Here is a 113,827-nt window from a genome sequence, read left to right as displayed (position 1 = left end):
GTGAGCCGAAATTGAGCCGCTGCACTCCAGTCTGGGCAACAAGAGTGAACTTCGTCTCAAAAAAAATAGAAAGAAAAAAGAAATTCCTGTGTAAAAATTCATTTAATGACAAGATATTTTCATGTGTAATGTTCTGTAACAAACTTATTTCTTGCGTAGAACTGAATTAACTGACATTCCTAAGTGATCATCAAGCTCCTCCATCCTCCCTGCCCTGCCTGCCCACAAATCTCACGCAAGCAGGATCTTTAAAGAACTATTTAAAGTTCTGCTAGAAAAGGCAAACCCAATGTGAAGCATGTAAGTTTTTGTTTTGGGAAGAGTTCAACAATTTATGTGCCTTTTTAAGGCAATAATTTATTTTAAAGAGTGGGAGTGCAGCTTGTGGCCTGTTAACATCTGCCCTTGATATTTAAAATATTTGGCACAGTTTGTGAATCTGTTTTTTACCTATTCAAAATCATCTAACAAATGCTAGCCTGGAATTAAACTTTGGAGTATATAGGAAACAACACTGTCACTGTTTAAGCTTTGTATATAGAAAATATGTGGGTGTCGAGAAGGTATATTTTATTTTATTTATGTTGAGACTGTCTCACTCTGCCACCCAAGCTGGAGTGCAGTGGTGCAGTCATGGCTCACTGCAGCCTTAACCTGGGCTCAAGTGATCCTTCCACCTTACCTCCCAAGTAACTGGGACTACAGGTGCATGTCACCATGCCTGGCTAATTTTTGTATTTTTTGTAGAGATGAGGTTCACTATGTTGTCCAGGGTGGTCCCAAATTCCTGAACTCAAGCAGTCCACCTGTCTGGGCCTCCCAAAGTGTTGGGATTACAGGCGTGAGCCACTGCGCCCGGCCCAATACCTTACTATTAACCATAGTCATCCTACTATGTGATAGAATACCAGAACTTACTCCTCCTATCTAATTGTCACTTTATACCCATCGACCAGCCCTCCTCATCCTTTCTTCCCCCATCCCTTTCCCAGTCTGGTAACCACTGCATTAGACAGATTTTCGTTTTGATTTGTTCTATGGGTGACTGGTAGGTCTGACACGTCTTTGACTGTGGGCATCTTCCAGGTCCCACAGAACACCCTTTGAGAATATTCACATGCTGGCTGTCTGAGGCTTGATAAAGGTCCATGTTTTTATGAGCCTTGGAATTTGGACTTTGGTGATAGTACCTTTCAGCCTCTGTTTTCTCTCTCCTGCCCCATCTTCTCTTCCCCCTCACAATCCCTGCCCCAGAGGAAACAAGCACTTGTGAATTGGTGGATTTGTCATAACTATGACAATACCGGGGGTTTTTTCCCCCTAGGAGCAGGTTTCTCCCTGATGCCCATGGATAGTACAGTCCTAGCCACAAAGGGGAGTTGAGCAAACATCGCCTGCTGCTGGTGCTGAATCCTCATAGGAATCATCATCAAGAACAGCCTCAAACCAGCCACTGTACCAGATGGCTCTCCCCACACTTGGAACCGTAATAATTTCTGGCATTGAGCCGAATCAGAACTGCTCTGACATAAAAGAAAAACTGTAATCCATAGCCCCAGGCCCAACACCTGGGCTGTCTCAGCTGCGAACTTGTTTCAGGTCGACTTGGGTTTGAGTCGTGGCCCCAGAACTTCACAGTTGTGTAGTCATGGAGAAGTCAGTTAACCTCTGTGAATCTCAGCATCCAGTGAGGAAATCCTCATCTCCCTCATAGGGATGCTGGATGTGTGCCTAGCACAGTGCCTAGCTTGCAGACAGTGTCCCCAAACAGAACCAGCCCTGAATAAATTGTGTGACACACAGGCCTCAGTTCTTGAAAAGGCTTTAGAGACTAGGCATGTGGCTTATGCCTATAATCCCAGCACTTTGAGAGGCTGAGGCTGGAGGATCACTTGAGCTCAGGAGTTTGAGACCAGCCTGGGCAGCACATTGAGACTTTGTCTCTAAAGAAAAAATCAAAAAAATTAGCCAGGCATGATGGCACGTGCCTGTCGTCCCAGCTACCCTAAGAATTCCAGCCTGGGTGACACAGTGAGACCTTGACTGAAAAAAAAAAAAAAAAAAAAAGAGGCTGGGCGCAGTGGCTCATGCCTGCATTCCCAGCACTTTGGGAGGCCGAGGCAGGTGGATCACCTGAGGTCAGGAATTCAAGACTAGCCTGGCCAATGTGGTGAAATTCTGTGTCTACTAAAAATACAAAAATTAGCTGGGCGTGGTGGCACACACCTATAATCCCAGCTCCTCGGGAGGCTGAGGCAGAAGAATCGCTCAAACCCGGGAGGCAGAGGTTGCAGTGAGCCAAGATTGCACCATTGCACTCCAACCTGGGCAATAAGAGCAAAAACTCGATCTCAAAAAAAAAAAAAAAAAAAAAATGGCCGGGCACAGTGGCTCATGCCTGTAATCCCAGCACTGTGGGAGGCCGAGGCGGGCGGATCACCTGAGGTCAGGAGTTCGAGACCAGCCTGACCAACATAGTGAAACCCTGTCTCTACTGGAAAAAATACAAAAATTAGCTGGGCATGGTGGTGCCTGCCTATAATTCCAGCTACTTGGGAGGCTGAGGCAGGAGAATCACTTGAACCCGGGAGACGGAGATTGCAGTGAGCCGAGATCGCACCATTGCACTCCAGCCTGGGCAACAAGAGCGAAACTACATCTCAAAAATAAAAAAGGAAAAGGCCTTAGAAATTATTTGCCAAGGTTACACAATGTCAGGAACAGAGTTGGGAATAAGAAACAAAGTATTGCTGCTGTCTTGCAGCCTTCCTCTACCCAATCTGCATACCTTTCCCTAGCTAGTTAGCTGGTAGCCCAGGCAGTGCTAAACACCAGGTCTTAAATCTGAAGAAATAAATTGCTAGTTGAGACTGAGCAAGAGAGCTATTTTAGGGCAGACAAGCTTTCAGCACACCATAAATTCCATCACCTGGCAACTGCCTGATTTCTTGGGCAAGGCAACTTTCTGCCATCTGCATGTGTGGGCATCCAAACACGTGTTTGAGGTATGTGGCCTCTTGGGGCCTTCTCCCTGCCTCTGCTCAATAACCATAGCCATCTTCCAGGGAACTGTGGGCATGGGTTGGTGACATTCAAAATGCGAGTGACAAGGAGGTGAACAAGGTAGGCCCTCCCCCTACCGGGCTGGTATTCTGGGAACAACAGACAAGCTAACTGATGTCTTTAATGCCACAGTCAGCTTCTCTCTGCTCAAAATAAAAACTAAAATCTTTCTCAAGCTCTTCTCCCCCAACAATTAAGCCCTGAAGCCTTTAGGTGGGCAGAGAATGGCAGGCAGGTATCTACCTGGGGGTGGAGTGGGGAATTGTGGAGACCCAAAGGAGGGTTTGGAACCTGAGCAGGGTGGAGAGTGTCCCCATGAGTAGGAATGGATGAATGGCCTGGCATAGAGTATTAGCCCAAGCAGGGTGGAGAGGGTATACTTATTTGGGGATGGGGCAGGAGTGCAGAGTGTCAGAGACCGAGTGAGTGAGAGCAAACCCGTGGGTAGACTCCCCCAGTGGAGAGGAGAGGGTATCAGCTGGGGTAGATGAGGAGGGCATCTCCAAGGAGTAGAGCAGGCATGGGGTGTCTGAGTGGGGTGGCCCAGGGCAGGGTCATGTGCTAAGGAGGGCATCTGTGCAGGGATGGAGGTGATGGAAGAGGGGCTGCATACAGGCATTGGTCAAATAAGTTAAACGTATACGGCATTGGATTGGAATTGGAGGTATCAGTGTGAACTCATGGTTTTGGGTTTTTTGTTTTTTGCTTTTTTTGTTTTGTTTTTTTGTTTTTTGAGGCAGGGTGTCACTCTGTTGCCCAGGCTGGAGTGCAGTGGCACGATCACAGCTCACCACAACCTCTGCCTCCCAGGCTCAAGCAGTCCTTCTGCCTCAGCCTCCTGAGTAGCCGGGACTACAGGTGTGCACTACAACACCCAGCTAATTTTTGTATTTTTTTGTAGAGATGGGGTTTCGCCCTGTTGTTCAGACTGGTCTTGAACTCCCAGGCTCAAGCAATCCTGCCTCCTTGGCCTCCCAAAGTGTTAGGATTATGGGCATGAGCCACCATTCCCAGCCCATGGTCTTCAATACACTCATGCATACAAATTTTCAAAAGGCCAGGCGCAGAGGCTCACACCTGTAAAGCCTGGCGTTTTGGGAGGCCCAGGTGGGCAGATCGCTTGAGGCCAGGAGTTTGAGACCAGCCTGGACAACATGGTGAAACCCCATCCCTACAAAAAATATAAAAATAAGTCAGCAGGATGGCATACACCTGTAGTCTCAGCTTATTGGGAGGCTGAGGCAGGAGAATTGCTTAAACCCCAGAAGGCAGAGGTTGCAGTGAGCTGAGATTGTGCCACTGCACTCAAGCCTGGGCAACAGAGCGAGACTCCATCTCAATAAGTAAGTAAATAAATAAATAGGCCAGGCACGGTGGCTCATGTCTGTAATCCCAATACTTTGGGAGGCCGAGGTGGGTTGATCACCTGAGGTCGGCAGTTCGAGCCCAGCCTGGCCAACATGTGAAACCCCGTCTCTACCAAAAATACAAAAATTAGCTGGGCGTGGTGGTGTGCACCTGTAATCCCAGCTACTCAGGAAATTGAGGCAGGAGAATCACTCGTACCTGGGAAGTGGAGGTTGCAGTGAGCTGAGATTGCGCCACTGCACTCCAGCCTGGGCCACAAAGCAAGACTCCATCTCAAAAATAAATAGGGCCAGGTATGGTGGCTCACGCCTGTAATCCCAGCATTTTGGGAGGCCGAGGCAGGCAGATCACAAGGTCAGGAGTTCGAAACCAGCCTGGCCAGCATGGTGAAACCCCACCTCTACTAAAAATACAAAAATTAGCCAGGCGTAGTGGCGCGTGCCTGTAGTCCCAGCTACTTGGGAGGCTGAGGCAGGAGAATTGCTTTAACCCGGGAGGCAGAGGTTGTAAACCAAGATCGCGCCACTGCACTCCAGCCTGGGTGACAGAGCAAGACTCCATCTCAAAGAAAGAGAGAGAGAGAGACAGAAAAAAAGAGAAAGAAAAGGGGCTGAGAGGCAGAGGATGAGGAAGCAAGGAAAAAAAATAATAATGATAATAAAAAACCTGGAGTTTCTTGGGGAAATGGCAGATTCTGGGGCTGAGACAGGAAAAGTGTAAGATGAGCCTGGAACATCCATGCCAGAAAGTAAGAAAGGGCTCAAAGAACCATAGACACGTGTCAAAAGACAGGAGCTGTATGCATAAAGGCATGAAGAAAATTTTTAAAAAGGAGCCAGGCATGGTAGTTCATGCCTGTAGTCTCTGCTAATCAGGAGGCTGACGTGGGAGGATTTCTTGAGACCAGGAGTTTGAGGCTGCAGTGAGCTATGATGGCGCCTGTGAGTAGCCACTGCAGTCCAACCTGGGCAACAGCAAGACCTGTCTCTTTTTTCAATTTTAATTTAATTTAATTTATTTTTTTGAGACGGAGTCTCCCACTGTCACCCCGGCTGGTGTGCAGTAGCGCAATCTTGGCTCGCTACAACCTCCGCCTCCCAGGTTCAAGTGATTCTCCTGCCTCACCCTCCCAAGTAGCTAGGATTACAGGTGCCCGCCACCATACCTGGCTACTTTTTTGTATTTTTAGTAGAGACGGTTTCACTATGTGGATTTTATTTATTTTATTTTTGAGATGGAGTTTTGCTCTTGTCACCCAGGCTGGAGTACAATGACGTGATGTTGGCTCACTGCAACCTCTGCCTCCCGGGTTCAAGTGATTCTCCTGCCTAAGCTTCCTGAGTAGCTGGGATTACAGGTGCCTGCCACCACACCCAACTAATCTTTGTATTTTTGTATTTTTAGTAGATGGAGTTTCACCACGTTGGCCAGGCTGGTCTAAAACTCCTGACCTCAGGTGATCTGCCCACCTCGGCCTCCCAAAGTGCTGGGGTTACAGGCATGAGCCACTGCGCCTGGCCAATTTTTATTATTTATTTATTTATTTATTTATTTATTTATTTATTTATTTTTGAGACGGAGTCTCACTCTGTCGCCCTGAGATTGCACCAGGCTGGAACGCAGTGGTGCAATCTCAGCTCACTGCAACCTTTGCCTCCAAGGTTCAAGTGATTCTCCTGCCTCAGCCTCCCAAGTAGCAGGGATTACAGGTGTCCGCCACCATGTCTGGCTAATTTTTTTAAAATTTATTTTTAGTAGAAATGGGGTTTCACCATGTTGGCTAGGCTGGTTTCGAACTCCTGACCTCAAGTGATTCGCCCACCTCAGCCTCCCAAAGTGTTAGCATTACAGACGTGAGCCACTGCGCCCAGCCAAGACCCTGTCTCTTGGAGAGAGACTGAGAGAAGCCCACTGGCCAGGGACAATTTGGACATCAAAAAAAGAAAAAAAAGATCATAATGGATTATAACCCATTGAATAAAATAGGAAGTCATGAGGCTATATAAATAAATTAGTAAATTGAAAGTTCAGTGTGAAACAGCATTCCATTCCTCATCAAAACTTCAAATTTACATGATTTATTCAATGGGTTATAATCCATTACTATCAGTATTTATTTTGATGCACAAAGTGTCAGATTTATTCATTACAAGGGGGAAAAAGCATATTACAGTGGAGAAGCCTGGCGGCCAGAAGCTCAATCACCTGATGGAAGTGAACATCATTAATAATGGGACACATAGCAGTTGCGTGCCTCCTGATAGGCTGAACAGAGAATACAGTGTTGCTGCTGGGGGATTTCTGCCAAAAATGTATAACCAGGATCTAATCACAAAGAAACATCAGAGAAACCCAGATTGAGGGACATGGTACAAAATAACTTGGCTGCATTACATCTTTGAAGGTGTTAAGGTCGTAAAAGACAAGGAGGGTCTGAGGAACTGTTCCAGTCTGAAGGAAACTGGTGACATGACAACAAGGAGAGCAACACATGATCCTTAATGGCTTCATTTTGCTACAGAGACATTATAGGGACATTTGGCAAAACTTGATTGGAATGTGAGGGTTAGATGGTAATAATGTATCAAGAATAATTTCCTGGCCAGGTGTGGTGGCTCATGCCTGTAATCCCACTTTGGGAAGTCAAGACAGGCAGATCAGTTGAGATCAGGAGTTTGAGATGAGCCTCGCCATCTCAAATACACAAAATACAAATCAAGTATTTTGTATTTGTCTCTACTCAAAATACAAAAATTAGTCGGGTGTGGTGGTCTGCACCTGTAGTCCCAGCTACCCAGGAGGCTGAGGCATGAGAATTGCTTGAATTCAGGAGGCAGAGGTTGCAGTGAGCTAAGATCACGCCACTGCACTGCAGCCTGGGCGACAGAGCAAGACTCAGTCTCAAAAAATAATAAAATAAATAAAATAAAAAAAAAATTTCCTGATTTTGATGCACATTCTGGTAAAAGCAGAGAATGTCCTTCTTTGCAGAAAATACTAAAGTATTTGAGGATGATGGGCTGTTAGGTTGGTAACGTACTCTGAAATTATTCAGGGAAAAACATTATACTATACTTACCCTTTTTTGTGTGTGTGTAATTTTGAGATTGTTTTCAAATAAATACATTTAATTAATTAACCTTCATGTCTGCCCATGTGTGCATACTAAGAGCCAAAGTGGTATGATATTCAGACCCCTAACACCTCTCCAACCTCACTACTTTACTAAGTGTGTTCCTGGCTGAGTGCAGTGGCTCACGCCTGTAATCCCAACACTTTGGGAGGCCGAGGCATACGGATCACTTGAGGTCAGGAGTTCGAGACCTGCCTGGCCAACATGGCGAAACCCCATCTCTACTAAAAATACAAAAATTAGCCAAGCATGGTGACGGGCGCCTGTAATCCCAGCTACTCGGGAGGCTGGGCAGGAGAATCACTTGAACCAGGGAGGCTGAGGTTGCAGTGAGCCAAGATCGTGCCATTGCACTCCAGCCTGGGCAACAGAGTGAGACTCCATCTCAAAAATTAAAAAATAAAAATAAAATCAGAGTGTTTTTCCAGCCACCCTTTCACTCCTCCTCCCCCAGCCTCCCAGCCTCCTGGCCTCTGCCCTTGCTGTGTCCTCCCATTATGCTTTCCTGCTCACTCTGATAGCTCACCTGAGGCCAGTCTGACCTTCGAGGCTTTGCTCAAGGGCTCGTGAATCTGGCTGCTTGAACTCTTGGGGCAATTCTGGCTGCTCCAGGGTTTGCCCAAATGGGTCTGGGGAGCCCTGGATGTCTGAAGATGTTCTCTTGGGGTCCCTGAGACCTTTTTCCCTTTAAAAGGGCTCTATACATTATTCACAGCAACAGTGTTTGTGCTATCCATTTGACACCGGGAGATAAGGCTTTGAATTATTCATTAGTACTTTTTGTTTTTGTCCAAATCTGATCACGTCAGTCCCCCGCTTAAGGAGCAAAATGCAGCTCTCATGGCTCCCCAGACTGCAGGCGTCTTCAGAATCAGTTCCCAACCTTCCTGTCCCTCTGTCCCTGTCCCTGCCCTTCACATACCTTCTCGACCCTGCCCATATCTGCCAAAGAACCCAGACCACTCACCTGTTTCTGAACTCCTGGGGCTTTTTTTTTTTTTTTTTTTTTTTTTTTTGAGACAGAGTCTCGCTCTGTCGCCCAGGCTGGAGTGTAGTGGCACGAACTGGATCTCGGCTCACTGCAATCTCCTCCTCCGAGGTTCAAGCGATTCTCCTGCCTCAGCCTCCTGAGTGTCTGGGATTAAAAGTGCATGCCACCACACCTGGCTAATTTTTGTATTTTTAGTAGAGACAGGGTTTTGCCATGTTGGCCAGTGGCAGGCGCCCGTAATCCCAGCTACTCGAGAGGTTGAGGCAGGAGAATCACTGGAATCCGGGAGGCGGAGGTTATGGTGAGCTGAGGTCGCACCATTGCCCTCCGGCCTCGGCGACAGCGAGAGTCCATCTCGAAAAATTATTAAATGAAGTCCTCAAAATCATCTTCAGAAAAAGGCACAGACTTTACGGTCTCCTGGGCAGATCCTCAACCTTGGCAAAATAAACTTCTGAATTGATTGAGACTTGTCTCAGATACTTTTGGTTTATAACTCCCTCCCAACGCAGTTCTTCTGTGAGAGCCGTGAAGCCCCAGGATATGGCCCAGTGCCTGGCCCCTGGGGGTGGGGCAGCCGCAAATGCCTGGCGAGGTGTCTGTTGCCTCCTGGTTACCTCAGCAGCTCTCTGGGGTTCACATGGCTAGTTTAGCCAGGCCCAGCATGGACACCAGTCCTGGAGGGTAAGTGAAGGCAGGTCCCACGTTTCCTTATGGCCACACTCTTGGCCTTCTTCCCCAGAAACCCATGCCCCTTCCTCTGCCATGGAGAGAGAAGGTGGAGGGCAGCCAGGGAGAAGCGAGGCGGCTGCTGAGCAGGTGAATTCTCCCCAAATCATTACGTTTTGGAAGCAGCAGGAACCACAAACTGGGGTCCCGCAGAAACTGGGATTCCCTGGAGGCTCTGGTTAGGGGCCCAGGGTGGACTGGCTTGGATTGTCTTTGGTCATTGTAACCAAAGGAATGTCAAACTGGAAAATCCCAGCGAGCACTATTTTTAGAGACTCGGAGAGCATTTTTCCGGCTGAAGGGACAAGTTCCTTCAGAAGCAGCAGTTAACTCTCACCCCTGAACCACTCCTCCCTGGAACTCGCCCAGGCTCGGCCCCTCCCTCCAGGCATGTGGGAACATTGCTGGAGGAGTCTGGTCAGGGCCCTGCCACCAAGGAGAGGGACAGGGACATCGGCTCCTTTCAAACACAAAACAATGGGTTTTGATTTTCACATCTTTGAGTCTAATCCTTCAGACATCAAGACTTATACTGGCACCTTTATTTTTAAATTTTTAATTTATTTTTTGAGACAGGATCTTGCTCTGTTGCCCAGGCTGGAGTACAGTGGGTGGATCATGTCTCACTGCAGCCTCTACCTTCTACACTCAACAGATCCCATCCTCCCCGCTCAGTCCCCCGAGGAGCTGGGATTACAGGTGCACACTTAACATGATTGTCTAATTTTTGTATTTTTTGTAAAGACGGGGTTTCACCATGTTGCCCAGGGTGGTCTCGAGCTCCTGAATTCAAGTGATCTGCCTGTCTCAGCCTCCCAAAGTGCTGGGATTTACAGGCATAAGACACTGCGCCCAGCCTGGTACCTTTCTTTAGAAATAGAATCATTTGCCGGGCGCGATGGCTCATGCCTGTAATCCCAGCACTTTAGGAGGCCAAGGCAGGAGGATCACCTGAGGTTGGGAGTTCAATACTAGCCTGACCAACATGGAGAAACCCCGTCTCTTCTAAAAATACAAAATTAGCTGGGCGTGGTGGCACATGCCTGTAATCCCAGCTACTCGAGAGGCTGAGTCAGGAGAATCGCTTGAACCCAGGAGGCGGAGGTTGTGGTGAGCCGAGATTGCGCCATTGCACTCCAGCCTGGGCAACAAGAGTGAAACTCTGTCTCAAAAAAAAAAAAAAAAAAAAGAGAAATAGAATCATTTCATACCAAGTTGTTAGTCTTGAAGCACTAAATTAAAAATGTTCTTGTGTTTTTGGTTCATGCTTTTAACATTGATAATCGTTAATGATAAACTTAATCAGTCTTTCTCCTATATACCTTATGCTTGAAATCTTCTGCTTACCGTCCCTGTCTATATAATTTTCTGTTTGAGGTAGAAGTCTTTAAGGGCTCCTGCAAGTTTTTTTTTCTTTTTTCGAGACAGAGTTTTGCTCTGTCACCCAGGCTGGAGTGCAGTGGTCCATTCTCGGCTCGCTGCAACCTCCACCTCCTAGGTTCAAGCAATTCTCCTGCCTCAGCCTCCCGAGTAGTTGGAAGTATAGGTACATGCCACCAGGCCCGGCTAATTTTTGTATTTTTAGTAGAGATGGGGTTTCACCATGTTGGCCAGGCTGGTCTCAAACTCCTGACCTCATGCTCTGCCCGCCTCGACCTCCCAAAGTGCTGGGATTACAGGCGTGAGCCACTACCGTGCCCAGCTGGGCTTCTGCTAATTACTGAGTGTATAAAACGTAGTAGATCAAATCTATTGCTTAACAGAAGTTACAGGACAAGCTATCCCCATTCCCCTACATTTGTAAGGATGTACTGAGGAGGGGCCTCAGTGAGAGAAGAAATGAAGTGCAAACCCGTCTCCCCTCCCCATGATTAGGCACTGGCTCCAGACAGAGAACACGCAGAGACCACAGTTTGGGAAGGTGTTTTGCTCCTAGCCCTTCATGAAATTTAGAATTTAAGGTCTTTGTAGAACCAATGCTTTTTTTTTTTCTCCTTTTCTTACTTTTCCTAAAAATAGGGTCTTGCTATGTTGCCCAGGCTGGTCTTGAACTCCTGGCCTCAAGTGATCCTCCCATCTCAGCCCTGCAAAGAATTGGGATTATAGGCATGAGCCACTGCACCCAGTCTAGACCAGTGCTTTTGAGGTTAGGACTCTCCATGAGTCCTGATGCTCAGGGAAGTCAGAGTGTGAGAGTGTGAGACAGAGAGAGAGAGAGAGAGTGTGTGTGTGTGTGTGTGTGTGTGTAGAAGGAGGGTACAGTTAGTGGTCTCCAGACTTGGAGGTAGTTGCCCTCAAACCCAGGACTAAATGAGACACTGAGGGACAAACCTGATCCAGGTGAACCAAGGTATCCCGGGGACTAGCCCCTACCTAAAGATGCTAAACATGAGCATGTTCTGAACAGACAGGTGCTGACTGTGTAGAGAAAAGGGTCAATGATAAGGAACTTGCTAGTGCCTAAGCACTGCCTGGGGTGAGAAAGATGCTGTTGTAAAAGACCCTGGGCAGCAGCCTAAGCCTCCTGAGGCCCAGGCATGTCCTTCCACATCAGCTGGCTGCCCTGAGCAGCTCTTCCAGCATAACGGGTCTGAGACAAGAATCAGCATTCTGGCAGTGTCTATCCTCCGGCAATAATTAACAAAGTAGCATCTGACTTATTCATCAGTCTCTTCTGAGTCTGGTTGTCCTGAGTCAGCTTGGATATGGGGACTAGACCCTGGAACCCAGGGACCTGGCCAAGGGCTGTCTGCTTCTGTGTCATCTTCATTTTGTCTTCAGCACCCGTAGACACCTGGAGGCACAGCTACACCCAGGGACTCATGATGTATTACAATCCAACGCCAAGGAAGGCACCACAATACCAGGTTTTGTCTACTATTTAAGGATCCATGTGGGATTCCCAACAACACCCTTTGGAAGTCTGCAAAATTCTTTTAAAAACCAGAAGTGAAAATTTTGAGTCTGTCCCTAGAACTAAAAATAAACTTAGGCTAGTGTCCAGGAACAGGAAACAGTTTAATAAGTACTGGAGGACAGCCTCCACTCTTGCCTCTGCTCAATCCATCGCTGCACTGAAGCCAGAGAGAGCATCCTTCAAGGCAGGCCTTGTTGGGCCACTCTCAGGCTTAGCCCTCTCCTGTTTCGAACCTACCCTCTTCTGTGGACCATGAGGTCCCACAGGGGACTGGTCCGCAGCTGCCTTTCAGCTTCAGGTCTCCTCTGCCAGTTCCCCACACTTGAATTCTGCACTCCTTTCTCTTCAGTGCGCCTTGCTGGTGCTTGTCTCTGGGCCTTGGCACATGTCGTTCCCTCTGCCCGCAGTATTTTCCCCAAACCCTTTTGCTTGGATAACTGGTGTTTGTATTTCAGATCTCAGCTGAAATTCTGACCCACAGACTCAATTAAATCTTTTTGCTGGAAATGTCCCTACCATCATGAACACCCTCCTTCCTCCAACAACACTCAGCACATATTCTGTTGCACTTACTGGTTTCAATACTGGCTCTCCATGTCCCTGCTGGCAGGGACTATCCGTCCCACCAAATGCCAAGTTTTTTTGTTTGTTTGTTTTTGTTTCTTTTCAGACGGAGTCTTGCTCTGTCGCCCAGGCTGGAGTGCAGTGGCGCGACCTTGGCTCACTGCAAGCTCCTCCTCCTGGGTTCACCCGCCATTCTCCTGCCTCAGCCTCCCGAGTAGCTGGGACTACAGGTGCCTGCCACCATGCCCGGCTAATTTTTGTATTTTTAGTAGAGACGGGGTTTCACTGTGCTAGCCAGGATGGTCTCGATCTCCTGACCTCGTGATCCACCCACCTCGGCCTCCCAAAGTGCTGGGATTACAGGCGTGAGCCACTGCGCCTGGCCGCCAAGTTTGTTTTTTAAAAAATCTTTTTTTTTTTTTTTTTTGAGACAGGGTCTCACTCTGTTGGCCAGGTTGAAGTGCAGTGGTATGATCATGGCTCACTGCAGTCTTGACTTCTGGAGCTCAGGTGATTCTCCCACCTCAGCCTCCCAAGTAGCTGGGACTACAGAGGTGCGCCACTACACACGGCTCATTTTTTTGTAGAGACACGGTCTCACCATGTTGCCCAGACTGTTCTTGAACCCCTGAGTTCAAGTGATTCGCCCATCTCCTCAGCTTCTCCCAAAATGTTGGGATTATAAGCATGAGGTACCACACTGGGCCTCAAACACATTTTTTTTTTTTTTGAGATGGAGTCTCGCTCTGTCACCCAGGGTAGCACGATCTCAGCTCACTGCAACCTCCGCCTCCCAGGTTCAAGCAATTCTCCTGTCTCAGCCTCCTGAGTAGCTGGGATTACAGGGGCCCACCACCACACCAAGCTAAGTTTTGTATTTTTGGTAGAGATGGAGTTTGGCCACGTTGGCCAGGCTGGTCTCAAACTCCTGACCTCAGGTGATCCACCCGCCCTGGCCTCCTAAAGTGCTAAGATTACAGGCATGAGCAACGTGCCTGGCCCTTAAACACATTCTTTTTTTCTTTTTTTTGGAGACAGAGTCTCACTCTGTTGCCCAGGCTGGAGTGCCGTGGCATGATCTCGGCTCACTGCAACCTCTGCCTCCCGGGTTCAAGCAATTCTCCTGCCTCAGCCTCCCGAGTAGCTGGGATTACAGGCACATGCCACTACGCCCAGCTAATTTTTGTATTTTTAGTAGAGATGGGTTTTCACCATGTTGGCCAGGCTGGTCTCGAACTCCTGTTTCATGGGGTAATGGAGGACACTTGGCTTGTGCCTACTTTTTGGCTACTGTGGACAGTGCTGCTACAAACATTCATGAGGAAGGTTTTTTTGTGTTTCTTTTTAAATAAGAGCATAAAAATAAGGTTTTGTTTGTTTGTTTAGATGGTGTCTTGCTGTGTTACCAGGCTGGAGTTTGTAGTTACTCACAGGTGCAATCATAGCAAACTTCAGCCTTGAATTCCTGAGCTCAAGTGTTCTTCCTGCCTCAGACTTCTGAGTAGCTAGGACTACAGGCATGCATCATGGAGCCTGGCATGTCTCATGCAAGTTTTTGTTTCAGCACCTATTATCAATTTTTTTCTTTCTTTTCTTTTCTTTTTTTCTTTTTTTTGAGAAAGGGTATCACTCTGTCGCCCAGGCTGGAGTGCGGTGGTACAGTCTCAGCTCACTGCAACCTTCCTCTCCCAGGTTCAAGCAATCCTCCCACCTGAGCCTCCCAAGCAGCTGGAACTACAGGCATGTGTCACCATACCCAGCTAGTTTTTTGTATTTTTTGTAGAGATGGGGTCTTGCCATATTGCCCAGGCTGGTCTTGAATTCCTGGACTTAAGCAATCTACCTGCCTTGGCGTCCCAAAGTGCTGGGATAACAGGCATGAGCCACCGTGCCCGGCCACCCATTATCAGTTCTTTTGGGTATATATGCAGGAGTGGAATTACTGTCTCATATAGTAATTCTATGTAACTGTTTGAAGAACTGCCAAACTTTCAACCCAGCAGTTACACCATTTACATTCTTACCAGCAATGTATAAGGGTTCCAGTTTCTCCACATCCTCACCAACACTTGTAATTTCCTGTTGTTCTTATTATAGCTATCCTAGCAGTTATGAAGTGGTTTTGATTTGCATTTCCCTAATTTCCTTCAACTAATAACATCGAGCATATTTTCATGTGCTTGTCTAAGAGGTTTTTTTTTTTCTCTGAATATTCCTTTTTGGTAACATCTTCTTCTAAACTTTTTTTTTTTTTTTTTTTAATAGAGATGGGGTCTTACCATGTTGCTCAGGCTGGTCTCGAACTCCTGGGCTCAAGCCATCTGCCCACCTCAACCTCCCAAAACGCTGGGATTACAGGCGTGAGCCACCGCATTCAGCCTTATTCTAAACTTTTTTTTTTTTTTTTTTTTTTTTTTGAGACAGAGTCTTGCTCTGTCACTCAGGCTGGAGTGCAGAGGCACGATCTTAGCTCACTGCCACCTCTGCCTCCCGGGCTTAAGCGATTCTCCTGCCTCAGCCTCCTGAGTAGCTGGGACTACAGACATGCACCACCACTCTAGGCTAATTTTTGTTTTTTTAGTAGAGATGGAGTTTCGCCATGTTGGCCAGGCTGGTCTCGAACTCCTGACTGTAAATGATCCACCCACCTCGGCTTCCCAAAGTGCTGGGATTACAGGCATGTGTCACCACGCCCAGCCTTATTCTAAACTTTTTATGGTTACAGTATCTTCTCAGTTTACCTGAGAATACTGATATATACATGTGTATAAAATGGTATATATATATACACACATATATATATACCATTGTAAACATTTAATGACATATATCTTTTTTTTCGTTTTGACCTCTGTTATGTTATAGGCTTTCCTCAAATGTTTGGTGACTCTTAGTTGTCATTTATATTTCAAAGTAGGGTCCTCAAAAGCTCATTGGAAGCTCTGTGCCTGTAGGTGAGAAGTCTCAACTGTGGGATTCAGTGTTGGGTGATGTGGCTGGGCTCCACTTTGGGGTACTTCCCTTGTCAGGATCTTTGGGTGTTTCTTCTTGTGCTAATCATGTTTTCCAGAGAGAATGTGAGGTCTTGGCTACCATGATCTAGGGAAGGATGTCTGGGGGTCTCATTCATTAAGCAAACTTTCACTTACTCCACCTGTTTTTAGTACAGTATTCCTTCCCTGAACTGTGCCTAGTGATCTCTAACTAAGAAGCCTTCTGTTTCACCTTCTCCAGAGAACAAAGCTCCAGTCTTGGGGGATGGGTGTGAAAAGGGATCTAGGGATCCACTTGCTTCTTTAAAAGACTTCCACTTGATCTTATTACTCCTGCCTTCACCTCCTAACTCTACACTTACTTGGTGCTACCCATTCCTGAGCCTTTTGTTCTGTGATATATCACCTGTGCTGCATAATATTTCAGCCTTTCCCCTGCCAGTTTAGGGTTTGGCTTTCTTGGATCTGCTAAGTTACACTTGCCCATTTGCTTCCCAGCTTCCAACATTTTGTTGCCATTGTCTCCTTTCCCATTCCTTTTTTTTTTTTTTTGTAGCCCAGGCTGGAGTACAGTGGGGCAATCTCAGCTCACTGCAACCTCCACCTCCCAGGTTCAAGCGATTCTCCTGCCTCAGCCTCCCAAGTAGCTGGGATTACAGGCGCTCGCCACCATGTATGGCTAATTTTTTTTTGTTTTTGTATTTTTAGTAGAGACAAGGTTTCAACATGTTGGCCAGGCTGGTTTTGAACTCTTGACCTCGAGTGAACTCCCACCTCAGCCTCCCAAAGTGCTAGGATTACAGGCATGAGCCATGGTGCCCTGCTTCCTTTCCCATTCTTCATCCCAACAGTTTAATGCCCACCCACACCCCCTCAAAAAAATCCCTGTAACTGTCATTTCACTGGGATTTTGGGAGAAAGCAGAGGCAAGAGTCTACATCCAACCCCTCAATGTCACCATCGGCTGGTTGTCTATCCCAAGTTCTTAGTATATTGCTTAATCTATAGTAAGTGCCCGATAAATATTTGTTGATTTAGGGTCAGTCCTCTGTATCTGTGGTTTCTGCAGCTATGGATTCAACCAACTGCTGATAAAAAAAATTTGGAATAAAATAGGCTGGGCGCAGTGGCTTATGCCTGTAATCACAGCACTTTGGGAGGCCAAGGTAGGCAGATCACTCGAGGTCAGGAGTTCAAGACCAGCCTGGCCAACATGGCAAAACCCCGTCTCTACTAAAATCACACAAATTAGCCAGGCGTGTTAGTGGGTACCTGTAATCCCAGCTACACAGGAGGCTGAAGCATGAATAATTACTTGAACCTGGGAGGTGGAGGTTGCAGTGCGCAGCAATCATGCCACTGGGTGACAGAATGAGACTCCGTCTCAAAAAAAAAAAGTATTTGGAAAAAACAACAAAAAATAAGCTGGATGTGGTGGCTCATGCCTGTAATTCCAGCACTTTGGGAGGCTGAAGTGGGAGGACTGCTGAGACCAGAAGTTTGAGACCAGCCTGGGCAACATAATGAGACCCCATCTCCAAAAAAACGAAAGAAAAAACAATTTAGCCAGGCATGGTGGTGGCATGCCTGTAGTCCCAGTTACTTAGGAGGCTGAGACAGGAGGATTGCTTAAGTCTAGGGGGTCGAGGTTACAGTGAGCTATGATTGTACCACTGCACTCCAGCCTGGGTGACAGAGTGAAAAGTCTATTTAAAAAAAAAACAAAAAACAAACAAAAAAAACAAACCAGCGGGGCACGGTGGCTCACATCTGTAATCCCAGCCCTTTGGGAGGCTGAGGTGGGTAGATCACTTGAGGCCAGTAGTTTGAGACCTGCCTGGCCAACATGGTGAAACCCTGTCTCTACTAAAAATACCAAAATTAGCTGGGCGTGGTGGTCCCAGCTGCTCGGGAGGCTGAGGTGGGAGAATCGCTTGACCCCAGGAGGCGGAGGTTGCTGTAAGCGGAGATCTCACCCCAGCGCCCCAGCCTGGGTCACGAGCAAGACTCTGTCTCAGAAAACACACACACACACACACAAATATAGATAAAAAGTAATACAGTAGAACAATTATTTAAAGTATATGAGAGGATGTGTGTAGGTTATATGTAAATACTACACCATTTTATATAAAGGATTTGAGAGCATCTTTGGATTTTGGTATTCGAGGGTGTCCTGAAAACAAGCTCCCTCTCTTGCCCCCATACAGAAGGACAACAGTATTACAGTCACTGTCCTTCCCATCTTTGAAAAAGTTGAGGGCTGGGCATGGTCAGTCACACCTGTAATCCCAGCACTTTGGGAGGCTGAGGCAGGAGGATTGCTTGAGCCTGGGAGTTCGAGATCAGCCTGGGCAACACGGTGAGGCCCTACCTCTACAAAAATAATGATGATGAAACTAATAAATAATTTTTTTTAAAAAAAGAAAGAAAAAGTAGGAACCTGGGCTCTGCCCACCAATGAACTGTGTGACCTTGGACAAGCTACTTCCAGTCTGCAGCCTTAGTCTCTTCTTCTGTAAAATAGCAATAACAACGATACGTTCTTCAAGCGCCTTGCTCAGTGCCTAGAACATGGCAAGCTCTCGGTATTTGTGGTTGTGGAAGGGTTCAATATCAAAGCGACACTTCTTAGAAAGTCAGTGTTTTACTTAGCTTAAAATTAGCCTGCACACTTGAATTGTAAATTGGTCCCTAATTAATGCCCTTCGGGGCAAAATCTGTGTTTAACCTTACTTGATGCGTAGACAGAGCTAGCAAAGCTTTTCAGCTGAGAGGAGAGAAACGTGTCGGTCGCCTGGGTCAGCCAGGCGGGGACAACCTGCAGTGGGGCGGCTCCTCACCCTACCCCGCTCCGCCCCTGGCCTCGGAACCGGTTTGTTCCAGGCGCCCAGCGTGAGAACACAGGCACTTACCCACCTCTCGTCGGCCCAACAGTCCGAGTCAGGCCCACCCTGGCCACGCACCGTTCCCGGCACCCGGGTGGCGCAGCCCGTCTCTGTTTTTACCGGGAAGCTCCCCACCCTATGCGTCGAGGACCCCACTTTCTTCAAAGGAGAACCTGAGGCAGCGTCTGGGAAAGCAACTCCATGGCCTCCAGGTCCACCTCGACCCTTTCCTCAGCCCCAAGACCCCGCTGCCTGAACCCCATCGCCCCGCGTGCCGGGATCACCAGCGCCCACCAGCGGCTCCGGCCCCGGCTCTAGGCGCAGGTGGGGGCGGGGCCAGGGCGGGACCTGAGGAGCCGGCGCCCCGCCCCGCCCCGGGGCCCGCGGCGCCGCCGCATCCACCTCCCCCGAGCCGCGGAGCGCCTCCGAGCGGCCGGCTGCGGCCTGGCTCCGCCCCTCCCGGTCCGGCGCGCCGGCTCCCGCCTCCTTCCCTCTCCTGGCTCCCACCTCCCTCCCTTTCCGCTGCCGAGGCGGCGGGAGCCGAGCCCGAGCGGACCGAGCCGCAGCCGCAGCCGGGCGGCGGGCGAGAGGCGGCGGCGGCGGCGGCGGCGGCGGCGGCGGCGGGCGGGCCGCGGGCGGTCAGTCGGGAGGCGGCGGCGGCGGCGATGCGGCGGCCCCGCTGAGTCCGCCCGCTCCTGGCGCCGGGAGCCAGCCGCGCGAGGCGGCCCGGGCCGGGCGGCAGCATGCGGAGCGGCGAGGAGCTGGACGGCTTCGAGGGCGAGGCCTCGAGCACCTCCATGATCTCGGGCGCCAGCAGCCCGTACCAGCCCACCACCGAGCCGGTGAGCCAGCGCCGCGGGCTGGCCGGCCTGCGCTGCGACCCCGACTACCTGCGCGGCGCGCTCGGCCGCCTCAAGGTCGCCCAAGTGGTAGGTGCCGGGCGGGGCCCCAGGTGCCCGAGGGCGGCCTAGCAGCACTCCTCTCTCCCCGCCCCGCTGCGGGGCCTCCGCCGCGTACCCGCTTGCCCGGGCCGGAGCCCGCTCCTCGCGCCCCCTCTCCCTCGTGGGGTCCCGGGGCCACTCTGCAGCCTCCTCTGGGGACCCCGCCCTCGGCCAGAGCCTGCCCTTCCCAGGCCGGCAGCCTCAGGTGTGCGCCTCCTACCTGAGCACCTGCCCTCGGGCCTACCTGTCCGCTCCGCTCCCGCTCCCGGGAGTCTGTGGCGTTACTGGGCTGGGTGCTGCTGGGAATCCTGCTGTCTCCTGGGTACAGCTGGTTTTAGCAACCTGTGGCAGGTTTTCCCGGCCCGCGCAACCTCCAGACGGTGCTCGTCTGTTTCTGCCTGCGGAGACGAGGGACTGTGGCTTGGTTCCCCCTTGATGTCTAGCTGGGTGCCAGGCGTATATGGTAGGAGCTTAGTATTTGCTGGATGGAGGCAGGTAGCCCTGATGCAGTGGGGGAGCCCAGATATGCCCACAATTCTCTACACTGCAGAGGTTTGTGTCCTTCTAACCAAGAAGACAGACTTGGCATCCCGGAATCCACCGCCCAGCACGGTGGCTGGCACTGCCCAATTGGTACCCAGAGTTAAATCTGGGAGGGCAGCCAGTTTTGGAGGTAGCAGAAACAGAGAACTTTCTGTTGGACTTGTCTGTAGTAGAGCTCATTTCTCAGGGTCCTATGTTTTAGCTTCCAGGGTGTTCTGGGCAGGGGCCTCTCAGCTCTGTTCCTGCTTTGTGGTTTTGTAACATGCCTCTGCGGGCAACTGCTTAGCTCTGTTGTGTGCATGCTCTAATTCAGAAAAACCCGTGTGTCCCCCCAACATTCTCTGTCACAGGTAGGCCTTCTGAGGCCACCGGCCTGAAAACTTTATAGACTTCTCATGGTCAGAGAAGCCACTTGTTCTCTCTCGCTCTCTTTTTTGAGACCGGGTCTCTGTCGCCCAGGGTGGAGTGCACTGGTGCGATCGTGGCTCACTGCAGGTTCGACCTCCCAGGCTCAAGCGATCTTCTCACCTCAGCTTCCCGAGTAGCTGGGACTACAAGCACGTTCCACTATGCCGGGTTAATTTTTGTATTTTTAGTAGAGATGGGGTTTCACCATGTTGCCCAGACTGGTCTCCAACTACTGGGCTCAAGCGATCACCCCTCCTTGGTTTCCCAAAGTGCTGGGATTACAGGCATGAGCCACCGTGCCAGGTCTGGTCCTCCTGTTCCTACTCGAGTGCATAAGCATTCCTTGGGAATAATATAATGTGTGGATACATACCCTTTAAATAAATGTCCTGGTGTTTGTAAATGACAGAATCATAGGCTATTTTATGTCTCTCTTGGGTGAAAGGCTTGTTCTGCTGACTGCCAGAGGGTATTTTTGAAGGGCTTTTTGGAAAGAAAAATGGATCAGATAATCTGTCTTCAGAATTTTAAATTTACCTTATCTGGTAAACTGGAATGTTTTCAAAGATGTATTGGTTTTGTAGTTTGGCTTTGCTGTTAGCAAAGAGAATGTAGGAGGTGAAGGGAGGTGTGCAATTGCCTTTTTTTTGTTTTTGAGATGGACTCTAGCTCTGTCGCCCAGGCTGGAGTGCAGTGGCACAATCTTGGCTCACTGCCACCTCCGCCTCCCGGGTTCAAGCGATTCTCCTGCCTCAGCCTCCCGAGTAGCTGGGATTACAGGCGCCCACCACCACGCCCAGCTAATTTTTGTAATTTTAGTAGAGACGGGGTTTCGCTGTGTTGGCCTGGCCAGGCTGGTCTCGAACTCCTTACCTCATGATCCGCCCACCTCGGCCTCCCAAAGTGCTGGGATCACAAGCGTGAGCCACCACACCCTGCCTGCAATTGCCTTTTAAAAGAGGCAGCTAGCCAGTGTTTGAGTATGGGGTGCCAGCAGCCCGTACAGATAATTAGAAATGAATAAGAAAAGAGCAGGGCTTGGTCAAATACCTTGCTTTGTTTGCACTGTGGGATTTTGAAAGTAAATAGAACTTGTCCCTAAAAGGATCTAGGAAAAGAATTGAAATCCAGTTTGTAGACTGTTAGTTATTACTGCATTGCTGGGACTTTATCACCTAAGTCGAGGGATGGAAGCTGGTGGCATTTATCATTACCTTTTGGTAAGGTACTGTTTTGTTGTAGTGTTGTTCTTTTCTTTTTTTCTTTTCTTTTCTCTCTTTCTTTCTCTCTCTCTCTCTCGCTCTCTCTCTCTCCCTCTCTCCCTCTCTCCCTCTCTCTCTCTTTCTTTCTCTCTTTCTTCTCACTCTTTTTCTTTCTTTTTTAAACACTCGGTCTAACTCTGTTACCCAGGCTGGAGTGCAGTGGCACAATCTTGGCTCACTGCAACCTCCGCCACCTGGGCTCAAGAGACCCACCCACCTCAGCCTCCCAAGTAGCTGGGACCACAGACGCACACCACCATGCCCAGCTAATTTTTTGTATTTTTGGTAGAGACGGGGTTTCACTATGTTGCCCAGGCTGGTCTCGAACTCCTGAGCTCAGGTGATCTGCCCGCCTCGGCCTCCCAATGTGCCTGGATTACAGACGTGAGCCACCACACCCGGCCTAGAGTTGTACTTTTCATCTGGAAGAACTTTTGGGCCTAGCCCGCAGAATCTCGCCTAACTCTGTTGTTTGTTAATCTCTAGAACTTAAACTCTGAGAGGTTATATGTGGGTGAGTAAAGGAAAGGGACCTGCTTGAAGGGTATGGCAACTTGAAATGGTTTTGCTGTAGTTGGCTTCCCAGCCTTGATAAAAATCCCACAAAACTCCAAGAAATTGGACTCTAAATTTAAACTGGAAAAGAAAATAAGAAGTCATTATAAAGATACTTCTGAGATCTTACAAAACTCAGAATCCATCAAGAAATATGAGTAAGTTCTAACTCTGTGGTTTGGAGAAAAATTTGACTTTTAAAAATCAGGAAGCTGAGGTGGGGGGATTGCTTGAGCCTAGGAGTTCAAAGTCACAGGGAGCTATTATGGTGCCTGGGAGTAGCCACTGTGCTCCAGCTTGGGCAACATAGCAAGATCCCATGTCTAAAAATAAATTTAGTTGTGTGTGTGTGTGTGTGTGTTTTTTTTTTTTTTTTGAGGCAAACTTTTGCTCTTGATGCCCAGGATGGAGTGCAATGGCACCGTCTCAGCTAACTGCAACCTCCGCCTCCTGGGTTCAAGCAATTCTCCAGCCTCAGCCTCCCGAGTAGCTGGGATTACTGGCGCCTGCCGCCATGCCTAGCTAATTTTTGTATTTTTAGTGGAGACAGGGTTTCGCCATGTTGGCTAGGCTGGTCTCAAACTTCTGACCTCAGGTGATCCACCCGCCTCAGTCTCCCAAAGTGCTGGGATTAATAGGCATGAGCCACCGCGACTGGCCATAAATATAGTTTTTTTAGATTTTTTTTTTTTTTTGAGATGGAGTCTTGCTCTGTCACCCAGGCTGCAGTGCAGTGGCACAATCTTGGCTCACTTCAGCCTCCACCTCCCGGGTTCAAGCGATTCTCCTGCCTCAGCCTCCCAGGTAGCTGGGATTACAGGCGCCCATTAGCACGCCCGGCTAAGTTTCGTATTTTTTAGTAGAGATGGGGTTTCCCCATGTTGGCCAGGCTGGTCTTGAACTCCTGACCTCAAGTGATCTGCCCACCTTGGTCTCCCAAAGTGTTGGGGTTACAGGCGTGAGCCCTGCGTTGGGCTGTAGACTTTTTTGTGGTGTTTTTTGTGGCCGATCGCAACCTGTAGATCCTTGCTATTCCAAGTTTGGCCTTAGGCCAGCAGCATTGCCATCACCTAAGGGCTTGTTAGAAATGCAGAATCAGTGGCCTCACCCTAGAACTTCTGAGTCACCTGCATTTAAACAAGATTCCTCAGGTGATCCACGTGTACATTAAAGTTTGAGACTTACCTTTCTATATCCTTTCAGTGTTAAAAAACCTTGCAACAGGCCGGGCTCACGCCTGTAATGCCAGCATTTTGGGAGTCCGAGGTGGCTGGATCACTTGAGGTCAGCAGTTCAAGACTAGCCTGGCCACCATGGTGAAACCACATCTCTACAAAAATACAAAAAATTAGCTGGGCATAATAGCGAGTGCCTGTAATCCCAGGTACTCCAGAGGCTGAGGCAGGAGAAGTGCTTGAACCTGGGAGGCAGAGGTTGCAGTGAGCTGAGATTGTACCATTGCATTCCAGCCTGAGTGACAGAGCAAGACTGTCTCAAAAAAAAAAACAAAAAACCACAAAACAAAAAAAAACCTCGCACAGGTGCTAGCAACCAGCTTTCGATAAATAGTCAACCTCAAGGCTGAGATTTTTCTGTAAAATGAGACTGCCAATACCTCCCTCAAAGGATTAAGAAGATGAAATAATATGTGTAAGTTAGTACCTACTGTATTATGCATCTAACTGATGTGCAATAAATGTTAGCTGTCATAGTGCTAACAATGCCTGTCTCTAAAGAAACTATGTGAAAATATCACCAAAAAACGTAATTATGTATTTGAATTAAAGATAGTTTAATTTCTTATGATTTAAGTTAAATTGATACTTTTAATGGAATGTGATTTGATAGTAAAGCTAATCTGAAACATTATGAAAAAATTAAATGGTGCAGTTGCATAGATTCTATCTTTCCTTTTTCTTTTTGAGACAAGGTCCTGCTGTGTGCCCAGGCTGGAGTGCAGTGGTACAATCATAGGTTACTGCAGCCTCAACCTCCTGGGCTCAAGTGATCCTTCCACCTCAGCCCTCCAACTAGCTGGGACTACAGGTGTGTGCCACTATGCCTGGCTAATTTTTAAATTTTTTGTAGAGATAGTGTCTCCCTATGTTGCCCAGGTTGGTTTCAAACTCATGAGCTCAAGCAACCCTCCCTCTTTGGCTTCCCAAAGTGCTGAGATTACAGGCATGAGTCACTTACCTCAGCCTATATCTTTTCAAAATGAAACTTGTACGTATCTTAGTTGGGGACAATGTCTAGTGTGGTTAAACAACTGATTTAAATTATCTGCTTCCTCCTTGTGTGAATTCTTTTTTTTTATTTTTTTAAATGAATAAAGACAGAATCTAATGAGACTGTGTTGCCCAAGTTGGTCGCAAACTGGGATTACAGGCGTGAGCCACCACACCTGATCCACATCCCTTTCTTGAGCCCTTCCCATGCTTAGATGACTTTCTGACAACGTGTTTGTATAGGACTTTTTAATAACAAAAGATGGGTAATAGGAATTTTTTTTTTAAGACAGATTTTTGCTGTCGACCAGGAGGTCGAGGCTGCAGTAACCTATGATTGTACCACTGCACTCCAGCCTGGGCACAGCCTGTCACCCAGGCTGGAATGCAGTGTCATGATCATAGCTCACTGTAACCTCGAACTTCTGGGCTCAAGGGAGCCTCTTGCCTCAGCCTCCTGAATAGCCAGGACTACAGGCATGCGCCACTATGCCCTGCTATTTTTTTTTTATTTTTGTAGAGACGAGGTCTTGCTATGTTGCCTCAAACTGGAGGCTAATCTCGAACTCCTGAGCTCAAGCAATCCTACTGTTTTGGTCTCCCAAAGTGCTGGGATTACAGGTGTGAGCCACTGTGCCTGGCCTGGAAATGTTTAAATGCAAATTTTAGCTCTGCTGATTTTGATGTCTCTTAATCTCATCACATCTGGGTTCCTCAGTTGTACAGTATGGGTGGTAGTGACTAATTGAGCATTTTAGGAATTGTAAGAATTAAGAGGTTAATGTTTGATAGTTGCTTTCTTACGTAACTCAAAAACAAATGTGAGTATTTGCACTTCAGGGGTGGGTAATGGCATATCTTTTATTTGATGGAAACCTTGTTAGTTTTTTAAATCTCAAGCCAGTCAGCATAATCCCTGGCTGGTTACTGTTCTCTGGAGGATGTGCAGGGGTGGGGCAGTAATACATTATAGAAATCATATACAACACAAATATAGCCACATTTACAAAGCTGCAACTTTGAGAAATGACTGGCTGTAGACATAGCACTGAGCTTATCAGCCCCAAATCCCCTCAGTTCTGTTGGAGGGGCTGGTTCAACCGAGGTTCAGCTGGGTTCCTGATTCGTAAGAGCTGGTCAAATGACCAGGCAGACACACAATGCCCCTGGTCAAACCGTGAAGGATTCTGCGTTTTGTTTACTACTGAAGATTCCTTTGTACTCCTGGCTCCCGTTTGTCCCTAAAGTCATGCATATACAAGCGCATAATGGTAGATGAAGCAGTGGGTTTCTCTATGTTGGATTCTCCGGTCCACCATTCTGTGGCTCCTTGTAAAACAGTCTCATTTTCCTTTAGGAAGATTGTTGTCTTTAGGAGTTGTCTTCCTGATCAAGGACTTGGAGTCAAATAAATTCTAGCAGAAAAGCAAAGTTATAATTACTCTTAAGTTTTTTTGATGATTAAAAATAATGAAATTATAATCCACGATCTCAAAAGAAGTTGTTAAATGTAGGGTATACATGTGTTTTACAAAACCACACAAAGACAGTTCAAGAAAATGATACTACAGACCAATATTCCTCATATGAACACAGACACAGAAATCCTCAACAAAATACCATATAGAAAATAAAACCCAGCATAATGGAGAAAGAATAATACACCAAACCAATTGTGATTTATCCCAGGAACAAAAAGGTTGGTGCAGTTTTTGAAAGTAAATGTTATAGGTGTACACCATATTAACAGCTTAAAATAACAGGCCAGACACAATGGCTTATGTCTGTAGTCCCAGCACTTTGGGAGGCCGAGGCAAGTGGATTGCTTGAGCCCAGGAGTTCAAGACCAGCCTGGGCAACATGGTGAAACCCCTTCTCTACAAAAAATACAAAAATTAGCATGACATGGTTGTGCATGCCTGTAGTCCCAGCTATAGGCTAAGGTGGCAGAATTGCTTGAGCCCAGGAGGTCAAGGCTGCAGTGAGCCGTGATCGTGCCACTACACTCCAGCCTGGGCAACAGAGTGAGACCCTTTCTTAAAAACAAAACAAAACCCAAAGCCACATGATTCTATCATTTGATGCAGAAAAAAAAACTTTTGACAAAATTCAGTACTTTTCCATAATAAATGCTGTCAGCAAACTTGGAAGAGTAAGGAACTTCTTCAACCTGAAAAAGGGCATCTACAAAAAATCTACAGCTAACATTATACTTAGTGGGGAAAGAATGAATGCTTTCCCCCTATGATAGGAAATAGGCAATGACATCTACTGTCACCACTCATATTCAAGATCATACTGGAAGTCCTAGCCATTACAAAAAAATTAATAGGAGGCATACAGATCAGAAACAAAACTGTCCCTATTTGCATATGGCATGATTATCTAGATAGATAATCACATGGGAATCTATAAAAAATCTCCTAGAACTAATAAATGAGTTAGCAAGGTTACAGGATATAAGGTCAACACACAATAACCAATAGTATTTTTATATCCTAGCAATAAGTCATTGGAAATTAAAACAACCAATATCAGTTATAACAGCACTGAAAAGAATGAAATTCTTAGATATAAATCTCACAAAACATGTATAGGATCTGCTCACTGAAAACTACAAAACACTGAAGAAAGAAATCAAAGATGACCAAAATAAGTAGACAGGCGTTCTGTGTTCATTAGGATTGGAAAACTCAATATAGTTAAAATATTAGTTCTCCACAAATGATCTATAGGTTTAATACGATCCCAAAATCCTAGCAAGGTTTTTTTGTAGATAGAAGAATGCTGATTCTAAACTTTATATTAGCCAGGCAAAGGGCTAGTGATGGTTTATGGAGGTACGTTCCAGGGAGAGAGAACAATGACATGAAGTCACCCTTGTTTAGGGTAGAATGTGTGTGCATGTGTTGAGGGGAGTGTTTCTGAGAGTATGATGGACTTCGTATCTCTTACTGGCCATGAGACTTTTGGCAAGCTACTTGTTCACTCAGGCCACAAGCAGATCTCCTGCAGGTCTCTCACTTGGGGATTGTAAGTTGGGGATAATGGTAGTATTACGGTGCTGGTGAGCCCACCATGCTCCCTAGCTCAGCGTCTCAAGACACCACGTCATCAAAGCCTGTTGGAGGTTGCTATGGTCTGAATGTTGGTGTTCCCCCAAAATTCAGATGTTGGAACCTAAAACCTAGTGTGATAGTATTAAGAGGTGGAGCCTTTTGGGAAGTAATTAAGTCATGAGGGCTCAGCCCTCGTGAATGGGATTAGTGCCCTTTTAAAAGAGTTTGAAGGGAGTGTCCTTGCTCATTCTGCCATGTGAGGACACATAGAAAGTGCTGTCTGTGAAGAATGGGCCCTCACTCAGATAGTGAATCTGCTGGCACCTGGATCTTGGAGTTTCCACCCTCCAGAACTATGAGCAATAAATTTCTATTTATAAATTACCCATTTTGGCCGGGCGCGGTGGCTCACGCCTGTAATCCCAGCACCCTGGGAGGCCGAGGCGGGCGGATCACAAGGTCAGGAGATCAAGATCATCCTGGCTAACACGGTGAAACCCAATCTCTACGAAAAATATAAAAAATTAGCCGGGCGTGGTGGCAGGCGCCTGTAGTCCCAGCTACTTGGGAGGCTGAGGCAGGAGAATAGCGTGAACCTGGGAGGTGGAGCTTGCAGTTAGCCGAGATTGCGCCACTGCACTCCAGCCTGGGCGACACAGTGAGACTCCTTCTCAAAAAAAAAAAAAAAAAAAAAAAAATTACCCTTTTTATGGTATTTGGTTATAGCAACCAGAACAGACAACAGACTGATAGTGATACAGAATATCTCCGGAATGATACAAGTTGGGGAACTGGGTGGCCAAGGGCCAGGGTGTCAGGGAGACATTTTCTGCTGTATAACTGTTTGTACCTTTTGTATTTTATTTTATTTTATTTTTGAGACAGGGTCTCACTATGTTGCCTAGGCTGGTCACAAACTCCTGGGCTCAAGCGATCCTCTTGCCTTCAGCTCCCAAAGTCCTGGGTTTACAGGCGTGAGCCACTGCTCCCAGCCCTTGAATTTTATACCACAGGCAAGTACCTGCTATTCAAAAATTACTCAAATAGTAGATGTTACTAGCTTTACCTTAGTATAGCCTTAAAGCTCATATACTGACTGTAATCTTTAACTTTTCATGACTTTCCTTTCTTTGGAATTTGGAGGCCCTTGGGAAGAATGATTTAGATAATACAGACCACTTGGACAAACTTGAAGCTTAAATTGTTTTAAAATGCACTTTTCTGTTAAAAAAAAAAAAAAGCAAGCATTCTGCACAATAGTGGGTGCTTAATAAATTTGTTGCTTCTAATGGAAAACTTCTTCCATTTGAAAGGAATTTACCCTCATTTTATTTGTTAGTGAAAATGTTGTAACATTAAAGAAAATTAGAAATTAGAAAAATAATCATCGTATTATGACAGACTCAAATGAAAAGGACTTGGGAATTTTTTCCTTTCCAAAGGCTACATATGATCCCCTATGGCAAAGTCTGGTGATTACGGTTTCTAGTTTTTTTGCTATTAGGAAGATGCGTCAATAAATGTCCTCATGAGTGTAGCCTGGATTCTTTTTTGGAATTATTATTTTTGGTTAAATTTCAAGGAATGCTTTTACTACATCAAAGGACAAGACCACCACATTTCTGAACATTCAAAAAAAAAAAATACAGACTTGATTGACATTTCTTCCCAAAACATATCTGAAGATCTCAGTTTATTCCAGGTTTCTGGTGTGCTTACCCACAAGTGTTATCCACAGACAACTGGGAAATGGTGATCTCTGTAAATCCTAATGGCTCCTCCTGGACCACAGGGCTAAATTAATTCTTTCTCCACAACTTTGGAGGAACTTTGTTTTTGTTTTTTGTTTTTTGTTTTTGTTTTTTTTTTTTTTTTTTGAGACAGAGTCTCACTCTGTCACCCAGGCTGGAGTGCAGTGGCGCAATCTCGGTTCACTGCAACCTCCACCTCCCGGGTTCAAGCGATTCTCCTGCCTCCTCCTCCTGAGTAGCTGGGATTACAGGCGCCTGGCTAATTTTTGTATTTTTTGTAGAGATAGGGTACCATGTTGGCCAAGCTGGTCTTGAACTCCTGAGCTCAGGTGATGTGCTCATCTTGGCCTCCCAAAGTGCTGGGATTACAGGTGTGAGCCACTGTGCCTGGCTGGAACTTTGTTCTTTTTTTTTTTGGAGACGGAATCTTGCTCTGTCACCAGGCTGGAGTACAGTGGTGCGATCTCGGCTGACTGCAACCTCTGCCTCCTGGATTCAAGGGATTCTCCTGCCTCAGACTCCCCGAGTAGCTGGGACTACAGGCGCATGCCACCACGCCCAGCTAACTTTCGTATTTTTAGTAGAGACGGGGTTTCACCATGTTGGCCGGGATTGTCTTGATCTCTTGACCTTGTGATCCACCCACCTCGGCCTCCCAAACTGCTGGGATTACAGGCATGAGCCACCATACCCGGCTCCGGAACTTTGTTCTTAATTAGAAATCAGGCCAGGCGCGGTGGCTCATGCCTGTAATCCTAGCACTTTGAGAGGCCGAGGTGGACAGATTGCCTGAGCTCAGGAGTTCGAGACCAGCCTGGGTAACATGGTGAAACAAGATCTCTACTAAAAATACAAAAAATTATCCGGGTGTGGTGGCCTATGCCTGTAGTCCCAGCAACTCAGGAGGCTGAGGCACAAGAATCGCTTGAACCTGGGAGGCGGAGGTTGCAGTGAGCCAAAATTGCACCACTGCACTCCAGCCTGGGCAATAGAGTGAGACCCTGCCTCAAAAAACAAACAAAAAATCAGTAAGAATCTTTCCCAGATTATGGCACTCCAAAGGATGCTTAGAGGTAAGGACAGGGCTGTATGTCAGGATGCTTCTCTCTTGGTAGAATGAATGCATACCTGGGTGCCTAGGAGAGAGCTCTTTCCAGCCTAAAGTCGTGCTGTACAGACTTGAGCTGCACCACATGTGTGGCCTACCCCATTAAGGACTGAGGTATGTCTGGAAGCTGGGGTTGATTTTTTTTTTCTTCCCCCACAGCAGTCTTCCCTGAGCCATTGAAATAGCCTGGAAATACCAGCATGGGTTCTTCAGCCTATAGCTGTTATCACTGACTCTCGCATCCTTATTTCTGGAAGTAACCCCAAATGCTTTTGCAGGATGACATGGGATTCGTTTGGAAAATAAAGTTACTTATTAGAGAGTAGAACAGAAGGGATCACAGATAATAAATTTTCCCAGACAGTCTCAATTTCCTGTGCTGCCTCATCAGACCATATTTTACTATATTTACTATATTTTACTATAAATTGTGAAGTATTCTAAGCATTGAAATTATAGCAATTCATGTGACAGTACCCGTGTGCTCACAATATACCCTGATATTTTTATTTGGAAAATAAGGTGATTCCTGGAGAACAGCCTATGTGTACAAGAGAAGTAACAAGCAGGGTGAGATGAGATGAGATTTGGGTTCATTAGCCTCAGGGCTCCAGGAAGGAGGAAGGATATAGACTGGGAGAGGTAGAGAGGAAGAGAGCAGGGAACCCCTGCTCAGGGGGATTGCTTCGGCCTGTCAGCTGACTTAAACTTTGACCTCAGTTTGAAGTGGTCCAGGGCTCTAGAGCAGGGCTGCAGCAGGCTGGAGAAGAGGCCAATAAGTAGAAGGGCTCAAGCTCAGAAAGTGACACCTCCTGGGGGAGAAGATAATTGCTTGTTTAAGTATTTGGAAACTATCCTATTTTTAAACAGTTTAACTTCTTGATGGGGGAGGATTTTTGTGAAAAATTCTCAAAGCAGTGGGTGGGGGGTGTTCAGGCTTCATTGCAGTGCCTCTCGTGTGTGGCCTTTTCTCCGGATGGGGGCTATCGCTGGTTTTCAGAGTGGGGTCCTGGGATCACTAGAGTTTATTAAGGTAGTAACGGGAGATTGAGAGTCAGAATGAGGGCTGGGGGTGCAGTGGCTCACGCCTGTAATCCCAGCACTTTGGGAGGCCGAGGCAGGCAGATCACTTGAGGTCAGGAGTTTGAGACAAGCCTGGCCAACATAGTAAAACCCAGTCTTTACTAAAAATGCAAAAAAAATTAGCTGGGCTTGGTGGTGGGTGCTTGTAATCCCAGCTACTCGGGAGGATGAGGCAGGAGAATCGCTTGAACCCCGGGAGATGGAGGTTTCAGTAAGCCGAGATCATGCCACTGCTCTCCAACCTGGGCGACAGAGGGAGACTCTGTCTCAAAAACAAAAAAAAGAGGGCCTGGGTACTAATTATATTTCAAACAGTCTATACTGTAAACCACAGTAAGCAGAATAAGGCAGATTTCTGCTTACATTAAGCAGAATGAGGTAAAATTTCTTACCTTCGGCTGGAATTTTATAATACCGATTACTGCAGGTTGATCAGGAGCTTTCAGTAAGCTTTTGATTAATACGCACCTGCCTTCATCTTTGCACTCAGGGTTTATTCTCTCATCCCTCACCCTCTTCCTGAAAATGCCCACTTAGCTATTTTTATTTTTTAAATTAGGCAGCCGCCTGCACTGGAATAGGCTCAGAGAGATTCCCACTTGGCTCTGTTCTTCTGGTTCCTGCTCAAAAGAGACCTTCCCTATCCCCCCGCATCTGGAATAGAACACTCCCCCACCCCACTCTGCCTTACTATTGACCCCTCTCACCCTGCTTGATTCTTCTCCAGAGCATTGACCATCCAGCTGGAAGGTCAGCTCCACGAGAGCAAAGACTTGGCTTTCAAGTTCCCTGCCGTATCCCGTGTCTAAACCAGGGTCTGGCACATAGGTGTTGAATAGACAGTTGAATGTACGTGTTTGTTTAATAAAAGAAAAAAAATGGGCCGGGCATGGTAGCTCACACCTGTAATCCCAGCACTTTGGGAGGCCGAGGCAGGCGGATCACGAAGTCAGGAGATAGAGACCATTCTGGCTAACATGGTGAAACCCCGTTTCTACTGAAAATACAAAAAATTAGCTGGGCGTGGTGGTGGGCGCCTGTAATCCCAGCTGCTCGGGAGGCTGAGGCAGGAGAATGGCGTGAACCTGGGAGGCGGAGCTTGCAGTGAGCCGAGATCACGCCACCTGCACTCCAGCCTGGGTGGCACAGCGAGACTCCGTCTCAAAAAAAAAAAAAAAAAAAAAGAGAAAAAAATGGGTTATTAATGTAGTTTATAAGGTCAAGTTTTTGAAAACATGGAATCCATGGGGAAAATTTATATATATGTATATATATATATATACACATACATATATATATATATATAGACACACACACACACACACAGACACACACACAACTAGACTCTATTTGAGGTGGAAAATATTGGAGAGAGAGTATGGAAATAAAATGCCATTGTAATTACTTTTTCTTTTTTTAACTTTAAGTAGACTATCTACTGCTACTAGGAAACAGAAGATTTTGCTTAGGAGACAGATTTTTATAAAAGTTGGGGAAACCATAAGAGGCTTTGCCAATCTTTTTGCCTAGAAAAGTGTAACATGAAAACCAGGATTCTGTAATTATTATTGAAGTTGTCTGCTTTCTGATTAACACATTCAGAAAGAGAGAGGCTTGTATCTGTCAAGCAAGTATCTTTCAAGAGACACTTTTCAGGCAAAGAAAAAGTCACAACTAGAATTGAAGCTGAGGGTCATAGTGATTATTTTTTTAAAGCTTTCTGACTAAAATAAAAGAACAACCGTTCTATGAGGCCTGCAAAGGGAGGCTGGCGATCTTCAGTGAAGGCTAGAGAAGGCTATAGGAAATACTGTTAAGCCAGCATTTTGTTGTTGACAATTTCAAATGAATGGTTAAGTTTGCGAATTAAATGAGTTAATAAACACTTAAAATGTTCAAAGTTTAATCAAATGTGGATAGTTCTGGATGTTTTCTTTACTGCCACTGCGATTTGATGACTGGTGCAGTGGAAGCCTTCATTTTTGTGGTTTCCCGTTTATTCCAGCACCACTGTGAAAAACAGTTTAAGGCTAAAAGATTTTTGTGCCAGTGGAAAAAAAAAAGAAAAACAACCCAGAAACAATGGCTCTTCCAGGGGTAGTTGCTTCCTCAGCTTGTCTACTTTCTTTCACCCATTTTCAGGCCAAGCCCTAGAAATGTGTATAACTTGAGATTAAGAGTTGGCTAAATAACTTGAAAGTTAGATCAAGATCAGTAACTAGATGTCAGTAAAAATGCTATCATTCACCCCTTTTTAAAAAATCCATACTTTCTTTATACACATTTGAGTGCCTAGGGTGGGCCAGGTACTATTAGAAATAAGACAAAAATCTCTGCCTTCAAAGAGCTCCCAGGCTCTTGGGAGTAAGGGTTTGGAGTGAGGCAGACAAAAGTACACAAACCATTGGACCACCTGAGCCAGGGGCTGTGATAGAGGCCTGGGGATAGTGGGCTTGGCAGGAAGCACTTGTGGCCATTTGGGAAAGGGGCACATTGCTGTAAGATGCTGAATGGCCAATGCCTGGAATAAGGAGGGTGTGCCTGTGGCAAAGGAATATCCCAGGTGCTAGGGTCCAGCCCAGAAAGGCGTGGTAAGAGGTGAGTCAAGTGTGGTTCACCAGGCAAAGGTATGGAAGGGAAGGGCAAGTGATTCAACAAATGGGGCAAGATGAGGGGGACCCAGGCTGGTGAGGGGCTGATTTGTTAGGCTGATGAATTTGGATTTTTCTAAAAGAGATGGGGAACAGTTATAACTGTGGCCATTGAGTGCTTGAAATGTGGCTGGGACGAATTGAGATATGCATAAATACAAAATACACCCTGGATTTTAAAGATTTAATAGGGAAAGCTGGGCGCCGTGGCTCACGTCTGTAATACCAGCACTTTGGGAGGCCGAGGCGGGCGGATCCCAAGGTCAGGAGATCGATACCATCCTGGCTAACATGGTGAAACGCCATCTCTACTAAAAATACAAAAAAATTAGCCGGGCGTGGTGGCGGGTGCCTGTAGTCCCAGCTACTTAGGAGGCTGAGGCAGGAGAATGGCATGAACCCGGGAGGTGGAGCTTGCAGTGAGCCAAGATCGGGCCACTGCACTCCAGCCTGGGCAACAGAGCAAGACTCTGTCTCAAAAAAAGAAAAAAAAAAGATTTAATAGGGAAAAATCATGTCAGCTATCATTAATAATTTTATACTGATTATATATTGAAGTAATATTTTTCGTTTTTCCTTTATAGAGACAGGGTCTCACTATGTTGCCCAGGCTGGCCTGGAACTCCTGGCCTCAAGTGATCCTTCTGCCTCAGCCTCCCAAAGTACTAGGATTGCAGGTGTGAGCCACTGTGTCTGGTCAATATTTTGGATATATTGGATTGCATAAAATATACTATCCAAATTCTACCTTTTTACTTTTTAAAATATGGCTATTAGAAAATTTTCAGTTGCATGTGTGGCTTACGTATTTCTGTTGGATATTTCTAGGTTAGAAGGTGGGTGCAGCGGCTTTGAGAAGGGTGAGATTATTGCAGCAGAACCTGGTTAGGGACTTTGAGTAGATCCAGTGAGAAAAGAAGGCTTAACTAACTGGTCTTTTGGCAGTGGAGATGGAAAGGACATAACTACATGAGAGAGAGTTAAGAGGTGGAGGTGGCCATTATGGTGTTTTTTTTTTTTTTTTGAGATGGAGTCTTGCTCTGTTGCCCAGGCTGGAGTGCAGTGGCACGATCTCAGCTCACTGCACGCTCTGCTTCCCAGGTTCACGCCATTATCCTGCCTCAGCCTCCTGAGCAGCTGGGACTACAGGCGCACACCACCACGCCTGGCTAATTTTTTGTATTTTTAGTAGAGGCGGGGTTTCACCGTGTTAGCCATGATGGTCTTGATCTCCTGACCTCGTGATCCGCCCGCCTTGGCCTCCCAAAGTGCTGGGATTACAGGCGTGAGCCACCATGCCCAGCGTTTTTTTTTTTTTTTTTTTGAGATGGAGTCTCACTGTCACCCAGGCTGGAGTGCGGTGGTGTGATCTCTGCTCACTGCAGCCTCCGCCTCCTGGGTTCAAGCAATTCTCGGGCCTCAGCCTCCCGAGTAGCTGGGGTTACAGGCACCCACCACCACACCTGGCCAATTTTTGTATTTTTAGTAGAGACAGGGTTTCACCATGTTAGCGAGGCTGGTCGGGAACTCCTGGCCTCAAGTGATCCATACGCCTTGGCCTCCCAAAGTGCTGAGATTATAGGCATGAGCCACCGTGCCTGGTGGGCAGTTATGATTTATTATATTTCTTGCTTTTAGTTTACAGTACATTCAATTCATTTCACAATCAATAAATGATACTAAAGGTAGCACTGAAGTGTGCATTGCTATGTGCCAGATTGTTAAGTGTTTTATGTGTGTTACCTCATTTAACGTTCATGGCAAGCTTATGAGGCAGACACTGTTAATGTTGCCATTTTACAGATGCAGAAACAGAAGCCTACTGGGGTCAGTAACTGGCTAGCTGGTGGGGAGCTGTGCAGTCTACCTTCCAAGGCCAGAGACCCTGTGTGAGTTTGTTTCTGTAACCATTAGGCGGATTGTGAGCATTGCTCCAGCATCACTCATCGGTCTCATCTTTTTTTTTTTTTTTTGATGTAGAGTCTCGCTCTGTCACCCAGGCTGGAGTGCAGTGGTGTGATCTCAGTTCACTGCAACCTCCGCCTCCCAGGTTCAAGCGTTTCTGTTGCCTCAGTCTCCCGAGTAGCTGGGATTACAGGCACCCACCACCACGCCAAGCTGATTTTTATATTTTTAGTAGAGACAGGGTTTCACCATGTTGTCCAGGCTGGTCTCGAATTCCTGACCTCAAGTGATCTGCCCACCTCGGCCTCCCAAACTGCTGGGATTACAGGCATGAGACACTGCGCCCGGCCTCATCGGTCCCATCTTACATTGACTTGGTCTGTTTCTGTTTTCCCCTCTGCTGGCTCTGCTCCTGGGGGCGGGGGTCTCCAGCCTCAAGAGAACCCTTTTTGCATAATTCAGGGGTCACATCTCTCAGAGTCAGGGGAGAAGGGGGGCCCTCAGTTATTCTTTCTCCTTGGATTATTGATAAAATTTAAGAATTGCTAAAATCAGAACCAGTAAAAGTGATGAGGAAGCTGGAGGCCATCTTTTCCCATGGAGCGGGGTAAAGAAGTGAAAATTGAGACTTGATTGTCCTCCTTCTTGCCAGCAGACTTCAAAGTGTTTGGGGTCGGATGAATTATTGACCTGGAATCTTTTTCTTTACTTCTTAGAACAGCTAATACAGAGTATTGGCACCTTTTTTGGACTTTAACTTGTTTGTAGATATTAAAGGATAATTTTTTTTTTTTTTTTTTTTTTTTAAGATGGAGTCTTGCTCTGTCATCCAGGCTGGAGCGCAGTGGCATGATCTTGACATACTGCAACCTCTGTCTCCTGGGCTCAAGTGATCCTCCCACCTCAGCCCCCCACAGTCAGCTGGGACCACAGGCGTGCACCACCATGCCTGACTAATTTTTGTACATTTTGTAGAGGTGGGATTTCGCCATGTTGCCCAGGCTGGTCTTGAACTCCTGGACTCAAGTGATCCACCTCAGCCTCCCAAAGTGCTGGGATTACAGGCGTGAGCCACTGCTCCTGGCCAAAGAATAATTTTTTAAAGATAAAATCATGACTCATACAAATGTAAAGTATTTTATTAATTAATGAGGGAAACAGTAGGATGTTACAACCAACTCAAAGGAAAATTCAAAGAGCAGACACATGCACACACACGTTCCATGAAATCAATTTCAGATACATGCAGCTCTGGCTTGGAGTTGAATCAATTGTCTCTCCACCAGACAGAATTAATTTGCCTATTTATAGATGAGGATCATTTGCATTGCTGTCAGTTATGTACAGTTTAACAGAGTTACAAATAGCTCAAGGACAATGAAAGGTGCAAATTCCATAGGATCAGATAACTTGGAAAGTTATGTTCTAACAAGGCCTAGTTTTCCATCGAAGATACTTGGTATTTTTGGTTCATTTCGAAAGCATTCACAATTTATCTTGAAATGGGGACTATGTGGCGAGAGGGGGCTGGGTGGGCTGGATTTTTATCCAGCTCATCATGTTAGAACCTCCCAATTTCATTTGTTTCTTTCTCTCCCTTTCCTCTGTTCCTCTAGCCTGAGAAGGGAGCCCCGCATCTCCAGGTTGCTAGAGGAGCATTCTTTATGGCTTTCTGCTCTCCTCTCTGGATTTTCATTTTTCTCTTTTTCCCCTGATGGCTTTGCTTTTCATTTCTTTTGTTTTTAGAGATGAGGCCTCACTGGGTTGCCCAAGCTAGAGTACAGTGGTGTGATCATGGCTCACTGCACCCTTGAATTCCTGGGCTCAAGTGATCTCCTGCTTCAGTTTGCTGAGTAGCTGGGACTATAGGCACGTGCCACCACACCTGACCCTGGTCACTTTTCTTCACGAAAATAGATCTTGAGGCAGGGCATGGTGGCTCATACCTGTACTTCCAGCACTTTGGGAGGCTGAGGCGGGCAAATCACCTGAGGTCAGAAGTTAGACCAGTCTGGCCAGCGTGGTGAAACCCAGACTCCAAATATAAAACTTAGCAGAGCATCATGGCACACGCCTGTAATCCCAGCTACTTAGGAGGCTGAGACAGGAGAATCGCTTGAACCCGGTAGGTGGAGGTTGCAGTGAGCTGAGATCATGCCATTGCACTGTAGCCTGGGCAACAGAGTGAGATTCTGTTTCAAAAAAAAAAAAAATATCTTGACCACCTACACTTAGGACCGTGCCCTTTAGGCCTCAGCCTGGCCTTTAAGGGCCTGAGTCAGGCTAGAATGATTAGGAGTACGAGTACAGATAAGACTACCTGTCACCATAGGGTTGGTGTGAGGTGGCCATGGGAAACATTTGATGAGTGTTGTTATTGTTAAAATGTCCATGGGCGCTTAATTTAGCCAGGTTCTGGTCCAGTCACTTTCCCATTCAGATTCTCTCCACGTAAATCTGCCAGCCTCAGCCTGGCTGGAAACTCTTGTTCCCCAAAATAACACGCTGTTGCTGCAAGGCCGCTGCTGCCCTTTGCCCAGCCTACAGATGCCCCAGAAGTCAGTGGGCCAGGGTGAGGCAGGGCCTCATGTCCCCTTCGCTACTTCCCTGCCTCCACCTGTCTTCCTCTGGTCCTGCCATGCCTGGCGTCACTGGTTTTTCTTTTCCTTTTTATATATTTTTTTGAGACAGGGTCTTGTTCTGTTTCCCAGGCTGGAGTACAATGACACAATCTTGGCTCACTGCAGCCTCAACCTCCTGGTCCCAAGTGGTCCTAGACCCTCAGCCTCTAGAGTAGCTGGGACTACAGGTGTGCTACCACGCCTGGCTAATTTTGTGTTTTGTAGAGACAGGGTCTTAACATGTTGCCTGAGCTGCTCTTGAACTCCTGGGCTCAAGCAATCCTCTTGCCCTGGTCCCCAAAGAGCTGGGATTACAGGCGTGAACCACTGCACCCAGCCTGAGATGGGGTCTTAACATGTTGCCTCAGCTGCTCTTGAACTCCTGGGCTCAAGCTGCCCTGGCCCCCAAAGTGCTGGGATTATAGGCATGAGCCACCAAGCCTGGCTGTCACTGGTTTTTCTCTGCTCTGATTGGTGTCCTGTGATGAAGCACTATCTTAGATTACATATGTCCCTGACTCTCTGGGCACTGGCTTTCTGAACAGATTTGGATAATAAGGAATACTTATGTTCTACTGTAGTAAGTTTATAAACATCTGCATGGCAGAGGCCCAGTTTTCTTCTGTAAAGTGCTCACAGTGGTGATCACTTGGTAAGCATTTGCTGGCTCAGCCAAGTTCAGTTTGATGGTGTTGGGAAGTTTGGAACAAGTCCCAAATCAAGGAAGAAAAGAAACAACTAATTCATGTTGAAGGTGAATGCATGGTATATAAATCAATAACGAAGGGTCAAGGTGGCTCCAAACAGTCAGAAACTCAAGAGTTTTAGACTCTAAGGGATCGTGAAGCTATTGTGTGCCTCCCTTGTTTTACAGGTGAGGAATCTGACCCCTAGAGAAGTTGGGGCTTTCCTGTAGCTACCCCGTTGGTTGGTGGCCCTGGGAGCTGAGCCTCAGGGTCGCATTCTTTCCCCATGCTTTACTGCCATAGGGATGGAGGTTTGATCCTTTCTGTGAGGCCAGATGTGGGACAGTTCTGTGATTTGTGATCATCTTTTGTGTCTGTTATATGGTTATGGGGAGAGACAGAAGAATTATGAAGAGCCTTAGGAGTTTTTTAGAATAGTAGTTTAGGAAAGACTGTATATGACACATCAACTCTTTGTGATGTTCTGTGTAAAGAGCAAGTATTTAACCAACTCAGGCAATTGCCCAAGTGAATGTACTGGGGCAGGCAATTAATTGACTGAGAGCCCCAAAGTTTGGATTGCAACAAAATCCTGGTGTTGGATATAACTTTGCCTTACTCTCTATGATAGTAAAGTGAGAACAGGATAATTTGACAGCAGATTTGTCTACATTCCCGTTAGAGTGTGATTTATTATTTTTTTTAGCTGGGCATGGTGGCATGCGCTTATAGTTCCAGTTCCTTGGGTGGCAGAGGCAGGAAGAGTATGAGGAGACTGGGAGTACGAGGTTACAATGAGCTATGATCGCACCACTGCACTCCAGCCTGGATGACAGAGTGAGGTCCTATCTTAAAAAAATAAAATAAGTATTTAAAAAATAAATAGTGTTGTTTTAGAGCTGGAACTGGGGAAACAGGCCCCCACTTGTCGTGTGTAAATAATTTGCACGGCTGTTTGGTCCTGCAGTATGTGGCGGTGGTGGAGGTGGTGGTGAGTGGTTGCTGGTGGTTGGCTGAGGAGTCACTGTGCATGTCCATGTCTCACCTTCACTAGATGCTTTGGAAAAGCTTCAGCTGTTGGTTTGGGTTGGGGGCCCAGGGACTGCCAGGCTGGTTAAATGAGTGAAGCCCACAAGAAATGACTAACTGCTAGGTCGCAGGGAGCCCAACAGGGCCAGGGGTCTGCAGAACTTCTCCTTTGTGTCTTTGCCTCCATGGAGTTCTGTAGGTGGCCTGCAGGTTTTTTTTTTTTTTTTTTTTTTTTTTAATGAATAATAAAGTCTACCATTGTGTCTCAGATCAGATCAATATAAAGGAAAAAAATTTTGTTAAAATTCTGGCTGTTGGCTGGGCGTGGCTCACACCTGTAATCCCAGCACTTTGGGAGGCCCAAGGAGGATGGATCACCTGAGGTCAGGAGTTTGAGACCAGCCTGGCCAACATAGTGAAACCCCATTTCTACTAAAAATACAAAAATTAGCTGGGCATGGTGGCGCATGCCTGTAATCCCAGCTACTTGGGAGACTGAGGCAGGAGAATCGCTTGAACCCGGGAGGCGGAGGTTGCAGTGAGCTGAGATCACGCCATTGCACTCCAGCCTGGCCAACAGAGTGAGACTCTGTCTCAAAAAATTGAAAAAAAATTTTTTTAAAGTAAAGAATATATAGCACCAGGCAGGTGCAGTGGCTCACGCCTGTAATCTCAGCACTTTGGGAGGCTGAGGCAGGTGGATCACCTGAGGTGTCAGGAGTTTGAGACTAGCCTGGCCAACATGGTGAAACCCCACCTGTACTAAAAATACAAAAAATTAGCTGGGTGTGGTGGCAGGCACCTGTAATCCCAGCTACTCAGGAGGCTGAGGCAGGAGAATTGCTTGAACCCGGGAGGTGGAGGTTGCAGTGAGCTGAGACTGTGCCACTGCACTCCAGCCTGGGCAACAAGAGCAAAACTCCATCTCAAAAAAAAAAAAAAAAAGAATATGTAACACCTTTCAGCATTTGGTCCTCTGTGAGGTCTGTAGATGATGACGTATTCAACACCAAATGACTGAATGAACACAGATACACAGGTAGCTTGCTGACTGATTTCAACGAGAGCATCCATTTGTTGAAATTCCACTTGAACCTAATTCCAGTGGAAATTAGTTTCCACTGAGAACCTAAGTTACCATCAGGATATCTGTCAAGCAATTGATGATGTGTGATGGGCAGTAGAGACTGATGCAGATAACCTGTTAGAATTTCCACTGTAGTTGGAAATTTGCACTGTCTGGGTGTGTGCACTGAGGGGCCTTTGTGACCGTCTGGGCTGCTCCCGGGCTATGTCTGTCCCTGTCTCTGCAGTGTTGGCCTGAGTTGCCAGGAGCAGATACCTGGGTTCCTTTGGGTTTCCTGCAGGACTCACTAGTAAGCCAGGCCTTTGAGGGAGGCTTGGAAGGGCCAAGCAGCTGGGCCTCATGAATCTTGGGGACTCATTAATCCAAAGGGACTCAGCTTTTCCATCTATCTGGTCAAGTGCAGCCTGTGGCCCCTGGGTCCCAAAGGCCTATGTCCTCCCTTCGCAGACCAGATTGTGACCCGACTGCATCTGAAAGAGAACTTCGCTCTGCCTAGCTCCATGCTAGCCTCACTAGCCTAAGGCCAACCAAGTGCTTCCTCCTCTGCCAACTGGGCATGGAGAGGGGTCTGTCCACCAAGCTTGTCTGGCAGGGGCTGATGAGCACTGACTGCCTTGCTCTGAGAACTTGGGGGCAAAAACTGGCTGGTGGAATGCGGGGGCCATGGCCCCATTGTGGAAGGCAGCACATGGTACTTTGTCTCAGATAACCAAGGACTGGCCACCATTGACCTCAAAGAATCCCACGACCAAGACTGTTTCAGGACCTGAGTGGAAGTTGCAAACATGCAAAGGAAGGTGGTGTTCTCAATAAAATGTCAATCCCCTGTTTGGTTACTGCCAAGAAGAGAACACTGGCTGAGGAAAATACTATGTTTTAAAGTAAGTAAACTGCAAGGAGTATGTAAAAAACATTGCTGCCTGGCTTGTTTGCAGTGGGAAACACAATCTCTTGCTTTAAGGAATGCCATATTAAGAGGCCCTGTGGAACAAACCACATTTCACTGTTAAGTAGCTGCACAAAAGTATAGTACAACATTGAGAATCTGCAGTGTGCACACTGAGGCATTTTCTGTAAATAATAGTATAACGTGGGCCGGGTGCAATCCCAGGACTTTGGGAGGCTGAGGTGGGTGGATCCCTTGTGTTCAGGAGTTCGAGACCAGCCTGGGCAGCACAGGGAGACCGTGTCTCTACAAAAAAATAAGAAAATTAGCTGAGCATGGTGGTGTGAGCCTGTAGTCCCAGCTACTTGGGAGGCTGAGGTGGGAGGATTGCTTGAGCTTAGGAGGTTGAGGCTGCAGTGAGCTCTGATTGTGCTACTGCACTCCAGCCTGGGTGACAGAGTGAGACTCTGTCTCAAAAAAAAAAAAAAAAAAAAAAAAAAAGCCAGGCGCGGTGGCTCACACCTGTGATCCCAGCACTTTGGGAGGCTGAGGTGGGAGGATCACTTTAGACCAGCCTGGCCAACATGTGAAACTCCATCCCCACTAAAAAATACAAAAAAAAAAAAAATTGATGTGGTGGCGCGTGCCTGTAATCCCAGCTTCTTGGGAGGCTGAGGCAGGAGAATCGCTTGAACCTGGGAGGCTGAGGTTGTAGTGAGCTGAGATCGCACCACTGTGATCGGAGCAAGACTCCGTCTCAAAAAAAAAAAAAAAAAAAAAAAAGCCAGGCGCAGTGGCTTACACCTGTGATCCCAGCACTTTGGGAGGCTGAGGTGGGAGGATCCCTTGAGGTCAGGAGTTCAAGACTAGCCTGGCCGACATGTAAAACTCCATCTCTACTAAAAATACAAAAAAAAAAAAAGACAAAAAACTAGCTGGGTGTGGTGGCACGTGCCTGTAATCCCAGCTTCTTGGGAGGTTGAGGCAGGAGAATCACTTGAACTGGGGAGGCTGAGGTTGTAGTGAGCTGAGATCACACCACTGCAATCAGAGACTCCATCTCAAAAAAAACAAAAGTGTAACTCAAAAGTAACCCTTAAGAATCAGAGGAATAATAAAAGATTTTTTAGTGGAGTTGCAGGTATTACATTTTCTGAGGTATGTTACTAACTTATATATTACATAGGTTATAATATATTATCAGCCTATATATAAGAATATATACATATTATATATATATATAAGTTGTTGTAAAAGTAGTTACGGTTCTGGTCATTAGGTTTTTTTTTTTTTTTTTTTTTGAGACGTAGTCTTGCTGTGTCTCCCATCTGTCTCCCAGGCTGGAGTGCAATGGCTCAATCTCGGCTTATTGCAACCTCGGCTTCCTGGGTTCAAGTGATTCTCCTGCTTCAGTCTCCTGAGAAGCTGGGATTACAGGCGCACACTGCCACGCCCAGCTAATTTTTTTTTTTTTTTTTGTATTTTTAGTAGAGACAGTGTTTCACCATGTTGGCCAGGCTGGTCTCAAGTTATCCACCCGCCTCGGCCTCCCAAAGTGCTGGGATTTCAGGCATGAGGCACTGTGCCTGGCCTGGTCATTACTTTTAATGACAAAAACTACAATTACTTCTGCACCAACATATGTGTCATAAATATATCCTGATAGATTATATATACGTGTGTGTGTGTGTGTGTGTGTGTGTGTGTGTGTGTGTGTGTTTTGAGACATGGTCTAACCGTGTTGCCCAGGCTGGAGTGCAGTCATGGTCATGGCTCACCACATCCTCGACCTGCCGGGCCCAAGTGATCCTCTGTAAGTCTCCTGAGTAGCTGGGACCACAGGTGTGTGCCACCACACCACTCCTGGCTAATTTTTTTTGTAGAGACCGAGTTTCCCTGTGTTGCCCAAGCTGGAGATTATATATTTGAAATATTCATTACTGGTCTGTCTGTTCTCTCATCATGATGCTAATTTCAGTTGAATGCCAGAGAGCACCTGATGGTCTATTTGGGTAGAGTTTTCCCAGCTAGGCCAAGTTACAGGTGCCTGGCCAACCTGTGGGTTGGTGCCCCTGAGTCAGGTGCCCACTCCTCTTGTGTGCTAAGGATCCTGAGCATGACAAGCTGTGTAAGCAACAGTCTGGAGTCACTTTCCTTGGAGGTTCCGGGGAGAGGAGGAGAAGATAAGGGATGAGAATGGAATGGTTAGTTCTAGAAGGGATCAGTGAGCCCGCTGATGTTTTCCTATGAAACCATTGTTGTTCTCTCCATCACAACTCTTTGCTGAGTGCTACCCTTTCCTGCACACCTCTTCCAAATTTTCTGTCTCCCCTGGGCCCACTCCCCTGTCTTTGTTCCATCTCAGGAGGCCTGCGGCCTCTTCACCATCACTCACAGGTCTCCTTCCATCCAGCCACCCGTGCCGCTTGCCTGATTCCTTCCCCTCTATTTGGAGACTCCTGAAGTTAGCCCTTCTCTTTGAGAAGGCTTCCCTGTTTCTATTCTTCATTCTCCAGTCGCACATCTGGTGAAGTGTCTTTTGGGAATCTGGTACTGTATGAGGCTTACGAAGCTGCTTTATGTCAAGGAGCTTACAGTCAAGTCATACATAAATTTGTCTGTAATATAAATATCAGTTTTTTTATCTTGAATATTTTCCAAAATGGCAAAAACTTATTTTCTGATTACAAAAAAATTTGTGTCCCTTGTTTTAAAAAGTCAGACTGGTGTAGAAAAATAGAGAAAAGAGTAAAAATACTGGTGTTCTCCTCAGCTAGAGAGGACTCCCATTAACAGTTAGGTCTACATTGTTCTGGACTTTGTTCCCATGCGCATACTTGTAAAAATGGGTTATTACACATACCACACAGTTTGCTTCGGGGTATGATGCAGAGTGGTTTTTGGAATTACAGATTTACATTATTACTTTTTTTTTTTTTTATATGGAGTCTTGCTCTGTTGCCGGGCTGGAGTGCAGTGGCCTGATCTCAGCTCACTGCAACCTCTGCCTCCTGGGTTCAGGCGATTTTCCTGCCTCAGCCTCCTGAGTAGCTAGGACTACAGGTTCGTGCCACCACGCCCAGCTAATTTTTGTATTTTTAGTAAAGATGGGGTTTCACCGTGTTGGCCAGGATGGTCTCAGTCTCTTGACCTTGTGATCCACCCACCTTGGCCTCCCAAAGTGCTGGGATTACAGGCGTGAGCCACAGTGCCCGGCTACATTATTACTTTTAAGAACTTTTTATGGAAGTGCAATATACGTATAGAGAAGTGCACGATTTTTTTTTTTTTTTTTTGAGACAGAGTCTTGCTCTGTCGCCCAGGTTGGATCTTGGCTCGCTGCAGCCTCTGCCTCCCAGGTTCCAGTGATTCTCCTGCCTCAGCCTCCTGGGTAGCTGGGATTACAGGTGCACGCCACCAAGCCCAGCTAATTTTCTTTTTTTTTTTTTTGGTAGAGATGGGGTTTCACCATGTTGGCCAGGCTGGTCCCGAACTCCTGACCTCAGGTGATCTGCCCGCCTTGGCATCCCAGAGTGCTGGGATTACAGGCGTGAGCCGTTGCGCCTGGCCGAAGTGCACAAATTTTAAATACACAGCTAAGATCTGAACATGATGCTTCGTTATGCTTTAGCCTCTCTCTGGTTGGCTCCATGTAGTAGACTCTCTCCTGCTTTTGTTTTGGTTGCCATTTTGAAAATTGCTTTATTTCCTTCTTTACATTATTTTTGTTTCATGATTAAGTGGCAAAATTGAAGGCTTTATTCTCTACTTTGAATCTAAAACAAAGCTAATTTAGAATTTGTCATATAGGTTTGAATTAAACAAATATAATAAAGGAGTGTGCACCATTTTCTTTCTGAGAGCATTAAAAAATCCAGCAAATGGCTGGGCGCAGTGGCTCACGCCTGTAATCCCAGCACTTTGGGAGGCCGAGGTGGGTGGATCACGAGGTCAGGAGATCGAGACCATCCTGGCTAACACAGTGAAACCCCGTCTCTACTAAAAATACAAAAAAAAATTAGCCAGGCACGGTGGAGGGCGTCTGTAGTCCCAGCTACTTGGGAGGCTGAGGCAGGAGAATGGCGTGGACCCGGGAGGCAGAGCTTGCAGTGAACTGAGATTGCTCCACTGCACTCCAGTCTGGGTGACAGAGTAAGACTCTGTCTCAAAAAAAAAAAAAAAAAAAAAAAAGATCCAGCAAATGTTTGAGCTATTAGAGGTTTGGGCACATGCCAAGGATGTTGGTGGTCTTCACGTGCTCTTTTTTTTTTTTTTTAATTAACATGTAGTAAATTGACTTTTTTTGGTGTACACTATTATGAGTTTTAGCATGCACATATATTCGTGTAGCCACTACCATAATGAGGATACTGAACAGTTTCATCAACCCACAAAACTTCCTCGTTCCCTTTCTTTGTAGTCACATCCAATTCTTGGCAACCTCATCTGTTTCTCATCAGTATAGTTTTGTCATTTCCAAAATGTCACAGAAATGGAATCATAAGTATGTACTTTTAAGACTGTCTTTCATTCAGTGTAATGCATTTGATATTCATTCATGTTGTATTTTATGAATAGTCATTCCTTTTTATTGCTGAGTAGTTTTCCATTGTAGGCATGCCCCACAGTTTCTTTATTCACCTGTTAAAGGGCATTTGAGTTATTTTCAACTTTTGGTGATTATGAATGGAGTTACTGTAAATATTCATACCATTTTTTTCTGTGAATGTAGGTTTTTATCTCACTGGGGTTAATACCCAGGAGTGAAATTGCTGGGTCATAGAGTAAGTGTTTCACTGTACAGGAAACAGCTAAACAGTTTTCCAGCATAGCTATACCATTTTGTATTCTTCCCAGCAGTACATGGGAGTTCTAGTTGCTCTGCCTCTTGGCTAGCACTTCATAGTCCTTTTTTTTTTTTTTTTTTTTTTGAAGCTGTTGTAATATTCTTTTTGTTGAAGCAGATGAGAAATTAATTTTATTAGGAATAATGCAAAGAAATAAATACCAGCAAGTTTCTCAACTCTTCAGAACTCATGGTGATTTTAAGGTAATAGTCAAAAGCTTATTTAGGGACAGTGAAGTGTTGTCATCTGTTTTCCTCAGAGATCCTAAAATATATGACATTCTAGATTTCCAAGTTCAACAATTCAAATCTTACTCATAATATTATGACACTTTAAAGTTATCCAGAGTTTATTACATTCCAAATGCCAAAAATGAGGAGTTAAATCAAATTATGTATATTTACTTTAAGATCAACAAAAAATTTTAGTATATTCTAAGAATAGTAAAGAAAAAGCAAAAACATGGACAGATATTTCCGAAAACAATCCATAAGTTCTGTGGTCATAGCAACTCTACAAAACACCAGCAAGGCATCAGAATGGCCGTAAGCAGAACTTAGTTTGTATAGAATCAAGCATACAAACCAACCAGAAAATGGGGCTGGGCGTGGTGGTTCATGCCTGTAATCCCAGCACTCTGGGGGGCTGAGGTGGGAGGATCACTTGAGTCCAGGAATTTGAGACCAGCCTGGGCAACATAGCAAAACTCTGTCTTTACACAAAATTAAAAAAAAAAAAATAGCTCTGTTGGTGGCGTGACCTGTAGTCCTAGCTACTCAGGAGGCTGAGGTGGGAGGACCCTTGAGCTGAGCAGTTGGAGGCTTCAGTGAGCAATAATTCTGCCACTGTACTCCAACCTGGGTGACAGTGAGACCCTGTCTCTCAAAAACCAAAAGGAAAACAAACAAAAAACCCACAAAAAACGAAAAAACAGGGAAAAGTTTTGGTTCATATAAAGCAAAGAAAACAGAAGAAATATTATTTCCAAAGATGGTAACTACTTTTTTTTTTTTGAGACAGAGTCTCGCCCTGTCAGCCAGGTTGGAGTGCAGTGGCGCGATCACGGCTCACTGCAACCTCTGCCTCCTGGTTCAAGCGATTCTCCTGCCTCGGCCTCCTAAATAGCTGGGATTACAGGCACACACCACAACACCTGGCTAATTTTTTGGATCTTTAGTAGAGACAGGGTTTCACCATGTTGGCCAGGCTGGTCTTGAGCTTCTGACCTCATGATCTGCCCGCCTCGGCCTCCCAAAGTGCTGGGGTTATGGGCGTGAGCCACCGCACTCGGCCCTTTTTTCTTTTTTAAACTTTGTAAAGTTCGTATGTTAATATCAAAAGGGAATGTAAGGGAAGCTGATATGCATTTTAAACTGTGTGTAAATACATCTTATGTGTGTAGGTGTGATATTACATATGACAAGACACATTTCTACAAAGAAAATGGAGTTATTTAATATTACAACCTGAAATGTAGTACATAACAGGTCCCCAGTTCATTGCTTTGTAGAACCTTCACATTTATTTTATTTTACAAGTTTTATTTCTTTATTTTTTATTTTATTTTATTTTATTTTTTTGAGATGGAGTCTCGCTCTGGTGCCCAGGCTGGAATGCTGTGGTGCCATCTCAGCTCACTGTAGCCTCTGCCTCCCAGGTTCCAGCGATTCTCCTTCCTCAGCCTCCCGGGTGGCTGAGATTACAGGCATGTGTCACCACACCCAGCTAATTTTTGTATTTTTAGCAGAGATGGGGTTTTGCCATGTTGGCCAGGCTGGTCTCGACCTCCCGACCTCAGGTGATCCGCCCGCCTCGGCCTCCCAAAGTGTTAGGATTACAGGCGTGAGCCACTGTGCCCGGCCCCAACTTTTATTTTAGATATGGGGGTACATGTGCAGGTTTGTTATGTGGGTATATTGCACCCAGGTAGTGAACATAGTACCTGATAGGTAGTTTTTCCACCCATTCCTCACTCCCTCCCTCCTTCCAAGTAATCAGAGGTATCTGTTGTTCCCATGTTTATGTCCACAGGAGCTTAATGTTTAGGTCCCACTTATAACTGAAAACATGTGGTATTTGGTTTTCTGTTCCTGTGTTAATTTACTTAGGATTATGGCCTCCAGCTCCATCCGTGTTGCTGCAAAGGGCATGATCTCATTCTTTTTTATGACTGCCATTGTAACATTCTAATAGGTGTGTAGTGGCATCTCATAATAGCTTTATTTTGCATTTCCCTAAAATGGCTAATGATATCAAGCATCTTGTGCTTATTTGCCATCTCTTGGGTGAAGAACCTGTTCAAGTAATTTTTATTGGGCAGTTTGTTTTCTTACTATTGAATTTTGAGAATTCTTTATATACTTTGGATACAAGACTTTTGTCAGATACGTGACTTGCGAATATTTTAACTCTGTGGCTTGTCTTCTTATTTTTTATTTTATTTTATTTTATTTTATTTTATTTTTGAGACGGAGTCTTGCTCTGTCGCCCAGGCTAGAGTGCAGTGGCGCGATCTCGGCTCACTGCCAGCTCTGCCTCCTGGGTTCATGCCATTCTCCTGCCTCAGCCTCCTGAGTAGCTGGGACTACAGGCGCCTGCCACCACGCCCGGCTAATTTTTTTGTATTTTTAGTAGAGACAGTGTTTCACCGTGTTAGTCAGAATGGTCTCGATCTCCTGACCTCATGTTCCGCCTGCCTTGGCCTCCCAAAGTGCTGGGATTACAGGCGTGAGCCACTGCGCCTGGCCTGTCTTATTTTCTTAACAATTTCCTTTGCAGAACAAGTTTCTTTCTTTCTTTCTTTTTCTTTCCTTTTCCTTTTCCTTTTCCTTTCCTTTCCTTTCTTTTCTGTTTTTTTTTGAGACAGAGTCTCACTCTGTCGCCCAGGCTGGAGTGCAGTGGTGCAATCTCCGCTCACTGCAACCTCCGTTTCCTGGGTTCAAGCCATTCTCCTGCCTCAGCCTCCCAAGTAGCTGGGATTACAGGTGTGTGGCATGATGCCCTGCTAATTTTTTGTGTGTTTTTAGTAGAGTTGGGTTTTTGCCATGTTGGCCAGGCTGGTCTCGAACTCCTAACCTCAAGTGATCCACCTGCTTCGGCCTCCCAAAGTGCTGGGATTACAGGCATGAGACGCCATGCCTGGCCTTTTTTTTTGAGACAGAGTCTCGCTCTGTCTCACCCAGGCTGGAGTGTGGTAGTATAATCTCTGCTCACTGCAGCCTCTGCCTCCTGGGTTCAAGTGATTCTCCTGTCTCAGCCTCCCGAGTAGCTGGGACTACAGGCATGTACCACCACATCCAGCTAGTTTTGTATTTTTAGTAGAGATGGGGTTTCATTGTGTTGGCTAGGCTGGTCTTGAACTCCTGACCTCAGGTGATCTGCCTGCCTGGGCCTCCCAAAGTGTTGGGATTACAGGTGTGAGCCACCACGCCCAGACCAAGTTTCTAATTTTGAAGAAGTTTTATCCGTTTTTTTTCTTATGGATTATGTTTCTGGTGTCATGTCTAAAAACTATTCTCAGCTTATAAAGATTTTCTCCTATGTGTTCTTCTGAATTTTATTGTTTAACATTTTACGTTTAGATCTATGATTCCTTTTGAATTAATTAAAATTTTTTTTTTTTTTTTTAAGAAACAGGGTCTTGGCCAGGCATGGTGGCTCATGCCTGTAATCCTAGCACTTTGGGAGGCTGAGGTGGCTGGATTGCTTGAGGTCAGGAGGTTGAGACCAGCCTGGACAACATGGCAAAACCCTGTCTCTACAAAAAAATACCAAAACAATTAGCTGGGCATGGTGGCATGTACCTGTAATTCTAGCTGCTAGGGAGGCTGAGGTGGAAGGCTCACTTGAGCCTGGTAGGTCAAGGCTGCACTGAGCCGTGATTGCACCACTGTACTCCAGGGCTACAGAGCGAGACTCTCTCTCGGAGAAACAGTGTTTTGCTCTGTCATCCAGGGTGGTCTTGAACTCCTGGTCTCAAGGCGATCCTCCTGCTTTGGCCTTCCAAAGTGCTGGGATTACACGTGTGAGCCACCATGTCCTGCCTATATTTAATGTAATTATTAGTATGCTTAAATTTAAACCTACCATTTTGTTATTTATTTTCTGTTTGTTCCCTCTGTTTTGTTCCTGTTTTCCCTTTCCTCTTTTCTTTTGGAGTCTTTGAATATTTGTTAGTCTTTCATTATAATTGATTTATTGAGTTTTGACTAGTATCTCTTTATATAGTTTTTTAAAAAGTGTTTGGTCTAGGAATTACATTATACATACACATAATTATAACATTAATATTTTATACTTTACTTATAATTAATATTTCATTACTTAGAATGAAATACAGAAACCTTGCAAGTACATAGGTCCCTTTACCTTCCTACTTTGTTTTCGTTGTCAAATACATTGAAATCCCAACATTGTTATAGATTTTGCTCTTAACCATCATGCATACTTGAAATAACTCGAGAAGAATTGTATATTATATTTACTGAGGTTTTTACTATTTCTGATGCTTTTCTTTCACTACTGATGTTCCAAGTTTCCCTCTGGTATCATTTCCATTCTCCGTGAAGAACCTCATAGCGTTTCATTTAGAGCAGATTTGTTGGCTATGAGTTCTCTTCATTTTCCTTTACCTGAAAATGTTTTTTTTTTTTTTTTTTTTTTTTGAGACGGAGTCTCACTCTGTCCACCCAGGCTGGAGTGCAGTGGCGCTATCTCGGCTCACTGCAACCTCCGCCTCCCGGGTTCAAGCAATTCTCCTGCCTCAGCCTCCAGAGTAGCTGGGACTACAGGTGCCCACCACCATGCCCAGCTAATTTTTGTATTTTTAGTAGAGACAGGGTTTCACCATGTTGGCCAGGCTGGTCTCAAACTCCTGAGCTCAGGTGATCTGCCTGCCTCAGCCTCCCAAAGTGATGAGATTACAGGCATGTGCCACTGCACCTGGCCTGTTCTAAGCTTTATATAAAATAATCCAAGAAGTAGGGATGCATACTCTTTAAACAAATAGAAAGACAGAAAGTCTCAGCTAAGAAATAGAAGATATAAAGAAGAAAATGGGCTGGGTGTGTTGGCTCACACCTGTGATCCCAGCACTTTGGGAGGCCGAGGTGGGTGGATCACGAAGTCAGGAGATGAGACCATCCTGGTCAACATGGTGAATCCCTGTCTCTACTAAAAATACAAAAATTAGCTGGGTGTGGCGGTGCTTGCCTGTAATCCCAGCTACTTGGGAGGCTGAGGCAGGAGAATCGCTTGAATTTGGGAGGCAGAGGTTGCAGTGAGCCAAGATCGCACCACTGAACTCCAGCCTGACGACAGAGCTAGACTCCGTCTCAAAAAAAAAAAAAAAAAGAAGCAAATGAAAATCTTAGAACCATAGAACATAGTATCCAAAATAAAAATGGATGGGCTTGATAGCAGAATGTAGCTCATCACTCACTGTAACCTTGAACTCCTGGGCTCAAGCAATGCTCCCGCTTCAGCCTCCTGATTAGCTGGGACTGCAGGGGTATACCACCATGCCTGGCTAATCTTGGGTTATTTTATTATAGCTGCTTTACAATCTGATAATTCCAACAACTGTGTCATCTTGGCATTGGCATCTGTTGATTGTCTTTTTCCATATGAATTGAGATTTTCCTGGTTCTTTGTACGCCAAGTAATTTAGAATTATATCATGGACATTTGTTTATTATGTTATGGGACTCTGGTCTTGTTTAAATCCTATGAAGAATGTTGATTTTTGTTTTGTTTTCGAAAGCAATCAACTTGGTTGGGTTCAAGTGAGAAGTTCTGGTCAGTCTTCTGTGGGTTGAAGGTTCAATATCAATTCTGTTTCAGAGCCTTTGTGATGCTATTTGAATCTTTGCTTGGTATATGCCACCCAGTGGTCAGTCTGGGACCTAGGTGGTGACCTATCCCATAGTTCATTCTCAACATCTTTACTGCACTGTTTAGGGTCAGATACACATATATACAACTTGGGGTGAGCCCAGGAATTTATAAGCTTTATGGGCTTGGTTTTTTGATTTATAAACAGGAGTTTATAGAACTTTATGGGTTTGCTTCCTCTTTCTGCTAATTCCTTGGTGTTTTCCAGCCCTTAGAACTCCTCTTTCGGGTCTGTGTCCCAAAAGCTGGTTGTTTAGTTACCCTACTCTGTTGAACAGTTTCCACAACTGTGTCCATGTCCTAGGCCACATGGTGGGAGGACAGGGGAAGGGGAAAGCAATGGGGTTCGCTCATGCCCTAAGAACTCGGGTTCCTCTGAGTCGACTCCTCTGTTGTGGACATCTGTAGTCTCCTGCTGCTGCATTGCCTCTGACACTTCAGGATTGTCTGGGGTCTGAAATCTAAGTGAGAATGAAGGAAAAAAAAGTTAAAAGGAAAATAAAACCCAGGATTGTCCTCAGTGTCTATGAGTGTTAGGAAAATCCCCCTGTCCACTTTTCTGGCCAGAACTAGAGGATTGTCCTGGACTCCCTATCTATACCAGACTCTCTTTTCTGGGTTTTTCTGGGTTTGAGGCTCCTTAGAGTCTAAGCTGGGGAACATTGGAGGAAAAATAGGAAACTGACTGTTGGTTCTGTGGTGCTTTGAACTCTGGGCATCTTCCCCATCTTCCTACTTCTATTTGTTTTTCAGCGTCCTGAAATAGCTGCTTTTCAGCATCCTGAAATAGCTGCTCTGTGCATTGTTTGCAGTTTGATAGCAGCATTCAGTGGGACAGGCAGGCTGGAGTGTACCTACTTCATTAACTGGAACTGGAATTCCAAATTTGTGATACTTGGAAGCTTTCTAATTTGTTTTTGTTGTCTGTTTTTATTGTCTGATAGCCAAATAGGCTCCTGGCTTGCAGGCTCCTGGCTTGTGTAGAGATGAATCATGGTAGCATGGTGTTTTGGTTTTTTGTTTGTTTTGTTTTTGTGATAAGGAAATGTTTTATTTTTATATTATTTTATTTTTTTGAGACAGAGTCTTGCTCTGTTGCCCAGGCTGGAGTGCAGTGGGGCGATCTCAGCTCACTGCAGTCTCTGCCTCCCGAGTTCACGCAATTCTCCTGCCTCAGCCTCCTGAGTAGCTGGAATTACAGGCATGCACCACCATGCCTGGCTAATTTTTTTGTTGTTTTAGTAGAGATGGGGTTTCACCATGTTGGCCAGGCTGGTCTTGAACTTCTGACCTCAGGTGATCCGCCCACCTTGGCCTCCCAAAGTGCTGGGATTACAGATGTGAGCCACCACGCCCGGCCTGTAGTAAGGAAATGTTTTAAATATTACTCTGGGATATTCCTGGCATGTGCAAGGAATCATATAAAAGGATCCATTTTGATAAAATTTGGACTTAATGTTACTATCTTTTCATATTAACGAACAGACTTTTCTGCCTGTGAATATGAGAACAGAGCATTATAGAAAAGATTTGGGACTGCTTAGCTCTACTTCCCACCAAAAATGACAGTCTTTTACTTCATCCTTAACTGACAAGCGTTTAGCCTCAGTGTGACTGATGCCGGCTAAAATCACCAGGTCTGTTTTCACTTGGCTGCTTTTATCAAGTCTGTTCTCCCTGCCCTATATTCCTGTAGCTGAATCTTTGAACCTGAAATTTATACGGGTTACAGTCCATCTGCAGCACCAGTCTGGCTGATGTTGGGTAATTTTGAAGCTTATTATCTTACATATTAGCAATCTGAAATCTCTTATTCACAAATGTGGCAAGTGATAAACCAGCTTTGTATGTTTTCTCCCAAATAATTTCTAGAAACTTATGTGGCCCTTCACCTGAGCCCATGTTTTAGGCTGACATGGAACATTAATTATCAACCTTTGGATAGTGTCCAGTTGCATGTGGACCTGGTTTAATGACTGTTTCGTAGATGCCTGTTCATGCCCTGTTGGTCAGTCATTGCTCAGCTATTTTCCTGAGTGTCTGTTCGGGAGGGATAGAGCAGGGAGCCAGCTAGACACGATTCCGGAGACAAGCCCCACCGTGCGGTAAACTGCACTTCCTCACTTAGCACAGCGAGCAGGAGAGGGAAGAGCTGACTATGGGGACAGGGCAGCCAAGTGTTAGGAGATTTGAGGAGACAGCAGGAAGCCTGCAGAGGGAGAGGCTTATTGTGGAGGGATGAGGAAAGGCTTCCCAGAGCAGCTTGCAGTTATTTTTTTATTTGCTTGTTTTTAAATTACTTCTTAAAGAAATCACACAAGTAATACCAATTTAAGAAAAATTAGAAAATACCTCTAAGTTAAAAGAAAAAAACACATGTCCTAGTATCTTACTTATCAGAGATGAACACTAGTCACATTGTGTGTAACACTTTGTCTCCATATTTGTTTACATATGTGTCTGTGTGCATATATTTACAAGTACAGATTGCTTTGTAACGTGACTGTTTTATGCATGCATCTCCTTATCAATAGACTTCACAACATTGAAAAGTTTTCTTTTTAATTTACATGCAATAAATTTCACTTTTTATGGTGGAGTTTTGTTTGTTTTTTTTTTTTTTTTTGAGACAGGATCTCACCCTATTGTCCAGGCTGGAGTTCAGTGGCATAATCAGGGCTCACTGCAGCCTCTACCTCCCAGACTCAAGCAATCCTCCTACCTCTGCCTTCCAAGAAGCTGGGACCACAGACATGTGCCACCACGCCTGGCTAATTTTTTCTTTTTTTGTGGAGATGGAGTCTCACTAGATTGCCCAGGCTGGTCTCCAACTCCTGGGCTCAAGTGATCCTCCTGCCTTAGCCTCACAAAGTGCTGGGATTACAGGCATGAGCCACTGTGCTCTGCCTTGTAGTTTTAATTTGCATTTTCCTAATAGCTAGTGATGTTAAGGATCTTTTCATGTGCTCGTTTGTCAACTACGTATCTTCTTTCGTGATGTGCTCATATCTTTTACCCACTTTTTAATTGGGTTGTTTCTTATTGTGGAGATTTGAGTTTTTTGTATGTTCTGGATATAAGTTCTTCAACATTTTTTAAAAATTTAAATTTTTATTATGGAAACTTTCAAACACACACTAGTGAAGATAATAGTACAAGTCCCCACATACTTTTTATCCAGCTTTTACAGTATCACCATTTTGCATTTTTGTTTAATCAACACTCCCCTCCTTTTTTGTTGTAATATTTTAAAACAAGTCTTCAATATCATAGCATTTCAACTACAAATATGAAGTATGCATCTCTATCAGTTACGAACTTTATTTTAAATGACACATCCACAATATCAATATTACTTCAAAATAACATATAATTATTCCTTAATGTCATTGACTATCCTATGTTCACTTTTCCCCAGTGATCTCCAAAATGCCCTTTTGGTTTGTTTGAATTAGGATCTAAACAAGGTCCATACATGATTGCATTTGCTTGCTGTGTCTGAAGTCTCTCTTAATCTTACAACAGCCCTCATCTCCCTTTATGTCATTTGTTTGCTGATGAAATGGGGTAATTTGTTATATAGATTTCCCAGATTTTGGCCTTGACTGGTGGCTTTCTCTAGTGTGATTTTTTTTTTTTTTTTTTTTGAGGCAGAGTCTCACTCTGTTGCCCAGGCTGGAGTGCAGTGGCACGATCTCGGCTCACTGCAACCTCCGCCTCTGAGGTTCAAGTGATTCTTGTGCCTCAGCCTCCCAAGTAGCTGGGACTACAGGTGCACACCACCATGCCCAGCTAATTTTTGTATTTTTAGTAGTGATGGCACAATATTGGCCAGGCTGGTCTCAAACTCCTGACCTCAAGTGATCCGCCTGCCTCAGCCTCCCAAAGTGCTGGGATTACAGGTGTGAGCCATCACGCCCAGCCTCTAGTGTGATTTTAACATGCTCCTTTAACTTCTCTGTTTCCTGTAACCTGGTTACTCTATATAGCTTGACTGTGGGATGGGGTTGGGGGTGGGATGAAAAGAAGCTGTCTCAGGTCGGCTGAGACACTAGCAGGTGGAGTAGCTGATTGTCTTGCTTTTAGTGAAGCCAAGATTGATTGATGGGTGGTTGATCCATCTGTTTGAAATTCCTCATCGGTGGCTTTAATAGCTACTGATGCTCACAAGCTAGATCAGCCATTCTTCCTCCCTGTGGGAGGAGATTTTGCCCCCCAGGGGATATTTGACAGTATCTGGAGACATTTTTGGCTTTCTTCACTTGGGGGTGGGAGGAGTACTGGCACCTGGTGGTGTGGAGGCCAGGGATGCTGCTAAACATACTCAATGCACAGGACAGGCCCTCACAATGAAGAGTGATCCGGTCTGAGATGCCAGTAATGCTGAGTTTGAGAAATCTTGTTCTAGAGCCCAGTGTGGGTATCAGGATTTTGAAAGGATCCCTGGATGAACCAAGTATATGAGCCACTGGCATAGGTCAAGGGCCACAGGAAATCACAGAGCGATAAAACTGGTTTGGGCTGAAGAAAGAGCCACAGAAAGCTTTGGTGGAGGAAGTACGACTCGAATGGGAGTTAGGAGCGTGACTTTGATAAATGAACAGGCAGAAAAAGAATATTTTTTTGGTTGAGTTCAGCAGTTAATGCCCTCTAACTCCTGGTTTTCAGATGGATTGAGAATCTGGGTCCAGATCATTTCAAAATAATGGTTTCCTCCCTCCCTCCATCTTTCCCTACCTCCCTCCTTCCCTCCTTCCCTCCCTCTCTCCCTCCTTCCCTCCTCTCCTTCCCTCCCTTCTTCCCTCCTTCCCTCTCTCCTTCCCTCCCTCCCTCCCTCTCTCCCTGCTTCCCTCCTTCTCTCCTTCCCTCCCTTCTTCCCTCCTTCCCTTTCTCCTTCCCTCCCTCCCTTCCTCCATTCTTTCCCTTTCTTTGCTTTCTCGCAATCATAGCTCACTGCAGCCTAGACCTCCTGAGCTCAGTGATCCTCCCACCTCAGCCCTCTGAGTAGCTGGGACTACAGGCATGCATCACAACGTCTAGCTAATTTTTAATTTTTTCATATTTTTTGTAGAGATGGAGTCTTAGTATGTTGCCTAGGCTGGTCTCGAACTCCAGGCCTCAAGTGGTCCTTCCACCTTGGCCTCCCAAAATGCTGGGATTATAGGCATGGTTATGGCGCCTGGCCGATGATTTTCTAATTCAGTCATTCCTTTTGTATTTATTAACTGGAATTTTGTAAAGATCTTTTCCTCACCATCTGTTTGATTTTCCTGAAATACAGTTTGTACAGGAAAGGCAAGGTAAATGCTGATTCTTTTGATTCTTTTCCTTCATTAATTTTCCTAATAACAAGCTAATGCTTTAGCAACCTCTAAAGGTGAACAATGAGTTTTTTCTCCAAACTCATGGATTTTTACAGATTTGATACATGTCATTTAAAAAGCCTTTATTTTGAAATAATTACAGACTGAAAGATTGCAAGAGTAGTATAAAACAATATATACTTTGATCTAGATTCTCCAAATGTTAATTTTACCATATTAGCTTTATCCTTCCTCTACTGTCTCTCTCTCTGTGTTTATATATCTGTATATGTATATTTATAGAATATTTTAAGTCTTTTGAGAGTACAGACTTGATGTCTCTTTTATCTCTAAAAACTTCAGTGTCCTAAAGACAAGATTACTTTCTTACATAACCACACTGTAGTTACCAAAATCAGGAAATTAGGGCTGGCTGCGGTGGCTCACGCCTGTAATCCCAGTACTTTGGGAGACCAAGGCAGGCAGATCACCTGAGGTTAGGAGTTTGGGACCAGCCTGGCCAACATGGTGAAACCCTGGGTCTACTAAAAATACAAAAATTAGCCGGACGTGGTGGCGGGCGCCTATAGCCCAAGATACTCGGGAGGCTGAGGCAGGAGAACCGCATGAACCTGGGAGGCGGAGGTTGCAGTGAGCTGAGATCACGCCCTTGCACTCCAGCCTGGGTGACAGAGCGAGACTCCATCTGGAAAAAAAAAAAAAAAAAAAAATCAGGAAATTAACACTGATTCAGTACTCTTAGCTAATCTATAGACCTTATTCATGTTTCCCTCTTTGTCTCAAAAATCTGTTTAATAAATGAAAATCCTAGATCATGTTGTCATTTAGTTGTCATGTCTCTTTAATCTCCTTGAGTCTGGGATAGTTCTTTAGCCTTCGTTTCATGTCATTGACAGTTGAAGAATACAGGCGAGTTATTTTGTAGATTGTCCCTCAATTTGGGTTTGTCTGACGCTGTCTCCTGTTTGGATTCTGGTTATTTTGTGGTAGTGTCGGGAACACCACAGAAGGGACGATGTGTCCTTTCAGTACATCATATCAGAGGCAGATGATGTAGATTTGACCCATTATTGGAGATCTTAACCTGGTTAAGGGGATGTCTGCCCAGATTCTCCACTGTTGAGTTACTGTTTTTTGTTTTTTGTTTTTTTCTATGTAGTTAATAAGTATTTTTTTGGTGTGTGGGAAGATATTTTCAGACAATGTAAATATCTTATAACTTCTTAACCTTTCACAGCCTGGGCAACATGGCGAAACTACAAAAAATACAAAAATTAGCTGGGCTCTGTGGGGCATGCCTGTAGTCCCAGCTACTCGGGAGGCTGAGGTGGGAAGATGTTTTGAGACTGGGAGGCAGAGGTTGCATTGAGCCAAGATCACGCCACTGTACTACAGGCTGGACAACAGAGTGAGACTCTGTCTCAAAAGAAACAACAATAACAACAACAAAAAACCCTTTCATTCATTAGTTTTAATGTCCATTGATGACTCTTGCCTGAATCAAGAATTATGATAGCTGCCAAATGGCAGTTTTTTAAATCCACCATTCCTTCTATATTTGTTGGTTGGATTTTCAACTGTAGGAAAGAGTTTTTCCTTTTCCCTTCTTAATTTATATTTGTATGAACTCATGAGTTTGGATTTTTTTCATTGATTTTAATACTTAATTATTATTTTTGTTTGTTTTTAGAGACAAATACTCTGTCTCCCAGATACTATGCTCTGTTGTCCAGGCTAGAATGTATTGGCATGATCATAGCTCACTGCAGCCTTGACCTCCTGAGCTCAAGAGATCCTCCCAACTCAGCCTCCTGAGTAGCTGGGACCATAGGCATGGGCCACCGTTCCCGGCTAATTTATTTTTGTAGAGATGGTGTCTCACTGTGTTTCCCAGGCTGGTCTCCAATTTCTAGGATCAAGTGATCTTCATGCCTTAGCCTTCCAAAGCGCTGAGATTACAGGCATGAACCACTGTACTCGGCCAAACTATAATTATTTATTTTGATGCTCAAGTTGTCTCAGATTTGGCCAATGGGAGCCCCTCTACACTGGTTCCAGTGTCCTTTAGACATGTTCCCTTCATTCTCTGAGCACAAGATGTTTCATGCTCATCTTGGACTCTCCTACCCCAGCCCTGGATTTTCCAGGGAGCCCTGCTTCCTTTAAGTGAAAAATGGTAGTATTTAGAACCTAAGATTTGGATCTTATATCTTGTATATATGTATGTAATACATATATACACATATATAAACACACACACACACGTTTCTGTCCTAGACCTCAGTTAGGCATTTTACCAAGAAATCCCTGTTCCTTTAGTGGGAAATAATATTTATCCTGTGGATGTCCTGTCCAAGACCTGAATTAGCCATTTCTCTAAGAAACCCTTGTTACTTTTAGTAGGAAATATTATTTAGAGACCTCAATCTGGGTACTTGGGGTGGTTATTGTCACTGAGTTATTACTTCTACGTCTTTTTGGCCGATAATAGCTATTTTTTAAAAAGAAATAAGTTCAGCTGGGCGCAGTACCTCACGCCTGTAATCTCAGCACTTTGGGAGGCCGAGGCAGGTGGATTGCTTGAGTCCCAGCCTTGGCAACATGGCGAAATCCTGTGTCTACAAAAATTAGAAAAATTAGCCAGGTGTGGTGGTGTGTGCCTGTGGTACCAGCTGCTTGGGAGGCTGAGGTGGGAGGTTGACTTGAGCCTGGGTGGGAGGTTGCAGTGAGCACAACACTCTAGCCTGGGTGACAGAGTGAGACTCTGTCTCAAAAAAGCCCCCCAAAACCCAAAAAACAAAAAGGAAATTCGGATACATTTTACATGTTCACATTTCTTTACTGGACTGGAGCTTGGTGAAGACAGGAAATATATCTGAGGGCTCTGTTGGCCCTTTCACATAGTAAGGACAATGGCTGCCATTTAGCTGAATACTCACTCTTGGGCATGGTGCAAAGTATTCTACATTTAATCCTCACAGCAATCCTTTAGCATCAGAATTGCCCCTTAATTCATTTTACAGTTGAATAAATAAAAGAAAATCCATTTTACAATTTATAAAGAGAGGCTCAGAGAAGAGAAGTAAATGTGCCCAGGGTCACAGTGGCAGAGCTGGGATCAGGGCCCAGGGCCGTGAGCCTCCAGAGCCCCACTCCTTAATTACTGTGCGACGGGCTATGCTAACGGCAAGAGGATTTTTGCACTCACATTTGTGGGTGCCTGGTGATATTACGTAGAGGTGCCCAGTTTGTGGGGGAACAGTTATGGCCTGGGTCTGGGGCTTAGATAGACATTCAGACTAGAAGGGTGAATTTGGGAGTGTGAGTCTGGAGGAGGGAGTCTGTTGGTAAGCATGTGTTTCATGAGAAGGCAGCAGAGGCGAGGCCCTGGAGAGCACCTGCCGTGTGACAGGAGGCAGGATGGGAAGGGGGAGCAGTGGAAGTCCAGTGCAGGTGGAGGGTGATCACTAATGCCTAGTGCTGTAGAGGGTTCTGGAGTCCAGATGTGAACCCCAACTCTGCTGTTAACAAGACTTATCTTGGCTGGTTTGTTTAACAACTTTGCTTCACTTTGCTTGTCAATAAGATGGGGATTAAAAACCATGTTCTTCCTGGGGTGATGAAAATGTTTTGTAATTGCGTAATAGTGATGGTTGCACAACTTTGAATATACTAAAAGTCACTGAATTGTGTATTTTAGAGAGTGAATTTTATGGTGTGTGAATTATATCTTAATTAAAAACTGGCTGGGTGCAGTGGCTCACGCCTTTAATCCCAGCACTTTCGGAGGCCGAGGCAGGTGGATCACTTGAGGCCAGGAGTTTGAGACCGGCCTGGCCAACATAGCAAAACCCTGTCTCTACTAAAAAAAAAAACCATAAAAATTAGCCAGGCATGGTGGCACATGCCTCTAATCCCAGCTACTTGGGTGGCTGAGGCAGGGAGAATTGCTTGAACCCGGTAGGCGGAGGTTGCAGTGAGCCGAGATTGCTCACTGCACTCCAGCCTGGGCAACAGAGAAAGACTGTCTTAAAAACAAACAAAAACCAACCAACCATGTTTCTATCAGGATGGAATGAATTTTAAGAAGTGCCCAGCATCGTATTTGACTCATAGTAGAAGGGTTCAGCAAACGTAGACTTTTTAAGGAAGGCCACAGTGTCACACATTCTAGGTTCCACTGTTCTCACTGTCTCTGGAGCTGGGGACACCATTATAACCACCATGCTGAACAGTAGTCCCTGACCTGTGGGGTAAGGATGGCGGCCCTGGGGGTTATAGGTTTGGGCCTGTACTGCTAACCCTTAGCTCACTGCATCTCCCTCTCCTCTCCCAGAGACTGGTTCCAAGACCTGTCTCTCTGGATGGTGCAGAGGTCCTGAGGGTTGCCAGGGTAGTGGGTCTCACGACTGAGCTGGGTTTTCCCATTGGACATCCATCTGGCCTCTTACGATATGCAGTTCACTATTTTGGCTGAAATCAATCTTTAGCAAAAAGCTTTTCCCAGCCTGCTCGTTTCTCATTCAATGAGAAATGCTGTGCCCTTACTCTCAGTTATGGTGGTTGGCCAGAGTTGTTAGGTTGGGGAAGTACCCACGAAGTAAAGCAGGAAGAGGAAGGAAAGGAGGAGGTTTTGCTTTTGAATTGTGGGGATGCGACACTGCTTTCTGGGATTTCAGCTTCATCTATGAAGCTAAGACCATGAGAAAGGAAGGGGGAAAAGAAGATCCTAATGGCAGCAGTGTAGTTAAACAGCTTCAGATGTTTATGGTTTAAGGGCAGTTTGTTTCCTCTATCCTCTACATGTGCTTTGTTTTTGCTCCATTACTGATTTAAACAGTCTGAAAATTTGGCTTTTTGAGCAGGGTAGCATTCGCAATAAGATTCTGTGGGCAATCTCTTGGCAAGAAAGATGCTGACCATCCTGTGGTTTTCTGAAATCATGTGCAGTTGTATCATCAAACCACATAATAAGGATTTCTGGATTTTCTTTTAAAAATAAATGTTTTGCACTTTATTGGATAACCCTGTTTGTGTGCTCTAAGTAGTTAGATACCAAAAAATAAACCTATTTTAATTGGAGCCTGTGATACAGTGTCCAGCCATTGTTGATGGGTAACCTGTGGGTTTAATGTATGTGTTAGAGCATGCTTCTAAGTATGAAAATTTACGTTGAAGGTGAGAATCTTGCCAAAAAATGGAATTGAATGCAATGTCCAAAGTTCAGCTCTTATTTATGGCTTTAGAATTCCAAAATAGCAAAATCGTTTACACAGAGAACCCGCTCAAAACATCCGTCAGGGACACTAATTGAACAGGCCTTAGTGACACAGGCCACACCCAGACCCAACCAAGCTTTCTGGGGCATCAGCAACCCAATGCTTCTGTCCTCGGTGGAAAACGGTGCCTTCAGGGATCTGTGGTAAGCACCACTTAGAGTGGAGTGTGGCCTCGGAGGCCGGCGGGCTTCCTTTGGGAGTGCACACCTTGCTGCCGTCTGCTGCACCCCAGCCTTGCCTGCACTCTGTTTTCTTTTGACCATCCTGAGTCCTTGGAAGCCTCTCCCTTTGACCCCATTTCTCCTTTTCTTGTCAACAGTGAGGAACTTACTTGCCTCCACCCCTTGTCTCCTTTACTCAACTAATCACTGTTGACTAATTAGTCCTCCTGGCCAGCCCAGGTGGCTTTAGCTCCTGAGGGCCGTCTCTGCCCTTCCAGAGCAGGTAGTTTTCTGTTACTTCTTTGCTACCCTCAGGTCCTAGCTTGGGCACTGCCAGAGAAAAGCAATGAAACCAAAGATCACATGCAAACACCTTGGTTGCAGATTGAATAATTTACACCTGCAATTAGCTCCTTTGTTTCAGAACCAAACATTATTTGCTCATTGCTCGATTGTCTCAAGGGAGAGGAGGGTGATATTTTAAATTTATCTTCCTCATGGGATGGCCTCCCTTGGGAGGGGAAAAAAACTCATGGATTATTTTTCTTAGAAAAATTAAGATATTACTACAGCTAGATCCCTTTGAGAATGAGCAGTCACGTTGTGGGCTTTGTCAGACTCTCAGCACTGGCTACCCCAGGTCTTGTACTGCTTTCCTTGAAGAGAAATCATACATGGTGATTTTTCCCATGGTGAATGAGGTAGGGGAGGAACTAGCTTTGGGACCTGGCCACACGATGGAGGTGCTGCCTGCTTCCTGAGTCGGGGTGTGAGGATCAGAGATGTTTGGACTGTGCCTGGTGCAGAGCCCTGTAGCTTCCTTACATTATTGATGCTCCCTAAGTGGAAGCCGTTGTTATTCCGAGGTGCCTGGCATTGCATAGCTATTTGCCCCCCTTTGCAGACCATATGAATGGCTTCTGGCCTGGGAACTTATGTTTTAAGGTGATCTGTTGTTTAGCGTGTGTATAAAGAGTGGCTTAAAACTCCCGATCTCAACACCGTGAAAGATGGTGGGGAGAGGCCTCGTGCCTCTTCTGTAGTTCCGGCTCCAGGAGCCCATCTTAACATCCCCTGTTGGTTGCTAAGAGAGGAGCTGGCTTCCGAAGCGGAGTCCCTTCCTTGCTCTCTGCTGCCCCCTCTGGATTCTCTGTTCTGCACATTCTGAGGTCTTCCAGCAGCCGTTAACAACTAGCCTTTTTCGTCTGTGGCTAAATACAAGCCCTGTCTCGTCTTTCAGATATTTTTTCAGTATTGGCAAGAATAGAGACATTTTAATTTCGAATGTGCTGGAGTTGATTAGAGCTTCGTCTGATTCTGAAGACGCTTTGAACCCTGCTGTGTGTGCGCGTGTGGTCACCACTCAGCTTCCTAGGTCTTCACTAGGTTAACAGAGTCCTTAATAGTTGCTCCCCTGCTGGGTAAATGAGCTTCCATGTTTTTACTCTGTAAATTGTGCATGACATGACAAAGCTGAGTATTGACCAGCACATGTCTTTTGTGTTTCCCAAACTAGTTTACCTCCAGACATGGCTGTGCAAAGTGTTAAGAGGTGTGCGGGAGGAAGAAATCTGTGCTTGTGTAACATCCATATATTAAGTAAAGGTAAACAGGTTTTACTGTGAGGCTTTTCAGAACTGTTAAGATGCTGGTGTGCCTGATACCCTAAGACCAGGGATATAGTTAAGGTGGGAAAAGCATGGGGCTTAGGATGAGAAGACCCAAAGCTGTATGTCTGCAGGGCCCACCACTCTGCACACTTGTGTCCATTTGGGGCTGCTCCTCTGTAAGGGAAAGGGCCAGGCTGCATCTGTAGTCTCAGCCTTAAAAAAAATTTTTTTAAAGCACAACAGAAATACTTTCCCAATGTATAAACCCGAACGATGGTTTACAAACTAGTCTTCTTGGAACATTAGTTTAGGAGAAGGCTATTAACAGGTGTTCTGTTCTTTGGCCAGAAAACTTTAGGAACTATTGCTAATGGGAGTATAAACATAAAACAGAGGCACTTTGGTGAGGAACTAGGTTCTATCCCAACCTTCCACCCACCTCCAGCCAACCAAGGAACACATCTTGAAAGCTAGGCACTATCTCACACAAATGTTCTCTCCCGCTTTTCCTCTAAGACCACCTGAGTTCGGTGTTGACTGGGAAGCCTTCTAAAGCCTCTGCTGCTGCCTAAGCCCTCATTGACCCTCCCTCTTCCAAATCCTAGCAGCACTTTTTGTCTCGATACCTCCCTGGGCACCGAGCCACGCACCTGGTTAGTTCTTTTTGTGTATAATAGCATGTGTTGACTGGACTGGAACTGAGACCTTAAGCACAGAGTCTCCAAGTGCCACAGAACAATCAGGGTTGAGGGAGAAGTTGTCTGGCCCCACCCTGTTTGCCTGGGGCGTGGCCTTTCTTGTATATGTCTGTGATCCTGACATGTACAGGGATTAGGGGCCCTGAAAGAAGCCATACTCAGGAGAGGAGGGCAGCAGACGAGTGCCAGTGAGACCTCTGCCCCTGCCCCCCATGAGGAGGGAGTCGGGCTCTGGACCTGACTCGTGTTCATAGGAGGGTGTGAACCTAGTGCGAGGCTGAGGTTGAGCCCAGGCTTGGGGAGTAGGGAGGCTGCTGAGGACGGACCATACCTGCTCCCACTGTGGAGTCTGCAGGACACCAGGTGATACACGTCATGATTAAATTGGGATATACTCTTCAATAGATTTGAAATGACTTGTCATGGAAATAATGCATATGTCAGGAAGAAAAAAAATCAGGGATAGATAGATAGATAGATAGATAGATAGATAGATAGATAAAGAGAAGGAATCAAGACCAAGAGAAAAAAGGAGCATATTTGCTCCCTAAGGAGCTTGTTCACCAATGCATCCCTAGAGTTAGGATCGTGCCTGGCACGTAGTAGATCCTCAGTTAATTTTAGCTGAATAAAGGGATGGTACTTGCCTAAATACTACTTTGAAAAAAAAAATGGACTTTTAAAACATAAAGGCAAATGTCCACACCCACCTCAGGAACTTTTTCTTTTTTTAAGAGACAGGGTCTCACACTATTGCCGAGACTGGAGTGCAGTGGCTGTTACACAGCCATGATCATAGCTCACGGTAGGCAGCCTCAAACTCCTGGGCACAGGCGATCCTCCTGCCTAGGCCTCCTGGGTAGCTAGGACTACAGGTGTGCACCACTGTGCCCAGCAACCTCAGTCACTGTTTAGGACATAGTGTCTGGGGGCTAAGATTTCTCTTTTCTTTTCTTTTCTTTTCCTTTTCCTTTTCTTTTCTTTTTTTGACAGAGTCTCACTCTGTCAGCCAGGCTGGGGTGCAGTGGAATGATCTTGGCTCACTGTAACCTCTGCCTTTTGGGTTCAAGCGATTCTTCTGCCTCAGCTTCCTGAGTAGCTGGGATTATAGGCCTGCGCTACCACACCCAGCTAATTTTTGTATTTTTAGTAGAGACGGGGTTTCACCGTGTTGGCCAGGCTGGTCTTGAACTTCTGACCTCAGGTGATCAGCCTGCTTCAGCCTACCACAGTGTTGAGATTACAGGCGTGAGCCACCGTCCTCGGCCTGGGGGCTAAGATTTCTTTCTTTTTTTTTTTGAGACGGAGTTTCATTCTTATTGCCCAGGCCGGAGTGCAATGGCATGATCTCGGCTCACTGTAGCCTCCGCCTCCCGGGTTCAAGTGATACTTCTGTCTCAGCCTCCCGAGTAGCTGAGATTATAGGCATGCGTCACCAGGCCCAGCTAATTTTATATTTTTAGCAGAGATGGGGTTTCGCCATGTTGGTCAGGCTGGTCTTGAACTCCTGACCTCAGGTGATCCACCAGCCTCGGCCTCCCAAAGTGCTAAGATTTCTTAAGATATTAATGATGAGGAAAAACCCAGATCCAGGAAAATATTTTCTTTCCCACACAGATGAAGACACCATCCTCATAGCAGTTGGGAAAAGCAAGAATATTAGGTAGTAACAACCAAGGTTCATTTTTGTGCTTACTCTTTCTAGCCTATGTGTCCTCACTGCTGGTAGAGCAGCTACATTTCAGAGCTTGCTGGGCACCGTGTTGAAGGGAGGTCTCTGGAACATCTCACACTGGCAACAAAGTCTTCCACCTGAAAGTGATGCACTTGGCAGCTCATTAGCCAGAAGTAGTCTTGTGGCCCCACACAAATTCAAAGGATGCGGGGAAGGTGCTGGATGGTGGAGAACCACAAATATTTGGCAGCCAGCATTAATGACTCCTACAACCCTAATGACAGACTGTCTTTTATAGGATGAGAGTTGCTTTGGATTCAAGTGAATACAGGCAAAGTGCATTTAAAGCAATGGGTCACCATCACTGTAAATAAAAATACCACTTTTATCAAATGATTTCACAACTTCTCTCACACAGATGTCTCATGAGTAATCAAAGAACAGCAAAGCTGGGTGTGGTGGCGTGCACCTGTAATCCCAGCTACTCGGGAGGCTGAGGTGGGAGGATCTCTTGAGCCAGGAGTTTGAGTCCAGCCTGGGCAACATAGTGAGACTCATTTTTTTTTAAAAAAGAAAGAACAATAGTTTGAAGTTAGGTTCTCTGGTGTTTTGTGTGGGTGATTAAGGCTGGATCCTGAACTTCTCTGAGTAGCACTCACAGAGATAGATGTTCACATTCCTCATTTGTCCTTTTGTCCAACTTCTTCCCCAGTCTCCTCACAGTTGGCCCTGTGCACACCTTCCTTACCCCCAACGGCGTATCAGAAGCGATGCTCACGTATTTCTAGGTGATGTCATAGATTGCTTTTTTAGATGGAAAAACAGGATAAGTTTTTGACTTCTCAGATGACTGACAAGATTAAATCTGGACTAAAAAGAGAACTTTCTTTTGTGAAAACAGGCTATAATTGTGATGCCTGTGTACTTTTTAAAAGGACTTTTTTTTTTTTTTCGAGACAGAGTCTCGTACTGTCGCCCAACCTGGAGTGCAGTGGCATGATCTCGGCTCACTGTAACCTCCGCCTCCCCATTTCAAGCGATTCTGCTGCCTCAGCCTCCCGAGTAGCTGGGACTACAGGCACCTGCCACCACACTCGACTACTTTTTTGTATTTTTTTTTTTTTTTTTTTAGTAAAGGCGAGATTTCACCGTGTTAGCCAGGATAGTCTTGATCTCCTGACTTCATGATCCACCCACCTCGGCCTCCCAAAGTGTTGGAATTGCAGCTGTGAGCCACTGCACCTGGTCAAAAGGACTTTTAAAAAGTCCTGTCCGGGCTGGGCGCGGTGGGTCACGCCTGTAATCCCAGCACTTTGGGAGGCCGAAGCGGGTAGATCACCTGAGGTCAGGAGTTCGAGACCATCCTGGTCAATATGGTGAAACCCTGTCTCTACTAAAAATACAAAAATTAGCCAGGTGTGGCGGTGCACACCTATAATCCCAGCTACTCAGGAGGCTGAGGCAGGAGAATCGTTTGAACCCAGGAGGTGGAGGTTGCAGTGAGCCAAGATCGCGCCATTGCACTTCAGCCTGGGTAACACAGCGAGACTCTGTCTCAAAAAAAAAAAAAAAAAAATTCATGAATGTTTCAAAACAAGTAAGGATTGGTTCTTAGAGGTCACTAAAATTTAACTCATAACCTGGATGTTTCAAAAAAGTGTCCATACATAGGGCATTTAATTTTTTTTCTAATTAAAAACCCATATACTCTTTGTAGAAATTTTGGAAAATGAAAGCAGGCTCAATGAAAATAAACCTATCCACATTTCTACCATATAGATGGGTTCACTATCAATATTTTACTATAGATTCTTCCTGAATCTATAATACATACATGTGATATATTTACATACATGCAGTTATATACAATGTGTACATATATGTGTATATATTATATGCATGTATTATAAATACATATATGCATGAATATGCATATTTCTTACATATTCAAACACTACAGGAGTGTTAATTAAAAAAGGAAAAATCTCCGTGATTCCCCTGTTCCCCACGCAATCCTAATCCATAGAGAGGTATTGATTTTTTACTGTTTAACTTAAATCCTTCAGTGCACATAAATGTGTTTGTAAACACAAATATGCTTATTTTTTGTTCTTCATCAAAAATGGGGTCACTTTATGCCTCGTGTTCTGTACTCAGTTCTTTCTCTAAGTATCCCTTGGACCCTTTCCCCGCCAGTCCACAGAATCCCCCATCTCTCTGCCTTGTGTTTCTTACTGTATGTAGATGTGCTGTTGTTTATTCACCATGGCTCTCCTGCTGGACGCTTTGTTTGTTTGTTTGTTTTTGAGACAGAGTCTCGCTCTGTCGCCCAGGCTGGAGTACAGTGGCACAATCTCAGCTCACTGCAACCTCCACTTCCCGGGTTCAAGTGATTCTCCTGCCTCAGCCTCCCGAGTAGCTGAGATTACAGGCACCCACCACCACACTCGGCTAATTTTTGTATTTTTAGTAAAGACAGGGTTTCACGATATTGGTCAGGCTGCTCTCGAACTCCTGACCTCAGGTGATCCAGCTACCTAGGCCTCCCAAAGTGCTGGGATTACAGGCGTGAGCCACCACGGCCGGCCTGGTTGCTTTTTAATATGACACACAGTGCAGCATCATACATGTGCATTTATTCATAGGGTACATAGTCCTAGAATTTCTAGGTCTAAAGGTGTGCACAGTTACAGTTTTTTGTTTTTTGTTTTTGAGATAGAGTCTCTGTTGCCCAGGCTGGAATGCAGTGGCACAATCTTGGCTCACTGCAACCTCTGCCTCCCGGGTTCAAGCAGTTCTCTGCCTCAGCCTTCCAAGTAGCTGAGATTATAGGTGTCCGCCACCACGCCTGCTTTGTATTTTTAGTAGAGATGGGGTTTCACCATCTTGGCCAGGCTGGTCTTAAACTCCTGACCTCATGATCCACCCGCCTTGGCCTCCCAAAGTGCTGGGATTGCAGGCGTGAGCTACTGTGCCTGGCCGTGTTTTTTCTTTGAGACGGAGTTTTGCTCTTGTTGCCCAGGCTGGAGTGCAGTGACGCAGTCTCAGCTCACTGCAATCTCCGCCTCCCAGGTTCAAGTGATTCTCTTGCCTCAGCCTCCCAAGTAGTTGGGATTACAGGTGCCTGCCACCATGCCCAGATAATTTTTGTATTTTTAGTAAAGACTGAGTTTCACCATGTTGGCCAGGCTGATCTCAAACTCCTGACCTCAGGTGATCCGCCCACCTTGGCCTCCCAAAGTGCTGGGATTACAGGCATAAGCCACCGTGCCCGGCCAATTTTGACAGGGATTGGGAGATCACTGTCTGCATGCCATGCTGGTCTGTACCCTCACCATCAGTGTGGAAAATGGCCTGATTTGACATTCTCTCACCAGTATGGGATATCACTTTATAATTTTTATGAATCGAGTAGATGAAAAGGGTACCTCAGTTTGCATTTCTCTTGTTGGAAGTGAAGTTGAGCATCTGTTTATGTGTTTATTGGTCATTCCCCGCCCCTGCCCTGGGTCTGGAACATTGCAGGCTGCTGTGGCAGGGAAGGAGCATGGTGGAACTGTCTGTAGTTCCAAAAGGCTGCTGCCAAGGGTCACCACAGGTGTCTCCCCCACTCACACTTCATTGTCCAAACCTAGCAGTAGGTACAGGTTTTGAGGAGCTTAAGACTCATGATTTTGGGAAAAGAAAGACAAAAACACAAGACAGGTACAATAGTGAATATTGTTTTAAAATAAGAAACACACTAAATGACAAATTTTTTTTGGGGGGGGCCTTCTTTTGACATCCAACAGGAAACAATAAATTACAAATTTAAAAAGCATTTTCTTTCTGTTTTTGTTTTGGCCTCCACTGCAATAGATCCTTCGTAGATTTGAACTTCAGTATGATCAGTAATTCTGAAAAAGTATACAAAGTCTACCGGACATTTCGGTTTACACAAGTGCAGTTCAGATTTTAGGTTGCCACTACATTGTTTCGAGCAACATCATGTCATTATACGGTCAATATGTTATGAGGCCCCATTCACTGATTTATTGATGACCACCTGTAGGATTTTGTCGCTGAACACTTGTTTCTTCATGCTGTTTCAGTGAGTTGGAAGCAATTTTGTGTGCCATTTTATTTGGGATTGTCAGACTTTGTCAATTTAAAATTCATCAGCTGTATCAAGATGCGATCTGGTACCTTGGGATACATAAAACTCCAAACTCCTGCACAGAAGCACTTGGCTGTTGGCTGGGGGCGGTGGCTTATACCTGTAATCCTAGCACTTTGGGAGGCCGAGGCAGGTGGATCACCTGGGGTCAGGAGTTCGAGACCAGCTTGGCCAACATGATGAAACCCTGTCTGTACTGAAAATACAAAAACTAGCCGGGCGTGGTGGTGGGCACCTTTAATCCCAGCTACTTGGGAGGCTGAGACAGGAGAATTGCTTGAACCTGCAAGGCAGAGGTTGCAGTGAGCCAAGATCATGCCATTGCACTCCAGCCTGGGCTACAAGAGCGAAACTCCATCTCAAAATAATAATAATAATAAAAATAAGAAGTACTTGCTGTTTATAGTACTGCCACAGTTTTGTGCCCTGCACACCCTGGAATTCTGATAAATTCTGTTTCATGTGGCTCCCATCAAAAATGGGAGAAAACATGTAGTGCATTTATAGTTGCATACACTACATTATTGAGTATTTTCCTGATAAGACACAACTCTCATTTAGGCACTGATGACAATAGAATTCTCTACTTACAATTTTACGCATTTGATGATCTGAAGAATTTCCCACAGACAAGCTTCTGGCTCTGTATGTTTCAAACCCTATTTCTCCTCCACTACCCACATATTTCTAGTTGGTCATCATAGGACAGTTTATCTCATGAAGTTTGGGGTCTGTTCCATTGTCATAATGTCAGATGAGCCTGTGCAGTGGTGTCAGAGCATATGTGAAAGCCATTCCTCCACTGGGAGTGCTACGGTAGCTTAACCACACATGGAACCAGCAGCTAAACCCAAATTTAATGTATCCCTCCCTCAACTTCCAGTTAGCTGAATGCCAAAAATGCCCACTGTGGCTGGGCGCAGTGGCTCATGCCTGTAATCCCAGTACTTTGCAGGGCTGAGGTGGGTGGATCACTTGAGGTCAGGAGTTCGAGACCAGCCTGACCAACATGACGAAACCCTGTCTCTACTAAAAGTACAAAAATTAGCCGGCCTTGGTGGCAGGTGCCTGTAATCCCAACTACTCAGGAGGCTGAAGCAGGAGAATCACTTGAACTCGGGAAGCAGAGGTTGCACTGAGCCAAGATCTCACCACTGCATTCCAGCCTGGGTGACAGAGACTCTGGCAACAAACAAAACAAAACAAAAAATCGCTATTTCATTATTGCCTGGCACAAGAAGCTGTGACAGAAAGTTACAGTGGAAGGACGACTATTATGGTAACTTCATCAGCCAGTCCTCTCTCTTTCCTTCTCTTCCTGCTTTTTGATGCTGCCAATCATAATTTGCCACAGTTGTGGAAATCTGACAACCTATTAATATCAATTCTGGTTTTGTTTGTTTGTTCATTTGTTTGTTTTGGCGATGAAGTCTCCCTTCGTCACCCAGGCTGGAGTGCAGTGGCGCGATCTCGGCTCACTGCAAACTCTACCTCCAGGGTTCAAGCGATTTTCATGCCTCGGCCTCCTGCCTAGCTGGGATTACAGGCAGTTGCCGCCACACCCAGCTAATTTTTTATATTTTTAGTAGAGACAGGGTTTCACTGTGTTGGTCAGGCTGGTCTGGAATTCCTGGCCTCAAGTGATCCAACTGCCTTGGCTTCCCAAAGTGCTGGGATTACAGGTGTGAGCCACTGTGCCTGGCCCAGTTTACTTATTAAATATGAAAATATTTACTCTGGTCAGTTTGTAGGTGCCACCTGGAAAGGACACTCTCCAAGGGCATCCATAATCTCATGATTAGCAAACAAAAAAGTTTTTTCTTTGTATACATCTTTTTGGACATCTGTGTATAATTTGTTCACGTGACATTTGCTCACTTCAAGGTTGTTATAAGTTGAACTATTTTTGACTCTTTGGTTCCCTTGAAGTTGTTGGCTTCTAGTATCACTTTATCTGAGCCCTTCTTGGTCAATAGGTAGTTTTTATTTCAGCAGTGATTAGATTTCACTGTGCTAGAGAAAATGTTGACATTTTGCTGTGTCCAATGTCAGACAAAAAAATGTTTTGCTTGTAACAGCAGAGTATTAGAAACCATCTAAATGCCTATCAATAGGGGATCAATTAAATTGTGGTATGTGTATAGAGGTGTATATGTTTGTATTTATGTATCTGTCTATGTAATTACATATGAATACTATGTAATTATTAAAAGTAACATCTATATGTGGACATACCTGTGGATACACTATTTAGCAGAAAAAGTGGGCTAGAAAATAAGATGTATAATAGATATTTTATGGTTTAAATAGGTGTAGGTTACAACATGTTATTTTCTTATTTTGTATATAGCATTTTGTCATTTGTAGAGCCCTTTTACATATATTTTTGTTTGGGTTTTGAACACAGTGACCATTTGAGATTTGGAAAGGAGGCAGGTATAATTTTATGGGTGAGAAGCTAATAGGGAAATAACATAGTGAGGCAGTAAGAACTGGAGAGACTGAGAATCAAATCTTGGCTATTACATCCTGGCACCGCTTCTTGCTATCTACATGTCACAGAACCTTAATTTCCTTATCTGTAAAATGGGGCTAATAACTACCTCATAAGGATGTGCTGGGGAACTAAATGATAAAAAATGAGAAGTGCCTATAAGGTGTTTGATTTGTATGTACCTGTAATCAATGAGTAATGAGTAGAATATTAATGTTTTATAACAACAAGAGTTTTCCCTCCCTAATATATTATTTATTGCTGCGTAACTAATTACCTTAAAACTTTGTGACTTAAAACAAGACATCTTAGGCAGGCCACAGTGGCTCAGACCAGTAATCCCAGTGCTTTGGGAGGCTGAGGTGGGAGGATCTCTTGAGGCCAGGAGTTTGAGACCAGCCTGTGTGAGACCCTGTCTCTACAAAATAAAGTATTATCTGGGCATGGTGGTGTGCACCTGTAGTTCCAGCTACTCGAAAGTTTGAGGTAGGAGGGTCACTTGAGTCTAGGAGTTCAAGGTTGCAATGAGCTATGATTGCATCACTCCACTCCCTGGGTGACAGAGGAAGACCCTGTCTTAAAAAAGCAAACAAACAAGAATCAGATCTTTCTTTTCTTTTCATTTCTGTGTGTCAGGAATTTGGGGGGTGGCTTTGCTCTGGTTCTCTCAGGAGGTTGCAGTCAAGCTTTTGGCTAGGACTATGTCATCTGAACGCTTGCCTGGGGCTGGAGGACCCATATCTAAGATGGCTTGTTCAACATGGCTGTTGGCAGGAGGCTTTAGTTCTTGGCACTTATACCTCTCCATAGGGCTGCTTGAGTACCCTCAAGACATGGCAGCTGGTTTTTCCCCATCATGAGTGGTCTAAGAGAGAGCAAGGCAGGAACCATGCTAACTTTTCTGACTGAGCCTGTGCAGTCACACACCTGTGAAGTCATTTCTGCAAGGTAATAGGTCAGCCCTATTCATTGTTGCAAGGGTCTTCGCACTCTCCTCCCAGCTTCTGCCCTTGTCCTCACTGTAGTCTGTTCTCCACGAAGTAGCTGGTGGCCCTTTTAAGACCCAAAGGAGATCCTGCCACTCTCTGGTGCTTACATCACACTCAGAGTGAGAGCCGCATACCTCACTGCACCCAAGGGCTCTTTGGGTCTGACCTCCCTCCTGTGATTCTCCCTAGGGGCCACCTGACCCCCTTCCCAGGGATCTCACCTTGCTCCTCCCTCTGCCTCCAGTGCTCTTTCTCCAGACAGCTGTCCCTTATATGTTCAGCAACTCTGTCTCAAATAGCACCCTCCAGGGACACTCTGTCTAAACTTTATTTATTTTTATTATTTTTTTTGAGACAGAGTCTCACTCTATCACCCAGGCTGGAGTGCAGTGCAGTGGCGTGATCTCAGCTCACTGCAACCTCCGCCTCCAGGCTCAAGCAGTTCTCTCGTTTCAGCCTCCCGAGTAGCTGGGATTACAGGCGTGTGCCACCATGCCCAGTTAGTGGTTTCACCGTGTTGGCCAGGCTGATCTCGAACTCCTGACCTCATGTGATCCACCCGCCTCGGCCTCCCATAGTGCTGGGATTACAGCTGTGAGCCACTGCGCCTGCCCTAAACTTTATTTTATGTTAAAATTTTTTTAGACAGAGTCTCACTCTGTCACCCAAGCAGGAGTGCAGTGGCACAGTCTCCACTCACTGCAACTTCCGCCTCCCAGGTTCAAGGGATTCTCATGCATTAGCCTCCCTAGTAGCTGGGATTACAGGTGTGCAGCACCACGTCTGGCTAATTTTTGTATTTTTAGTAGAGACAAAGTTTTGTCATGTTGGCCATGCTGGTCTGGAATTCATGGCCTCAAGCAATCCATCCGCCTCAGCCTTTTGATGTGCTGGGATTACAGGCATGTGCTACCATGCCCAGCTAATTTTTGTATTTTTAGTAGAGACAGGATTTCGCCATGTTGGCCAAGCTGGTATGGAACTCCTGGCCTCAAGCAATCCACCCGCCTCAACCTCCTGAAGTGCTGTAATCCTAAAGGGATTACAGGCGTGAGCCACTCTTCCTGGTCTCTGTCTAAACTTTCAAACACCTTTGCCCCAGCTATGCTTTGTTCAGCTTCCCTGCTTCCATTTTTCTCCTTCGTTCTTATCACTGTCTAACTCACTCTGTTTTTAAATGTAATTAAAAAAAAATTCCTTTATTAGACTGTGAGCTAAGAGCAGGAGTTTTTGTCTGTTTTGTTCACTGCCACAACAAATGGTCTATTAGATTTGCATATCCGTGAAGCCATTTTTATGTTAATATTTAAGAATGTAGGTGTTACCTTCCCACACAAATATGGTTGAAGTTAGCATACCAGAAACATTTGTAACTCATCAGTACAGTGTGTTATTTCTTGCCCAAGATTACTAGATCTGATTACTGGGGTGAAAAAAAGGGGAAAGTTTAGGAGTTTCCCTTATGTGAACTCTTTCTTTTGTGAACTGATTGCAAGTTAGGCGTGTAATTCAGATGGAGAATTAAAGTCTGTGGTGCAATAGAGAATTATAAGAAGAGCCATTAGGAGAAGCACAGTGTGTATATTTAAAGACCCATATCTTTTGTGTTATTGACAAGTAAAAATTTCTATATTTACTGTGTACAGCATGATGTTTCTAAATGTGTATACAATGTGGAATGGCTCAGTCCCGCGAGGTAACGCGCATTATCTCACATACTTAACCTTTTTTTTTTTTTTTGTGATGAGAACATTTAAAATCTACTCTTTTTGTTTGTTTGTTTTTGTTTTTGTTCTTTTGAGATGGAGTCTCACTCTGTCACCCAGGCTAGCGTGCAGTGGCACGATTTCAGCTCACTGCAACCTCCGCCTCCCGGGTTTCAAGCGATTCTCCTGCCTCAGCCTCCCAAGTAGCTAGGATTACAGGCGCCCACCACCATGTCCATCTAATTTTTGTATTTTTAGTAGAGATGGGGTTTCACCATGTTAATCAGGCTGGTCTCAAACTCCTGACCTCAGGTGATCCACCTGCCTCAGCCGTCCAAAGTGCTGGGATTACAGGCATGAGCCACCGAACCCGGCCTAAAATCTCCTCTTAACAATACAATGCAATACATTGTTGTTGACTAAGTCACCATGTTGTACAATAGATCTCTTGAACTTATTCTTCCTGTCTAACTGAAATTTTGTATCCTTTGACCAAGAAGACCTGTGTCTTTAATGTGTTGACTTAGAAAAGACCACATATTGTTAGGAAAGAGGTTCTCTGTAGAAGTATTGACAATGGGAAAGGCAGAACCACTCTTCCATTCACCTGAAGACACTGACCAGGCAACCAGGAATTGTAGATGTGGGTTTTCTAATGGCTCATTCAGCCCCCATCTGCCAGCTATGTGCAAGTTACTGTGCTTGGTGCCTTGGGGGTAGATGGGAATGGACTACCTTGCCCCCTAAAAGCTCAGGGGGCAGAGGCTGCAAGATGGTAAGGATAGAATGCAATCACAGGTGAACCAGCTTTCCTGGGAGAGGGTGGGATAAGCTGATGTCTGGCAGGGAGAAGCAGTCAGGGAAGACATGGGGAGGAGGTGGCAGCAGCATCAAGTGGAGCATTGGAAAGCATGAGTAGGACTTCAGCAGGTGAAGAAAGGCCCCAGAACAGCCCGTGCCTTGGATGCTGCTGGCACTTTAATCATCTGAAGATCTCATCAGAAAGCAGATTCTGATTGTGTAGTTCAAGGGGAAGAAGCAGAGATTGTGCATTTCTCACAAGCTCTGAAGGACAAGTCTCTAGAGGACCACAGAGCTGCCTGCCTCTGCTTCCTTGACCTTTGAGGTGGAGGCCAGCCTGGAAGCAGAAGCAGCAGCAGAGGCTTCAGATGCCACTGAACTGAGCGGAGTGGGAGCCTGAGACTGATCTGGCTTTAGGTGCTCGAAACCTTTCTTTGATCACAGGGCCATTAACTCCGCCTTTGGGCCTCCTCCTTCTCCTGAAATCCCCCTTTAAAAGTTCACTTGGTAATTTCCATTGATATCTACTTGATTTTATGATCTGCGAACTCTTAGGACATATTGCCAGAATGGTACCTTGGTCCTTCAGAAAAAAATTTATTTATTTATTTATTTTTTTGAGATGGAATTTTGTTCTTGTTGCCCAGGCTAGAGTGCAATGGCGCAATCTCAGCTTACTGCAACGTCTACCTCCCAGGTTCATGCGATTCTCCTGCCTCAGTCTCCTGAGTAGCTGGGATTACAGGCATGTGCCACCACACCCGGCTGATTTTGTATTTTTAGTAGAGAGGGGGTTTCTCCATGTTGGTCAGGCTGGTCTTGAACTCCAGACCTCAGATGATCTGCCAACCTTGGCCTCCCAAAGTACTGGGATTACAGGCATGAGCCCCCCCCAGCCTAGAAATTTATTCTATTATTGGTAGATTTATTAATGTTTTTTAATAAGCTACCATCTTCTTGTGATCAAGTTCAAAAAATGTATATTTTAAAACCATATGAATTAATTAGGTGGGCCTCTTGTTCCCACCTAATTGGGGGAAGAGGAGATTATACCAGTCATTGTTTTAAAGCCATCACGAGTCCCACTTAACCTGTGTGACTTTAGCAGGAGCCACCAAGGTAACTGCAGATGGCATAAGTCAGACACTATCAGAATTCTGCTCTCCCAGTGTTTGGGATAATTGTGGTAGAGACCATGAATTAGAAACACACATAGGCAACACCCACTTACTTATTGGTGGCAGGAGAAGACCTAGAAACATTGTAGAGATGTTTCTGCTTCCTCCCAAGGGCCAGCAGTTTACACCCGGGGGGCCACATCACACCAGATTGATTTCAGTGTATGTGGTGGGGCCTTCACTGTTTACATTAGTAATTTGATCCTTCCATTAAGACCCCTGCACCTATTCTTTATGGAAGAATTGAAGCGGGTCTGATTTCCGACAGTTACACTGCTGTCCCCAGAGGAAAACTCAGTGGCAGTACGTTGTTGTTGTTCAGTGTTATATAAGCATGGCAGGTACGTATGTCTGCAGATGTATACTAAATATATACATACATATATGTTTCCAATTTTCTTCCTAGATCTTGGCCCTGATTGCATTCATCTGCATAGAGACCATCATGGCGTGCTCCCCGTGTGAAGGCCTCTACTTTTTTGAGTTTGTGAGCTGCAGTGCGTTTGTGGTGACTGGCGTCTTGCTGATTATGTTCAGTCTCAACCTGCACATGAGGATCCCCCAGATCAACTGGAATCTGACAGTGAGTACAAGCTGCCGCTCTGGCCATGAAAGGATCACATGCCGGTTGGCTCCAAGGAAAAGTTGGAATCTCTGCAGGTCGTGTTTGGTTCTAGTTCATTTTGATCCTTAAATATTCCATTATAATTCAACTGTGAAATTTTAAATTTCTTTACTGGGTTGAATAAAACTACAAAATAAACTGAATCTTAACTAATGGGAGAAACATCATAACAGTTATTTTGGCCACCTTAAAGATGTCATTTCAATTTTGCGATCATCTGAGAAGACTGGTCATGTTGATATTTGGAGAATATGGGAAATAAAATACAGTGTAGACATTTACATACTTTTCAGACTGGACCTAAAAGCCATTTATAAAAATATTGATTCTGGAAGAATTGAAAATATGAAAGAAAATGCCAGTAACTTACAGAGCCTAGGAATATTATTAAACTCAAAGCAACTAGGAGGACCTGGGGGATTTGGTGGTTTGATCAGAAAGTCTTGAGTGGAAACCTGCCCTCTTCTCCCCATGGTTTGAGTTCTTAGCCCTGTTTGGCCACCCTTGTTAATCAGATGGGAAGCACAGGGCTGGTCAGTCCTAGACCCCCTTTCCTAGACTGTGTCCTTACTGTGCTGAGTGAGAAGGGGATTTTAATATCATTTGGTTTTCTTGATATTTATTTACAAATTAGCATGTGCAAGAGCTCAAAGGGAGTCAGTTAGGGAGATCCATGTAAGCACAGTCGGCTGCCTCACCCTGCTGTGCCTGTGGGATGAGAACGCTGTGGGCACCTCAGCTGCTGAGGGGGAAGCAGGAGGAGAGTGCCTCAGACCAGCTACCCTTGCCTGAGATTGGGAGCCACACAGAAGCCACACGTGGCTCTGTCTGTGTTTGGCTACTGCTGGGCCCATGAGAAAGTGTGGGCCCCAAGGAGGAGGCTGGAGCTGCCACCTCCCTGGCAGGGCTGCTCTCCTGGTTCCCTGGGTGGGGAAGGTCCTCCTTACAGGTGCTCTCTGGGTTGTCCTAACCAGCACAGACTCCTAAAGGAGGAAAAAAGGAGAGCTGCTGATCTAGAAAAGTAGGTATCAGTTGAAAACTTAGCTGTTTTTTGTCTTAGCACCGGAAGGTGAGAAAAATGTGGTGGTATTTTAAATTTAAGCTCTAAAACCTCAAGATAACTAGAAGCATTTTGTCTGAGTTTTTGTGACAGGTTGTAATGTCTCGACTATTTTTAAAATGAGGTTTATGTTATCCATAAGAAAATGCTTACAGAGCATGTAGTAGACCGTTTAAGAGCACTTTGCAAACCTCCCCCAGTTAAAATGTTCATACTACGGATGCAGGGTCAAGGTCAAGGTCAGCATCTTGTTCATTGCTATCCTACTTGCCTAGTGTTCCTGAGGCCTGTCAATAAATACTTGTTGAGTAAGGGGCTGGGCTGTGAACCCTGCAGAAGGACCTATTTGACAAAGAAGCAGCTGCTGGAAAGGTTAAGACTATAGGCATTGAGTCAGACAGACTGAGCTGGGTTTGAGTCCAAGGTGGCTGCTAAAACGGGCTGTGCATGACCCTGGGCTAGTCACTGAGAGCCCTACATTGGTGAAGTGTCAGCACTGGTAAAGTGGAGATAATAATTTTTTTTTTTTGCAGGGTTTTTTTTTAAGTATAAAATGAGGTAATGGGTGTAAAGGCATCTGGTAAGGCCTCAAACCAGTGGGCACTGTGGCCAGTGCAGCAATGTTAATCTCACCTGAGTAAGAGGTGTCTTGGCACGCTGCTGTTATGTTACCCACACTGTTCCCCTGTTTACTTCCACCAGGTTTGACTTGACCCCCTTAATTCTGTTTTGTCCGTTTATCTGACAGCCATTAACCTGTTAAAAGACTTCACGCTTCAGATTTCTTACTAATTTATACCGGCGTTTATCCCCAGAAATACCTACTTTTTGTTGTTGTTGTTTGTTTTTTGTTTTTTTGAGACGGAGTCTTGCTCTGTTGCCCAGGCTGGAGTGCAGTGGTGCGATCTCGGCTCACTGAAACCTCTGCCTCCGGGTTCAAGCGATTCTCCTGCCTCACCCTCCCTAGTAGCTGAGATTATGGGCGTGTACCACCATGCCCAGCTAATTTTTGTATTTTTAGTAGAGATGGGGTTTCACCATGTTGGCCAGGCTGGTTTCAAACACCTGACCTCAGGTGATCCACCCACCTCGGCCTCCCAAAGTGCTGGGATTACAGGTGTGAGCCACCACGCCCAGCCCAGAAATACCTATTTAGTGAGCTTTCTGGAATTCTGCTTTTTCTATTTTAATCATGAAAGATTTTCCACTTGTTGACTACCACACTACCATGTCACCAGTCATGTTGAGGTGCATCTCTTCCCAGGGAAGTTGATACTCGTTCTTTTCTTCTGGGTGGTGGTGGCCTGGGCCCGTGGTTGGGTGTTGGTGATGTGGTCACTTGAGAACACCATCCTGTTCTTTGGGATCCGTTCCAGACTTTCCACTCTTTTGGAGCAGATAAAGGCTGTGTGTTTGCCCAAGAAAAGGGCATATACCTTACATGAACTTGAGGAGATGGTACCTTTTTTTTTTTTTTTTTTGAGATGGAGTCTTGCTCTGTCGCCCAGGCTGGAGTACAGTGGTGCGATCTCAGCTCACTGCAACCTTTGACTCCTAGGTTCAAGTGATTTTCCTGTCTCAGCCTCCTGAGTAGCTGGGATTACAGGCATGCACCACCATGCCCAGCTAATTTTTGTATTTTTATTAGAGATGAGGTTTCGCCATGTTGGCCAGACTGTTCTCCAACTCCTGACCTTAGGTGATCTGCCCACCTCGGCCTCCCAAAGTGCTGAGTTACAGGCGTGAGCCACCACACCCTGCCAAGATGGTATCTATTAAAGGCAGCTCATGTCCAGTGTTCTCTGAGAGGGGTGAAAAAGTGAGCTCCTCAGGGCCGATCTCAGCTCATCAACTCGCTACAGAAGGGTTGGCCTTGGCTGTGTTGTGTTTCTATAACAAGGTGGTGGGAGTATTGGGAGTATTTTTGTCTCCAGCAGAGCCAGCCTGATGGTTAAAATAGGGTGTGATTGGTATAGATTTAAAAACACAGGTCATTCCAGGAGCCAGGTTGACATAAATATGGATGAGAAATGATAAATAAGGAGGACAATGCATAATTTTCTACAAGCATAATTTGATGGAATTTGAGTGATTCTGTTAATGTCAAGTTTTTGGTTTGGGTTTATTTTTGGATGGATTGTGGGACTTTGAGATATATATATATATATATATATATATATTTTTTTTTTTTTTTTTTTTTTTTTTTTTTTTGAAACGGAGTTTCGCTCTTGTTGCCCAGGCTGGAATGCAATGGCGCAATCTTGGCTCACCGCAACCTCCACCTCCCAGGTTCAAACGATTCTCCTGCCTCAGCCTCCCGAGTAGCTGGGATTACAGGCATGTGCCACCACACCCGGCTAATTTTTTTGTATTTTTAGTAAAGAGGGGGTTTCTCCTTGTTGGTCAGACTGGTCTTGGACTCCGAACCTCAGGTGATCTGCCCGCCTCAGCCTTCCAAAGTGCTGGGATTACAGGCGTGACCCACCGCGCCTGGCGATATTTGTTTTTCTCTGTGTCCTAGGAGCTCATACACTCATATGTTCCACCCCTGTTTACTTTGATTAGTGCCACGGGGCTCCTCCTTTCCTCCCCTTCCCTTCTGGGATGTGGCGCTATCTAAAAGGTGTGTCTGATCCTCCCCCATCCCAAAAGCCTGCCAGTGGCTCCCACTCAACTGGCCCCAGAGCCCAGGGCCAGCTCAGCCCAACTTCCCAGAAGAGGAGGTCTGCACTTGCCTTCTCTACTTCCCCCTCTCCTAATCTCGCTTTTCTAATCTCTTATTGTCAAATTCTGAAAAAATGATGAAAGTAAATATGGAGTTTAATATACAGCCACCACCTGGGTCAACAAATAGGGGATTGTCAACACCCCAAAAGCTTCCCATGTGTATTTTCCAGCCAAACACACCCCCTGCCCCTTCCCCCAGTCCACCATCCTGACTGTGTGGTGGTCTTCCCCAATTCATCTTCAGCTCACTCCAGTCTGGCGGCATTGAAAGTCCCCTGGTCGGGAGCCTGGGATGGGGCCTCTGTGTTCCTAGATCCTCTGGTTGCTCTTGGGTTCTCACCCCACTCAACGTCCTGGCGGTGTCTGCTATGGGACGCTCTGTCCTTCCTGCCATACTCTCTCATCTCGCATCCTGGGCCCCCACACTGTCCTGTTTTTCTTCTTCCACTTTGGTCGCCCTTTCTTAGTGGGCTCTGTGGCCCTGGAGGCCTCTTAGGCTTCTATCTCAGAACCCAGGCTGGGTGCTGTGGTGGGTTGAGAACAGTTGGCAATCACCCCCAGGGGCCACTGGCTGAGCCCTGAGCCCTTGGGCATGACTCGTGTTTTTTTTTTCTGACACCAAATACGTTTTCCACACCAAGCTGTCCTGTAATCCTTTGACACTGGGTGTTTAACAATTCCGTTCAATTCTGACACTATCGGAGTTAGCACAGATCCCACAGACGAGGGCCCAGTCCCACAAGATGGCCCCACTTTAGACACCAGCTGCAAAAGGGGCGCCCAGGCACTTCTGTCTGGCTGAGTACAGATTCGATGGTTTCCACCGCCCCTCAGGTTCAGTCATTTTCTGCAGTGACTCACAGGACTCAGGAAGGGGCTTTACTTAAACAATCACTGATATGTTTTACAGGATACAACTCAGGAACAGCCACATGGGAGAGATGCATAGGGTGAGGTCTGGAGGGCCTCAGATGCAGGAGCCTCTGTCCTTATGGAGTCAGAATGAGCTCCACTCAGAAGCTCCCCAGACCCCATCGTTTAGGTATTTTTTTCTGGAGATTTCACTAGGTAGGCATGACTGATTGGCCATTTGGTGATTGAACTCAATGTCTAGCTCCTCTAACTTCCCTGGAGGTCCAGGGGATGGGGCTGAAAATTCCAACTGTTTAATCACCTGGCTGGTTTTTCTGGTGACCTGCCCCTATCCTGAAACTGTCTACCACCCTCTTCCCACAAAAGTCACTTCATTAGCATAAACTCAGGTATGATTGAAAGGGACTTATTATGAATAACAAAAGATGCTCGTATCACTCGAGATTCAAGGGTTTGATTAAATATTTTTCATTATAGCACAGTCATTCTTTCTGGGACCCAGTTTCCTCATCCATGAAAGTAGAACAAAATAACAAGTCCTGTCTTGTGGGCATTTTGGATCATAATTAGGTTAGAATTCACTGGGAGTGATATGATTGGCACAGTGACTCCATAGATGGTAGCTGCTACTGTCATCAACATTATAATTGTCCCTTTGATCCTGGGGCCATTCAAGCACAAGTGAGTGCAAAGGATGGGCCGAGTGCTTGCAAACGTTCTTGTCTCCTGGATGTGTAGGACAGAGGCTAGAGCCAGCCACCTAGCACATTGGTTTGGGCCAACCAGGATTGTAGTGACAGCCCCAGGCTGATTCTGTGTACAAATATTTCATTTGTGATCAGTTCAGCCTTGATTTGTTTCATGGCCCAGGAACTCAAGTGCTTGATGCTGACTTAAGATTTGCAGTATTCCAGTATTAAGCCTTTCAAGTAATAAGTGCTTATTGTAAAACAAAACAAAACAAAAAACAACAAAAAAACTCCCAAAAACTAGAAGATAATAGGTAATTTTAAAAAAATCGTCTGATGACCCAAGAGAAATGAAAACTTGTCCACACAAAAGCTTGTAGGTTCATAGCTACATTATCTGTAATAACCAAAAAGTAGAAATAAATGTCCATCAACTGATGAAGGATAAATAACATGTGATGTATCTATACAATGGAATATTATTCAGTAATAACAAGGAATGAGTACTGATACATGCTACAAGATGAATAAACCTTAGAACCATTATACTAAATGGAAGATGTAGGGGGAGAAAAGAGAGATCAGACTGTTACTGTGTCTGTGTAGAAAGGGAAGACATAAGAAATTCCATTTTGACCTGTACCTTGAACAATTGCTTTGCTGAGATGCTGTTAATTTGTAACTTTGCCCCAGCCACTTTGTCCCAGTCACTTTGCCCCAGCCACTTTGCCCCAACCTTGAGCTCACAAAAACATGTGTTGTTATGGAATCAAGGTTTAAGGGATCTAGGGCTGTGCAGGACGTGCCTTGTTAACAAAATGTTTACAAGCAGTATGCTTGGTAAAAGTCATCGCCATTCTCTAGTCTCAATAAACCAGGGGCACAATGCACTGCGAAAAGCCACAGGGACCTCTGCCTTGGAAAGCCGGGTATTGTCCAAGGTTTCTCCCCATGTGATAGTCTGAAATATGGCCTCGTGGGATGAAAAAGACCTGACCGTCCCCCAGCCCGACACCTGTAAAGGGTCGGTGCTGAGGAGGGTTAGTAAAAGAGGCAAGCCTCTTGCAGTTGAGATAGAGAAAGGCCACTGTCTCCTGCCTGCCCCTGGGAACTGAATGTCTCGGTATAAAACCCGATTGTACATTTGTTCAATTCTGAGATAGGAGAAAAACCGCCCTGTGGCGGGAGGCCAGACATGTTGGCAGCAATGTTGCCTTGTTATTCTTTACTCCACTGAGATGTTTGGGCAGAGAGAAACATAAATCTGGCCTACATGCACATCCAGACATAGTACCTCCCCTTGAACTTAATTATGACATAGATTCCTTTGCTCACGTTTTTTTTGCTGACCTTCTCCCTATTATCACCCTGCTCTCCTACCACATTCCTCTTGCTGAGATAATGAAAATAATAATCAATAAAAACTGAGAGAACTCAGAGACTGGTGCCAGTGCAGGTCCTTGATATGCTGAGTGCTGGTCTCCTGGGCCCACTGTTGTTTCTCTGTACTTTGTCTCTGTGTCTTACTTCTTTTCTCAGTCTCTCGTCCCACCTGACGAGGTATCCCACAGGTGTGGAGAGGCAGGCCACGCCTTCAGAAGAGGCCAGGCACAAAACACATGTTATGTCATTCTATTTGTATGAAATGTCCAGAATATTTGTGGCAGATTTCACACACAGGAAAAAAAAAATGTCCAGAATAGGCAAATCCATAGAGACAGAAAGCAGATTGGTGGTTGCCTAGGGTTGGGGGAGGAATGAGAAATAACTGCTAATGCGTATGAGGCTTTTTTTGGAGTGCTAAAAATGTTCTAAAATTACATTGTGATTGAATTATATACTTTAATTGGGTATATGTTATGGTATGTGAATTATATCTCAATAAAGCTGTTTAAAAATACATGATATGACCCAATAAAGGGTAACCACTTAAAATACTTGAGTATAAATCCTTCTAAACTGTTCTCTCTAGACTGTTTTTTGCATATGCATGTGTGTTGTGATATGTGAGTGCAGAAAAATGGAACCATTAAAGTCATGCTTTTTCATTTAAATTATTGTACCTTACATGTTAAATATACAACTACATGATTATTTTTAATGACTGCATAGTGTTCCATTATGGAAATACCATTTTATTGAACAACTCCCCTATTGAGCCCTTTGTTTGCTTCCTTATACTTAGACCTTTTTGCCTTATATCATTTATTTATTTATTTTTTGGAGACAGAGTCTCACTCTGTCCCCCAGGCTGCAGTGCAGAGGCGCAGTCTCCGCTCACTGCAGCCTCGACCTCCTGGGCTCAATCAATCTTCCTACCTCAGCCTTCCAAGTAGCTGGGACTACAGGAACGCACTACCATGCCTGGCTAATGTTTTTGAATTTTTTTGTAGAGAGAGGGTTTTGCTGTGTTGCCCAGGCTGGTCTCGAACTCCTGAGCTCAAACAATCCACCCACCTCAGCCTCCCAAGTGTTGGGATTACAGGCAGGAGCCACCATGCCTGGCCCCCAATATAATTTTCTTTTTTCTTTTTTTTTTTTTTTCCGAGACGGAGTCTCGTTCTGTCTCTCAGGCTGTAGTGCAGTGGCACGATCTCAGCTCACTGCGACCTTTGCTTCCCAGGTTCAAGTGTTTCCTCTGCCTCAGCCTCCCGAGTAGCTGGGTTACAGGCATGTGCCACCATGCCCAGCTAATTTTTGTAATTTTTTAGTAGAGACAGGGTCTCGCCATGTTGGCTAGTCTGGTCTAGAACTCCTGATCTCAGGTGATTCGCCTGCCTCAGCCTCCCAAAGTGCTGGGATTAAAGGCATGAGCCACCACTCCCAGCCCTCACTATGATATTTAAGATGGATTTCCAAGTGTGGGATTCATAGGAAAATGACATGAACCTCTTTAAAACCCTTGATACCTATTGGCAGTGGTTTTCCAGGAAGTTGTGTCATTGAAGCCCTTCTTGCTGGTCTTCTCATTCTCTCCAACACACACACTTACCCCAGGTACATAGTCTGCTAGTCCCACAGGTGAATAGTAGTATATGATTGCCAATTTAATTTTCATTTCTTTGGCTATAAGTAAATTTGAATATTTGTTCCTGCTTATTACCCATTAGTATTCTTTTTGAAATAGCTTATTTATGTCCTTTCCTCACTTTGTTACTTTTTCTCATTAATAATGCAAGAGCTATTTATAAATTAAAGATATTGAGCTTTTTTTGTTTTTTGTTTTTTGCTTTTTGAGACGGAGTGTCGCTCAGCCACCCAGGCTGGAGTGCAGTGGTGCGATCTTGGCTCACTGCAGCCACCGTCTCCTGGGTTCAAGCAATTCTCCTGTCTTAGCCTCTCGAGTAGCTGGGATTACAGGCACCTGCCATCACCCCTGGCTAATTTTTGTATTTTAGTAGAGATGGGATTTCACCATGTTGGCCAAGCTCTTCTTGAACTCCTGACCTCAGGTGATCTGCCTGCCTCAGCCTCCCAAAGTGCTAGGATTATAGATGTGAGCCACTGCGCCTGGCCTTTTTTTTTTTTTTTTTTTTTTTTGAGACAGAGTCTCGCTCTGTCACCTAGGCTGGAGTGCAGGGGTGCAGTCTTGGCTTACTGCAACCTCTGCCTCCCAGAATCCAGCAATTCTCCTGACTCAGCCTCCTGAGTAGCTAGGACTGCAGGCACCCACCACCACGTCCAGCTAATTTTTTGTATTTTTTTAGTAGAGATGGAGGTTCACCATGTTGGCCAGGGTGGTCTCAAACTCCTGACCTCAAGTGATCCACCCGCCTCAGCCACCCAAAGTGCTGGGATTACAGACGTGAGCCACTGTGCCTGGCCAATATTGACCATCTTGTCAAATGGTTATTTCAGGTTTAATATTTGTCAAGATTGTACTTGAAGGTTTCTGCATTTGGTATAATGCTTAGAAAGTTCTTCTTGACCAGGGTTATTTAAACACACACACATACTTTTGTGGTTTTACTTTTTTAAATGTAATTTTTATTCTTTGATTTATTTTGCTTTAAGGTGTTAGGTAGGAATACACATTTTTAAAAGTATTTGTTCAATAGTTGCTTAACACTTTCATTTGTTTCCTCACTACCTTTTTAAAATACAGCATTATGTTTTAAATGGCACTATTCCATTGTCATACCCAACTGAATTAGCAGTATTTAATTTTATTTAATATCCAGTTCATATTCAGATGTCCCCTTTGTCTCACAATGTCTTTTGACATTTGTTTTGTTCAAATCGTGATGCAAACAAGGTCCCTGCAAACAGCTCCTTTCCCCTACCCCCACGCTTTTGTTGTTGTTGAGACGGAGTCTCCCTCTGTTGCTCAGGCTGGAGTGCAGTGGCACAATCTGGGCTCACAGCAACCTCCGCCTCCTGGATTCATGCAGTTCTCCTGCCTCAGCCTCCTGAGTAGCTGGGACTACAGGTGCGTGCTACTATGCCCAGCTAACTTTTTTTTTTTTTGAGAGGGAGTCTCACTCTGTCGCCCAGGCTGGAGTGCAGTGGCGAGATCTTGGCTCATTGCAACCTCTGCCTCCTGGCCTCTAGTGATTCTCTTGCCTCAGCCTGCCGAGTAACTGGGACTACAGGGTGCAAGCCACCGTGCCTGGCTAATTTTTTGTGTTTTAGTAGAGATGGGGTTTCGCCATGTTGCCTAGGGTTTCGCCATGTTGCCTAGGCCTCGAACTCCTGAGCTCAGGCCGTCCACCCACCTCGGCCTCCCAAAGTGCTGGGATTACAGATGTGAGCCACCGCGCCTGGCCACGGCTAATTTTTAGTAGAGACGGGGTCCAGCTAATTTTTGTATTTTTAGTAGAGACGGGGTTTCACCATGTTTGCCAGGCTGGTCTCCATCTCCTGACCTCAGGTGATCCGCCCACCTCAGCCTCCCAAAGTGTTGGGATTATAGGCGTGAGCCACCGCGCCTGGCCTCCCTTTTTGTTTTTATTCTGTTGACTTGTTAGAAAAACTGGGTCATTTATCCTGTAGAAGGTCTTGCAGTTGAGTTGGCTGCATGCACCCTCATGGTAGTGTTTCACATGTGCTTCTTTCCCCATTTTCTCTGTGACCTAATCATTGATCTCAGGGCAGTGTGGTGCCATAGCAGCTGCTCTGACAATTGAAATGTTTTCTGATCTGCTCTGCCCTTGAGGCGGCCACTTGTCACCTGTGGCCACTGAGCACTCGAATTGTGGCTAGTGTGATTGAAGAGCGAAATTTTTTATCTTATATGAATTAGTTTAACTTTAGTCACATATGGCTAGTGTTTGCCCTATTGGACAGCACAGTCCTAGAAGCTCAATTATATTTAGATTCATCTTTTAAGCAAGTGCTTCAGTATTTAGATATGATTCAGTGGGATTTGAGGAGGCAGATATGTTATGCTCTTATTAGCAGTTGCTGGCGTTTTTTTTTCCCCTGGTTTAATCTGGTGCCTTAGCCTCAGATCATGTTTAAAGATTATTTTTTACCTTTTTAAAATAGGCTTTTTGAAATATTTTTTCCCTGTATTCGCTGTTCCCATTCATCATCTCATTCTCCACTCACTATTGTTAATGATCATTACTAAAGCAAATTTAAAACTACTGATACTCCTACAACTTTAAAATTTTTGACTGTTTTCTTTTTTTCTTTTTCTTTTTTTTTTTTTTGAGACAGAGTTTTGCTCTTGTTGCCTAGGCTGGAGTGCAACGGCGCAGTCTTGGCTCACTGCAACCTCCGCCTCCAGGGTTCCAGCGATTCTCCTGCCTCAGCCTCCCGAGTAGCTGGGATTACAGGCATGTGCCACCACACTGGCTAATTTTGTATTTTTAGTAGAGACGGGGTTTTTCCATGTTGGTCAGGCTGGTCTCGAACTCCCAACCTCAGGTGATCCGCCCGCCTTGGCCTCCCAAAGTGCTGGGATTACAGGCATGAGCCACCTTGCCTGGCCTGTTTGTTTTCTGGCCCTTTGCTGCATCTCTGTTTTTATGTAGTCACTGTTAATGTCGATACTGTTTTATTTGATATTTGACCTCACAGTGTATTGTATTTTCCCCTCGTTTCTGAATAGTCTTTGCTTTGGGAAGTATATTTTATGTTCTCTTTTTACCCCTACAGCATGTTACCCAGAGCTGAGTGTAATTAAACGCTTCCTGGTTTGAATTTGTGAAAAATTTGCCCTGGCTTACGCAGGTCATAGCCGAAACCCATCCTGCTGGCAGATGCATCTGAGCAGAGCTTTCCGTGAGCCAGGAGCAGGTTGGGTGTCTGCTGCAAGACTCAGCACTGTTATGATGCCACCATTGTCTCTTTACATCTTATTTTATTATTTTATTGAGACAGAGTCTTGCTCTGTCACCCAGGCTAGAGTGCAGTGGCACGATCTTAGCTCACTGCAACCTCTGCCTCCTGGGTTCAAGTGATTCTCATGCTTCAGCTGCCCAAGTAGCTGGGATTACAGGCATGCGCCACCATGCCCAGCTAATTTTTGTATTTTTAGTAGAGATGGGGTTTCACCATGTTGACCAGGCTGTTCTCGAACACCTGACCTCAAGTGATCCATCCGCCTCAGCCTCCCAAAGTGCTGGGATTACAGGTGTGAGCCACCGCACCAGCCATCTTTACACCTTCAAAAAGAGGAAATCGACCTTGGAGCCAGGCCAGACCAGAGGACCCATCAGGTGTGGATAGTGTAATCAGCCTGGCACTCAGGCAGTTTGGGCTTTTTCCTGAATTTTTTTCCTATAGAGGTTTTACAGGTACTCTGGTATGACCCAGGCTACCGGGCGCCTCATGCCAAAGTAGTAATAACAGAAGTGACAGTAAATATGTAGGCGACCGTAGCTGTGGGCCAGGCACCATGCTGGGCTCTTCACCTGTATGGTTCCATTTAATTCCTTCAACAACTCTGGAAGGGGGTACATTCTCACGTAAAGCACAGAAACATAAAGTAGCTTGTCCAGAGTCATATGGGTGGTTTGGACCCTGCTCAGGCTGTGACCTTTCATTACCCTGCTATGTTCCCTTCTACAAATAAGATGAGTTAAATCTGTGAAACGGTGGATGCGTGCTGTGCAAGAAGCTTAGGAGAAAATTCTCCAGGCTTTAGTGACATAGAGGCTTGAAAGACTGCTTGAGAAAGAGTGTGAAGTCTGGCTAAGTGTGCTCTCTATGTGTGAAAGTTTGTTTTGAATGTCACGTGTGAGTGCGGGGAATGCTGGAGGGATTTCACCAGTTTTAGTACATTTGGATCCTTGGGGAGCTTTGTCCGTAGCAAGATGATTTGAGTGTGGTTTTTAAAAGATGGCACCAGACCTCTAAATGGTAATTAGTGTTAGCAATTTTGGTTACTATTTCTTCAGAAAGGGTAGTGGGGTTGGTGAAAATGTAGATTTTGTGGTGGTGATTTATCAAGTAGTGTCATAAACTGTTAACTTTGCCTTCTTTTGTGTGACCAGTAACCCTGTGACATTGAGACTGAAATATGGAGCCACCAGGGAGGTTGGGTATCGTGGGTCTTATTTTGAAAGTTCTTCAGTTGCTTTTAGAGCAAAGATGGAATGGTTCTTTTCACTTGGTTTATTTTGTCTCTCTCTTTAGGATTTGGTCAACACTGGACTCAGCACTTTCCTTTTCTTTATTGCTTCAATCGTACTGGCTGCTTTAAACCATAGAGCCGGAGCAGAAATTGCTGCCGTGGTAAGCAAACTCAAATGGTTAAAGCAGGCTGATCTGGGGACCGCCTGTGACCTGCTCCCCTGTCCCTGGCATGTGTCCTGCTCCCCCTCCTGTGGCTTTTCCTTTGCTAAAGATGATGTTACTGGGCCAGTGGGGGTCCCAGTCCCTTCAGTGCTGTGGTTCTCAAAGTATGGGCCCCAGAACAGCAGCCTCGGCATCTGTTAGACATCCTTAGGCTCCGCTCCAGAGCTACTGAGTCAGAAATGTATTTGAATTAACCCTCTGGATGATACAGATGCGCTCTCAAGTTCAAGAACCCCTGCTTTGGTTCGTTTCCAACACAGTCCTTGATGTCTGTCAGTGATGTTGTTTAAGAGCCTTATCTGCCTGGGGAAGGGAGGGTTCTTGAATGCAGTCATGACACCATTTAGCAGTCACATGACATTTCAAGGTGGAAATGCCACGGCAGGTGGGGACCAGATAATGTAGGACTTCCCCTCTCCATGCCCTGCATTTCTGTATTGTTCTCAGTTTATGAGGAACAGGTATCCTTTTTGTAATGGGGGGATTAAAAGGTTTATAAATGATTAAACTAGCTGCTCTCCCAGGTGCCACTCAGGCGATTTATCAGTCTTAATAATTAAAACTCTGTGCTTCTCACTCTGGAGCTGCTTACTTGGAGCTGCCCCATGAGAGGCAGGTGTGGGATAGGGGCTGTGATGTGGAACATTGGCCCTGTGGCTTGATTTGGGACCCACATGCGAAACCCTGATTTTCTGTCTATGTTACATTTTGTCTGCACTGTGTTTTCTCATCTGGGACCAGAGGCCCTGAAGGTGCAGTAAAAGAGGTACTTTTGTGACTTATTTTCTTATATGTCCAAAATACTTCAAAGGAAACCTTAGGCTGTCTTTAGGTCAGGCAAGATTTTCTGTGTGTCACATGACTATAGACTTACCCGTGGTGTGACAGCCACACATCCAGCAGGGCTAGGCACAGGCTTCCCTTTGACTCTGAGCCACCCCGTCATATGTATTTGAAACAAGACTTTAGATCAAATGGGGCTGCTGAGAGGGGGAAAAGATCAAGGAATGAAGGCACAGGGTTGTAATGATCAGTTGGCAGAGCAGGAAGGCTGCATGTGGCTTGGGTCACCACAGAAGCCTTGAAGGGCTAGGCCACGTGCCCGAGGACTAACTGTGCTGGTGTGTTTTTAGATATTTGGCTTCTTGGCAACTGCGGCATATGCAGTGAACACATTCCTGGCAGTGCAGAAATGGAGAGTCAGTGTCCGCCAGCAGAGCACCAACGACTACATCCGAGCCCGCACGGAGTCCAGGGATGTGGACAGTCGCCCTGAGATCCAGCGCCTGGACACGTGAGGACCTGCCTGGATCCTCCTCCCTCCCGTCCTCGTGCCTGTCTCTCAGTCAAGTTTTCTTTCCCTTGTCGTGTCAGATTTCCATGTGATTCAGTTGAATTTTGTCCTCTTTGGTAAAAGTTCATTTTGGGAAAGGGTTTCCCGAGTGGCCCAGTGGGCAGGTCCGCAGTGGAGTTGGGAGGCCCACGTTCCTCGGCGTTTGGGGCTGTGGAGCAGCCGGCGTCACTGCCCAGGTCCACTTGAGGTCTTACCTGCCCTGAAGCACAGGCTTCCTTTGACTCTGAGCCACCTTGTCATGTGTATTTGTAACAAGACTTTGGATTAAATGGGGCTGCTAAGAGGGGGGAAATATGAAGGAATGAAGGGACAGCATTGGAATGGTCAGTCGGCAGTGGTTCTTAGGCAGCCTTAGGCACCACCTGCTCCAAGTCAGTGTTGAGTCTGCGTGCTGGGATCCAGCCCACTCCTCGTCTTCCATGCCAGGGCCCCCAGGCAGCCAGCACCAGCCCAAAGGCCACAAGCCTGGGGAAAGCCGATGTCCTGTTAGGATAGCTCCCAGGGACCTCTGACTCAAGGAAGGGTGACCTTTTGTTTCCTACTCTGCTGAGAAATCACTTGACTCTTCCTCAAATGAATCACCTTCCTGAACCCCAGATTCTTCTCCAGGAATATGGGGGCCATCTTGTTATGGGGACTATCTTGTTTTCTAGTTTCCTGCCTACCCTAAATACTTTGAGGCTGAATTGCAGATTTTCAGTCATTTTACCTTCTCAGGTAAAAGCCATGAAAGAAACAAGCCTATTCCGCCAGCCAAAGCACTTGCCCATTTGCTGGCTTCATGAACTGCAGGTGGGAGGTATGTGTTTGTGTTAAAAAACAGCATGCACACGTGTGTGCACACACACGCACACACATTCCCCTCTATTTTAGGGATGTGTGCTAATTTTCTAAATGCCTGCAAAGGGTTCTGAAATGATTCTGAGCAGATTCGTCTAGGATTTGAAAATACTTGAATTTGCACCAGAGCACACCCTTCCACTCATGTTTCAGAAGGCACTAATTGTCGCTTTGGGCGCCTCAGTGTCATAACTATAGATATCATTCTTGGGAGTTGTTGGGGGGAATAATCCTAGCTACTTAAGGTTTCTGATTGATTCTTGATAAAGTGAAGATTATTGTGTGTGGTGAATGAGTTCAGTGAGTCCCCATGATGCAGTAGTTTTTTAAAAAAAATTAGATTAATTATATCTTTTATGGAAAAAAGTTGTTTTAGTTTGTCAGGTTTTCCCTCTTTGAACTGTTTTTAATATTTACAAACCTCACTTTAGCTCTAACATTTTGTGTTTAGCCCTCAGCAAAAAGCACTTACTGTGGCAGGAAGATTTTGCAGTAACGTGGAGAAATCCCCAAGATCAAGTGCTGACAAATGTTGACAGCTTTAGCAGCGTACTGTGTAATAAATAACTCTGAGGGGGCGGCGGGGTGTCTGTGCAAGAAAGCGTCCCCTTATGCACATGTGGCGTCTCATTCCCCAGAAAAGGACAGTATCTGATCTCACAGTGTTGATCAGGCAACACTGCTGGGCTGGGGGTCGGAGTTGGGGTTAGCTCCCTTCACCAACACCTTCAGTACGATCTGAGTTCGGAGCAGTGGCCCAGGCTATGTGGCTGAGCACCATGTCTGCCTCAGGGGCTGACCCTGCTAGCCTGTTAACATCTCATCTCCCCTCTGCTCCCACAGAGAGGGCAGCCAGGCCAGCTCACAGCTGGGTGTGCTGCCTGGCAGGTCTGTTGAGTGTGTTTGCAAAGTCAAAATTGGGCTTATCTCCCTTTGAGAGTTCCTTTTAAAATAGGGCCACAAAGGCTCAGCCTTGCATTAAATGGGGCCCACTTGGAAGGACCACCCTGAGCTTTATCAGAAATCTCCTGCTGAGAATCATGTTACTTGGCCCCCAAAAAAGGCCACCTCTGAAGTGAAATTGAAAACAAGAATGCCATTCAGGTGGGCTTGTTGCCCAAGTTTTCCCAGGTCACTTCAGTAAAACCACTTGATCATCTGGTGAAAGAGGAGGGGCAGGTGGTTGGCCTCCTGAGGATATGTTGTCAGCTGCAAGAAATAGTTCTGAAGTCACTGAAACTAAATGCAGATGAATGACCAAAAAGGATGACACGCCAGAGAGTGACTTAGGAGTTAATTTGCATCTTCGTGATAGACTCTTCAGAATTATTTATGTCCCTGTAATTATTTAATATCCTTTGTGCCATGAGGCTCCTCGGTGGTTTTGTAAATGTTCTCCTTGTATTTAATTAACTCCCACTAGAACCGGAAGTGGTGCCATGGACACTTTCTAGTTGATGTAATGTGTGGTTGCACATCTCATCATGTATAGACCATGTGGTGACAAAAGTTCTGGAGGGAATAGGGTTGTCCACGGTGAATGTGAAGACGCCTATATTTTTCTTATATTGCCTCTATGCAAACAGAAGACAATCTATATCTGGGGGCCTTAAAATGACCTCTTGGCAAATTGGAGGAAGCGTTTTTGCATTTAATAGTTTCAATAGGGACCAATATCAGTTTGGTTTGGGGCATTTGAAGGCTGAGCGACCTTAGTTTTTCTCAGTGTTCTGGTGGGACAATATTGGTTTTCACATTTAAAGCAAAACTTGAAGAAACTGCAGTTGCTGTGTGCATTCGGATTTTTTCCTGGACACTGTACAGCTGAAACCCTCAAGCATTTGGTGGAACCTCTGGTGGTTTTAGATGGATGCAAACACTGACATCCTCAGAGAAAGTTTATTTTGGCACTGATTGGGTGGATTTGGTATTTTTTCACTCTGATTCTCTTTGATATCCTTCTTTCACACTGCTGAAGGCATGGGAGGGAAATGTGTTTTCCCTGCCTTAAAGAGGGATTACAGTCACGAAAGGCTGGAGATACTTGTTGGCCCCACATAAAGCTGGGAAGAGCAGACGCAGTTACAGATTAAAATCTCGTCAGAGAAGTTTGATTTGAAGTAAACAGCCATCCGAGGGAGGTGACTTTTGTCTACAGAAAAAGCAAGAATGTGGCAGCCTGCACAGCCCCAATACACATCTTCCTTGGCAATGTGAGCTGAAGCCAGCACGGGCAGGGCCGGCCCAGCTCTGAGGGCTTGGCCCTGGGAAGCCGGCGGCACCCCCAGCCCTTTGGGCCCTGTTACTGTCCCCTGGCAGGAAGGCTCACGCCTGTGGGCAGCCAGGGGATGTGTCTGACCTCCACCCTATGTCGGGTGCTTCTGGGACAGCTTTGTGACTCAGTTGAAAACATTTTGGCTCTCTTCAAGTTTGCAGTTACATCTGTGGTTCTTGGAAGCTGTCCTAGTAAGTCAGCCTTGAGTTAAGCCTGAGGAGACCAAGCTCCAACACCTTTGTGCACTCATGTACGTGAATTCTTGCTTGCAGTGAATGAGCCCTGAACAACCCTAGTGGGTGTCATGTCCTGCGTGTGGCCCAGGCGTACCTTTTCTTGTAGATTCACATGAGAAACCCGTCACCTATCCATGTGCTCTGAGAGGTGGACTGAGGTCTAATCCCTTTCTATGCCAGATTTTCTGTGGGTTGGTCTTAGCACCTAGGAGATGAATAGAGCATGGAGACACCTGAACAATTTAGTGATTCTGCAAGGCAGTGATGATTTAAGGGTTCCTATTGTCTCATCTGTGTTCAAAACAAAACAATCATGAAGTCTTTGTGCCACTGCCTGACTGTCATCTTCTCCAGATCTTGTTTACAGAGAAATAATGACGTTAAACAGGTATCAGAAAGGGGAAAAAAGTTTCTAGGCCAAGAGCTGCTGGTGGATTCTCTTGAGCAGAATAACAAGTTGCTTCCTGCTCCAGAGACCGCCATTAGCTTGTGAAGTCTCTAGGTGCCTTGTTATTTCCTAGTGAAGTTGCAGAATCCAGGGTTTTTTCCAGGTTTGTCTTATTTGATCAGCACCCATGTCCAGGCCCAACAGCTTGGTAGGCTGGTGAGGTCCACACACGGCCAGGTCTGGGAGATGAGGGAGGAAGCAGTGGCCTGGAACACCCCACCTGTCTGCTATCATCACTAGACAGCTCAGGCTGTCTTGGAAACATGTACTTTGTTAACTGCCTTCCTGTCCTCTTGTCTTTGAAAGCTGTCTCACGTTCCACAGTCAGCTTGAGGGCAAGAGTGGGATGCTGGGGACAGGTCTTCCCTGTGCTGTGGGTGAGCTCCTGGCATCTGGCTCAGGAACATGTGGGTCCAGCAGGTGACTCTGAAGCTGGCTTGGCTGCCATCTCAGACAGGACACAGGCCTGACACCCTCAGCTTTCAGCTTTGTAAACTTCCCTGGCGCTTTATAGAATCTTGTGTTTCTTCTCTTCTCAGCAGATATCATTCAAGTCACAAGAACTGTCTGGTTGAGAAAGTAATTTAAAATATTTGACCTTTTATGTTTCTTTCATTTAGAAACTGTGAGAGAAAATACCGTCAATATCTGTTAGGTCTAGAAAAATTTTCTTCTGAAAGTGAATGTTCTGTTTAATTCTTCTTCATGCAAGTGAGTAGCATTTGTACACTCTTCAGCTTGAAGCGGAGTGGGTCCTATTGTATTTTCCCTTCTTTTGTCTGGAATATATTCTTTTTCCATTTGGATGCAGTTTTACAGTTTTTCAACCTTTGGGATTTTTTTTTCCTTTCTAGTTTTTCCTACTCCACAAACGTAACAGTAAGGAAAAAATCACCCACAAACCTGCTGAGTTTGAATCACTGGCAACTTGCCTAGAAAAGTTCAGATGATGGGTCCTTGAATGGTGTATCTATTTCATAGGGTAAGTTTGTTGTCTATGTTTGTTTTTTTATGCTGAGGCTTTAATTCAGGTGACTTGCTATCTAGACACCTGGGGTGGCGTGTTTTCTTTGGGATGCATAATACACAAAGGCCAGGGAGCCTTTGGCTTGGACCCCAGGGAGCTATTGGAACTTTTAAAGTTTGAGTTTAGGAGTAAGAACATATCTCAGACCACCTTAATCAGCTTTGCTGATGGGATTTAGGGCCAGGTCAGAGTTTCTTTTCGTAACTGCCTGAAAAGAGATGGTGTGAAACAAGATTCTGATAATGGTTTGTGTGAGATTTGATCATAGTCTAAAACTATCACGTCTGAGTTGCCTTAGGATGACGCGCGTAGGGATGGTGAGGAGATGAGGGGAGAGGAGGGAGACCTGCTGGTGCCCTTGCACCAGGGTGAGGCCTGACTCACGCTGCTTCCCCCCACAGGCCCTGCTTTGCTTGCCTCCTTTTTCCAGAATCGATTTTGCAAGTTTCAAGACTCTGTTCCCCTCTTTGCAGAAGTGAGGAAGGCAAATACTCAGGGTTTGAAGGGCGACCTGGCTGGCCCGAGGGCTGGCAGATGTGAGGGCAGGACACCTGGGATGGACTCGTAGGCTGGCCCAGGCCCAAAGGGGGCTGCCTGTTCCCAACTCTTTCACTCTGTAACCCATTTTAAAATGAGTTTTTGAATCTTGCCTCAAATTGACCTACTTGGATAAAATCAGTGCTTTTCCTAACTTGATTTCATTTGACGTGGTTCCCTCTAAGAGAAATGGTAGGAATTGAAACTATTTGTATATGTTGAAATTTGTAGGGGTTCAGGAACCCATGGCAGAAACACTAAACTATTTATTTACAGGTATGACTATTTTTTTTCAAAGTAGGCAATTCTTTGTATATTTTAAGGCAAATAATCACTTCACCTCTGGTGCCTTCCATGCGTCGCATAAGCACTCGTCAATCGTGGAATTGGAAAAAAAGATGTACATTTAGTTAAACAAGATAACACTATTTTTGTAGCATGATTTTAGATTGTGTCCTTTTAATATTATTTTCAACAATGGTAGTTTTGAGGTTTTGGCCATTTTCTCTTTACACTTCGTATGTATTTTAAAGAAGAAAAAAAACAAAAAAATTCCCTGGCTATTCCTCTTTCCTCTCTGCTGCTGCTTCTCCCACATCTTGTTCCTGCTTATTTAAATAGTCTGAGAGTAAGAGTATATTTCTGTGAAATAATTGTAAGTCAGTATAATTGCATTTGGCATTTTTTAACCACTTGCTCAGTTTGGAGCCACTGCTCACCTCAAACAGTACAAAGAAAGTGTTTCCATATTTTACAAACAAAAGAGTAGCATCAGAGCCCTGACCTCCTGTCTTTGGGTGTAAAATGGTGAGAGGCCGGTGTCCGGCTCCTTCCCCTGTGGTTTGGGCTGGTGAACTGAGCCCAAGCGTATTCTCTGGCCCGGGCCCCTTCCAGAATCAGTGCGGGCGTCCTGCAGAGGCACGGCCTTCCTGCCGCTGCAGAGTGGGAAGCTTCCCGGGGGACCTCAGCCGGCTCCGGGGCTCTCACCTTCCACTGGGATCTCAGATTGGTTCATTGTGGATGCTCTGGCTAGGCTCAGCGGCCTTTTCCAGGCTTCAGGCCTGAACAAAACAGGCTGTTTGCTGTGAGGAGCTAGATGACACCAAGACACAGACACATACTCTTCACCGGCTCCTTTTGCCTCTCCTTCCTGCAGGACGTGAGTTATGTCTGGTCCCAAAACCCTTGAGTAAACTAGCTGAGCCATTGCAAATGAAGGTACAGATGGATTGAAACATAAAATTGTAGCTTTTGGTGTCCTTCTGAAGGGTCAGAATATGTAATTATTTGATGACCAAGGAAGTCAAGTCAGATGGCTAAGTAGTAACTTTCCAATATGATTTCTCCGTGGTACCTCACCTGGCGGCACTTTTGGGGGGCAATGTTAACAACTATCACATTTTACTTGTCAAGTTTCTTTCATTTCAGCAGTTTAAAGACACAACTGTGGGCTTTCTGAGGCGATGCCCGTTGGGCAAACAGGTTTATGTGTTTGGTTTTTCAGCTGACGTGGAAGCCTTGGGTGGGCGCCCCCTGGCTGGTCTGGCTTTTGGGTTCAAGTCTGTATGTCTGGAGTGGGTTGGGGCCCCAAAGCTTTGCTGCTATTGATTTGTCCCCGACAGCAGGCAAAGCCTCACATTGCCCTCGATTTTCCCCCTTTCATTTGAAGGACCAATTTTTCATGGTACTTGTCTTGATCTTTTTCATAGTGTTCAAATCTGTATTTTTGTATGTAGAGGGAAATAATTTTCTCAACACTAATCGTTAATAACTATTGTATTAAATTGTCATGAAGGAACTCTTGTTTAATAAATGGACGTGTAAGGATGTCGTTGTCTCTCCTCACTCTGACTGGCCTCCTCTGCCCCTTAAAGGTTGCGGATCCAGTTCCTGAAATAGGGCTGCTGTGTGGAGGTTGGACAGAGCCACGATCCTCGGGGTGGAACAAGGCCTCTGTGACACCAACTTTGCCGCTTTGCCAGGGCTTACAAGGTGGAATGTAAATTCCACCAGGGGCCTCTCCACTCCTGCACACCCAGCTTTCTTACCCATTTTCAGCACATGTGGTGTGTGACAGTTTGGGCGGAATGTCTTGTCTTTTCCCATCAGCCTGGATAAGAATGTGGACCCGGGTCCTCCAGGGCTGCAGTTCTCTGGGCTGTTATGCAACCAGCTTCCAAACCAGGAGAGCCCCAGGGTTCCGGCTGCCTGAGGCTGCCGTGAGACACTATCCTGATGTGTAAGTGAGAGGGCCCTGGGCCAGTTACCCGACCTTTGTCTCCGTTTGTTTGTTTGTAAAACAGGGTAGTGTGAGAACTAGAGCAGGGGTCCCCAACCCCTGGGCAGTGGACTGGTACCATGGGACCTGTTAGGAGCCAGGCCGCACAGCAGGAGGTGGGTGGCAAGCAACGGCATTACCGCCTGAGCTCCGCCTCCTGTCAGATTGGCAGTGGGATTAGGTTCTCATAGGAACGCGAATCCTATTGTAAACTGTGCATGCTACGGATCTAGGTTGTGTGCTCCCTATGAGAATCTAATGCCTGATGATCTGAGATAGAACAGTTTCATCCTGAAACCATCCCCTCCCACCCTCACCCCAACCCCCACCCCCCAACACCCAGTCCATGGAAAAACTGTCTTCCACGAAACTGGTCCCTGGCGCCAAAAAGGTTAGGGACCACTGAAATAAAGGATTAAATGGTAGTCAGATTTCATGTGTATTTTTGCTAAAACTGAAAGCTGTCAGGATCCACATTGGCATTACCAGTTTGTACTGAGGCCTGACACAATACCCAACAGTATTGCTCTGGTTTTTTCAAACACACACTCCAAGCAAGTGGTCAGTCTGGCTTAATTCATTATGGCTTTTTTTTCAGGGTAAGAGATTCACATGCAAGAGAATAAGGCTACAAATGCTCCAAACGTGGGTCCAGAACTCTGGCTCTTTTGTGAGGCCTAGAGTCACAGAAAATGTCATCTGTTAAGAAGCTGCTTTTGCATAAAAAAAAATATAAAAAGTTACAAAATTCCATCACAGACAGATACACAGTATAAATCGTTAGGTGAACACAGAAGGCTGGTCTCATCTCCCGCAGTGGCCCATAGACCTGCCCTGGGGTCTGGAAGTTCACTGTCCTGAGGGTCCGGGAACTCCTGCCTGCTGGCTGGGCTCTAGGAAGAAGGAGGGTTTGGCTGGGCCTGCCCAGCTCCCCATGACACTGTCACTGTGATGCCACTGTTGTACCCTCTGTCATCTGGACCAGTCAGTCTATGAGCTCTTCTTTGAAACCGTCTTAGACCCAGAATGGTCATCTCACCCCCAGAAGACATGGTTTCCACGGGTGGGAGGTGTCAGTTATGGGTGCCGAGCCCCACTTCCTGGGCGACGAGGCAAAGGTCAATTTCTCCCTGCTTCAAGAATGAAGAGGGAACTGGTGCTCCTTGAACCAAAGATTCTTGGAAGGGTCATTGTCACCAAAGTGCCTGGTGGGGGCAGGAGCACCAAGTGCAGACAAACCCACCGGGGCCTGGCGGGGCAGCCCTGTCACGGTTTCTGTCTTTGTTCCTGTTAGTGAAACAGAAGACCCCCGACCCCCGCCACCTAGCAGCATGGAACACCTGCTGCCCAGATACAGACAAGGCTCTGCTTTGTCTCCTTGTGCTGGTTTTTGGCAGAGAGGTTAAAGGGCTGAAGGCCTGTGGGACAGAAATGGGGAGAAGGGGTGGGATACCCAAGATGCCCTCATACGCAGCGTGGTCAACAGTGCTGAGCTGAGGGGCAAGCCTGGTAGGCTGGGCTCAGGCAGAACCTGAGGCTGTAGGGGGCCTGCTATGTCCGCAGCCCCCTCTGCAACTCAGAAGTCCAGGCCTCCCCTCCAACGCCAGCGTCCCCTGTGAGGCGCAGGGGTGGAGGCCTGTGTGGCTCAGGTTGCCAAGGCACCCACCCAGGCCTTCAGTCAGAGTCCGAGTCGGAATTCTCTTCTGAAAGGAAAGCAGAGAAGATGCTTGGCAGGAGGCTCAGGGCAGCGGTGCCTGGGAACGGTCTCTGGGGAAGCACAGCTGGGTTGCTGGCAGGAGCCTGGGTGCAGGCCTCCCGCAGCTGACTCTACCATTCCCAGTGATGGCTGGCATCAGGGCGGGCCGCGGGCCTGAGGCCCTCCATAGGCAGCAGCCACTTTCTCTCTCTCTCTTTTGTTGTTGTTGTTGTTGTTTTTTGTTTTTGAGACAGAGTCTTGCTCATCACCCAGGCTGGAGTGCAATGGCGGGATCTCGACTCACTGCAACTTCCGCCCTCCCAAGTTCAAGTGATTCTCCTGCCTCAGCCTCCCGAGTAGCTGGGATTATAAGCGTGTGCCACAACACCTGGCTAATTTTTGTACTTTTAGTAGAGATGGATTTTCACCAGGCTGGTCTTGAACTCCTGACCTCAGGTGATCTACCTACCTCAGCCTCCCAAAATGCTGGGGTAACAGGCGTGAGCCACTGCACCCAGCCGCAGAAGCCACTTGCACCTCCAGGGTGTGGGTGCAGGTGCAGGTGGGGGTGTTTCCACCCTAAGACTGAAGCCCAGGTGCCCCTTCCTCAGGCCCAGCCCCTCCGGAGTCTCCCTGGGCTGTTCTCAGCTGGGTGGGTCAGGGCTGTACCTCTCCATCCCAGCTCTACCCCCACCCCCAGGTTCAGCAGGACAAGGTGAGGACAGCTATTTTCTTGTCCTCCAAACTAAAATATACTAGAAAATCAGCAAGCCTCTTTTTAGCCATTTTATATCTTCAATCCCCCTCCCCCAATCCTTGTTTAATATTGTAATCAGAAACAACTTTATAATGGTAAGGGCCTGCCATGAGGTGTACCTCGAGGGTTCCTGAAATCCCAATTCTGTCTCGGAGCTCTGTAGAGCCTTCTGGAACCTCCACCCCAGAAGGAAAAGCACCAGAGTCACTAACCCCCCACCCCACCCCAGTGCTGGTTGCTACTTCCTGATGCTCATCCCCTCCCTGGCCAGCCTCTGTCTCTCAGAACCCCAGTCAGTCCCCATGAGCTGTCGCTGGCTCATGGCCGGGCTCAGGGCTGGGGTGTGGGCAGCCTAGTCCCTAAACCCCAGCTCTGTCCCTCACTCCTGTTTCTGGGCTGCACTCCTCAGATTTTGTGGGTTTTGCTATATTCAATTTTTTTCCCCCCGAGGTGGAGTTTCTCTCTGTCGCCCAGGCTGGAGTGCAGTGTCGTGATCTGAGGTCACTGCAACCTCTGCCTCCCGTAGGTGATTCTCCTGCCTCAGCCTCCCAAGTAGCTGGGATTACAGGCGGGCACCACCATGCCTGGCTGATTTTTGTATTTTTAGTAGAGATGGGGTTTCACCATGTTGGCCAGGCTGGTCTCAAACTCCTGACCTCAAGTGATCCACCCATCTCGGCCTCCCAAAGTGCTGAGATTACAGGCATGAGCCACTGTGCCTGGCCGCTATATTCAATTCTAACATATAAGTCAAGAATAATTTTACAGCAAAATAATTGTTACATATGTGAAACTCTCCAAATAGTAAAACAAAAAAACAAAAGACAAAAAAAAACCCACCCAAGTTTCCACTGACGTTTACTAATTGTTCCCTGGGCTGGTTGTCTGGGATCACTTGCTGCAGGCAACTGGGAGCAGGTTGCAGAGCCTGAGGAAACCGCCTGGGAGCTCTAACCTAATATTTGCCAAGGGATGGGATGGGATGAGTGGCACTCATTTTCAGCAGAAGGACGGTTTCTGGGATTCACAAATCCCCATGGCCCCAGCACCTGGCTGTTAGGAAACCAGTGGCTCTTAAGCCTAACCTACTGTGGTCCTGCCTAGGGAAGATCCCAACCACGGGGTGGGGCCTGCAGGCCGTTCCAGAACTGCCCTTGTCTACCTGTCCAGCCACAGGCACTGCCAGCACGGGCACATCCGCCTGGTCCAGAGAAGCATCTCCCCAGGCAGAAGCGCCTGCTGTCTCTGCTCTCAGCCTTCTTCCCTACACCGGCCTGGTCTCTTCTGCCTGCACACTTCTCTACTGCCATCCGTCAGGACCCAGCTCTAGCATCCCCTCCAGAGCCTCGGGCCAGCTGACACTCAGCGTGGGCCTGCTTTCAACTACTGTATCCCTCCCTCTATCGGCTCCTGTTTTACTGTTGTCATTGCTGCCCCATCTGGCCCCTCCCCTGGTACAGGACACATCATGTGTCCCTTGCCACGGTTTCTGGGTCTGACTCCTTTCTGGGCTCTGAGCTCCGCAGGACAGGCCGGGATGGGTAAGACAGCAGAGGGGCTGGGTTTGGGGGGTGGCCACTCTGGATCCCAGGTGGACAGGTGCCTGAGAGTGACTGGCTGCCCAGGGGGGTCGTCCAGGGAGACTTGCCGGCCTGGCCCGAGGCTCAGCCATGCCCACTGCTTGCCCCTCCTAGAAAGGCTGGGGTGAGGGTGCACGAGGGGAATGGGACTGGCTTTGGATCAGTGCTGCATGAGGGTAGGTGAGAATGGGCTTTGAAAACACTTCTTGCCATGGGGAGAGAGGAAATGATCCCACCCCAGCCTCAAACTAGCTGGCCATCCCCAAGGGAGGGCAGGCCCCTGTTGCAGCACTGCTGGGGTGATCAGGGCGGCCGCTCACCTTCTGTCTTGTGGGCTGTGGTCTCATCTGCAGAGTCCCCTTGTTTGAGGAATTTGGCCACGTCGTTAAAGATCAGGTAGAAATCAATTGCAAACACAATGGTAGCAAAGAAGCCAAACACCTGTGGACAGAGTGGATGGGATGCATCACAGGGCTGACTCCCTGCTCCGGGAGGCTGCTGCCCCAGCCTCGCAGCCCATTTCAGATCTGCTTGGACAAACAGCCTGAGTGACAGGCACAGACCCCTTTGAGTAACGGAAGTGGGAAAATGAGCTGTGAACTTGGTTTGACAAACAGCCTTTCAAAACTCTGAGTAGAGTCAATCTCTAACGAGAGGACTTTGGAATCATCATCGGGACCCACATGAGACCCCAGGGGGGCCCCAGCAGGGAAAGGCTCTGCCCCAGGTCCCACTCTAAATGAGGGGCTAGAGGGGCATCTGCAGTTTCCAGAGGGGTGGGGCGGCTGCTCACCCCAGCGGCTTTGGAAGCCCCATCCGAGTACTTGGCGACGGCCGTGATGGAGATGGCAAAGTAGATGAGGGCCGCGGTGACACAGCGCAGGAAGTCCTGGGGAGAGAGGGGCATGCTGCCCTGAGCCCCTGGAGCTGAGCACAGCATGGGGAGGAGGGCTGGCAGCCTGGTCGTGTTCCCAGCCCCAGGCCTAGCACCTGAGGGCTCCTACCCCGTCCTGGCCCCACCCACATGCCTAGGCCCTTGTCCCACCCCCTAGGTGCCTCTGCTGCCCTGCCAGCAGCTGACACTGCCCTATCCTGGGTCCAGCGGGGCTGCTGTCCTAAGCTCTGGACAAAAAACTGTGTGGATCAGGCTGCAGCCTGCCCTGCGACACGGTGGAAGCAGAAGTTGGAAACACCCCCACCTGCTCCCTTCCCGCTCTCCAGTGGGGAGATCTGGCTCTGGGCCTCGGCTTTGCCACACTCTTGTGGCCGATCCATTTATGGATCACAGTTTCTGCTTACCCGTCCCTAAGATGGGGACACAGAGGGTGCAGCCCTCCTGAGGCAGCAGATGATGGATATGAAGTCAAGAGACAAGGGTTCAAGTCGAGCCTTTGCTGCCCTTTCTCTAGGACACATTTCATTCAGCGAAGTCCACTGGGGTCTGGGCCCTCACAGGTGATAAAACGAGGTCAGGGTTGCTGATGGCTGAGGTCTGGGTAAGCCCTGCAAGTCCTCAGTTAACCTGTCCTGCCCACGTGGAAATGGCTTGAATTCCTGTGGCGGCAGCTCATTCCTGTACGCCCAGTGGGGAGCACCGGCGCCACCTGGTGGCCAGAGACCCTATCCGGGTTCCCTGCCTCACAGACCTGCTCTAGAGGCACCACAGCCCACTTTAGGTCACAGGGCTGCTGAGTAGTGGAGCTGGGATGATCTGAAGCTGGGTCTCTCCAATCAGTTCTAACCAACTGCAAACTCCAGCACACTAGAGAAAGGATAAGGGCCCAAGTGCACGACTCTGGACTCCTCATCTGGCCGCTTTGTGCAGGACACCCCTCTCTCCTGGGGCCCCTGTGCTCACCATCATGGGCCAGCACAAGCCCTGCCACTTGTCATTCAGCTGCATGGCATCAGCAAAGAGGAAGTACAAGGCCAGCAGGAACTCCAGCAGAGGCGCTGTGAGGAAGGCAGATGCTGAGGACGCCACATAGCAGATAAAAGTGATGAATGAGAGACCCTGCGGGGAAGGAGTTTGAGGTGAAGTCGGAGCCTTTTCATGCTCCTTGTCCAGTGCTCCTCTGAGCCAGGCCCTGTGGTCAGGATAGAGGAGGCTCCAGCAGGGGAAGCCAACTGCTCACAGTCCCGCAGCTGGGAAGTGGCAGAGCCAGATTAGAATCCCAGGCCAAGCACAGTGGCTCACACCTGTAATCCCAGCACTTTGAGAGGCCGAGGCAGGTGGATTGCTTGAGCCCAGAAATTTGACCCCAGCTTGGGCAACATGGCAAAACCTCATCTCGGCAAAATATACAAAAATTAGCTGGGCATGGTGGTAGTGTGTGCCTGAAATCCCAGCTACTCGGGAGGCTGAGGTGGGAGGATCACCTGAGCCCAGGGAGGTCAAGGCTGCAGTGAGCTGTGATCAGGCTACTGCACTCCATCCTGGGTGAGAGACAGAGACCCTGTCCGCACCCGCCCCTACAAAAAAAAAACCCAGCATGGCCCAGGCCCACACCTATGCTGCCTCCCAGTCCTGGGCATGACCCTGAGTCCTCACCTCACCCCACCCCAGCTCCCTGCCAGGACCTAGTCAGAAAGCCCCAGCCTCCCAAGCACATCCACTCCACTCAGTGCCCTGCAGAGGGAAATCAAAGCGAGGCAGGAACCAGTTTCCAAAAAGTAACACCCAACACCAAAGACGTGCGCTCGTCACTGAATGTAAATTTCACCTTGAAAAGAAAAAACAAATCTTGAACCTTAATGATATGTGTCCTGAAGTGTTCAGAGGTGAAATGTCCTGATGTCTGCAATTTATTTTGTGTTATAAGATAAAATGGATTGATGGACAGATAAAGCAAACGAATCTTTCAGAGTTTTAATGTATTTGCAAATTTTCATAATAATAAGAAAGGAACATCTAACAGAGGGTGTGTTGGCACTGACACCTCAGGCCCTGCTGCCTTATTCATACATGGCCAGCTGTGAAAGGTGGGGCCAGCTGTACTTGAACTACAAGAATCAAAATGTTCACTGTGATCTTGCCCACAACTCTGTAGGTGGGAAGAGCTGATGCAGGAGGATGTCGAGCCCTGGGCATTCCTACAGCCCAGGTGCGCTGCAGAGCAGGCCAAGGTGACCTGTTGGCTAGCCTGGGGCTCCACAGTGCCTGGTACCCTGAGGCTCACGGGCGTCTCCTCTGACCCTCACATCCACCCATGAGCACAGCCCCACTTTACAGATGAGAAGACTGTCACATGGCTAATCAGAGGCTGCTAGAATTTGAACCCAGGGCTGGCTGACCCCCCAGATAGAGTTATCTTAGCTCCGCCCCCGAGATGGAGTCTTGCTCTGTCCCCCAGGCTGGAGTGCAGTGGCATGATCTCAGTTCACTGCAACCTCCACCTCCCGGGTTCAAGTGATTCTCCTGCCTCAGCCTTCCTGAGTAGCTGGGATTACAGGCGCCCGCCACCACACCCAGCTAATTTTTGTATTTTTAGTAGAGACAGGGTTTCGCCATGCTGGCCAGGCTGGTCTCGAATTCCTGACCTCAGGTGATCCACCCACCTCGGCCTCCTAAAGTGCTGGGATTATAGGTGTGAGCCACCACGCCCAGCCCAGATAGAGTTCTTAAGCAACTTGGCCCTGTGGGTGCTGGGGAGGCCATCTGTCCCTGGTTTCTGTCACTGTGGCTTCGTTTGAACATGTCTATGGCTGAGTAGCTTCTAGTGGGTGCGGGAAGCCCCATGGGGACACTCAGATGCCCCACAGGAAGCACTGTGGCTGCTTCAGACAAATGAACTGCAGGGATCCCAGGGGGTCCCCAGAGCACCCCCATTTGCTCTGCACATGGCCTTGGGTGCAGCTGAGCCCCCTTTGGAAAGATAGACTAAGGCATAGAGAGGGGCTGGGAGGCTGCTGGGGCCTCCCAGGAAGGCCTTCCATGGGACTGACCCAGTCCTGGCCCTCCCCTTCCTGTCTCCTATGCCTGTGCCCCAAAGCCTAATTCTGGGGATTCCTCTCTCAATTCCTGTTTTCTCATCCCGCGATTTCTGGGACCACTTCCTCTCTCTGTTTCTGTCCATCTCAGCTTCTGCACTTGCTTGGCCTGGGGGTGGGAGTGAGGGGACTAGGGAGGCAGGAGTGCCCTCAGCGGCTCCTGTGAACCCTGAGTGCTGACCGTTCACCCTTCCTTATCTTCCCTGACCTGGATTCCTGACATCTGCTGGGTCCAGGGTGGCCTCTATGCTCCTGCTGGACATATGCCTCCCCACTATGAGGTGGTCCTGGGTGGGGATGGGGTGGGTTCAAGCCACGCTGGGGATGGTGGATTCGAGGCTTCTCCCCTCAAGTGGCTCCCAGCGGTCTCCAGGGTGGGGCTGGGAGTGTGGGCTCGGAGTGTGGCCTTGGTGTCTGACTTGGGCGTTGGGCAGGTGGCCTCTGGGCTGACCGTGGGAGAGGCTGCAGGACCACCTTCTGCCCTCTGCCCTGAGCGACCAGGGAGAGGTCCCGGAGCAGAATCCCCCTTCCTCCTGCCCCCACCCTCCTGGCCGCTCTCACTGGGCCCCTCAGTTGAGCCACCTGTCAAATCAGGCGCCTGAGCGCTCTCATCTGTGAAGTGGGGACAAGGGCAGGAAGCGCCAAGTCGCTGGGATCTAAGCAACAAGTGGCCGCCGCCGTGCGCCGCTCTCTCCTCCCGCCTCCCCCTGCCTCCCGCCCGGCCTCTCCCTCCCCATCCCCGGCGGCCCAGCGCCACCCCTACCCCACGGCGGACAGTGCGGGCGCCTCCGGTGTCCAGAGGACAAAGAAGCCCCACCAGCCGGGGTGGGGGCGAGCGCGGAGTAGGAAGGAGCCCGGCCGCGGAGGGGAGGAGGGCGATGAAGTCACCGCGGGGCCGCCTCACCCAGTCCCGAGGGTGGAGGGGGTCCCTCCCGCTCCGCACGGCCCCCCACCCGCTCGGCCCCGGCCCGCCCTACTCGCGCGCAGGAAAGCGGACCCCGCCGCGGCCCGGGAGTCCCGGAGGTCCGAGTTGCCCGAGTCCCCGGGGCCCAGAGAGAGCGGGGGCGCCTGGGGGCCCCACAGCAGGACCCACATCCCCGGGCCCCACCCGCTTCCCACGGCCCCCAGCTCTGGACTCGCGGGGACAGTACCGCGGATGGCCTGGGCTCGGGCCCCGCCCCGCCGCCCAAAGTTTGGGGACCTCGACCCAACTTCGCCAGGCGCCCGAGAAAAGTCGGCCAAGGCGGCGCGGAGAGGGGGGATCGGAGCACGGCGGCCGCCCCCGGACCCCACCCGCGCCCTGACGTCCTCCTCCGAAAGAAGCTGCGCAGTCCCAGCGGGGTGGCCGAGGGTCCCGCCGCACTCACCGACTCGGCCAGCAGGAGGCGGCCTTTGAGAGAGCAGAGGAAAGCCCGCGCCGGCAGCAGGGCGCGGAGCCCGGGGACCGCGGGGCCGGGACGGGAGCCGCCGGTGGGCTCGGGGTCCGGGTCGGGGTCGGGGTCTGGGGGCCACATGGCGGCGGCGGCGGCGGTAGGGCCGGGGCTCTGCCTGGCTCCCCTCTTCTCGCGCCCGGAGGGAAGCGGAAACCCGGGCTGTGCGGAAGGAGGGCAGGCGACACTCGCTCGCGCAGGGGCGCATCCCCCGCCGCCCCGCCCCGCCTCGCCCCGCCCCCACCCGCTCCTCCAGCCCGCCCCTCCCCCTCGGACCCCGGCTGCGGGGGATGCTGGGCCCGACCCGCCCGCGCCCCGGCCTGGGGCCTCTGCAGATTCCACCTTCTTTCTCACCCTGGTTCGGGCCGCTGGAGACCTCCCGATCACCGCCCCGGCACCCCTTCGGAGCTCCCACCCGTCTGCCCCTATCGAGAAGGGCTGTCTATACTCGCTGTCTCCGGTCTAACTTCCTGCCCGTGCGCGTTTCTGGGATCCGGGAACCCAGGCGTCTCGACAGCAAAGACCCCGGCCGTGATGTCGGCTCCGCAACCCATGCCCTCTCTCCTTCTTGGGGTCCGGAGTTTTCTTGCGACTTTCTTGGCCACCCCTCCTGTCCCCGGCCAGCCCCACCCTCCTCCAGGGCCTCTTTGTTGGCTGTTCTAGGCCTCGGTCCTGCACCCGCCTCCCCCAACCCATTCTCAGAGGACTCTCAGACCTGCAAGCGCAGCTCCAGGCACACACACAGACACGCACACACGCGCGCGCAAACACACACAGGCACGCACATCTGCAGGACTTCCTGACCTGCAGTCCCCCCACCCCAACACATCTCTCTCTCTCTCTCTCTCTCACACACACACACACACACACACACTCCACACGCTCATGCGTGCACATCTAGAGAGCGTCTGGAGTTCAGCGTGATCAAGACCCAGCTTCCTGTGCCTCTGCGAAGGGCACTGCCCCCTCCTTTCCTTCCACCCAACTAGCGGAGACCTGCGGGTTGTCCTTGTCCCTCTTCACCGGCAGTCTGTAACCCAGGTCCTCCCACTTTCACCTCCTGTAACTTTCTCTGATCTCTGTCCACTTCTCACCACCACTAGATCCGAAACCATTCCTGCCTGCCCGCTGAACTACTGTGATGGTGTCTTTAAGAGGCCCTTAGGTTTTCTCTCTGGGCAGCCGGGGGAGAGCTTATAGCACAGTACTGCGCACCCTTGACATAACTAACTCCATCTTAGAAAAAGACTTCATTTTATATTTCATAGGGTGCTTTGCCAACAAGGACAAGATGTTTTGTTTAATAAAAAATAGAAGGTCAGGCGCTGTGGCTCATGCCTGTAATCCCAGCACGTTGGGAGGCTGAGGTGGGCAGATCACGAGGTCAGGAGTGAGTTTGAGACCAGCCTGGCCAATATAGTGAAATCCCGTGTCTACTAAAAATACAAAAATTAGCTGGGCGTGGTGGCACGGTGCCTGTAATCTCAGCTACTCGGGAGGCTGAGGCACAGGAATCGCTTGAACCCTGGAGGCATAGGTTGCAGTGAGCCAAAATCATACCACTGCACCCCAGCCTGGGCGACAGAGCAAGACTCCGTCTCAAAAAATAAAAAAATAAAATAAATAAAGACTGAATCCAACCAGATAAGGACACAAAGAAGCACATTGTTCCTCTATCATTTCTCACCAGAGCACTCTGTGACTACAAAACTGCAGCCCAGCAGCCTTAACTGACAACCATCTTGCTGCATTCATGATAAGAACTCTGCATCTGCCTCCCAAGGCTCTGCCCCTCAAAGACTCTGCAAGACCCTCAAGCCCAGACCAGGATTCCTTTTGTCTTCTTCCTTACCTTGGAACTGGTTCCTTAACCTTTTCTCCTATCTCTTTTTCTCTTGATGTTAAATGCTACTTTGTTTGTTGTGGAATGTTTATAACATTTACATGTGGATTAAGTATACTATTATGTATGGTTTGCAATATTGACTGACTTGTGGAGTGGCTTGAGCCCGTGTGCTCACTACTGAGTGAATGGGAAGTACTAAGGAAAATTGGCTCCTTGGGTCTGGGTGCTGTGGCCCATGCTTATAATTCCAGCATTTTGGGAGGCTGAGGCAGGCAGATCACCTGAGGTCAGGAGTTCGAGACCAGCTTGGCCAACATGGCGAAAACCCATCTCCACTAAAAATACAAAAATTAGCTGGGCGTGGTGGCACAGGCCTGTAACCCCAGCTACTTGGGAGGGTGAGGCATGAGAATCGCTTGAACCCAGAAGGCAGAGGTTGCAGTGAGCCGAGATCGCACCACTGCACTCCAGCTGCACTCCAGCCTGGGCAGCAGAGTGAGACTCTGTATGAAAGAAAAAAAAAAAAAGAAGAAGAAGAAGAAGCAAATTGGCTC

General features: G+C 46.7%; 2 protein-coding genes across 5 annotated transcripts; one reads left to right on the top strand and one right to left on the bottom strand.

Annotated features, from left to right (window-relative positions):
- The first annotated feature begins 19,259 nt into the window (after positions 1-19,259).
- CMTM4 (CKLF like MARVEL transmembrane domain containing 4) lies at positions 19,260-101,523 on the top strand. The gene is made up of 4 exons (XM_054453795.2): positions 19,260-19,575; positions 79,666-79,842; positions 92,818-92,916; positions 94,113-101,523. Exons 1-4 carry the CDS (start codon positions 19,390-19,392, stop codon positions 94,275-94,277), a joined length of 627 nt encoding a protein of 208 aa, XP_054309770.1. The 5' UTR covers positions 19,260-19,389; the 3' UTR covers positions 94,278-101,523.
- A 1,013-nt stretch (positions 101,524-102,536) lies between these two features.
- On the bottom strand, positions 102,537-112,438 carry CMTM3 (CKLF like MARVEL transmembrane domain containing 3). 4 transcript variants are annotated; one of them, XM_063655250.1, is made up of 6 exons: positions 112,424-112,438; positions 111,365-111,589; positions 107,866-108,021; positions 106,801-106,896; positions 106,328-106,448; positions 102,537-103,677 (listed from the first exon to the last, which is right to left on the bottom strand). In XM_063655250.1, exons 2-6 carry the CDS (start codon positions 111,509-111,511, stop codon positions 103,649-103,651), a joined length of 549 nt encoding a protein of 182 aa, XP_063511320.1. In that variant the 5' UTR covers positions 111,512-111,589; positions 112,424-112,438; the 3' UTR covers positions 102,537-103,648. The 4 variants fall into 4 exon arrangements, with proteins under 4 accessions (XP_063511320.1, XP_054309771.1, XP_054309774.1 ...); XM_054453796.2 differs by lacking the exon at positions 112,424-112,438 and adding an exon at positions 111,782-112,337; XM_054453799.2 differs by lacking the exon at positions 112,424-112,438 and adding an exon at positions 111,843-112,337.
- Between the last annotated feature and the right edge of the window lie 1,389 nt (positions 112,439-113,827).

The sequence above is a fragment of the Pongo pygmaeus genome, chromosome 18 (genome assembly GCF_028885625.2).
Source record: "Pongo pygmaeus isolate AG05252 chromosome 18, NHGRI_mPonPyg2-v2.0_pri, whole genome shotgun sequence".
In the NCBI taxonomy this organism is placed as follows: domain Eukaryota; kingdom Metazoa; phylum Chordata; class Mammalia; order Primates; family Hominidae; genus Pongo; species Pongo pygmaeus.
Note: the sequence above shows the minus strand (reverse complement) of the source record. Positions and strands in the feature narration are given on the sequence as shown.

Excerpts from the sequence above, each read along its gene's own strand:
- CMTM4 (XM_054453795.2), top strand. The coding sequence starts at position 19,390 with ATGCGGAGCGGCGAGGAGCTGGACGGCTTCGAGGGCGAGGCCTCGAGC. Across the intron at positions 79,843-92,817 it reads AGATCAACTGGAATCTGACA|GATTTGGTCAACACTGGACT; the intron begins GTGAGTACAAGC and ends CTCTCTCTTTAG. Across the intron at positions 92,917-94,112 it reads GAGCAGAAATTGCTGCCGTG|ATATTTGGCTTCTTGGCAAC; the intron begins GTAAGCAAACTC and ends GTGTGTTTTTAG.
- CMTM3 (XM_063655250.1), bottom strand. The coding sequence starts at position 111,511 with ATGTGGCCCCCAGACCCCGACCCCGACCCGGACCCCGAGCCCACCGGC. Across the intron at positions 108,022-111,364 it reads GCCTCCTGCTGGCCGAGTCG|GGTCTCTCATTCATCACTTT; the intron begins GTGAGTGCGGCG and ends CCTTCCCCGCAG. Across the intron at positions 106,897-107,865 it reads GCTTGTGCTGGCCCATGATG|GACTTCCTGCGCTGTGTCAC; the intron begins GTGAGCACAGGG and ends CTCTCTCCCCAG.